The 143,779-nt window shown below is 37.6% G+C and overlaps 6 protein-coding genes across 15 annotated transcripts; 3 read left to right on the top strand and 3 right to left on the bottom strand.

Moving 5' to 3' along the window:
• Window positions 1-36,127: 36,127 nt before the first annotated feature.
• Window positions 36,128-41,159, top strand: tmem267 (transmembrane protein 267). Its single transcript, XM_041059766.1, has 3 exons — window positions 36,128-36,205; window positions 37,666-38,130; window positions 39,095-41,159. Exons 2-3 carry the CDS (start codon window positions 37,723-37,725, stop codon window positions 39,428-39,430), a joined length of 744 nt encoding a protein of 247 aa, XP_040915700.1. The 5' UTR covers window positions 36,128-36,205; window positions 37,666-37,722; the 3' UTR covers window positions 39,431-41,159.
• A 2,966-nt stretch (window positions 41,160-44,125) lies between these two features.
• il11ra (interleukin 11 receptor, alpha) lies at window positions 44,126-89,807 on the bottom strand. Its single transcript, XM_041058945.1, has 12 exons — window positions 89,679-89,807; window positions 59,726-59,822; window positions 55,875-55,938; window positions 55,446-55,612; window positions 54,662-54,776; window positions 54,185-54,348; window positions 52,729-52,892; window positions 51,820-51,964; window positions 51,172-51,279; window positions 49,175-49,277; window positions 48,969-49,048; window positions 44,126-48,398 (listed from the first exon to the last, which is right to left on the bottom strand). The coding sequence occupies exons 2-11, from the start codon at window positions 59,820-59,822 to the stop codon at window positions 48,970-48,972; spliced, it is 1,206 nt and encodes a 401-aa protein (XP_040914879.1). The 5' UTR covers window positions 89,679-89,807; the 3' UTR covers window positions 44,126-48,398; window position 48,969.
• A 5,273-nt stretch (window positions 89,808-95,080) lies between these two features.
• Window positions 95,081-98,960, top strand: si:busm1-57f23.1 (uncharacterized protein LOC368621 homolog). Of its 2 annotated transcripts, none has more exons than XM_041058211.1 (5): window positions 95,081-95,215; window positions 95,396-95,635; window positions 97,881-98,032; window positions 98,163-98,264; window positions 98,509-98,960. In XM_041058211.1, exons 2-5 carry the CDS (start codon window positions 95,542-95,544, stop codon window positions 98,602-98,604), a joined length of 444 nt encoding a protein of 147 aa, XP_040914145.1. In that variant the 5' UTR covers window positions 95,081-95,215; window positions 95,396-95,541; the 3' UTR covers window positions 98,605-98,960. The 2 variants fall into 2 exon arrangements, with proteins under 2 accessions (XP_040914145.1, XP_040914144.1); XM_041058210.1 differs by having other exon boundaries at window positions 95,139-95,249.
• Window positions 98,961-99,001: 41 nt separating this feature from the next.
• On the bottom strand, window positions 99,002-103,173 carry LOC121195040 (high choriolytic enzyme 1-like). Of its 3 annotated transcripts, XM_041058209.1 has the most exons (11): window positions 103,104-103,173; window positions 102,072-102,111; window positions 101,270-101,452; window positions 101,138-101,156; window positions 100,988-101,050; window positions 100,765-100,905; window positions 100,365-100,482; window positions 100,099-100,277; window positions 99,760-99,841; window positions 99,262-99,389; window positions 99,002-99,122 (listed from the first exon to the last, which is right to left on the bottom strand). In XM_041058209.1, the coding sequence occupies exons 3-11, from the start codon at window positions 101,345-101,347 to the stop codon at window positions 99,115-99,117; spliced, it is 816 nt and encodes a 271-aa protein (XP_040914143.1). In that variant the 5' UTR covers window positions 101,348-101,452; window positions 102,072-102,111; window positions 103,104-103,173; the 3' UTR covers window positions 99,002-99,114. The 3 variants fall into 3 exon arrangements, with proteins under 3 accessions (XP_040914143.1, XP_040914141.1, XP_040914142.1); XM_041058207.1 differs by lacking the exon at window positions 99,002-99,122 and having other exon boundaries at window positions 99,148-99,389; XM_041058208.1 differs by lacking the exons at window positions 99,002-99,122; window positions 102,072-102,111; window positions 103,104-103,173 and having other exon boundaries at window positions 99,148-99,389; window positions 101,270-102,061.
• rassf6 (Ras association domain family member 6) lies at window positions 102,689-110,597 on the bottom strand. 7 transcript variants are annotated; one of them, XM_041058204.1, is made up of 11 exons: window positions 110,438-110,597; window positions 107,486-107,601; window positions 107,117-107,195; window positions 106,655-106,815; window positions 106,095-106,189; window positions 105,786-105,985; window positions 105,519-105,620; window positions 104,847-104,898; window positions 104,625-104,743; window positions 103,762-103,859; window positions 102,689-103,412 (listed from the first exon to the last, which is right to left on the bottom strand). In XM_041058204.1, exons 2-11 carry the CDS (start codon window positions 107,542-107,544, stop codon window positions 103,337-103,339), a joined length of 1,041 nt encoding a protein of 346 aa, XP_040914138.1. In that variant the 5' UTR covers window positions 107,545-107,601; window positions 110,438-110,597; the 3' UTR covers window positions 102,689-103,336. The 7 variants fall into 7 exon arrangements, with proteins under 7 accessions (XP_040914138.1, XP_040914134.1, XP_040914140.1 ...); XM_041058200.1 differs by having other exon boundaries at window positions 107,486-107,562; XM_041058206.1 differs by having other exon boundaries at window positions 107,486-107,559.
• A 2,400-nt stretch (window positions 110,598-112,997) lies between these two features.
• musk (muscle, skeletal, receptor tyrosine kinase) lies at window positions 112,998-140,928 on the top strand. The gene is made up of 17 exons (XM_041058198.1): window positions 112,998-113,242; window positions 119,448-119,574; window positions 119,762-119,913; window positions 120,075-120,202; window positions 120,473-120,614; window positions 120,744-120,868; window positions 122,489-122,648; window positions 123,178-123,184; window positions 126,836-127,099; window positions 127,331-127,524; window positions 128,136-128,159; window positions 128,306-128,394; window positions 132,314-132,488; window positions 132,691-132,877; window positions 132,952-133,143; window positions 135,707-135,855; window positions 138,975-140,928. Exons 1-17 carry the CDS (start codon window positions 113,140-113,142, stop codon window positions 139,673-139,675), a joined length of 2,919 nt encoding a protein of 972 aa, XP_040914132.1. The 5' UTR covers window positions 112,998-113,139; the 3' UTR covers window positions 139,676-140,928.
• The last annotated feature ends 2,851 nt before the right edge of the window (window positions 140,929-143,779 follow it).

The raw sequence follows: 143,779 nt of genomic DNA, 5'->3' as shown, positions 1-143,779 counted from the left end.
TTTTCGGCCAAAACAAGTCCAAATTTTTTTCGACCTCAAAATGTCATAAAAAACGTCATAGTATAGAATGGCGTTTTTTTTCGGCCAAAAAAAGTCAAAATTTTTTTCGACCTCAAAATGTCATTAAAAACGTCATAGTATAGTAAGGCGTTTTTTTCGGCCAAAAAAAGTCAAAAATTTTTTCGACCTCAAAATGTCATAAAAAACGTCATAGTATAGTATGGCGTTTTTTTCGGCCAAAAAAAGTCAAAAAATGTTTCGACCTCAAAATGTCATAAAAAACGTCATAGTATAGTAAGGCATCAAAATCGGCCACAAAAAGTCAAAAAAATTTTCGACCTCAAAATGTCATAAAAAACGTCATAGTATAGTATGGCGTTTTTTTCAGCCAAAAAAAGTCAAAATTTTTTTCGACCTCAAAATGTCATAAAAAACGTCATAGTATAGTATGGCGTTTTTTTCGGCCAAAAAAAGTCAAAATTTTTTTCGACCTCAAAATGTCATAAAAAACGTCATAGTATAGTATGGCGTTTTTTTCGGCCAAAACAAGTCCAAATTTTTTTCGACCTCAAAATGTCATAAAAAACGTCATAGTATAGAATGGCGTTTTTTTCGGCAAAAAAAAGTCAAAATTTTTTTCGACCTCAAAATGTCATTAAAAACGTCATAGTATAGTAAGGCGTTTTTTTCGGCCAAAAAAAGTCAAAAATTTTTTCGACCTCAAAATGTCATAAAAAACGTCATAGTATAGTATGGCGTTTTTTTCGGCCAAAAAAAGTCAAAAAATGTTTCGACCTCAAAATGTCATAAAAAACGTCATAGTATAGTATGGCTTTTTTTTCGGCCAAAAAAAGTCAAAATTTTTTTCGACCTCAAAATGTCATAAAAAACGTCATAGTATAGTATGGCGTTTTTTTCGGCCAAAAAAAGTCAAAAATTTTTTCGACCTCAAAATGTCATAAAAAACGTCATAGTATAGTAAGGCGTTTTTTTCAGCCAAAAAAAGTCAACATTTTTTTCGACCTCAAAATGTCATAAAAAACGTCATAGTATAGTATGGCGTTTTTTTCGACCTCAAAATGTCATAAAAAACGTCATAGTATAGTAAGGCATCAAAATCGGCCAAAAAAAGTCCAAATTTTTTTCGACCTCAAAATGTCATAAAAAACGTCATAGTATAGTATGGCGTTTTTTTTCGGCCAAAAAAAGTCAAAATTTTTTTCGACCTCAAAATGTCATAAAAAACGTCATAGTATAGTAAGGCCTCAAAATCGGCCAAAAAAAGTCAAAAAAATTTTCGACCTCAAAATGTCATAAAAAACGTCATAGTATAGTAAGGCGTTTTTTTCAGCCAAAAAAAGTCAAAATTTTTTTCGACCTCAAAATGTCATAAAAAACGTCATAGTATAGTATGGCGTTTTTTTCGGCCAAAAAAAGTCAAAAAAATTTTCGACCTCAAAATGTCATAAAAAACGTCATAGTATAGTATGGCGTTTTTTTCGGGCAAAAAAAGTCAAAATTTTTTTCGACCTCAAAATGTCATAAAAAACGTCATAGTATAGTATGGCGTTTTTTTTCGGCCAAAAAAAGTCCAAATTTTTTTCGACCTCAAAATGTCATAAAAAACGTCATAGTATAGTATGGCGTTTTTTTCGGCCAAAAAAAGTCAAAAATTTTTTCGACCTCAAAATGTCATAAAAAACGTCATAGTATAGTAAGGCATAAAAATCGGCCAAAAAAAGTCCAAATTTTTTTCGACCTCAAAATGTCATAAAAAACGTCATAGTATAGTATGGCGTTTTTTTCGGCCAAAAAAAGTCAAATTTTTTTTCGACCTCAAAATGTCATAAAAAACGTCATAGTATAGTATGGCGTTTTTTTCGGCCAAAAAAAGTCAAAAAATTTTTCGACCTCAAAATGTCATAAAAAACGTCATAGTATAGTAAGGCGTTTTTTTCAGCCAAAAAAAGTCAACATTTTTTTCGACCTCAAAATGTCATAAAAAACGTCATAGTATAGTATGGCGTTTTTTTTTCGACCTCAAAATGTCATAAAAAACGTCATAGTATAGTATGGCGTTTTTTTCGGCCAAAAAAAGTCAAAAAATTTTTCGACCTCAAAATGTCATAAAAAACGTCATAGTATAGTAAGGCGTTTTTTTCAGCCAAAAAAAGTCAACATTTTTTTCGACCTCAAAATGTCATAAAAAACGTCATAGTATAGTATGGCGTTTTTTTTCGACCTCAAAATGTCATAAAAAACGTCATAGTATAGTATGGCGTTTTTTTCGGCCAAAAAAAGTCAAAATTTTTTTCGACCTCAAAATGTTATAAAAAACGTCATAGTATAGTATGGCGTTTTTTTTCGGCCAAAAAAAGTCAAAAATTTTTTCGACCTCAAAATGTCATAAAAAACGTCATAGTATAGTATGCCGTTTTTTTCGGCCAAAAAAAGTCAAAAATTTTTTCGACCTCAAAATGTCATAAAAAACGTCATAGTATAGTAAGGCATCAAAATCGGCCAAAAAAAGTCCAAATTTTTTTCGACCTCAAAATGTCATAAAAAACGTCATAGTATAGTATGGCGTTTTTTTTCGGCCAAAAAAAGTCAAAAATTTTTTCGACCTCAAAATGTCATAAAAAACGTCATAGTATAGTAAGGCATCAAAATCGGCCAAAAAAAGTCAAAATTTTTTTCGACCTCAAAATGTCATAAAAAACGTCATAGTATAGTATGGCGTTTTTTTCGGGCAAAAAAAGTCAAAATTTTTTTCGACCTCAAAATGTCATAAAAAACGTCATAGTATAGTATGGCGTTTTTTTCAGCCAAAAAAAGTCAAAAAATTTTTCGACCTCAAAATGTCATAAAAATCGTCATAGTATAGTAAGGCATCAAAATCGGCCAAAAAAGTCCAAATTTTTTTCGACCTCAAAATGTCATAAAAAACGTCATAGTATAGTATGGCGTTTTTTTCGGCCAAAAAAAGTCAAAATTTTTTTCGACCTCAAAATGTCATAAAAAACGTCATAGTATAGTATGGCGTTTTTTTCGGCCAAAAAAAGTCAAAAAATTTTTCGACCTCAAAATGTCATAAAAAACGTCATAGTATAGTATGGCGTTTTTTTCGGCCAAAACAAGTCCAAATTTTTTTCGACCTCAAAATGTCATAAAAAACGTCATAGTATAGAATGGCGTTTTTTTTCGGCCAAAAAAAGTCAAAATTTTTTTCGACCTCAAAATGTCATGAAAAACGTCATAGTATAGTAAGGCGTTTTTTTCGGCCAAAAAAAGTCAAAAATTTTTTCGACCTCAAAATGTCATAAAAAACGTCATAGTATAGTATGGCGTTTTTTTCGGCCAAAAAAAGTCAAAAAATGTTTCGACCTCAAAATGTCATAAAAAACGTCATAGTATAGTATGGCTTTTTTTTCGGCCAAAAAAAGTCAAAATTTTTTTCGACCTCAAAATGTCATAAAAAACGTCATAGTATAGTATGGCGTTTTTTTCGGCCAAAAAAAGTCAAAAATTTTTTCGACCTCAAAATGTCATAAAAAACGTCATAGTATAGTAAGGCCTCAAAATTGGCCAAAAAAAGTCCAAATTTTTTTCGACCTCAAAATGTCATAAAAAACGTCATAGTATAGTATGGCGTTTTTTTCGGCCAAAAAAAGTCCAAATTTTTTTCGACCTCAAAATGTCATAAAAAACGTCATAGTATAGTATGGCGTTTTTTTCGGCCAAAAAAAGTCAAAAAATTTTTCGACCTCAAAATGTCATAAAAAACGTCATAGTATAGTAAGGCGTTTTTTTCAGCCAAAAAAAGTCAACATTTTTTTCGACCTCAAAATGTCATAAAAAACGTCATAGTATAGTATGGCGTTTTTTTCGACCTCAAAATGTCATAAAAAACGTCATAGTATAGTAAGGCATCAAAATCGGCCAAAAAAAGTCCAAATTTTTTTCGACCTCAAAATGTCATAAAAAACGTCATAGTATAGTATGGCGTTTTTTTCGGCCAAAAAAAGTCCAAATTTTTTTCGACCTCAAAATGTCATAAAAAACGTCATAGTATAGTAAGGCCTCAAAATCGGCCAAAAAAAGTCAAAAAAATTTTCGACCTCAAAATGTCATAAAAAACGTCATAGTATAGTAAGGCGTTTTTTTCAGCCAAAAAAAGTCAAAATTTTTTTCGACCTCAAAATGTCATAAAAAACGTCATAGTATAGTATGGCGTTTTTTTCGGCCAAAAAAAGTCAAAAAAATTTTCGACCTCAAAATGTCATAAAAAACGTCATAGTATAGTATGGCGTTTTTTTCGGGCAAAAAAAGTCAAAATTTTTTTCGACCTCAAAATGTCATAAAAAACGTCATAGTATAGTATGGCGTTTTTTTCGACCTCAAAATGTCATAAAAAACGTCATAGTATAGTATGGCGTTTTTTTTCGGCCAAAAAAAGTCAAAAATTTTTTCGACCTCAAAATGTCATAAAAAACGTCATAGTATAGTAAGGCCTCAAAATCGGCCAAAAAAAGTCCAAATTTTTTTCGACCTCAAAATGTCATAAAAAACGTCATAGTATAGTATGGCGTTTTTTTCGGCCAAAAAAAGTCAAAAATTTTTTCGACCTCAAAATGTCATAAAAAACGTCATAGTATAGTAAGGCGTAAAAATCGGCCAAAAAAAGTCAAAAATTTTTTCGACCTCAAAATGTCATAAAAAACGTCATAGTATAGTATGGCGTTTTTTTTCGGCCAAAAAAAGTCCAAATTTTTTTCGACCTCAAAATGTCATAAAAAACGTCATAGTATAGTATGCCGTTTTTTTCGGCCAAAAAAAGTCAAAAATTTTTTCGACCTCAAAATGTCATAAAAAACGTCATAGTATAGTATGGCGTTTTTTTCGGCCAAAAAAAGTCAAAATTTTTTCGACCTCAAAATGTCATAAAAAACGTCATAGTATAGTAAGGCCTCAAAATTGGCCAAAAAAAGTCCAAAATTTTTTCGACCTCAAAATGTCATAAAAAACGTCATAGTATAGTATGGCGTTTTTTTCGGCCAAAAAAAGTCAAAAATTTTTTCGACCTCAAAATGTCATAAAAAACGTCATAGTATAGTAAGGCCTCAAAATCGGCCAAAAAAAGTCAAAATTTTTTTCGACCTCAAAATGTCATAAAAAACGTCATAGTATAGTATGGCATTTTTTTCGGCCAAAAAAAGTCAAAAAAATTTTCGACCTCAAAATGTCATAAAAAACGTCATAGTATAGTATGGCGTTTTTTTCGGCCAAAAAAAGTCAAAAAATGTTTCGACCTCAAAATGTCATAAAAAACGTCATAGTATAGTAAGGCATCAAAATCGGCCACAAAAAGTCAAAAAAATTTTCGACCTCAAAATGTCATAAAAAACGTCATAGTATAGTATGGCGTTTTTTTCAGCCAAAAAAAGTCAAAATTTTTTTCGACCTCAAAATGTCATAAAAAACGTCATAGTATAGTATGGCGTTTTTTTCGGCCAAAAAAAGTCAAAAAAATTTTCGACCTCAAAATGTCATAAAAAACGTCATAGTATAGTATGGCGTTTTTTTCGGCCAAAACAAGTCCAAATTTTTTTCGACCTCAAAATGTCATAAAAAACGTCATAGTATAGAATGGCGTTTTTTTCGGCCAAAAAAAGTCAAAATTTTTTTCGACCTCAAAATGTCATTAAAAACGTCATAGTATAGTAAGGCGTTTTTTTCGGCCAAAAAAAGTCAAAAATTTTTTCGACCTCAAAATGTCATAAAAAACGTCATAGTATAGTATGGCGTTTTTTTCGGCCAAAAAAAGTCAAAAAATGTTTCGACCTCAAAATGTCATAAAAAACGTCATAGTATAGTATGGCTTTTTTTTCGGCCAAAAAAAGTCAAAATTTTTTTCGACCTCAAAATGTCATAAAAAACGTCATAGTATAGTATGGCGTTTTTTTCGGCCAAAAAAAGTCAAAAATTTTTTCGACCTCAAAATGTCATAAAAAACGTCATAGTATAGTAAGGCGTTTTTTTCAGCCAAAAAAAGTCAACATTTTTTTCGACCTCAAAATGTCATAAAAAACGTCATAGTATAGTATGGCGTTTTTTTCGACCTCAAAATGTCATAAAAAACGTCATAGTATAGTAAGGCATCAAAATCGGCCAAAAAAAGTCCAAATTTTTTTCGACCTCAAAATGTCATAAAAAACGTCATAGTATAGTATGGCGTTTTTTTCGGCCAAAAAAAGTCAAAATTTTTTTCGACCTCAAAATGTCATAAAAAACGTCATAGTATAGTAAGGCCTCAAAATCGGCCAAAAAAAGTCAAAAAAATTTTCGACCTCAAAATGTCATAAAAAACGTCATAGTATAGTAAGGCGTTTTTTTCAGCCAAAAAAAGTCAAAATTTTTTTCGACCTCAAAATGTCATAAAAAACGTCATAGTATAGTATGGCGTTTTTTTCGGCCAAAAAAAGTCAAAAAAATTTTCGACCTCAAAATGTCATAAAAAACGTCATAGTATAGTATGGCGTTTTTTTCGGGCAAAAAAAGTCAAAATTTTTTTCGACCTCAAAATGTCGTAAAAAACGTCATAGTATAGTATGGCGTTTTTTTCGACCTCAAAATGTCATAAAAAACGTCATAGTATAGTATGGCGTTTTTTTCGGCCAAAAAAAGTCAAAAATTTTTTCGACCTCAAAATGTCATAAAAAACGTCATAGTATAGTAAGGCCTCAAAATTGGCCAAAAAAAGTCCAAATTTTTTTCGACCTCAAAATGTCATAAAAAACGTCATAGTATAGTATGGCTTTTTTTTCGGCCAAAAAAAGTCCAAATTTTTTTCGACCTCAAAATGTCATAAAAAACGTCATAGTATAGTATGGCGTTTTTTTCGGCCAAAAAAAGTCAAAAATTTTTTCGACCTCAAAATGTCATAAAAAACGTCATAGTATAGTAAGGCCTCAAAATCGGCCAAAAAAAGTCAAAATTTTTTTCGACCTCAAAATGTCATAAAAAACGTCATAGTATAGTATGGCATTTTTTTCGGCCAAAAAAAGTCAAAAATTTTTTCGACCTCAAAATGTCATAAAAAACGTCATAGTATAGTATGGCGTTTTTTTCGGCCAAAAAAAGTCCAAATTTTTTTCGACCTCAAAATGTCATAAAAAACGTCATAGTATAGTAAGGCCTCAAAATCGGCCAAAAAAAGTCAAAAAAATTTTCGACCTCAAAATGTCATAAAAAACGTCATAGTATAGTATGGCGTTTTTTTCGGCCAAAAAAAGTCAAAAAAATTTTCGACCTCAAAATGTCATAAAAAACGTCATAGTATAGTATGGCGTTTTTTTCGGGCAAAAAAAGTCAAAATTTTTTTCGACCTCAAAATGTCATAAAAAACGTCATAGTATAGTATGGCGTTTTTTTTTCGGCCAAAAAAAGTCCAAATTTTTTTCGACCTCAAAATGTCATAAAAAACGTCATAGTATAGTATGGCGTTTTTTTCGGCCAAAAAAAGTCAAAAATTTTTTCGACCTCAAAATGTCATAAAAAACGTCATAGTATAGTAAGGCCTCAAAATTGGCCAAAAAAAGTCCAAATTTTTTTCGACCTCAAAATGTCATAAAAAACGTCATAGTATAGTATGGCGTTTTTTTTCGGCCAAAAAAAGTCAAAAATTTTTTCGACCTCAAAATGTCATAAAAAACGTCATAGTATAGTAAGGCATCAAAATCGGCCAAAAAAAGTCAAAATTTTTTTCGACCTCAAAATGTCATAAAAAACGTCATAGTATAGTATGGCGTTTTTTTCGGGCAAAAAAAGTCAAAATTTTTTTCGACCTCAAAATGTCATAAAAAACGTCATAGTATAGTAAGGCATCAAAATCGGCCAAAAAAAGTCCAAATTTTTTTCGACCTCAAAATGTCATAAAAAACGTCATAGTATAGTATGGCGTTTTTTTCGGGCAAAAAAAGTCAAAATTTTTTTCGACCTCAAAATGTCATAAAAAACGTCATAGTATAGTATGGCGTTTTTTTCGACCTCAAAATGTCATAAAAAACGTCATAGTATAGTAAGGCATCAAAATCGGCCAAAAAAAGTCCAAATTTTTTTCGACCTCAAAATGTCATAAAAAACGTCATAGTATAGTATGGCGTTTTTTTCGGCCAAAAAAAGTCCAAATTTTTTTCGACCTCAAAATGTCATAAAAAACGTCATAGTATAGTAAGGCCTCAAAATCGGCCAAAAAAAGTCAAAAAAATTTTCGACCTCAAAATGTCATAAAAAACGTCATAGTATAGTAAGGCGTTTTTTTCAGCCAAAAAAAGTCAAAATTTTTTTCGACCTCAAAATGTCATAAAAAACGTCATAGTATAGTATGGCGTTTTTTTCGGCCAAAAAAAGTCAAAAAAATTTTCGACCTCAAAATGTCATAAAAAACGTCATAGTATAGTATGGCGTTTTTTTCGGGCAAAAAAAGTCAAAATTTTTTTCGACCTCAAAATGTCATAAAAAACGTCATAGTATAGTATGGCGTTTTTTTCGACCTCAAAATGTCATAAAAAACGTCATAGTATAGTATGGCGTTTTTTTCGGCCAAAAAAAGTCAAAAATTTTTTCGACCTCAAAATGTCATAAAAAACGTCATAGTATAGTAAGGCCTCAAAATCGGCCAAAAAAAGTCCAAATTTTTTTCGACCTCAAAATGTCATAAAAAACGTCATAGTATAGTATGGCGTTTTTTTCGGCCAAAAAAAGTCCAAATTTTTTTCGACCTCAAAATGTCATAAAAAACGTCATAGTATAGTATGGCGTTTTTTTCGGCCAAAAAAAGTCAAAAATTTTTTCGACCTCAAAATGTCATAAAAAACGTCATAGTATAGTAAGGCGTAAAAATCGGCCAAAAAAAGTCAAAAATTTTTTCGACCTCAAAATGTCATAAAAAACGTCATAGTATAGTATGGCGTTTTTTTCGGCCAAAAAAAGTCCAAATTTTTTTCGACCTCAAAATGTCATAAAAAACGTCATAGTATAGTATGCCGTTTTTTTTCGGCCAAAAAAAGTCAAAAATTTTTTCGACCTCAAAATGTCATAAAAAACGTCATAGTATAGTATGGCGTTTTTTTCGGCCAAAAAAAGTCAAAATTTTTTCGACCTCAAAATGTCATAAAAAACGTCATAGTATAGTAAGGCCTCAAAATTGGCCAAAAAAAGTCCAAAATTTTTTCGACCTCAAAATGTCATAAAAAACGTCATAGTATAGTAAGGCCTCAAAATTGGCCAAAAAAAGTCCAAATTTTTTTCGACCTCAAAATGTCATAAAAAACGTCATAGTATAGTATGGCTTTTTTTTCGGCCAAAAAAAGTCCAAATTTTTTTCGACCTCAAAATGTCATAAAAAACGTCATAGTATAGTATGGCGTTTTTTTCGGCCAAAAAAAGTCAAAAATTTTTTCGACCTCAAAATGTCATAAAAAACGTCATAGTATAGTAAGGCCTCAAAATCGGCCAAAAAAAGTCAAAATTTTTTTCGACCTCAAAATGTCATAAAAAACGTCATAGTATAGTATGGCATTTTTTTCGGCCAAAAAAAGTCAAAAATTTTTTCGACCTCAAAATGTCATAAAAAACGTCATAGTATAGTATGGCGTTTTTTTCGGCCAAAAAAAGTCCAAATTTTTTTCGACCTCAAAATGTCATAAAAAACGTCATAGTATAGTAAGGCCTCAAAATCGGCCAAAAAAAGTCAAAAAAATTTTCGACCTCAAAATGTCATAAAAAACGTCATAGTATAGTAAGGCGTTTTTTTCAGCCAAAAAAAGTCAAAATTTTTTTCGACCTCAAAATGTCATAAAAAACGTCATAGTATAGTATGGCGTTTTTTTCGGCCAAAAAAAGTCAAAAAAATTTTCGACCTCAAAATGTCATAAAAAACGTCATAGTATAGTATAGCGTTTTTTTCGGGCAAAAAAAGTCCAAATTTTTTTCGACCTCAAAATGTCATAAAAAACGTCATAGTATAGTATGGCGTTTTTTTTTCGGCCAAAAAAAGTCCAAATTTTTTTCGACCTCAAAATGTCATAAAAAACGTCATAGTATAGTATGGCGTTTTTTTCGGCCAAAAAAAGTCAAAAATTTTTTCGACCTCAAAATGTCATAAAAAACGTCATAGTATAGTAAGGCATAAAAATCGGCCAAAAAAAGTCCAAATTTTTTTCGACCTCAAAATGTCATAAAAAACGTCATAGTATAGTATGGCGTTTTTTTCGGCCAAAAAAAGTCAAAATTTTTTTCGACCTCAAAATGTCATAAAAAACGTCATAGTATAGTATGGCGTTTTTTTCGGCCAAAAAAAGTCAAAAAATTTTTCGACCTCAAAATGTCATAAAAAACGTCATAGTATAGTAAGGCGTTTTTTTCAGCCAAAAAAAGTCAACATTTTTTTCGACCTCAAAATGTCATAAAAAACGTCATAGTATAGTATGGCGTTTTTTTTTCGACCTCAAAATGTCATAAAAAACGTCATAGTATAGTATGGCGTTTTTTTCGGCCAAAAAAAGTCAAAAAATTTTTCGACCTCAAAATGTCATAAAAAACGTCATAGTATAGTAAGGCGTTTTTTTCAGCCAAAAAAAGTCAACATTTTTTTCGACCTCAAAATGTCATAAAAAACGTCATAGTATAGTATGGCGTTTTTTTTCGACCTCAAAATGTCATAAAAAACGTCATAGTATAGTATGGCGTTTTTTTCGGCCAAAAAAAGTCAAAATTTTTTTCGACCTCAAAATGTTATAAAAAACGTCATAGTATAGTATGGCGTTTTTTTCGGCCAAAAAAAGTCAAAAATTTTTTCGACCTCAAAATGTCATAAAAAACGTCATAGTATAGTATGGCGTTTTTTTCGGCCAAAAAAAGTCAAAAATTTTTTCGACCTCAAAATGTCATAAAAAACGTCATAGTATAGTAAGGCATCAAAATCGGCCAAAAAAAGTCAAAAATTTTTTCGACCTCAAAATGTCATAAAAAACGTCATAGTATAGTATGGCGTTTTTTTTCGGCCAAAAAAAGTCAAAAATTTTTTCGACCTCAAAATGTCATAAAAAACGTCATAGTATAGTAAGGCATCAAAATCGGCCAAAAAAAGTCAAAATTTTTTTCGACCTCAAAATGTCATAAAAAACGTCATAGTATAGTATGGCGTTTTTTTCGGGCAAAAAAAGTCAAAATTTTTTTCGACCTCAAAATGTCATAAAAAACGTCATAGTATAGTATGGCGTTTTTTTCAGCCAAAAAAAGTCAAAAAATTTTTCGACCTCAAAATGTCATAAAAATCGTCATAGTATAGTAAGGCATCAAAATCGGCCAAAAAAGTCCAAATTTTTTTCGACCTCAAAATGTCATAAAAAACGTCATAGTATAGTATGGCGTTTTTTTCGGCCAAAAAAAGTCAAAATTTTTTTCGACCTCAAAATGTCATAAAAAACGTCATAGTATAGTATGGCGTTTTTTTTCGGCCAAAAAAAGTCAAAAAATTTTTCGACCTCAAAATGTCATAAAAAACGTCATAGTATAGTATGGCGTTTTTTTCGGCCAAAACAAGTCCAAATTTTTTTCGACCTCAAAATGTCATAAAAAACGTCATAGTATAGAATGGCGTTTTTTTCGGCCAAAAAAAGTCAAAATTTTTTTCGACCTCAAAATGTCATGAAAAACGTCATAGTATAGTAAGGCGTTTTTTTCGGCCAAAAAAAGTCAAAAATTTTTTCGACCTCAAAATGTCATAAAAAACGTCATAGTATAGTATGGCGTTTTTTTCGGCCAAAAAAAGTCAAAAAATGTTTCGACCTCAAAATGTCATAAAAAACGTCATAGTATAGTATGGCTTTTTTTTCGGCCAAAAAAAGTCAAAATTTTTTTCGACCTCAAAATGTCATAAAAAACGTCATAGTATAGTATGGCGTTTTTTTCGGCCAAAAAAAGTCAAAAATTTTTTCGACCTCAAAATGTCATAAAAAACGTCATAGTATAGTAAGGCCTCAAAATTGGCCAAAAAAAGTCCAAATTTTTTTCGACCTCAAAATGTCATAAAAAACGTCATAGTATAGTATGGCGTTTTTTTCGGCCAAAAAAAGTCCAAATTTTTTTCGACCTCAAAATGTCATAAAAAACGTCATAGTATAGTATGGCGTTTTTTTCGGCCAAAAAAAGTCAAAAAATTTTTCGACCTCAAAATGTCATAAAAAACGTCATAGTATAGTAAGGCGTTTTTTTCAGCCAAAAAAAGTCAACATTTTTTTCGACCTCAAAATGTCATAAAAAACGTCATAGTATAGTATGGCGTTTTTTTCGACCTCAAAATGTCATAAAAAACGTCATAGTATAGTAAGGCATCAAAATCGGCCAAAAAAAGTCCAAATTTTTTTCGACCTCAAAATGTCATAAAAAACGTCATAGTATAGTAAGGCCTCAAAATCGGCCAAAAAAAGTCAAAAAAATTTTCGACCTCAAAATGTCATAAAAAACGTCATAGTATAGTAAGGCGTTTTTTTCAGCCAAAAAAAGTCAAAATTTTTTTCGACCTCAAAATGTCATAAAAAACGTCATAGTATAGTATGGCGTTTTTTTCGGCCAAAAAAAGTCAAAAAAATTTTCGACCTCAAAATGTCATAAAAAACGTCATAGTATAGTATGGCGTTTTTTTCGGGCAAAAAAAGTCAAAATTTTTTTCGACCTCAAAATGTCATAAAAAACGTCATAGTATAGTATGGCGTTTTTTTCGACCTCAAAATGTCATAAAAAACGTCATAGTATAGTATGGCGTTTTTTTCGGCCAAAAAAAGTCAAAAATTTTTTCGAGGTTTTCGACCTCAAAATGTCATAAAAAACGTCATAGTATAGTAAGGCCTCAAAATCGGCCAAAAAAAGTCCAAATTTTTTTCGACCTCAAAATGTCATAAAAAACGTCATAGTATAGTATGGCGTTTTTTTCGGCCAAAAAAAGTCAAAATTTTTTTCGACCTCAAAATGTCATAAAAAACGTCATAGTATAGTATGGCGTTTTTTTCGGCCAAAAAAAGTCAAAAATTTTTTCGACCTCAAAATGTCATAAAAAACGTCATAGTATAGTAAGGCGTAAAAATCGGCCAAAAAAAGTCAAAAATTTTTTCGACCTCAAAATGTCATAAAAAACGTCATAGTATAGTATGGCGTTTTTTTCGGCCAAAAAAAGTCCAAATTTTTTTCGACCTCAAAATGTCATAAAAAACGTCATAGTATAGTATGCCGTTTTTTTCGGCCAAAAAAAGTCAAAAATTTTTTCGACCTCAAAATGTCATAAAAAACGTCATAGTATAGTATGGCGTTTTTTTCGGCCAAAAAAAGTCCAAATTTTTTCGACCTCAAAATGTCATAAAAAACGTCATAGTATAGTAAGGCCTCAAAATTGGCCAAAAAAAGTCCAAAATTTTTTCGACCTCAAAATGTCATAAAAAACGTCATAGTATAGTATGGCGTTTTTTTCGGCCAAAAAAAGTCAAAAATTTTTTCGACCTCAAAATGTCATAAAAAACGTCATAGTATAGTAAGGCCTCAAAATCGGCCAAAAAAAGTCAAAATTTTTTTCGACCTCAAAATGTCATAAAAAACGTCATAGTATAGTATGGCATTTTTTTCGGCCAAAAAAAGTCAAAAATTTTTTCGACCTCAAAATGTCATAAAAAACGTCATAGTATAGTATGGCGTTTTTTTCGGCCAAAAAAAGTCCAAATTTTTTTCGACCTCAAAATGTCATAAAAAACGTCATAGTATAGTAAGGCCTCAAAATCGGCCAAAAAAAGTCAAAAAAATTTTCGACCTCAAAATGTCATAAAAAACGTCATAGTATAGTAAGGCGTTTTTTTCAGCCAAAAAAAGTCAAAATTTTTTTCGACCTCAAAATGTCATAAAAAACGTCATAGTATGGCGTTTTTTTCGGCCAAAAAAAGTCAAAAAAATTTTCGACCTCAAAATGTCATAAAAAACGTCATAGTATAGTATGGCGTTTTTTTCGGGCAAAAAAAGTCAAAATTTTTTTCGACCTCAAAATGTCATAAAAAACGTCATAGTATAGTATGGCGTTTTTTTTCGGCCAAAAAAAGTCCAAATTTTTTTCGACCTCAAAATGTCATAAAAAACGTCATAGTATAGTATGGCGTTTTTTTCGGCCAAAAAAAGTCAAAAATTTTTTCGACCTCAAAATGTCATAAAAAACGTCATAGTATAGTAAGGCATAAAAATCGGCCAAAAAAAGTCCAAATTTTTTTCGACCTCAAAATGTCATAAAAAACGTCATAGTATAGTATGGCGTTTTTTTCGGCCAAAAAAAGTCAAAATTTTTTTCGACCTCAAAATGTCATAAAAAACGTCATAGTATAGTATGGCGTTTTTTTCGGCCAAAAAAAGTCAAAAAATTTTTCGACCTCAAAATGTCATAAAAAACGTCATAGTATAGTAAGGTGTTTTTTTCAGCCAAAAAAAGTCAACATTTTTTTCGACCTCAAAATGTCATAAAAAACGTCATAGTATAGTATGGCGTTTTTTTTCGACCTCAAAATGTCATAAAAAACGTCATAGTATAGTATGGCGTTTTTTTCGGCCAAAAAAAGTCAAAAAATTTTTCGACCTCAAAATGTCATAAAAAACGTCATAGTATAGTAAGGCGTTTTTTTCAGCCAAAAAAAGTCAACATTTTTTTCGACCTCAAAATGTCATAAAAAACGTCATAGTATAGTATGGCGTTTTTTTTCGACCTCAAAATGTCATAAAAAACGTCATAGTATAGTATGGCGTTTTTTTCGGCCAAAAAAAGTCAAAATTTTTTTCGACCTCAAAATGTTATAAAAAACGTCATAGTATAGTATGGCGTTTTTTTCGGCCAAAAAAAGTCAAAAATTTTTTCGACCTCAAAATGTCATAAAAAACGTCATAGTATAGTATGCCGTTTTTTTCGGCCAAAAAAAGTCAAAAATTTTTTCGACCTCAAAATGTCATAAAAAACGTCATAGTATAGTAAGGCATCAAAATCGGCCAAAAAAAGTCAAAATTTTTTTCGACCTCAAAATGTCATAAAAAACGTCATAGTATAGTATGGCGTTTTTTTTCGGCCAAAAAAAGTCAAAAATTTTTTCGACCTCAAAATGTCATAAAAAACGTCATAGTATAGTAAGGCATCAAAATCGGCCAAAAAAAGTCAAAATTTTTTTCGACCTCAAAATGTCATAAAAAACGTCATAGTATAGTATGGCGTTTTTTTCGGGCAAAAAAAGTCAAAAAAATTTTCGACCTCAAAATGTCATAAAAAACGTCATAGTATAGTAAGGCGTTTTTTTCAGCCAAAAAAAGTCAACATTTTTTTCGACCTCAAAATGTCATAAAAAACCTCATAGTATAGTATGGCGTTTTTTTTCGACCTCAAAATGTCATAAAAAACGTCATAGTATAGTATGGCGTTTTTTTCGGCCAAAAAAAGTCAAAAAATTTTTCGACCTCAAAATGTCATAAAAAACGTCATAGTATAGTAAGGCGTTTTTTTCAGCCAAAAAAAGTCAACATTTTTTTCGACCTCTAAATGTCATAAAAAACGTCATAGTATAGTATGGCGTTTTTTTTCGACCTCAAAATGTCATAAAAAACGTCATAGTATAGTATGGCGTTTTTTTCGGCCAAAAAAAGTCAAAATTTTTTTCGACCTCAAAATGTTATAAAAAACGTCATAGTATAGTATGGCGTTTTTTTCGGCCAAAAAAAGTCAAAAATTTTTTCGACCTCAAAATGTCATAAAAAACGTCATAGTATAGTATGCCGTTTTTTTCGGCCAAAAAAAGTCAAAAATTTTTTCGACCTCAAAATGTCATAAAAAACGTCATAGTATAGTAAGGCATCAAAATCGGCCAAAAAAAGTCAAAATTTTTTTCGACCTCAAAATGTCATAAAAAACGTCATAGTATAGTATGGCGTTTTTTTTCGGCCAAAAAAAGTCAAAAATTTTTTCGACCTCAAAATGTCATAAAAAACGTCATAGTATAGTAAGGCATCAAAATCGGCCAAAAAAAGTCAAAATTTTTTTCGACCTCAAAATGTCATAAAAAACGTCATAGTATAGTATGGCGTTTTTTTCGGGCAAAAAAAGTCAAAATTTTTTTCGACCTCAAAATGTCATAAAAAACGTCATAGTATAGTATGGCGTTTTTTTCAGCCAAAAAAAGTCAAAAAATTTTTCGACCTCAAAATGTCATAAAAATCGTCATAGTATAGTAAGGCATCAAAATCGGCCAAAAAAGTCCAAATTTTTTTCGACCTCAAAATGTCATAAAAAACGTCATAGTATAGTATGGCGTTTTTTTCGGCCAAAAAAAGTCCAAATTTTTTTCGACCTCAAAATGTCATAAAAAACGTCATAGTATAGTATGGCGTTTTTTTTCGGCCAAAAAAAGTCAAAAAATTTTTCGACCTCAAAATGTCATAAAAAACGTCATAGTATAGTATGGCGTTTTTTTCGGCCAAAACAAGTCCAAATTTTTTTCGACCTCAAAATGTCATAAAAAACGTCATAGTATAGAATGGCGTTTTTTTCGGCCAAAAAAAGTCAAAATTTTTTTCGACCTCAAAATGTCATGAAAAACGTCATAGTATAGTAAGGCGTTTTTTTCGGCCAAAAAAAGTCAAAAATTTTTTCGACCTCAAAATGTCATAAAAAACGTCATAGTATAGTATGGCGTTTTTTTCGGCCAAAAAAAGTCAAAAAATGTTTCGACCTCAAAATGTCATAAAAAACGTCATAGTATAGTATGGCTTTTTTTTCGGCCAAAAAAAGTCAAAATTTTTTTCGACCTCAAAATGTCATAAAAAACGTCATAGTATAGTATGGCGTTTTTTTCGGCCAAAAAAAGTCAAAAATTTTTTCGACCTCAAAATGTCATAAAAAACGTCATAGTATAGTAAGGCCTCAAAATTGGCCAAAAAAAGTCCAAATTTTTTTCGACCTCAAAATGTCATAAAAAACGTCATAGTATAGTATGGCGTTTTTTTCGGCCAAAAAAAGTCCAAATTTTTTTCGACCTCAAAATGTCATAAAAAACGTCATAGTATAGTATGGCGTTTTTTTCGGCCAAAAAAAGTCAAAAAATTTTTCGACCTCAAAATGTCATAAAAAACGTCATAGTATAGTAAGGCGTTTTTTTCAGCCAAAAAAAGTCAACATTTTTTTCGACCTCAAAATGTCATAAAAAACGTCATAGTATAGTATGGCGTTTTTTTCGACCTCAAAATGTCATAAAAAACGTCATAGTATAGTAAGGCATCAAAATCGGCCAAAAAAAGTCCAAATTTTTTTCGACCTCAAAATGTCATAAAAAACGTCATAGTATAGTATGGCGTTTTTTTCGGCCAAAAAAAGTCAAAATTTTTTTCGACCTCAAAATGTCATAAAAAACGTCATAGTATAGTAAGGCCTCAAAATCGGCCAAAAAAAGTCAAAAAAATTTTCGACCTCAAAATGTCATAAAAAACGTCATAGTATAGTAAGGCGTTTTTTTCAGCCAAAAAAAGTCAAAATTTTTTTCGACCTCAAAATGTCATAAAAAACGTCATAGTATAGTATGGCGTTTTTTTCGGCCAAAAAAAGTCAAAAAAATTTTCGACCTCAAAATGTCATAAAAAACGTCATAGTATAGTATGGCGTTTTTTTCGGGCAAAAAAAGTCAAAATTTTTTTCGACCTCAAAATGTCATAAAAAACGTCATAGTATAGTATGGCGTTTTTTTCGACCTCAAAATGTCATAAAAAACGTCATAGTATAGTATGGCGTTTTTTTCGGCCAAAAAAAGTCAAAAATTTTTTCGACCTCAAAATGTCATAAAAAACGTCATAGTATAGTAAGGCCTCAAAATTGGCCAAAAAAAGTCCAAATTTTTTTCGACCTCAAAATGTCATAAAAAACGTCATAGTATAGTATGGCTTTTTTTTCGGGCAAAAAAAGTCCAAATTTTTTTCGACCTCAAAATGTCATAAAAAACGTCATAGTATAGTATGGCGTTTTTTTCGGCCAAAAAAAGTCAAAAATTTTTTCGACCTCAAAATGTCATAAAAAACGTCATAGTATAGTAAGGCATCAAAATCGGCCAAAAAAGTCCAAATTTTTTTCGACCTCAAAATGTCATAAAAAACGTCATAGTATAGTATGGCGTTTTTTTCGGCCAAAAAAAGTCCAAATTTTTTTCGACCTCAAAATGTCATAAAAAACGTCATAGTATAGTATGGCGTTTTTTTTCGGCCAAAAAAAGTCAAAAAATTTTTCGACCTCAAAATGTCATAAAAAACGTCATAGTATAGTATGGCGTTTTTTTCGGCCAAAACAAGTCCAAATTTTTTTCGACCTCAAAATGTCATAAAAAACGTCATAGTATAGAATGGCGTTTTTTTCGGCCAAAAAAAGTCAAAATTTTTTTCGACCTCAAAATGTCATGAAAAACGTCATAGTATAGTAAGGCGTTTTTTTCGGCCAAAAAAAGTCAAAAATTTTTTCGACCTCAAAATGTCATAAAAAACGTCATAGTATAGTATGGCGTTTTTTTCGGCCAAAAAAAGTCAAAAAATGTTTCGACCTCAAAATGTCATAAAAAACGTCATAGTATAGTATGGCTTTTTTTTCGGCCAAAAAAAGTCAAAATTTTTTTCGACCTCAAAATGTCATAAAAAACGTCATAGTATAGTATGGCGTTTTTTTCGGCCAAAAAAAGTCAAAAATTTTTTCGACCTCAAAATGTCATAAAAAACGTCATAGTATAGTAAGGCCTCAAAATTGGCCAAAAAAAGTCCAAATTTTTTTCGACCTCAAAATGTCATAAAAAACGTCATAGTATAGTATGGCGTTTTTTTCGGCCAAAAAAAGTCCAAATTTTTTTCGACCTCAAAATGTCATAAAAAACGTCATAGTATAGTATGGCGTTTTTTTCGGCCAAAAAAAGTCAAAAAATTTTTCGACCTCAAAATGTCATAAAAAACGTCATAGTATAGTAAGGCGTTTTTTTCAGCCAAAAAAAGTCAACATTTTTTTCGACCTCAAAATGTCATAAAAAACGTCATAGTATAGTATGGCGTTTTTTTCGACCTCAAAATGTCATAAAAAACGTCATAGTATAGTAAGGCATCAAAATCGGCCAAAAAAAGTCCAAATTTTTTTCGACCTCAAAATGTCATAAAAAACGTCATAGTATAGTATGGCGTTTTTTTCGGCCAAAAAAAGTCAAAATTTTTTTCGACCTCAAAATGTCATAAAAAACGTCATAGTATAGTAAGGCCTCAAAATCGGCCAAAAAAAGTCAAAAAAATTTTCGACCTCAAAATGTCATAAAAAACGTCATAGTATAGTAAGGCGTTTTTTTCAGCCAAAAAAAGTCAAAATTTTTTTCGACCTCAAAATGTCATAAAAAACGTCATAGTATAGTATGGCGTTTTTTTCGGCCAAAAAAAGTCAAAAAAATTTTCGACCTCAAAATGTCATAAAAAACGTCATAGTATAGTATGGCGTTTTTTTCGGGCAAAAAAAGTCAAAATTTTTTTCGACCTCAAAATGTCATAAAAAACGTCATAGTATAGTATGGCGTTTTTTTCGACCTCAAAATGTCATAAAAAACGTCATAGTATAGTATGGCGTTTTTTTCGGCCAAAAAAAGTCAAAAATTTTTTCGACCTCAAAATGTCATAAAAAACGTCATAGTATAGTAAGGCCTCAAAATTGGCCAAAAAAAGTCCAAATTTTTTTCGACCTCAAAATGTCATAAAAAACGTCATAGTATAGTATGGCTTTTTTTTCGGGCAAAAAAAGTCCAAATTTTTTTCGACCTCAAAATGTCATAAAAAACGTCATAGTATAGTATGGCGTTTTTTTCGGCCAAAAAAAGTCAAAAATTTTTTCGACCTCAAAATGTCATAAAAAACGTCATAGTATAGTAAGGCCTCAAAATCGGCCAAAAAAAGTCAAAATTTTTTTCGACCTCAAAATGTCATAAAAAACGTCATAGTATAGTATGGCATTTTTTTCGGCCAAAAAAAGTCAAAAATTTTTTCGACCTCAAAATGTCATAAAAAACGTCATAGTATAGTATGGCGTTTTTTTCGGCCAAAAAAAGTCCAAATTTTTTTCGACCTCAAAATGTCATAAAAAACGTCATAGTATAGTAAGGCCTCAAAATCGGCCAAAAAAAGTCAAGAAAATTTTCGACCTCAAAATGTCATAAAAAACGTCATAGTATAGTAAGGCGTTTTTTTCAGCCAAAAAAAGTCAAAATTTTTTTCGACCTCAAAATGTCATAAAAAACGTCATAGTATAGTATGGCGTTTTTTTCGGCCAAAAAAAGTCAAAAAAATTTTCGACCTCAAAATGTCATAAAAAACGTCATAGTATAGTATGGCGTTTTTTTCGGGCAAAAAAAGTCAAAATTTTTTTCGACCTCAAAATGTCATAAAAAACGTCATAGTATAGTATGGCGTTTTTTTCGGCCAAAAAAAGTCAAAATTTTTTTCGACCTCAAAATGTCATAAAAAACGTCATAGTATAGTATGGCGTTTTTTTCGGCCAAAAAAAGTCAAAAATTTTTTCGACCTCAAAATGTCATAAAAAACGTCATAGTATAGTAAGGCCTCAAAATTGGCCAAAAAAAGTCCAAATTTTTTTCGACCTCAAAATGTCATAAAAAACGTCATAGTATAGTATGCCGTTTTTTTCGGGCAAAAAAAGTCCAAATTTTTTTCGACCTCAAAATGTCATAAAAAACGTCATAGTATAGTATGGCGTTTTTTTCGGCCAAAAAAAGTCCAAATTTTTTTCGACCTCAAAATGTCATAAAAAACGTCATAGTATAGTATGGCGTTTTTTTCGGCCAAAAAAAGTCCAAATTTTTTTCGACCTCAAAATGTCATAAAAAACGTCATAGTATAGTATGGCGTTTTTTTCGGCCAAAAAAAGTCAAAAATTTTTTCGACCTCAAAATGTCATAAAAAACGTCATAGTATAGTATGGCGTTTTTTTCGGCCAAAAAAAGTCCAAATTTTTTTCGACCTCAAAATGTCATAAAAAACGTCATAGTATAGTATGGCGTTTTTTTCGGCCAAAAAAAGTCCAAATTTTTTTCGACCTCAAAATGTCATAAAAAACGTCATAGTATAGTATGGCGTTTTTTTCGGCCAAAAAAAGTCCAAATTTTTTTCGACCTCAAAATGTCATAAAAAACGTCATAGTATAGTATGGCGTTTTTTTCGGCCAAAAAAAGTCAAAATTTTTTTCGACCTCAAAATGTCATAAAAAACGTCATAGTATAGTATGGCGTTTTTTTCGGCCAAAAAAAGTCAAAAATTTTTTCGACCTCAAAATGTCATAAAAAACGTCATAGTATAGTAAGGCATAAAAATCGGCCAAAAAAAGTCCAAATTTTTTTCGACCTCAAAATGTCATAAAAAACGTCATAGTATAGTATGCCGTTTTTTTCGGCCAAAAAAAGTCCAAATTTTTTTCGACCTCAAAATGTCATAAAAAACGTCATAGTATAGTATGGCGTTTTTTTCGGCCAAAAAAAGTCAAAAAATTTTTCGACCTCAAAATGTCATAAAAAACGTCATAGTATAGTAAGGCGTTTTTTTCAGCCAAAAAAAGTCAACATTTTTTTCGACCTCAAAATGTCATAAAAAACGTCATAGTATAGTATGGCGTTTTTTTTCGACCTCAAAATGTCATAAAAAACGTCATAGTATAGTATGGCGTTTTTTTCGGCCAAAAAAAGTCAAAAAATTTTTCGACCTCAAAATGTCATAAAAAACGTCATAGTATAGTAAGGCGTTTTTTTCAGCCAAAAAAAGTCAACATTTTTTTCGACCTCAAAATGTCATAAAAAACGTCATAGTATAGTATGGCGTTTTTTTTCGACCTCAAAATGTCATAAAAAACGTCATAGTATAGTATGGCGTTTTTTTCGGCCAAAAAAAGTCAAAAAATTTTTCGACCTCAAAATGTCATAAAAAACGTCATAGTATAGTAAGGCGTTTTTTTCAGCCAAAAAAAGTCAACATTTTTTTCGACCTCAAAATGTCATAAAAAACGTCATAGTATAGTATGGCGTTTTTTTTCGACCTCAAAATGTCATAAAAAACGTCATAGTATAGTATGGCGTTTTTTTCGGCCAAAAAAAGTCAAAATTTTTTTCGACCTCAAAATGTTATAAAAAACGTCATAGTATATTATGGCGTTTTTTTCGGCCAAAAAAAGTCAAAAATTTTTTCGACCTCAAAATGTCATAAAAAACGTCATAGTATAGTATGCCGTTTTTTTCGGCCAAAAAAAGTCAAAAATTTTTTCGACCTCAAAATGTCATAAAAAACGTCATAGTATAGTAAGGCATCAAAATCGGCCAAAAAAAGTCAAAATTTTTTTCGACCTCAAAATGTCATAAAAAACGTCATAGTATAGTATGGCGTTTTTTTTAGGCCAAAAAAAGTCAAAATTTTTTTCGACCTCAAAATGTCATAAAAAACGTCATAGTATAGTATGGCGTTTTTTTCGGGCAAAAAAAGTCAAAATTTTTTTCGACCTCAAAATGTCATAAAAAACGTCATAGTATAGTATGCCGTTTTTTTCGGCCAAAAAAAGTCAAAAATTTTTTCGACCTCAAAATGTCATAAAAAACGTCATAGTATAGTAAGGCCTCAAAATCGGCCAAAAAAAGTCCAAATTTTTTTCGACCTCAAAATGTCATAAAAAACGTCATAGTATAGTATGGCGTTTTTTTCGGCCAAAAAAAGTCCAAATTTTTTTCGACCTCAAAATGTCATAAAAAACGTCATAGTATAGTATGGCGTTTTTTTCGGCCAAAAAAAGTCAAAAATTTTTTCGACCTCAAAATGTCATAAAAAACGTCATAGTATAGTAAGGCGTTAAAATCGGCCAAAAAAAGTCAAAATTTTTTTCGACCTCAAAATGTCATAAAAAACGTCATAGTATAGTATGGCATTTTTTTCGGCCAAAAAAAGTCAAAAATTTTTTCGACCTCAAAATGTCATAAAAAACGTCATAGTATAGTATGGCGTTTTTTTCGGCCAAAAAAAGTCCAAATTTTTTTCGACCTCAAAATGTCATAAAAAACGTCATAGTATAGTAAGGCCTCAAAATCGGCCAAAAAAAGTCAAAAAAATTTTCGACCTCAAAATGTCATAAAAAACGTCATAGTATAGTAAGGCGTTTTTTTCAGCCAAAAAAAGTCAAAATTTTTTTCGACCTCAAAATGTCATAAAAAACGTCATAGTATAGTATGGCGTTTTTTTCGGCCAAAAAAAGTCAAAAAAATTTTCGACCTCAAAATGTCATAAAAAACGTCATAGTATAGTATGGCGTTTTTTTCGGGCAAAAAAAGTCCAAATTTTTTTCGACCTCAAAATGTCATAAAAAACGTCATAGTATAGTATGGCGTTTTTTTCGGCCAAAAAAAGTCCAAATTTTTTTCGACCTCAAAATGTCATAAAAAACGTCATAGTATAGTATGGCGTTTTTTTCGGCCAAAAAAAGTCAAAAATTTTTTCGACCTCAAAATGTCATAAAAAACGTCATAGTATAGTAAGGCGTTTTTTTCAGCCAAAAAAAGTCAACATTTTTTTCGACCTCAAAATGTCATAAAAAACGTCATAGTATAGTATGGCGTTTTTTTTCGACCTTAAAATGTCATAAAAAACGTCATAGTATAGTATGGCGTTTTTTTCGGCCAAAAAAATTCAAAATTTTTTTCGACCTCAAAATGTTATAAAAAACGTCATAGTATATTATGGCTTTTTTTTTCGGCCAAAAAAAGTCAAAAATTTTTTCGACCTCAAAATGTCATAAAAAACGTCATAGTATAGTATGCCGTTTTTTTCGGCCAAAAAAAGTCAAAAATTTTTTCAACCTCAAAATGTCATAAAAAACGTCATAGTATAGTAAGGCATCAAAATCGGCCAAAAAAAGTCAAAATTTTTTTCGACCTCAAAATGTCATAAAATACGTCATAGTATAGTAAGGCATCAAAATTGGCCAAAAAAAGTCAAAATTTTTTTCGACCTCAAAATGTCATAAAAAACGTCATAGTATAGTATGGCGTTTTTTTCGGGCAAAAAAAGTCAAAATTTTTTTCGACCTCAAAATGTCATAAAAAACGTCATAGTATAGTATGCCGTTTTTTTCGGCCAAAAAAAGTCAAAAATTTTTTCGACCTCAAAATGTCATAAAAAACGTCATAGTATAGTAAGGCCTCAAAATCGGCCAAAAAAAGTCCAAATTTTTTTCGACCTCAAAATGTCATAAAAAACGTCATAGTATAGTATGGCGTTTTTTTCGGCCAAAAAAAGTCCAAATTTTTTTCGACCTCAAAATGTCATAAAAAACGTCATAGTATAGTATGGCGTTTTTTTCGGCCAAAAAAAGTCAAAAATTTTTTCGACCTCAAAATGTCATAAAAAACGTCATAGTATAGTAAGGCCTCAAAATCGGCCAAAAAAAGTCAAAATTTTTTTCGACCTCAAAATGTCATAAAAAACGTCATAGTATAGTATGGCGTTTTTTTCGGCCAAAAAAAGTCCAAATTTTTTTCGACCTCAAAATGTCATAAAAAACGTCATAGTATAGTATGGCGTTTTTTTCGGCCAAAAAAAGTCAAAAATTTTTTCGACCTCAAAATGTCATAAAAAACGTCATAGTATAGTAAGGCGTAAAAATCGGCCAAAAAAAGTCAAAATTTTTTTCGACCTCAAAATGTCATAAAAAACGTCATAGTATAGTATGGCGTTTTTTTCGGCCAAAAAAAGTCAAAATTTTTTTCGACCTCAAAATGTCATAAAAAACGTCATAGTATAGTATGGCGTTTTTTTCGGCCAAAAAAAGTCCAAATTTTTTTCGACCTCAAAATGTCATAAAAAACGTCATAGTATAGTATGGCGTTTTTTTCGGCCAAAAAAAGTCAAAAATTTTTTCGACCTCAAAATGTCATAAAAAACGTCATAGTATAGTAAGGCGTAAAAATCGGCCAAAAAAAGTCAAAAATTTTTTCGACCTCAAAATGTCATAAAAAACGTCATAGTATAGTATGGCGTTTTTTTCGGCCAAAAAAAGTCCAAATTTTTTTCGACCTCAAAATGTCATAAAAAACGTCATAGTATAGTATGCCGTTTTTTTCGGCCAAAAAAAGTCAAAAATTTTTTCGACCTCAAAATGTCATAAAAAACGTCATAGTATAGTATGGCGTTTTTTTCGGCCAAAAAAAGTCAAAATTTTTTCGACCTCAAAATGTCATAAAAAACGTCATAGTATAGTAAGGCCTCAAAATTGGCCAAAAAAAGTCCAAATTTTTTTCGACCTCAAAATGTCATAAAAAACGTCATAGTATAGTATGGCGTTTTTTTCGGCCAAAAAAAGTCCAAATTTTTTTCGACCTCAAAATGTCATAAAAAACGTCATAGTATAGTATGGCGTTTTTTTCTGCCAAAAAAAGTCAAAATTTTTTTCGACCTCAAAATGTTATAAAAAACGTCATAGTATAGTATGGCGTTTTTTTCGGCCAAAAAAAGTCAAAAATTTTTTCGACCTCAAAATGTCATAAAAAACGTCATAGTATAGTAAGGCCTCAAAATCGGCCAAAAAAAGTCAAAATTTTTTTCGACCTCAAAATGTCATAAAAAACGTCATAGTATAGTATGGCGTTTTTTTCGGGCAAAAAAAGTCAAAAATTTTTTCGACCTCAAAATGTCATAAAAAACGTCATAGTATAGTATGGCGTTTTTTTCGGCCAAAAAAAGTCAAAAATTTTTTCGACCTCAAAATGTCATAAAAAACGTCATAGTATAGTAAGGCGTAAAAATCGGCCAAAAAAAGTCCAAATTTTTTTCGACCTCAAAATGTCATAAAAAACGTCATAGTATAGTATGGCGTTTTTTTCGGCCAAAAAAAGTCAAAATTTTTTTCGACCTCAAAATGTCATAAAAAACGTCATAGTATAGTATGGCGTTTTTTTCGGGCAAAAAAAGTCAAAATTTTTTTCGACCTCAAAATGTCATAAAAAACGTCATAGTATAGTATGCCGTTTTTTTCGGCCAAAAAAAGTCAAAAATTTTTTCGACCTCAAAATGTCATAAAAAACGTCATAGTATAGTAAGGCCTCAAAATTGGCCAAAAAAAGTCCAAATTTTTTTCGACCTCAAAATGTCATAAAAAACGTCATAGTATAGAATGGCGTTTTTTTCGGGCAAAAAAAGTCCAAATTTTTTTCGACCTCAAAATGTCATAAAAAACGTCATAGTATAGTATGGCGTTTTTTTCGGCCAAAAAAAGTCAAAATTTTTTTCGACCTCAAAATGTCATAAAAAACGTCATAGTATAGTATGGCGTTTTTTTCGGCCAAAAAAAGTCCAAATTTTTTTCGACCTCAAAATGTCATAAAAAACGTCATAGTATAGTATGGCGTTTTTTTCGGCCAAAAAAAGTCCAAATTTTTTTCGACCTCAAAATGTCATAAAAAACGTCATAGTATAGTATGGCGTTTTTTTCGGCCAAAAAAAGTCAAAAATTTTTTCGACCTCAAAATGTCATAAAAAACGTCATAGTATAGTAAGGCGTAAAAATCGGCCAAAAAAAGTCAAAAATTTTTTCGACCTCAAAATGTCATAAAAAACGTCATAGTATAGTATGGCGTTTTTTTCGGCCAAAAAAAGTCCAAATTTTTTTCGACCTCAAAATGTCATAAAAAACGTCATAGTATAGTATGCCGTTTTTTTCGGCCAAAAAAAGTCAAAAATTTTTTCGACCTCAAAATGTCATAAAAAACGTCATAGTATAGTATGGCGTTTTTTTCGGCCAAAAAAAGTCAAAATTTTTTCGACCTCAAAATGTCATAAAAAACGTCATAGTATAGTAAGGCCTCAAAATTGGCCAAAAAAAGTCCAAATTTTTTTCGACCTCAAAATGTCATAAAAAACGTCATAGTATAGTATGCCGTTTTTTTCGGCCAAAAAAAGTCCAAATTTTTTTCGACCTCAAAATGTCATAAAAAACGTCATAGTATAGTATGGCGTTTTTTTCTGCCAAAAAAAGTCAAAATTTTTTTCGACCTCAAAATGTTATAAAAAACGTCATAGTATAGTATGGCGTTTTTTTCGGCCAAAAAAAGTCAAAAATTTTTTCGACCTCAAAATGTCATAAAAAACGTCATAGTATAGTAAGGCCTCAAAATCGGCCAAAAAAAGTCAAAATTTTTTTCGACCTCAAAATGTCATAAAAAACGTCATAGTATAGTATGGCGTTTTTTTCGGGCAAAAAAAGTCAAAAATTTTTTCGACCTCAAAATGTCATAAAAAACGTCATAGTATAGTATGGCGTTTTTTTCGGCCAAAAAAAGTCAAAAATTTTTTCGACCTCAAAATGTCATAAAAAACGTCATAGTATAGTAAGGCGTAAAAATCGGCCAAAAAAAGTCCAAATTTTTTTCGACCTCAAAATGTCATAAAAAACGTCATAGTATAGTATGGCGTTTTTTTCGGCCAAAAAAAGTCAAAATTTTTTTCGACCTCAAAATGTCATAAAAAACGTCATAGTATAGTATGGCGTTTTTTTCGGGCAAAAAAAGTCAAAATTTTTTTCGACCTCAAAATGTCATAAAAAACGTCATAGTATAGTATGCCGTTTTTTTCGGCCAAAAAAAGTCAAAAATTTTTTCGACCTCAAAATGTCATAAAAAACGTCATAGTATAGTAAGGCCTCAAAATTGGCCAAAAAAAGTCCAAATTTTTTTCGACCTCAAAATGTCATAAAAAACGTCATAGTATAGAATGGCGTTTTTTTCGGGCAAAAAAAGTCCAAATTTTTTTCGACCTCAAAATGTCATAAAAAACGTCATAGTATAGTATGGCGTTTTTTTCGGCCAAAAAAAGTCAAAATTTTTTTCGACCTCAAAATGTCATAAAAAACGTCATAGTATAGTATGGCGTTTTTTTCGGCCAAAAAAAGTCCAAATTTTTTTCGACCTCAAAATGTCATAAAAAACGTCCTAGTATAGTATGGCGTTTTTTTCGGCCAAAAAAAGTCAAAATTTTTTTCGACCTCAAAATGTCATAAAAAACGTCATAGTATAGTATGGCGTTTTTTTCGGCCAAAAAAAGTCAAAAATTTTTTCGACCTCAAAATGTCATAAAAAACGTCATAGTATAGTAAGGCATCAAAATCGGCCAAAAAAAGTCAAAATTTTTTTCGACCTCAAAATGTCATAAAAAACGTCATAGTATAGTATGGCGTTTTTTTCGGCCAAAAAAAGTCAAAAATTTTTTCGACCTCAAAATGTCATAAAAAACGTCATAGTATAGTAAGGCATCAAAATCGGCCAAAAAAAGTCAAAATTTTTTTCGACCTCAAAATGTCATAAAAAACGTCATAGTATAGTATGGCGTTTTTTTCGGCCAAAAAAAGTCAAAATTTTTTTCGACCTCAAAATGTCATAAAAAATGTCATAGTATAGTATGGCGTATTTTTCGGCCAAAAAAAGTCAAAAAAATTTTCGACCTCAAAATGTCATAAAAAACGTCATAGTATAGTAAGGCGTTTTTTTCAGCCAAAAAAAGTCAAAAAAATTTTCGACCTCAAAATGTCATAAAAAACGTCATAGTATAGTATGGCGTTTTTTTCGGCCAAAAAAAGTCAAAAATTTTTTCGACCTCAAAATGTCATAAAAAACGTCATAGTATAGTAAGGCATAAAAATCGGCCAAAAAAAGTCCAAATTTTTTTCGACCTCAAAATGTCATAAAAAACGTCATAGTATAGTATGGCGTTTTTTTCGGCCAAAAAAAGTCCAAATTTTTTTCGACCTCAAAATGTCATAAAAAACGTCATAGTATAGTATGGCGTTTTTTTCGGCCAAAAAAAGTCAAAAAATTTTTCGACCTCAAAATGTCATAAAAAACGTCATAGTATAGTAAGGCGTTTTTTTCAGCCAAAAAAAGTCAACATTTTTTTCGACCTCAAAATGTCATAAAAAACGTCATAGTATAGTGTGGCGTTTTTTTTCGACCTCAAAATGTCATAAAAAACGTCATAGTATAGTATGCCGTTTTTTTCGGCCAAAAAAAGTCAAAAAATTTTTCGACCTCAAAATGTCATAAAAAACGTCATAGTATAGTAAGGCGTTTTTTTCAGCCAAAAAAAGTCAACATTTTTTTCGACCTCAAAATGTCATAAAAAACGTCATAGTATAGTATGGCGTTTTTTTTCGACCTCAAAATGTCATAAAAAACGTCATAGTATAGTATGGCGTTTTTTTCGGCCAAAAAAAGTCCAAATTTTTTTCGACCTCAAAATGTTATAAAAAACGTCATAGTATAGTATGGCGTTTTTTTCGGCCAAAAAAAGTCAAAAATTTTTTCGACCTCAAAATGTCATAAAAAACGTCATAGTATAGTAAGGCCTCAAAATCGGCCAAAAAAAGTCAAAATTTTTTTCGACCTCAAAATGTCATAAAAAACGTCATAGTATAGTATGGCGTTTTTTTCGGCCAAAAAAAGTCCAAATTTTTTTCGACCTCAAAATGTCATAAAAAACGTCATAGTATAGTATGGCGTTTTTTTTCGGCCAAAAAAAGTCAAAAAATTTTTCGACCTCAAAATGTCATAAAAAACGTCATAGTATAGTAAGGCATCAAAATCGGCCAAAAAAAGTCCAAATTTTTTTCGACCTCAAAATGTCATAAAAAACGTCATAGTATAGTATGGCGTTTTTTTCGGCCAAAAAAAGTCAAAATTTTTTTCGACCTCAAAATGTCATAAAAAACGTCATAGTATAGTATGGCGTTTTTTTCGGCCAAAAAAAGTCAAAAATTTTTTCGACCTCAAAATGTCATAAAAAACGTCATAGTATAGTAAGGCGTAAAAATCGGCCAAAAAAAGTCCAAATTTTTTTCGACCTCAAAATGTCATAAAAAACGTCATAGTATAGTATGGCGTTTTTTTCGGCCAAAAAAAGTCAAAATTTTTTTCGACCTCAAAATGTCATAAAAAACGTCATAGTATAGTATGGCGTTTTTTTCGGCCAAAAAAAGTCAAAAATTTTTTCGACCTCAAAATGTCATAAAAAACGTCATAGTATAGTAAGGCCTCAAAATCGGCCAAAAAAAGTCCAAATTTTTTTCGACCTCAAAATGTCATAAAAAACGTCATAGTATAGTATGGCGTTTTTTTCGGCCAAAAAAAGTCAAAATTTTTTTCGACCTCAAAATGTCATAAAAAACGTCATAGTATAGTATGGCGTTTTTTTCGGCCAAAAAAAGTCAAAAATTTTTTCGACCTCAAAATGTCATAAAAAACGTCATAGTATAGTAAGGCATCAAAATCGGCCAAAAAAAGTCAAAAATTTTTTCGACCTCAAAATGTCATAAAAAACGTCATAGTATAGTAAGGTGTAAAAATCGGCCAAAAAAAGTCAAAAATTTTTTCGACCTCAAAATGTCATAAAAAACGTCATAGTATAGTATGGCGTTTTTTTCGGCCAAAAAAAGTCAAAAATTTTTTCGACCTCAAAATGTCATAAAAAACGTCATAGTATAGTAAGGCGTAAAAATCGGCCAAAAAAAGTCCAAATTTTTTTCGACCTCAAAATGTCATAAAAAACGTCATAGTATAGTATGGCGTTTTTTTCGGCCAAAAAAAGTCAAAATTTTTTTCGACCTCAAAATGTCATAAAAAACGTCATAGTATAGTATGGCGTTTTTTTCGGCCAAAAAAAGTCAAAATTTTTTTCGACCTCAAAATGTCATAAAAAACGTCATAGTATAGTATGGCGTTTTTTTCGGCCAAAAAAAGTCAAAAATTTTTTCGACCTCAAAATGTCATAAAAAACGTCATAGTATAGTAAGGCCTCAAAATTGGCCAAAAAAAGTCCAAATTTTTTTCGACCTCAAAATGTCATAAAAAACGTCATAGTATAGAATGGCGTTTTTTTCGGGCAAAAAAAGTCCAAATTTTTTTCGACCTCAAAATGTCATAAAAAACGTCATAGTATAGTATGGCGTTTTTTTCGGCCAAAAAAAGTCAAAATTTTTTTCGACCTCAAAATGTCATAAAAAACGTCATAGTATAGTATGGCGTTTTTTTCGGCCAAAAAAAGTCAAAAATTTTTTCGACCTCAAAATGTCATAAAAAACGTCATAGTATAGTATGGCGTTTTTTTCGGCCAAAAAAAGTCAAAAAAATTTTTCGACCTCAAAATGTCATAAAAAACGTCATAGTATAGTATGGCGTTTTTTTCGGCCAAAAAAAGTCAAAAATTTTTTCGACCTCAAAATGTCATAAAAAACGTCATAGTATAGTAAGGCATCAAAATCGGCCAAAAAAAAATCAAAATTTTTTTCGACCTCAAAATGTCATAAAAAACGTCATAGTATAGTATGGCGTTTTTTTCGGCCAAAAAAAGTCAAAATTTTTTTCGACCTCAAAATGTCATAAAAAACGTCATAGTATAGTATGCCGTTTTTTTCGGCCAAAAAAAGTCCAAATTTTTTTCGACCTCAAAATGTCATAAAAAACGTCATAGTATAGTATGGCGTTTTTTTCGGCCAAAAAAAGTCCAAATTTTTTTCGACCTCAAAATGTCATAAAAAACGTCATAGTATAGTATGGCGTTTTTTTTCGGCCAAAAAAAGTCAAAAATTTTTTCGACCTCAAAATGTCATAAAAAACGTCATAGTATAGTAAGGCCTCAAAATTGGCCAAAAAAAGTCCAAATTTTTTTCGACCTCAAAATGTCATAAAAAACGTCATAGTATAGTATGCCGTTTTTTTCAGCCAAAAAAAGTCCAAATTTTTTTCGACCTCAAAATGTCATAAAAAACGTCATAGTATAGTATGGCGTTTTTTTCGGCCAAAAAAAGTCAAAATTTTTTTCGACCTCAAAATGTCATAAAAAACGTCATAGTATAGTAAGGCCTCAAAATTGGCCAAAAAAAGTCCAAATTTTTTTCGACCTCAAAATGTCATAAAAAACGTCATAGTATAGTATGCCGTTTTTTTCGGCCAAAAAAAGTCCAAATTTTTTTCGACCTCAAAATGTCATAAAAAACGTCATAGTATAGTATAGCGTTTTTTTCGGCCAAAAAAAGTCCAAATTTTTTTCGACCTCAAAATGTCATAAAAAACGTCATAGTATAGTATGGCGTTTTTTTCGGCCAAAAAAAGTCAAAAATTTTTTTGACCTCAAAATGTCATAAAAAACGTCATAGTATAGTATGGCGTTTTTTTTCGACCTCAAAATGTCATAAAAAACGTCATAGTATAGTATGGCGTTTTTTTCGGCCAAAAAAAGTCCAAATTTTTTTCGACCTCAAAATGTCATAAAAAACGTCATAGTATAGTATGGCGTTTTTTTCGGGCAAAAAAAGTCCAAATTTTTTTCGACCTCAAAATGTCATAAAAAACGTCATAGTATAGTATGGCGTTTTTTTCGGCCAAAAAAAGTCAAAAATTTTTTCGACCTCAAAATGTCATAAAAAACGTCATAGTATAGTATGGCGTTTTTTTCGGCCAAAAAAAGTCAAAAATTTTTTCGACCTCAAAATGTCATAAAAAACGTCATAGTATAGTAAGGCATCAAAATCGGCCAAAAAAAGTCAAAATTTTTTTCGACCTCAAAATGTCATAAAAAACGTCATAGTATAGTATGGCGTTTTTTTCGGCCAAAAAAAGTCAAAATTTTTTTCGACCTCAAAATGTCATAAAAAACGTCATAGTATAGTATGGCGTATTTTTCGGCCAAAAAAAGTCAAAAAAATTTTCGACCTCAAAATGTCATAAAAAACGTCATAGTATAGTAAGGCGTTTTTTTCAGCCAAAAAAAGTCAAAAATTTTTTCGACCTCAAAATGTCATAAAAAACGTCATAGTATAGTATGGCGTTTTTTTCAGCCAAAAAAAGTCAAAATTTTTTTCGACCTCAAAATGTCATAAAAAACGTCATAGTATAGTATGGCGTTTTTTTCGGGCAAAAAAAGTCAAAATTTTTTTCGACCTCAAAATGTCATAAAAAACGTCATAGTATAGTATGGCGTTTTTTTCGGCCAAAAAAAGTCAAAATTTTTTTCGACCTCAAAATGTCATAAAAAACGTCATAGTATAGTATGCCGTTTTTTTCGGCCAAAAAAAGTCAAAAATTTTTTCGACCTCAAAATGTCATAAAAAACGTCATAGTATAGTAAGGCATAAAAATCGGCCAAAAAAAGTCAACATTTTTTTCGACCTCAAAATGTCATAAAAAACGTCATAGTATAGTATGGCGTTTTTTTCGGCCAAAAAAAGTCAAAATTTTTTTCGACCTCAAAATGTCATAAAAAACGTCATAGTATAGTATGGCGTTTTTTTCGGCCAAAAAAAGTCCAAATTTTTTTCGACCTCAAAATGTCATAAAAAACGTCATAGTATAGTATGGCGTTTTTTTCGGCCAAAAAAAGTCAAAAATTTTTTCGACCTCAAAATGTCATAAAAAACGTCATAGTATAGTAAGGCATCAAAATCGGCCAAAAAAAGTCAAAATTTTTTTCGACCTCAAAATGTCATAAAAAACGTCATAGTATAGTAAGGCGTTTTTTTCAGCCAAAAAAAGTCAAAATTTTTTTTGACCTCAAAATGTCATAAAAAACGTCATAGTATAGTATGGCGTTTTTTTCGGCCAAAAAAAGTCAAAAAATTTTTCGACCTCAAAATGTCATAAAAAACGTCATAGTATAGTAAGGCCTCAAAATCGGCCAAAAAAAGTCAAAATTTTTTTCGACCTCAAAATGTCATAAAAAACGTCATAGTATAGTAAGGCATCAAAATCGGCCAAAAAAAGTCAAAATTTTTTTCGACCTCAAAATGTCATAAAAAACGTCATAGTATAGTATGCCGTTTTTTTCGGCCAAAAAAAGTCAAAAAAATTTTCGACCTCAAAATGTCATAAAAAACGTCATAGTATAGTAAGGCGTTTTTTTCAGCCAAAAAAAGTCAACATTTTTTTCGACCTCAAAATGTCATAAAAAACGTCATAGTATAGTATGGCGTTTTTTTCGGCCAAAAAAAGTCAAAATTTTTTTCGACCTCAAAATGTCATAAAAACCGTCATAGTATAGTATGCCGTTTTTTTCGGCCAAAAAAAGTCAAAAATTTTTTCGACCTCAAAATGTCATAAAAAACGTCATAGTATAGTATGGTGTTTTTTTCGGCCAAAAATAGTCAAAAATTTTTTCGACCTCAAAATGTCATAAAAAACGTCATAGTATAGTATGCCGTTTTTTTCGGCCAAAAAAAGTCAAAAATTTTTTCGACCTCAAAATGTCATAAAAAACGTCATAGTATAGTAAGGCATCAAAATCGGCCAAAAAAAGTCAAAATTTTTTTCGACCTCAAAATGTCATAAAAAACGTCATAGTATAGTATGGCGTTTTTTTCGGCCAAAAAAAGTCAAAAATTTTTTCGACCTCAAAATGTCATAAAAAACGTCATAGTATAGTAAGGCATCAAAATCGGCCAAAAAAAGTCAAAATTTTTTTCGACCTCAAAATGTCATAAAAAACGTCATAGTATAGTATGGCGTTTTTTTCGGCCAAAAAAAGTCAAAATTTTTTTCGACCTCAAAATGTCATAAAAAACGTCATAGTATAGTATGGCGTTTTTTTCAGCCAAAAAAAGTCAAAAATTTTTTCGACCTCAAAATGTCATAAAAAACGTCATAGTATAGTAAGGCGTCAAAATCGGCCAAAAAAAGTCATATTTTTGTATGACCTCAAAGTGTCATAAAAAACGTCATAGTATAGGAAGGCGTCAAAATTGGCCAAAAAAAGTCACAATTTTTTTTGGCCTCAAAATGTCATAAAAAACGTCATAGTATAGTAAGGCGTCAAAATCGGCCAAAAAAAGTCACAATTTTTTTGGCCTCAAAATGTCATAAAAAACGTCATAGTATAGTAAGGCGTCAAAATCGGCCAAAAAAAGTCAAAAAAATTTTTTGTCTCAAAATGTCATAAAAAACGTCATAGTATGGTAAGGCGTCAAAATCGGCCAACAAAAGTCATATTTTTGTATGACCTCAAAGTGTCATAAAAAACGTCATAGTATAGGAAGGCGTCAAAATCGGCCAAAAAAAGTCACAATTTTTTTGGACCTCAAAATGTCATAAAAAACGTCATAGTATAGTAAGGCGTCAAAATAGGCCAAAAAAAGTCAAAAAAAATTTTTGTCTCAAAATGTCATAAAAAACGTCATAGTACAGTAAGGCGTCAAAATCGGCCAAAAAAAGTCATATTTTTGCATGACCTCAAAATGTCATAAAAAACGTCATAGTACAGTAAGGCGTCAAAATCGGCCAAAAAAAGTCAAATTTTTTTTTGACCTCAAAATGTCATAAAAAACGTCATAGTATAGTAAGGCGTCAAAATCGGCCAAAAAAAGTCATATTTTTGTATGACCTCAAAATGTCATAAAAAACGTCATAGTATAGTAAGGCGTCAAAATCGGCCAAAAAAAGTCATACTTTAGTATGGCCTCAAAAATTCATATAAAAACGTCATACAGAGGTAAGGCTTCAAAATATACCAAAAAAAACTCATTTATTAGTAAGTTCTCAAACAGTCATAAAAAACGTCATATGTAGTGATGGCTGATTTAGGCTTTGTAGAAGATTCTACACCTAACTTTTAAAAAAATGGTTCATTACCCGAGGCTTCAATGACACAGTGCTCGAGTAGGACATCTAGTGGGAATCGGCTCTTTTGGCTCGGCTCACTAAAAAGATCCGGCTCTTTCGGCTCCCAAGCGGCTCTTCAGATTGTTTTGTTGATTAAATTAACCACAAGTTGTTTGTGGAGCAGGCTCTATAAGAAATTCTTTTCTTCCAGACTCTACACTGTGCCTTTGTAATATCAATATAATTGAAATGGTTCCATATTTTGCTTCTTTTCCTGGTGTCACCAATTTTCTTAACTATACTTTTCTAATGCGTCGATGTTGTCTTTTGTTGTTGTCTCTAAGAGCCGGCTCCAAGAGCCGTTTCATTCGCGACCCACACATCACTATTCATGAGCTACCGCGCATGTGTCGGAGCCTCGGGTGTCAGAGGATCATCACTAGCAATAACCAGTGCAGTGCAATGGGGTGAGTATCGTTATATTTATCAGCCGGTTGCTCAGAAATCCCTTAAAAACACGTGAATTAGCCAACATGCAATTGAATTATGTCTTTTAATTGGAGGCGAAGGGCGTCGTGTTGTGGAATTCAGTGGTTTTAGCATCGCTAGCGGCGACAGCTGCTGTCCGCCTACACAAAGCAGCGTCTTTCAGTGTCACTGTTAGCCACTTAGCTCCTAGCTAGCTGCCATCGTCAGTGGTACAGTAATTGTAGTTCGGTAAAACGAGGTTAACAAACACATCTTTCTCTTTAAACGCTCCAACATTAACGTGTTAATGTCAGACGAATAAATATGGCGTTAACCACGATCCTAACAACAGTTACTGTGGGTTATCCGCTGCCAGTGGGTGACAAAAATAAACAGCTAATTAAATTTTAATGCATAGGAGCGTAACGTTGGGAGATTTGTTTTTCTTCAAGAGATGGAGACTTTGTGTTTGCATGAGCAGCTGGTAACGATGGGATGAATTCAGAAAGGCTGCCGTTTGTCCTACATTTCACCCAGTTGCGTGAGAAACAGGGACCTATTTTAACATCCCCCCCTGGGTGAAAGACTCCATGAGCAACGATCTCCCAAATGAACCCGCTGTGTTTGGATGGAAAGTGAGGGTCTAGAGTCTACTGTCCCAGGCTTTTTCTCTTCATCGTAGTGCAGGTTAAATGGGCAGCCTTCAGACCAGCAGTGCATATGAACACAGTCACTGTACAATGGTTGCTTATTATGCATTTCAAGTAAGGCAAGGGTACCCAGCCCAATCAGTATAGGGTGGATAAACAACTGAAACAGTAATATAGAGTGATAGAGCCTCATGCATTGCATCATTTGTACCTTTATGTCAAACATATCTTGTATAATCAAGACACAACACTAACATATATCCATGCTGGGAAGTTTTATTTATAAAAGTTGTTGTAACTGTTGTAATGCATGTAGTTTTTGTTTTTTATCATGTTGTCATGTTTATCGTCTTTATTTGTTAGAGTGAGACAAAGATTATCTCCTTCCCCCGTTTGGACAGTGACATTTCATTCTGTTCTTGATGCACTGTGATATAGGAACATTATCAAAACCTCATGGCAGTTTTATTTATTTACTGGCAAAAACAATAGATTTCTTTCATTAAATGTGTGAGTGTTTAAGTGGTATAAGCAGGTACTGTACTGTGATACATAATTAACACACCCATGTAGGAATTACAGTTAGAATATAGTTTTTCAGGAAAATGAATGAGGAGATAAAAGAAGGAACACACACAAGTCCATGGTCTATATTACTGTTTTAAATAATGTGTAGTCTAAACCTGTTTGCATTTAGTTTATAACGTTTATGTTTTTTTCGTGCATATCCATTGTTTATAGTTCAAAGAGTTTCAGATAACTTAAAGCAACTTTCCTTCATTAATCCCTCTCCTTCGTTCTCTTCCCAGTCTACCTGAATCTTGCTGACCTTCAGTGGCGACTGGCTCGCACAGCCATCTGACAGCATGCAGGGATTCTACTCCAAGCTCGACTCCTCCCTCTCCTCGTCCCCACTACTGGGGATGGGCCTCGGGGGAGACGGTGCTCCTGTACCTCTCAGCCTGGCTGTGGAGACGGAGAAAGCTCAGGCCCTCCTACAGACATTCAGCTCCGCCTCTCTGCTGGCCTCTGCAGGACTCGGCATGTTCTGTGTGGTGGCTGACCATGCCCTCCAACTGTCGGTCATCCAGCAACACCTGTGGCTGCGTGCTGCCTTGGACAATGCCACGCATGGATTAGTTGGGCTGTGGTCATGGGCGGTTGTTATTGGACTGAGGAAAAAGAGCGATCTGTATGAGGTGCTGCTGGCTGGTCTTCTGGCATCAATCATAGACCTGGACCACTTCTATATGGCTGGATCCCTGTCACTCAAGGTGAGACCTGCACCCTTACAAACAAAAGGAAAAACCATAATTAGTGAGTGGATAAACATAACGAATGCAGATTCTCCCACACAGGTGCACTTGCATGGCACAGCTATGTGGCATGTATAAAAATGCTGAGCAGGCCGAGTTGATTCTGATTTTTTGAAACCATCATTACAATTGAATGCATTCTTTTGCTAGTTTATTAAATATAAAAAAACTGAAATCTCTCATTCAGTTTGATTTGTGGTCAGGCGCTTCCTGTTTGCTTTGATTTCCCATGAGATGTGTCTAGAAATTGATTGGCGTCCACCTCAGGCAAATTGAATTGATTGACATGCTTTAGAAAGGGCACACACTCGTGTGAACCCAGTGATCACTCTGACAGAGATTCAGACATCCTGTGCAGAGATGGAAGAACCCGGCCTCTTCATGCCAAATGCCATTTAAAGGACTCTGAGAACATGAGGAAAAAAGATTCTCTGATCTGATGAGGGAAAAATTATAGATTATTAAACCAGACGATTTTCTGTGTTCCTTTGAAACCTGATCTTCTGACTTATTTGTTGCATATCCTTCAGAGTATATCTAAACAAAGTTGAGATGTCAGGTTCCCCATTATTTTTTTTATTAGATTTTTTTTTTTTTTTACATGCATGCATTCAGCTTTTGTTTGTAGCTTTGATGTGTGAGCACAGACGTGACCTTTTGAAGAAAAGCAGCTACAGATTTATGCAAACATTTGGGCTTTTTTTGGGCAATTTAGTCATTGTATAAACTGCATCGAATGTATTTTTAAACCGTTTTCATAAGAACAGAAATCAGCCAAATTCCTGATCAGTGTTAGAAATGTGACTCACAAGCCTCCAGACTTCCTGCAGCAAAGGGCACGCAGTAATAATATTTATAGATTGTGCCGAAGAACATTTTGCTAAACATTTACTGGTCATTTCCTCTCCCACTTTCCATCCAGGCTGCTGTGTCCCTCCCTCAGCGTCCTCCTCTACACTGCTCCTCTCTCATCCCCGTACTCTGCCTCTCCCTCCGCTTTCTCATGTGGATCGGACGCCTCAAAGATGCTTGGTGCTCCTTGCCGTGGATGCTTTTCATTTCCATGGCGACGCACCACGTCCGGGATGCCGTGCGCCACGGATTGTGGGTGTGCCCTTTCGGCAACACGACACCGATCCCCTATTGGCTGTACGTCAGCACCACAGCGACCCTTCCTCACCTGTGTTCAGTGCTCATGTATCTGACAGGAACTAGGGACGTGATCTCCACCAAACACGGGGTGGCCATCGATGTTTAGAGGCCACTGACTCTCCATCAGCGTCTAATACTGATCGGGTATGATCACCTCTGGGTAAATATGTTGTAAGTTGTTTGAAACAACTTGTAGATACTTGAAATTACTGGAGAATGCAATGGTATTAGTGGAAATGATGAAAGATCAACTTAAAACATGTTTTTTCAGCTTGGCTGAGGAGAAATCCAGCGAAGGAATTCATTTTTTTCTGGTTTGTTTCCAATCACAAGGATGAAGAAACAGTCACTATATGAAAATGGAAAACAAAAAAACCCTTACAGTCTAAACATTTGGGTTTCCTTAGATGGAAACATCTGTAAAATAACAAATTAGCTTTTCAGAAACAGAACATTCCAGTACGAGTGCCAACCACAATGTTTTTTTTTTTTGGTGAGATTTCTTTTTTTCTGGTAACATGACATTGTATATGAATGCTGTTCACTTATCTATAGAGTGATGTGGTTCTCTAACAATTGTCTTAAGTGTTTGGGGAGTGACCCTTTAAAGCTTTGACATATCGTTTTGCAGAGGCTCACCTGCTATCTGTTCATCTACCCAAACCCAAATATGGGACCCAAGACTTGATTTCCACTAAAGGCACAAGTGTTGACATCATTTCTTGAATCCCCCCCCAAGAACTCTTATTACCTTAACTACCACTATCCGTCCTTATCCTAAGAACACTCAAGGAACAGTCAACCAAAGGTCAACCACAGGCTGTATGACACTGACATATTGTTAGCAGTGTTACTTTCACCCTCAGTGCATCCAACAGTGTGTTTCCACTGTGCGTTTAAGATTGTTCATCTGCCATTGTAGTGAAATTCAGTGCATCGTAGCTAGGTGTTTAAGTCACTACCACAGTCCAACGACAGATTAAACATTAACCAAAACCATGATTATCGTGTGCATCACTAAATGCAGCACCTGTCACCCCTCCGGCTGCTTGGCTGAGCCTTATTGTCCAGTCAAAGACAACGGTTCCTGTAGAAGCCAGTTTTTGCACGTCAGAGTTGCAGCAGTGGTTTTCAGTGCCAAATGTGTCAGCCACGTTGACGGGACAAGGATTTTAGAGTTGCCCGACGTGGTGGTATTCCTTGTTTGTTTTTAAAATTTGCAGGATCTTGACACGGCATCAGCATTGTTGGATTTAGCTGAAATCCTCTTTTCAATAACTATGGACTTTTTAAAAATCCTTTTAATCCAAAGCACCAGTTTTGTTGGTGATACTCGTTGGATAAAAAGGCTGGGTTTTTTTTGTTGTTGTTGTTTTTTCCTGCATCCATGAATCACCCTGCAAAGTGAGAAGTATTCCACTGTTAAGAGATACTGTGCTGAAGATGCTGTACAGTTCAGACTGTTGGCTTATTTTCTGGATTCTTACAGTTGCACCAACACTTTCTTTTACAGGAAACTTTACTCATTATGTTATGTACATTTAGAGATTTGTTACAGCAGAAGTAAAGTATGAAATATGACAGATGACTTTGAACTTTAATGTTATTTTGAAGTGACCTCTGTTTTACACCAACCATAGAAAGGATAAGGGAAAGGAGAAGATGAAACTAAGGGTTAACTGTGTATTTATTTTAAACATTCAAGGGAGTAATTTGTAAAATAGTGTTCATTACAAGTAATATCTTCATATTACATGCTGATAGTTAACGAAATGTTAAAAAAAAAAAAAGAAGAAAAAAAACAAATTCTTGCTGTATTTTGTCCTATCGCAGTTTTTATTATGCTACTGTACTTAAATGATTGAGAGTGCACAGTACAGTCTACATGCTGGAATTCTCATTTGGCTTTTCAGTGGTGAAACCATGAATTTCGCAGAGGGACGTGGCCTCTCTATTTTAAGAATATATCAGACATTAATATTATAATTCACCAAGACAGAGCGTTTGGAGGTAAAGTCATTACACTGCTTTAGATGTAGACTGATGCACATTCCTTAACAGTATTAATACTGTGTTTTAAATAATGCATAATAATTTTAATGATAATATGTTGTATTAGAGTGGATTTAATGGGTTTTAAGGACTTGTATCATTTGAATGTAACTGACATGATTTCAGTATAAAAGGGATGGTGGACTCCTCCAGAGGTTCATAATGATCCGTATCTATGTTTTTTAACTGTGAAAGATTTTAGTTTACATCACAGTTTTCTCAAAAATCAGCCACAAAAATATTTTAATTTCCATCAAATTTCTTTTTCTTTTTTCTTGTAAAGCTGGTGATTAAAGTTGTGGTGATGCTTATTGTCCACTAGGTGGCTGCAGTGAGCTGTGATAATTCATTATTTGTTTCACTTCTGATAATTGCATAAATTTTTCTCTGTTAATTTAAGTGGAGTAAGGAGTCACTGCTCAGTCTTGAATTTTAAATGAGATAAAAAGATTGGCACTCAACAGGTCCTGTTATAGGAAAAAAAGGCATTTAAAATGTGTTTTGAGTTATTTTTACTTTTATTTTTTGTTTTGCTACTGTTGCACTCTCATTTGTATTTAAATTATTTGCAACTGATTTTTATGTTACAGAATGATTGTATAACGCTGGAATGATGTAAAAAAAATACTCGAAGGTAGAAGATAATGGTACAGAAAGAAATTCACAATGACTACAAGTATTCACAAAAGCAGCTCTTAACAGTCACTCACACTACACTGAGTGAGAGGAAATTTTAGAAAGAGAGGGTTAGCACTAATGTGAGAAACTCACAGGGAGGCTGCAGCCCCATTTTAGTTGCCATTTAGTAGTCATTTTCAGTAGAACCTGATCTCTTTTACTGCTGCTTATGTTCACAATGGAACCTTCATTCCTGCAACGTTATGTTGAATTTTGCACATTTTATGTTTAACTCATGTTCTGTATTATTTGTTCAAAGTCATTTTTATTTGCTGGTTTGTTTTAATAGTAAGAAAGTATCGATATTAACGAGATAGTTTTAATGTAGTGTTCTTTTTATCTCAATAAAATATATCCTATATATATAAACATATATATATATGTTCTCTGTTTTTGTCTGTACATGTGGTACATTTGCATAGTAGTATAGTAGATTATTACTAGTATAGTGAATCAAGATGAGGTATAAATAGAGATGTTAAATTATATCATTAGTAGTAAATATCAGGAGTCTCTTACCTGACTGATTTGTCCCCATATTATGCAACTGGAAATGTTGCTTAATGTCAGTACAAGGATCCATTGTAGAAAATGGGCAGCGATGCAAATTTCTTCACTCGTCATCCTCTGTGGAGACAAAAGACATGTTTTAGAAATCAAACGTGAAACATGACCCCCTGTTCCTCTTTTCTCCAGCACAGCTAACAGTTATTGGAGGGAAAATGGAGTATTAAACAAAAACTAAATTTAAATATTCAAAATTACTTGGGGATCTTTTTTTTCTTTTTTTCTTGTTTTCCTAATCTACAGAAAAACAGTCCAGCTCCACCACTCCCTGCACGGAACATTTACAGGTGGTTCTTATCGGTTTTTAAGCTGTGCTAATGGTGAGCTGTGTGAGTCATGACTAATGGTTTTCTGAAGGGGAAACAAACATTTTACTTTCCAATGTGAGCAGACTAATTAGCCTCATGTAAAAGAAGAAAAAAAATACAATCTCCCTCTTACAAATGAAAGTTGAATTCATAAGCAAGAAAACACACTGAACTCATTACTGTGTTAGTTCACTTACTTTGAGGCTCCTCTCTGCTTGCACTAATCAAATTAGTGAACAGGACACTGGACACAGTTACACAGGCTCACTACAGCTGCTGAGTGAGTACTTCATGTGTCTCTCTTAAAGTCTTTGTGCTGAGCTGTTGCTGCTAATAGGGAATATCCTGAATACAGCAGGAAGGAAGACTGATTCAGAGCAGCCACATTCTGCTTAATGAAGTGACCTAAAATCACAGTTTTCACTGCCCTCTCCGTGTTCTCTGTGCCAGAACGCACACCCTCCGCTCTGCTGCCGCTATTCTGAACATGTCCTCCACAACCACACCAGCACCAGACAAAGCATTTTTGTACATCAACTGAATCGTTATTCAAAGAAAAAAGGGAGCAAGAGATTTCCTCATCTACAAAAACATGGAAGCCATCCATGTGCAACAACAGAGAATACACTCCTGTACTTTTTAAATTTGGATCCCTGAATATGCTAAAGCCCACATGACAACATGTTTGCAACATGGGAAGTGGAGCCAAACTTCATTCCAGTTGTACATTTTAAAAGCCCCTTTCACAAAGACAACAAAAGGCAGCTTGAGCATTTGGGATTCATCAGACACTGTCACAATCAGATAATGGAAACTTTCTAAAAAAAGAGACTGCAACAAGAAGCAACACGCTTTAGGGGAAATCTGGTCAACTGTTTGACAATCACAAGCTCAAACAATACCCACGGCGCCACGAAGAGACGACCCATCGTCTCCATCAATAGCTCATTTGTTGACAGTAATTGCCTTTTTTTTTGCACCATATTTAAAATGTCTCGGGCACGAGGCAGTTGACATTTGTTCACAGACATTACAACCAACCAAAGAGTAAATTTTCACCAGTGTTTTTAACCAATAGAGAAGAAGGGGGAAAGCAAAGTTTCAGTGGAAGAAAAAATAGAAGATATGAAAGAAAGAGTAAAGATTGCCAAGATACATTTTGAGGGAAAAAACAGAGAAGCCCCAGAAACAACAAGTGTGATAAAATAGTATTTATTTCACAGAAACATACAAGGACAGGGAGAGAAAAAAAACAGCTTATGGTGATATCTGTCGTACACATAAAGCAAGAAAAAAAAAAGACTATGTACATCTGAGAATGGATGCCTGAGTGTAATTTGAGTTATAAGAACTAAAATCAACAGGCTCCATCTGCTATCACATACTGCAGAGGAACATGGAAAGACTGAGAATACCACAAGTGCGTCCACAAAACCAGAGAACGCACCACTAAAATGAAAGAGAAAGGTGGCAACTGATAGTTCCACAATGTACAGAAAAAAAACAGATCACTTAGAACCTCAGAAACAGGATGGACAGGGCATCTTACTCACATAAAATTCAATGTGATGGTTTGTATGATCTGACTTGAAAATTTGAAATTTGCACGATAAAAAAAATATTTTTGGCAGTAACAAATAATGAATTTCTGACTTTTTTCTGTTTAGATTGGAAAAATATTAATCTTGTTACCTGAAACCCAGCAGTTATGACAAAATAGCTCTTATCTCTGGGTTTTTATATTCTTTTAGTTTTTTAAATTATTCCCTCCATTTGTGTAGTTCTGCCATATAAAACAGCATATACAGTATAAAGGTTACTGTGGGTCGCCAGTTCATTATCTTGACTAAGGTCACTTCAGCTAGATCTTGAAGGAAAGAAAAACATGAAAAAAAAAAAGCTATCCAGATGTGACGATTATCCTAATATATATCTGTCAAATGTAATTTAGAAATGTTTTGCTTTCTTTGTGAGTGTTGCCACAGGAATTCAGGAAGAGCTGCAAAAGAAAAAAAATGTGGTTGATCTGACTGCAAAGAAATGAAAGAAACTCAACACTAAAAGAAATGCAAGTGGGATGAGGATGAATTCAGTAAACACATTGTCCATACAGTAATCGTACAGCTTCATATAACTGGGGAGAAAAGACACAAATACACAACGCTGGGAAGCTTCTCCAGACATGGGTCATGCTCAGTCACTAGTACTATTTTTCAGTCGTTTGAGAATTTTGCTTCTCACTGTTCTCTAGAATAACAATATAATTTGGAGAATTACGGCTAATGTATCGACAACATCTGTCAACAAACCTGATATTTGTAGGGTTTCACTTACTGTATAAAATTTAATAAACTCTAAAACTAGTATTAAGTGCTAATTTGTTGATTACAAATTAACACAAGACTGAATTAAAACCATGTCTGCGAAACTATCCCAAAGAATATGTTTCTCTTTTTCACTAGATATAAACATCACTTATACATGTATTTTTTTGTGATACATTAATATACAAAAAAAAAAAAAAAAAAAAGAAGCTTCAACTGGGTTCATGCATAATACGTGGAGCTAGCTTGAGAGAACATACAGTCATCAAACTGGAAAAAGTTCGACTTAGATGCACCTTGTGTTTCTGATACAAACTACACTGTCCGTCAGTCAATCCATCAATCAACTGGTTAGTAACTACACGGCTTTGGATCAACAGAACAACCAGACCAACAGAAACAAAGGAGAAAGAAATGTTCTAACAGCTTCTCGCTTCCATTGTGTGGCGCAAAGATAGCCAGGACACAAGGTTTGTAGGTGCAGCCGTCCAAAGCAGAACTAAACCAGATGTACTGGACTGTACTAGAGGTATTTGGGGCTTGACATACGGTGAAGCACTCACTTTCCATGAGTTGGTGGGTTGTGAGACACAAGTGCAGTGAGCGAGAGTCGCTCTTGTCAAGTCATCATCTTCGTGCTCGTCTCATGCGCACACCCACCAACAATCACGCTTTGATTGAGCTACATAAACTCTACTTTCATCGGATGACCGAGCACATGGTGAAAGCTTGACTGGTCAAACAAGAGCCTTCTGATCTGTCAGTCACGGAGATGACGATGTTCTTGCCACGAAAAGTACAACTGGTACAATCACTGTGCTGAGCTACACTAACACTGAACTGCAGCTGTCCATGCCAACCGTTTCCGTGATTGATCTGTGTTGATGCCTTGCTGCTGATTTTCTCCTAAACTTTGACTATTTCCCTCAAATGCCAAGTATCACCTAAGCAAACGTCCTCATCAACATTCATTCTAATTTACCGTAGTGTAAGCCCTCCTGTTGTGCACTTCTCAGTTATTGTGGTATACATGAACATATGCTACTGAATATTTCCGTAGTAACCATCCACAAACCATTTCGGGGTTGTTCTGGTGGTATAGCAGTGACTGTGAGAGCCCACTCACCACGTGAAAAAGACATCATGCCAAAATTAGATGTAAGGTGCACTAATAAACGTGTTCGCTCTTACAGGTATTGTCAGATTAATCAGCTGTTCCTGCATCTGTTTTCATTTTTCATGAGTAGTTTCTCAAAGTAACTTTTCACTAGCTTTTAGCTAATGAACTTGTCACAAGCTTCTTGTTTCTACCTTTGAATCTACAATCTTTTATTTTTTTCATTTTAGCTGTAACACATTTCGTGCAATTGATTTAAAATCTCAAAACATATAGCCTAAAAAGAAATTACTAACCTAGGCAAAGTTTTATCAACTTCACTTAAAAAGGTCTCTCAATGCACTATATGACCTTGTGGCTTTACCTTTTTCTTTTTTTTCTTTTAAGGTAACAACCTGGCTGACTAAACCTTTAAGGCTGTAACAATGGCCAAGTGCTTAAACAATTAGTCACTCAATCCATAGACTGACGGCAATTTTAAAAGATTTCAACTGTTTCATTTTATCATCAAGAAAGTGCCAAATATTTGCTAGTGTCATCCTTTCAGATGTGAGGATTTGCTGCTTTCCTCTGTATTTTTTTTTTTTTTTTAAATCATTTTAAATTCAATATGATTGAATTTGACAAAACGAGAAATGTGAAGGCATCACCTTGGACTCTGGGAAATTATAATGATTTCTTTTGAGATTTTCTAGACTCCACAGATTAATTGATATCAAAAATAAAATAACTGTATTTGATGTAACTTGACCCGGTTTGACTTTTATCCCTGAGTGGGCAGACTTTGTTTAATCTTTTAAAGAAATGCTAACATCTAACCATTTTCAAACCTGACCCTGGGGAAGAAGTTATTGGGGGTTATTTGGAGTCCAGACAGGAGAGTTGAATATCTATGGTTTAATATTCTCTAGTTAACTAAGTATCTATATGATATCATAATGCTGGTGGTTTGTGATAGGCCATTATCTCTTTTCTCTTTCTCTTTCTCATCATGTGTTTTTCTTCACACACATTCAAGAGCAGTGGATGGATGGACAGAAAGAGGTGTAACAAAAGAAACAAAATAACACCTGTATTAAAGACATCAGACAACAAAACAAACATACCATGCAACATAAAATCATTTGTCAAATAAAGTCTAAATAACCCAGCCCGCCCCTGGACCTTATTCTCCGCGTCCATCCCTCAGGTCAGGAGCCAGTAACAGGTTCCTGCTTCCTGCCCCTCAGCTGAGACCATAATGCCCGTAGTTGCTGCTTTGGCATCAGATGCACACAGAGAGACTGGCAAATGTTATGCTTCCTTCACAGCATTGAGTCGGTTGGTCAGTCGGTGTAATAACGGACACACATTAATCTGTCTCACAAAGAATTTCAAAAAAAAAAAAAAAAAAGCAAGTGAGGAGTTCTGGGTGGGAGAAGAGACAAGCAAAAAAAAAAAAATCTTCTTCTTCCCACAAAAACAAACCTATGTTCTCCTGTTTGGCAGCTGCACTTCCTGTCATAAGGTGTTGATTAAAATGTGAAAAGTTCAAAACAATGTCACCCCTCTCCACAGAGGCTGAAGAGTCAGTCCAACTGAAGCAGCATCGGTAGTGAGTGAACTCAAATGTCCTAGCGCAGTGTCGCTCCTACAGTCCGCTGAAGAGTGAACTGCAGTGAGGCTGCTTAAGTGAAGAAACAGAATAGGGGCTGTTTTCTGTGTCCCTTCGTGGACAGTATATGGACTCTGCTGATGCATTCTGGGTAGTGCAGTTAGATGTAACCACTGAATATGTCCTGCACATGTGATTTATGCAAAACCGGCCATCCAGTCAGCTTTTATATACTGGGCAACTTCACAACTTTACCCTACTCTGCAGTTCCCTGTATGGGTTCATCCCTGCTGTCCTGGATGGACTCTAACTGATGCATTGTGGTTAATGTAGTTGAATGCGGACGGTCAGCATGCTACATTGGCGAAGGCAGAGGCTGACTCTTGAGAGGAGCCCTACAACGGGCTGATGAGAAGGAGATGCTTGAAATCAACCTGAGAGAACAGGACAGAAAAAAAATGTCAAGAAGGAGAGAAGAGAGGAGAGAAGTGGAAGAGAAAATGCAACTTTAAAATACATGTATAAATCATAATGTAATTAAGCATTGCCTTAAAAGCACAGAATTAAATAACAGAGCTGGATGAGACATATGCAGGCATACTTACAGGGTTATAATCTGTGTGTGTGTGTGTGTGTGTGTGTGTGTGTGTGTGTGTGTGTGTGTGTGTGTGTGTGTGTGTGTGTGTATGTTAGGCTTATAATCACAAGTTGGCCGGATATCTAAAGGGTTGTCTGACTGTTGTTTATAGCTGCACTTTGAAGCATTTCAGATCTTAGTACAGCAGAGCATTGCTATGCTTTTCTCACTGCCTTAGCTCCCATTTTAGGGCGTTTTGTGGTAGTCACATAAATCTGAAAGAAGCGACACTTAATTAGGATTTTAATTAGCTTCACCACACCATTCAGCGATCTAAACTAAGAACACAAACATCCACATGTGGCCATCAACACATGTGCAACGAGACACGTAAAATTAAAAGGGATTTAATGCGTTTATGTCTCACATTAGATTGGCATGGACTTCATCTTGACCATAGAGGTGAGTTCCTGTTTGGTCACATGATCGCTCCGCCTCTGCCTCACCCTGGAAATACAGAACAATAAGTGCACACCAAGAAAAAAATGTTAAAAATGTCTCAAAGAGAGAGAGAAAGAGAGACAGACTGCACCACTGTGGCTTGTGGATGTGGGATACGTGTGTGCGTCTTACCACACGACATAGATGAGGGAAGGGACGGTGATGAGGACGACCACGGAGAACAAAACCAGCAAGATCACCAAACCCAAATTACTTTCATCCTCAAGTACAGGATCTGGGCGGAAAGAGGGAGGAAGAAAACAACATAGGAGGTCAACAAAAAAAGCAGGACAGGAGATGCGGAGACAGAAAGACTTAAAGCAACGGACAGGGAGAGTTTATCGAGAGGGAGACAGATGTAAAAGTGTGGAGCAATAAAGTAAATAAAAGTTGAAAACCAGAAACAAATATAGTTGAGGAAGGAAGGAAATGGACAAGACAGCTGAATGAAAGAGTTCACACATCACATATCTATTTTCTTGTCATCTCGAAAATATGTATTTTATATTTTTACACACACTCTTCATGTCCTGTATTTTCTGGAGATGAAAAAAGAAAGAAAAAAAAAAGTACTGCATGTGTGTGTTCTCGGGTTTAATTACTCTCTGGAGAGAGGTTAATTTTAAATCTGTCATTACAGTTTTCACACAAACATGCATTTATCGTACCGAGAGGAGTAAACAACTTGCTTTCACACACACAAACAAAAAGAAAACATTGTTTTGAAGTGAGAAACAAAGCTAAACCCCAGACACACACATTTGCAACAAAATGTGCAAAAACTTTTTTTTTTATATTACAAAAAATTATTTATGAGCACATCTGCAAATGAAAGTGGAGAAACGCATAAATAGGAGAAGACATCTGCTTCACAGCCGATCAGCTTAAAGAAATCTGACAGTGACTTTCAGTTCTCTACTCTTCTGCCAAAACTATGTATTTGTCTCCTTGTTTATACTGTACATGGGTGTGCATTAGTGTTTACTAGTGCATACTTGCTGTGTGTATCCTCCATGGATATATTTCAGACGGGCATGTTTGCAACTGCAGGCTGCTCTTTCCTATGTTTTTGCCCATGTATACGTGAGCTGCTATGTACTTAACTTTTCATCCAGTGCACATACTGTAAAAAACATAATACCCTGTAGGTGCAATTTACTGCAATTACATGCAATTTGGTGATGAAGCCAGGCACAAGGTACTTGCACTGTTCTATCCCGAGTATAATAACAGTAAATAATGCCTTCCTAGAGATCATTGCTGCATTAATGACTGATGTGGCTTCTTGTTGCTGCCAAAAAAACAAAACAAAACATAAGGTTAAAAAACATCGTAGCCCTGCTGTTTGATTAGCTGTGTTTCAGGTAGTTCACCTTGTCAGGCTCAAACCCACTGTGAGGAGATACAATTGAAAGGAACACGCAATATTAAGCTGGATTCTACTAGAGTCTTAAACTCTACCGGAGGGCTGAACACCCTTCTTCCTGATGGTATTTCCTTATTTAGTGTTTAGTGATGGATGCTGGAGAATACTGTCCAACATGTTGGTCTAAGATCTCCCATAGGCGTCAAGCTGAGTTGAGATATGGCGATTGATTCACGTCACGGTCATACTCAAACAGTTTATCATCTCTCGCACTCTGTCTGAAAGCATCTGCTTTCGATAGGTTTCTCCACCTTACTCAGGTTTTTCCTTCAATGTGTCACCTGTCTGTATACTCGCATGCTTTAAACCAACATGAAACAACGTTTCAAAACTAATCCAACCTTTGATCATAATGACACCCACATTTCACTGGGTGACTTTAAAGCACGTATTCTAAGGGACTGGTGTGCACTAATAGTAGCAGCAGTAACTGTGGTAATAGCAGTGTAGTAGTGGATGTAATAAATGAAGAAGTAATAACATTATTATAGTAATAGTAACCGTTGTTATGTAGTATGTGTACTTGTAGTAGTAGCAGTAGTAGTGAGTAGCAGTAGGCCTGGAAGAAGTGGGAGACTTATTGGCAGCCGTGATGACAGTAATTACTGCTCCAATATAAACACCATAAACACGCAGTATTGGTGTTGATCCTGAATATAATGAGAATTCAGTTACCAAGTGAAATAAGAGTAAGGAGTCTTACTGTGTGATTTTGCAGTCGAGGTTTCAGGCTTTGTGTTGTCGGACAAAATATCGTCAAAATACGAATCCTCCGATGGGAACTCCTCATCAGTGTTAGTGGTGGTGTAGTCTGCAGTACAAACACACACACATACACACATTTAGCCATTTATTTAAAGTGAGTAACAATAAATACACACAAAGTACAAAAGTTTGCTGTTAATGGCTGAAAAACTACTGCTTATCTAAGGTGACAGTACTATACAAACTGTGTGCTTTCTGCTGGAGCTCATCTGCTGTTTAGTCTAAAACGTAGCAACAAGACTCTGTGGGTACCAAGGACAGAGATCATACTGTATCTCCCCTGTACTGTGCTTTCATCACTGGTTAGCAGTGAAATACAGAACTTACTAGGCTCATCTCTTTTATTCTGCTTTGTGACAGACATTATGAATCATCCTCTCCATCTACTATCCTACTATTTTGGGATTCATTAGTTGTCTGAACCAATATTCCTAATGTGTTTTTATGCTTAATTGTTTTTTGTTTTTTTTGTACTGACTTTCATCAGTATGACATATGTTCTAAGGCACTTATAGGCTCTATGAATAGGCTGACTTGACCAGACGAATCATTTAGAAATAAGCAGTCTGTGAATCTTCTTTCTGACCTTCCCAGGGCCGGACAAGAACCTGGGGACTCCATTCACTCCACAGGCTCTCGGTGTTCACTTCGTCACGGGCTCGGATCTGCACCTGGTGGAGGTGGCCAGCCAGGGCGTCAGATATCACAACTGGACTCTCCTCTGAGTAAATCTGGTGTGGAGACAACAGGAAGAAAGGCCGATGCTGTGATGGTGGTATCACACGAATAAGTTCTGTGGAACGGCATGATCAGCATTTTGTTGTATTGTTATTGGCCTCAGTGTGTGTTATGAGTGACCCATCGAGCAAAAATGTTGAACATGTTGAGTCAAATAGTTGTTTTTTTCATGCCATTAATGTCTTTTCATTCCTCTGTCAGATCTTAATTTATTAAAATGACAGCTGCTTGTGAATTACCCCTTCATTATATATCAAAGACATTCATTTGATATGATAGTATTACTAAAAAACCCACTGCATACAGCAACTGTCTTTTTTTGTGTATCTTGATTTGATGAGAAATCAACAGATTAGATTTATAGACCTAGGATTTAACAAAACATTTTGAAACTAAATGCTTCAAGATGCACATGAGGCATGATTTATGGTTGGTGACAGGGTTATTTTTCCTTCAATACTACAAAAGGGAACAATTTTACCCCCTGCTTTAAACCCATATTTTCATGTTTTTTTTTCTTGTTTTTAGTAGCATTTTCTGTGCTTGTCTTCGGTTACAAAAATATCCACCAAGGTTGTTCATGTTTATGTCTAATCACAGTAAGTAAAATATTTACAAGTTTAGTTTTAATTGCTGGTAAAATGGAGGAAACTAGAGATGTATTGTCTTTAAAACAAGCCATATAAAGTTTGTCAGTTTGATGTAATCCTCCACACTGTACTATACTGAAATGAAACCTCTGGCCTTGCTCACTTACCTCTGACCAGTATATAGAGCCCTGGGGCCTGTATCTGATCTGAAACACTAGGGGGAAAGCATCATGCAGCGGCCAGGAGGAGGGAAGGTTCCATGAGACCTGCAGCCTCTTTGCATAGCCTTCTATTTCTTTCACCAGCAGTGACTCTGGAGGGTCTGGTTTCACTGCAGAGAAAGATGGATAGAAAAAAAAAAAGAAAACCTGATTTAGCCACATTTGTTTCCACTGTGATTGGCATACTCTTTAAAAGACAACACAATTGAGAAAAAAAAAGAAAGTCAAATACAGGAGGGAAGACCACAACAGAGGAACTGCTCAGACATTAGTTGAAAAAGTACTTCCTTAAATTACCATTTTTTTCGTATAAGAAAAACAATGCCTGTATCACCTTGCTATTATGAGACCTCTTCATCAATTCTCTCTTTCATTACTCTTATTTCTCAAACTTGTATCTTTTCATTTATGTTTTTAAGCATATTCACACCACTGTGCCAATAAGAATGCAGAGGCTGAGAAAAAAAGGCACACCAGCCTCTGTGAAGACTGCCTCAAGGACGCTGTGATTGGCTTCAGCAGAGAAATAAGAACATGCCATGCAGACAGAGAAGCAGCAAAACAAGATAATTGAGGTCATTATGAGAGGACCAAAAGGGCATGGTCGCAACAGCAGTCTGGAAAAATTATGTGCAGCTTTGGACATCATGACATTTTGTACGTATGTGTGAGTGTGAGGGTTGTACTCATGTACAGGTGTATCTTTCAGTGGTGGAAAGTACATTTAAGTATCGTACCTATTTATATGGTATATTCTACTTGTGGTCTTCTACATTTTTGAGGCAAAATACTGTGCTTTTCACTCACTCAGTGTAGGATGTATTATTACTGATTATAAGTTCTATTCTATTCTATTTGAGTTCTATATAAAGTAATTACAATTAACAACATAGCTTGTAGTATGAAGAACAACTTCAGCAAGTCTACCTGTTGCTACACTACAAGTGTTTCTATTGCTTTTAGGCAAAAGACAGAGAGGAGACAATGCAGGAGCTATTAAAGCATGAAACTTGGGCTCCTGAAGTTACAGTATTTCTACAAGCTATTTTAAGCGAGTGTGATGTCACAACTGGAAAAAATTAATAGAGGAGACAGGGCCAACAGCACAACCCGCCAATCACAATAGTAGTTTTTGAGTAATGTAACAGCCTGTTAAAGTAGAGTTGGATGTGGAGCACTGGAAACGAGACCAAACTGTAAAAATGATCAACCTTTGGTGGAAAATCACGACTGTGATTCACAGACATACAACAGTCACACCAATCTGACAGAAAAACAAGATAACCAGTTTTAATCACCCCTTTCTCAAGTGTTTCTACGTATATGTGTGTGTGTGTGTGTGTGTGTGTGTGTGTGTGTGTGTGTGTGTGTGTGTGTGTGACTGTGTTTCACTTGATCTTACATAGTTCATGTAACCTAAACCGGGCAAATGTTGTCTCAGACCCAAGGGCATTGGCTTCAGTGATTCTAATGGTATGGATGGTCTGCCAGAAGGTGGGGTGATCTACATCACAGTGCTTGCGGGTGATATCCACGACACATGGCCTCCACTCCTCACCACTGCCCCTAGAAAACAAGACAAAACATGTTCATGTTGCATTTATTTGATTGTGGGGAAAAACAATAAAATGTGCGTTGCTAACGGCAGAAAATGAGAACCACTGCTGTAATGTGTTAAGGTTGTAAGTTTCCATTAAGTACCATATGTCATGTTAGAGGAAGGAAGGCAAAGTAAAGAGAGGAAGCAGAGAAGGTAGACTCACACTGTACACTATCAAATTGTAACCCTGTGGCACATGCACTATATTTAGTGTCTTCATATCCCATTCTGAATGTGACCTTGGGCGTTGCTGTTCCCGTTGCAGTAACTGGCTCTTACCTGAGGGAGGCATTGTACTGAGCTGGCAGGAAGGTTTTTACAGAGTCCACCCAGGAGCAGCGCACATGTGTGTGATTGGGCACTTGACAGGAAACACTCAGCAGCCCGGGGGGATCTGGGAAACAGAACAGACAGACAGAGTTCAATTTCAGGACAGAGAGGGAGTTAGTCTTTTTTAAGGCTCCTTTTACCTGTAGTAGAATTTTAAAAGTTTCTCTGTCTCATCCTCAAGCCTAAAATGAACAGTTGTGCAACTTGTTGAACCAAAATTACTATATATATTTCCATGCCAGTACCATGGAAAACTCCCTGTACCTCAAAAGGAAGTTTGCTTAGGGAGCCGCTTCCTGTTTGAGGCATTTACAGGAAGTGGAGGGCTTTGTCTATGTGACGGCCGATAAGATCGGTTTCCTCTGGGGACCTGTAATGCTGCTCTGATTATCACTGTTGTAACAAGATGTCTTCTTATAGCCAGAAAGTCAGCATAAATTAAATACTGAGAATGGAAGCTCATCAATAAAAAAAGTCTGGCTAGAAAGAAAAAGAGAGAAATATGCTTGACACAAAGTCAAGACAGAGATGAGAATGTCTGTGTAGGAGAAACAAACAGAAACATCTTTTATGCTTTTATGCTGAATTATCCAAAGAATGAAGTGAACTGTGGGGGACTGGGACTGTCTCTGAACATAGGGGCTAAAACACAGGGCACACAAGGAGTCATTTTTAATACAGATACAGTCGCAGGACGGAAGATTAAATGTATGACAGTCACAACAACACTTACGGCCCAGCCTGAGTTTGACGGAGTGCAGGAGCAGCCCCCGGTGATCATAGCAGCTGTAGATGCCCTGTGCTGAGTGGCCGACGTGCAACAGGACTAAGGCTCCATCTGACGTCACTTTGTGCCATGGTAAAGATGCGCTGTAGTTGAGATGCCACACCACAGGTGTCCTGGTCGGGAACATGTCAGACTTCAGTTATTATACTTGTGTGGAAACTGATATTACTGCAATGTTTATGCTGAATTTGTCTCTGAGTGACTCTTGAAGGTTATAACTGTACTCTATGAGCCATAGTGAGATATTTTAGATTACTGATGAAAAAAAAAAACAACTGAAAACCAAAATGAAATCTGGATGTGCTGGAAATATCTGTTTTGTCATATCAAGGCACACAGGCAACACTTTTCTTTTCTTTTCTTTTCTTTCCTTACCTGACTTGTGATCCACATGCCAGTGTCACATTCGACTCCAAGCGCCCATACTGCACGCCTGACACTGCAAACACAGACACCATATAAAATATTGAAGCACATTGTCGTCTGGCTTACCGTATCTGCACACTGCACAATCTGGAATAGCCGTTGTCTGTATTAATGAGATTTACGCGCTACCATTTACAGTAGGCTCGATAGTATTACAATAACATGACCATAGAAGGTTAGGGATCCAGCAGAAACTAGGCTGAGGAGACTTTGGCACAGAGTATAAAGCTGCTGCAGTGTGTTTTATTTTTCACAAGGTTTATCATCATCGCCATTACAATAAAAATTACTGTGTATCAGCAAATCCTCTCTGAGACCTTTGATGATAGACAAAAACAGTTAAGCATATTAAGAAAATGTAAAGATATTTTACTTTAAATTCCATTTAGAAACATTTTTGATATCAGCAACTTGTATCCCAAAAGAAAACAGAGATTGATGTGGTTTTAATGAGCAAGATTTGTTTCAATAACACAAAGCACGAGATAGAAGCTGTAAAATTATTACTTGTCATCTAACAAAACTGGGAGGTAGTGAGGATTTGAAGGAATACTAAGTGCAGTGTATACCTGAACAAATATTTGTGGTGGCGGCTGTAATTTGCGAAGTTGATACACTATCTGCCGTTTGCAAGTGTATGTGTGTGCATGTTTAGCTTGGCCACATAATATGAAAGCTGGCATTTACAGTAGATCTGGAGTGGAAAAACATCGCTCTGGCTGCCAGTCTGCCACGAACACAACTTCATTAATTCTCAGCCTCAATCAGTCAGGCATGCATACTCCCTGCGGGCCTCCACTCCCTTGGTAACAAACAATTTGCTCTGAGGCTGTGTTATAGTCCTCGTCTTCACAAAACTCTCCTTTACGCTATCTTTCACAAATTTGGCAGGTCTTTAAGTGGAATCATGAAGGATCACAACCTTAACATTTTGCAGGGTCTTGAAAATGTCATCAGTTACGACCCATAAGGCTCACGAGGCCCAGGAAGGTAGAGAGGAGGCATTTTGAGGAGGTTATGATTTAATTTGCTGTACTGGTATATTTCCTGCTGCAATAAACCGTGTATGCTCTTCAGGGAACAATAAGTTAATACTAAATTAAATTTTACACATACTCAAGTGGAAGGCTTTACTGAAGGCCTTTTTAATACTTGGTTTTCACTGACACCTAAAGTTCACTTTTCTGGCCTTTCTGGAATGGCTGCTGTTATTTTAGCGGCTACGCAAAATGAAACAGCTGGGAACGAGAGCAGCAAAGTGCTCCACAGTGAATTTGCGGTTATGTTTTATATTTTTTTGTGTGCAGGAGTCAAATACACAAAGAGAGGAAGACAATGAAGCCTACTGGATCTTTTTTCAATAGAAAAAAGGTAACGGAAGCGTGTCCGTTCTGTCTTGGTGTGTATGGGAAACAATGTGTCATTTACAACCCGTTATGCGAACCGCTTCTTCAGAAGTGAAACCAAAAGTGAGCACATCAGAAAGTTCTGTTATAATCCCTTACTGTAGGGCTGAACGATAAAAAAATCTAATTGATCTAATAAATTTTCTTACCCATACAATAGGTTGAGATTTCTTTCTGTAAAATACTACAGGCGAGTATTTTGTGGTCGAGTAAATGAGACATGATTGTGCCAAATTTATCTTAACCAGATTTTTTTTAAAAAGGCAGTCGCTTGTTGAGGACCCTACCGGTCACCGTTTTTTTAAAGAGTCACAGAAAAGAAAAATAAACCTCAAGGCTAAACTTGCCTTGTGTTCAATAGCAAAACTGACATAAATATGTCTTTATTGGTATAACGGCATCATTCAGTTATATCCAATTGTAATCATGACATGCTAAAGTGTCTGATAACAGCTGATTAGTCGGCCAGTTCAGATAATAATGCCAATGTAACGACTGACTGTTGAGTGACAGAATGAAATTTAAATGTGACAAACTCAAATCAGTGTCATTATTTCTGGCAACTCCCTCCACCAGATGTCTGTTATTTACACTCGAAAATAGCTGAGCTAACGGTTGTCAACTAGGTTGGTCTATGAGCAGCAAAAAGAAAGCGGAACCCTCTCACATTAACAATTTTTTTGTTGTTGTTGTATCGCCAGCTCACAGAATTAATGCTAATTAGCTGCAATTAATTATGCGATTAACATTTAAACTGCGATTAAAACTGTAGCTCTTGGAAACTACATTTTCAAACTGCAGTTTTGATATAAAAATAATTAATCGCTCAGCCCCAACTTAACGCAGAGACAAAACAACCAAACAACCGAGTGACTACAGTGGGTCACAACAGAAAAAGTGGAATTTCCTTATAAATTTTTTAAATTGTTTATTCATATTATTAAAATCTTCATCTGTGTCTTTTATCGTTCCTCCCTCTGTGTCAGTCTTTCCCTCTATTGGAATCTTTTTCTTCAGTGCTTCTCTCGCCAGTTTTACCCAGATTTTCTTTTTCCCTTTAACCACCAAAAACACACACCCACACACACCCGCACACACACCCACACACACACAGCTATACTCTCCCCTCCCTCTGTTTCTATGTGTGTGTTACCTGGGGCCTTGGTGCAGTGCAAAGGGTTGGCTGGTCTGAATGTGTGTATTCATGTTTTATTGGCAGTGAAGTACATTATTCCCCAAACCCGCAGCGTTCCACTCATATCTGATTCTGCCTCTGGCAAGAGGGCCCAGACACATGCACTCACACACACGCACACACATTCAAAAAAAACCCACACACATATGCATTTAAGTATATATGCCCACATACACAGACGCGCACCCACATACACACACTAATGCACACAGGAAGGCTCCAAGTTTCTCCTGACATGAAATCAGATGGCAGGGTGGACACAGAAATTGCAAGCTGGACGAAACTCAGTACTTTCCAAACAATGAAAAAAGAACTCTGGAGCTGCTGTCGAGTAAAATTAATGGGAAGGAAAAATTCTGACACTTTCTCCTAAAGAGTGAGTATTCTTGCTGTTGGAGAAATTAATTTGACTAATTTTAGGAAGAAATAAAAGAGAAAGTAATAGAGACACAGACAAAAGACAGTGGAGAGTAGAAACAGATAGAAATGTGAAGAGGTGAATTGTCCAAGAAAGAAAGAAAAAAGAAAGAAGATTTCTTAATACCATACAGTTCCCTGAAGTGCTGCGTGGGGCAAAGAAAAAAAAGCTTCAACAATAGAATTCTTGTTTGCAGAGTGCAAATGAAAGGGGAATAAAAACATGAAATCCAATTCGACTATTAAAAAAAAAAAATGAAGCTGCACAGTATCCAAAGTTGGACAGACAAAGAACCATAAAAATGGACAATGTGTTTCAACAAGTAAAAAGTTTCGGATCGAGGTTTTGCTTGGAAAAATGTGTCCATGATAAACAGCACTGTATCCAGTTTTTATGCTGAATTTTGGATGTTCCTTTGTCCTTTCTTCTGCCGAAGCTTTAAATGCTGTAAGCAAGTACCTTGAGTCAAGTCAATCATGCCAAAATTAGCTCACAGAGAAAGTGTTGCCTTATCCTCATCTACATCTCATTATCCTTATCCTTAACCAAGTGTGTTCTTTTATGTGTGCTTTTATGCGGCCTTGTCTCCATGAGTTTGAAATCTATTTTTACGTATGTTCAAGCTGTACATTGGGAAAGTGAGGACATTTTGGCCAGTCCACACTTTCTGACACACCTTCAAAGGGCTGTTTGAGGGTTAAGAAGAAGGAGGTTAGAATTAGGTGTGTGTGTCTGTGTCTGAGTGTGTGTGTGAGTGTGTGTGTGTGTGTGTGCACCTTACCTTCACCAGTCCAAATCTGAGCACAACTAGGATGCAGCGACCAAGATAAAAACCAGATGACTGTCAGACACACAGGACTGGACAAAAGGCCTGGCATCTACAAAGACAGAGACAGAGACAGAGACAGAGAGAGAGAGAGAGAGAGAGAGAGAGAGAGAGAGAGAGAGAGAGAGAGTTGGAAAAGGAAGAGGTATAATGATTGGGAGTTATTTTAGAGCCTAAATATTTCATCATCATCATCATCATCATCATTTTGAGTCCATTTTGCACAAGCAATTGGGCACGAAAAGAAAAAAAATGTTTCAGAAAACAGCCTGAATTTCCCATTTCTTCAGTCAATTTCCTCACTATAGCAACTAGATACCAGTGTAAAAATTGCATGATAACAACAGGTAAACACATCACAGATCAAACTACGCCAGCTTTTTCCTTAGTACTGCAAATTAAGTTCTACAACAAATGCAAAGACAATGGTCAAGAGACTTTGTGGACTCTCTCATCCCTCACTACTGGAACTGTAAATGGGAGCCTTTCTCAAAATTAAACACACATTTCCCATTAAAAACACAGAGGGAAAAAATGTTATTTTTGGTTTCCACTGCCTTGACTGTTCCAAGAAACTCTGGGAAATGTAAAGTTTTAGTCCCTCTTAAGCTGGAGAACAGATCCACCTTCCAGTTTTGCACCGTAAATCAACTGATCACATTTCCTATATAGGCTAACCAACAGGTGCACACCGTAAAAAGCAGAGACTAGCAGAGTGACTATACTATAAAAAAAAAATGTTTTTAATTATACTGTGATCTGGTGGTGGGACGGTGGAGAACAGGACATCTGTCATATATGGCAAAGACCTTCTATAAAATAAAAGCCATAATGGTATGGAATTTGATAAAAAAAAAAAAAAAAAAAAAGTCGACAGCCCTGCCAGCAGCTTTGTGATGCTGTTTTTAGAGACAGCGGTGCTTTCAACAAAATGCTAAGATCAGCATGCTAACATGCGCACAATGACCATGCTAATGGAAGGAAGTGGTTATAATGTTTACCATGTCCACCATTAAGAATATGTCTATAAAGAGAAACAATGGCATTATGACCATTACAAGAAACAGATCTGAGCGCTATAAAGTGAGGTTATTATGTGTATTGAAATATTCAAAAATGAAGACATTATCTACACTCTTTCCGTTGTGAAACGTCATGGAGTTATGATGTGATGCGGCTGATATTTTTGTTTTCCCCAGGGGACATTTACAACACAGCTGCATGCACTACTGACACCCTGAAACACTGTGGGTAGTTATTGTGTGCATGTGTTTCACCATTTCACACACACACGCACACGCACGCACACACACACACACACACACACACACACACACACACACACACACACACACACACACACACACACACACACACACACACACACACACACACACACACACTTTAGTGTTACCTAGTCACATCAGCTATTAATGTACCCTCAGGCTGATTGATTAAAACTCAAAACATACATGGATACTGGGAAATGCTGTGTGTGTGTGTCTGATGCCAAACACACTAATGCCATTTCTCTTCAAAGAGCTGAATGTGAGACACCCTCATGATACATTCTGTATATCAACATATGAGAACTTTGATTACAGCTCAATAGCGAGAGAAGGACATCAAAGACTCTTAAAAGTGGTTTCGATACGTCTACAGTGTGACATATTTCCTGCTTGAATAAGATATCACTGAAGCTGGGGCCATGACACTGCGACGGATCGATCGAGAAAAATCAATGGTCCCTGGCACCAATTCAATCAGGTACTGATCGAACAAAGGCAGTCCAAAGGAATAAAAAAAAATAAAAAAAAAAGAAGAAGAAAAAAAATAGCTTCCCACACATGCTGCTTTGGAAATATTTAAAATATCTTAATATATATTTAAATATTTTCTGTAAGAGTGACATGAGTGAGCTTAAATTATATGATCTCAACCTGCATACACATTAATGTGATGTGAAACAGGATTTCAAAAGACACTGTACAAATAGTTTAACAATTAATATCACTAAAATGAACTAATCTGAACTAACTAAAACAATAAATATACAAATACATCCAGAACCTTCAAAGACAGATTAACAATGCACAAGAACTTCCAGGTGTACAAAGTATAAGATGATGTTAGAATGAGGTCATATGCACCAAAATAGATCTGAGCTATAATGACAATAAAAAAGACACAGAAATACAGGGTAAATCAGAGAGTCTTAGAAAGATGGGAAAAACTGGTAGAAAAGCATCCCATCAATTAGGGAGGTGAAAAAGAATGAATGAGAGTGCATCTGTTATGTCAATCCAATACTCCTGTTGAATAAATTAAAACATGTGTGATGCTACAGCTACAATCAAGCCTGATAAGCTGAAACTGGAGCACAGTTACCGCTTTTTGATCACGCAGCACGTCAAAGAAAACAGTGTTTCATATTGCTTTAGAAACTGTATGTCTCTGAGACTATTCATCATCCTACTTCACCTTTTCAACTGTTCAATGCCATGGTTCAGAGTGGGACGCTTTCTGAGGGTTGACTAATAGTCTGATGAAGTCCGCACAAAGCAGTAAGTGCTCACTGCTTTCATTGGTTTCATTTGTCATTCTCACAACTGGATTTCTTTCAATGTCAGAGTTTTGATTCACAAAGAGCAAAATGAGGGATGAGTGATGAGGCGGAGGCTGAGAATCAGTGACTATGGTCTGGATTCTTAAAACAAACAAAACATGAGCACATGAGGTACACAGAGGGGAGTGTGGGCAAACAAAGTGTTGGATGAATTTGCGTTTTTAGATGTAGCTGTAGATGTTATGAAAAATGGGGAAGCCCACATTTCGTTGAAATGTGGGCTTTCGTTGATTCGATCTCATAAATACCACCAACATTTTTTGAGACAGTTAGTCTTATTTGAGCTTTTGTGCTACTGCATACAAAGAAAAAATGAACACCTTATTCAGCTTTGTTGGGTCTAGTTTTTGAATTACGCTGTAGTTGTAAGCTCGTTCTTGGGTACTGATGCGGTCTTAGGTTTCCTTAGCCCAGACTAGAAACCAGAAAAGATCAGCTTTTACCTTCCAGTTCTAGCCCATTAAGCTTTCACACTGACTTCTTACAGATGAAGCACGATCTGTACATGTACTGACAGGAAGCTCATTCACTGACAGCGTAACTTTCATTCACCTGTCATCCTACATCATCAGTGTTACATGGAGCAGCAGACGAAAACCAAAACAAGCTTATTCCAAAGATTGACAGCAAGTCATGCGGCACGTTACTGCACTTAAAGGCTTTATATCTTCTCCAATGGTCTCACGGCGAGCTCACAAAAAAAAGTTGGCTATGAGTATCATGTGTTATCAATAATGTCAGCTAAAAACAGAGGACAGAAACAAGGTGTCCTGTACCACAATATGCTAGCAGACATGTCAATAATGAGCTCACTTCAGCCCAAATTAAAAGTCAGACACAAATACAACACACTTTTTTTAAACCTCTTTTTACTTCTTGAATACATGGGAAAATACCTGCACCCAAACACTACACACACTTGCATTACCAAATGCAGAATTTGTAGAACTACATTACAGACGCATTTCCTTGACAGCTGTGTGTGACACTGGTTGACACAAATAAACTTTACAGATTTCGTCCAAAGCCGCTTTGAAACTTCCGTGGCTGTCCGTGTGAGATTAAACCTGTAACCTCTGGCTCTTGGCATCTCTGAAAGCATGAGGTCTCTCTGCCAAACAGATCATGTGTTTGTTTAAACCATAACACAAACATAATCAACATTTCATTAGGAGAACAAGGTGTTGTGTTTGGCTCGTACAAGTGCTGTGAGGCTGCCAGCGCTCAAACAAAGGTGACAGTGTGTTTGGTGAATTTTTAGACATTGATTAAGAGTGTTGTAGGTCAGTTTTAGATTCTACTTATTCTTATTCTGAGGATGATGTGATGGTTGGGTGAGTCAAACAGGGTGACGACTTTTGGCTTCAGCGTACGAGACACTATCAAACAACAGAATCAGGAGAACAGAGAAGGGTAGAAATATCAGCACACACCTTATGACCTATTGCCGTATGACAAACATCAAAATACCTTGGCTTCTGTCCCCTGTGTAAACTCACACCAGTGGCCTCTGGACATGCCACTGTCTTATTTACCAAAGTCAACATATCAACAGGAGAAGAGGGGCAATTTTTATCCCATTCACTCCCTGGATTGGCACATCCTGGCCACTGTGCCCTGACTAATTCTGTCTGTGTTACAGGCATCAACTGATACTACGTGATGTGTCGGTGTGTCTAGGACCTCTCCAACATTATTTAGCTGTGTGGCTGTAAAATGGGTTTGTTCATTATATGTGTGAGTGTACTTTAAAGAGAACCTTTACCTTTATTTGTTCAGTCACATTTTCCATTGCTTCCCACTCTATCTCAAGTTGAAGGTTAAAAAGTTTGACCCATTATATAAAACACAGCATTAACAACTTTATCACTGTGGAGAAAGTATCATAGCCCATTTGTCATCACACCTTTGGTGAATCTAAATCACCTTGGCCTGGCTTTCAAAACTTATTTTAGCAGTTTAAGAAGCAAAACACACATGTACTAGATACAGAACAATCCATGAATCCTGGATTTCGTCACGTCCTTTTCCAGTTAAGTGCTTCATGTGTATCTGCCAAAAAAAGCAGATAAAGAAAGCTGTGACGCTGACACTAAGGCACCGACAGCAGATCACAAAGTCAAATCTGCCCCAAAAATGTACACAGAGTTCTTCAAATCTTTAGAGATGGAACAGAGGAAAACTATTCCCTCTGGTGTCTTATGATCTAGCACGGCAGTGTTACATTCACCACTATGGCACTGTAACTTCACAGGGTGCACTCAGCAAATTCAAATCTTACTGACTCCTGTCTCCTTCACTTGCTTACATTCCTTTTTCCTCTGTCCATCCCTCCCATCATGCTTTCTTAAGCCTCTTTACATTCAGTACATTCTGTACATGCAACCCAGCTGGCACACTCCAGTGTTTACGGGACGGGAAAATACATCATGCTTCAGTTATGGAGAAATATAAATACAAAACATGTTACACATTGTGCACTGAAGGAGTACTCTTTCTTTTGTGAATCAAATAATCATCCCCTGTCGTCTTGAAAGGAAGCTCTATAAAAAAGAAAAAGTTTAAGGCTTGTCCTGGTAGTCAGAATGGATTCCAATGACATCCAATGAAAAGTCAAGGCTTCAGAAGCATAATCCACCTCTCTAAACCCACTTCAGCAATAAATCATTAAGTTCAGTACAATAAAATACAGTATTTAGCTTTTTGGAAAATATGGATCAGTGGTGGAAAAGTGGATTATATTGCAGGAGTGGTCTGAAGTCACAGAACTGTCCTGTGCTACCTAGCAAGCCAACAGGTGGTGAGTATTTGACACTCAAAAGATAGATAGTAGAATAAAAAAACAGTGTTAGCGTGCCTCTGTATTTTCTCATTTAAAATGGCAGTTACAGCTGTGACATCTTATCTTCTCATTGCTGGGACTTTTATATTTACTGTGAAAGAGAAACGGCCCTTCCGTGCAATAAAAAAAAAAAAAAACACTTTAAAAAAAAAACACAAAAACACTTTTTTTGCCTCCAGAAATTCCTCAAATGAAAAAGCGGTAAATATTTATTGAAAGGCTTAAACAGGTTAGGGGTATATTGATTCAGATGCTTTTCTGCGCAGTCTAGCCTGATGGTAAATCCCATGGATACTTTTCTTCCCCTGTCCACCACTTTCAGTCTGTGTCTCTTATTTTTTTATTTTTATTTTTTAAGACCTTGACACAAACCTTTTTTTCCCCCCACTTTACTCTGCAGTCAGTCCCTGGCTATGTTTTCCATCCCTCTAATGCCAGAATGTTCAAGGTTCAGTAAACATATTTGTGTCATTCCTTCTAATGGCTTACCCTTTCGCCTTTCCTCCAGAGTAACTAGAGATCAGAAAATGCAGGCTGCATCTCCTTGTACCTTCCTGCACTTTTCCATGACACCCATGTAATTTTTCCATTCTATTAATTCCCATTTGCTCTCTCTTATCTCTACTTCCCCCTCACCACCTTTAGAGAGCTCTTTTCTCGCCCGTGCCTGTGTTTTCCTGCACAGGCGCTCTTTATTTTCCGTCTCTAATGCCAAGCAGTGCAAGGTCTAGTAAACATATTTACAAAGTTTTCTAATTATCCTTCCCTGACACTTGGAAACAATGCTGTTCCCTGAGAGCAAAGTGCTAAGCTGTCCTCGTGCCCCTGAGCAACATGTTCCTGCTCATACTTGAGTGTCAGTTGACCTGTTGCGTGAGTGTTTTTTTCTACTCTCTCTGCTGTGTTTGTATGGTGGGTCTGTTCTAAGTGTGTGTGTGTGTGTGTGTGTGTGCATTTGGTAAACGCAGCAGCATGCCTAGATTTACTATCTCAGGTTCCACCCAAAAATTTGGAGCTATTACAGCAGATGGCCACATTAGAGCACCACATATTTTATCTCAAACCGTGTTCCCTCAGCCAAAGAAAAGACCAGATCAGGGATTTTGGGTTAGATACAGTAAACTTGAGAAAACCTGAAGTAAAATTGAGAATGTGGTATTAATTTCCCCTTTGTCTGCAAGTTGGTTCAGCAGGTTGCAGGAGCGCTGCTACTTTGATCTCATCTATCGGACGGAAACAGTTGGAAGTTTTGAGTTAAAAAAAAACAAGAACAGGAGAAAGCCTCCCTTTCATCTCTGTTGTCTGGGTTTTATCTGATTCTTGGAAAGAAACTTTTAAGGCTCTACTGTGCAAGATTTCTGTAAATATACTTGTGATTTAGGAGAATTCACAAAGACGGGAAATAACAAGAAAAGCATTGAGCATATCCTCAAAATTCAAATCGTGTCAATTCACCTCAATTTTTCCCATGGGAAATTCCACTACCAGATATGGTCACTTCTCCACTCAACATGACCAAGGTGGAGGTTCACAAAGGTTTCTCCTTCGATGCAAAAGACTCAAATCATTGACAGTTTGGTGAAACCAGTGAAGGTACAGCCGAGCTCACCTCTCAGTCTATCACAGTGATACTGAATCCCCTTCTGGAGGAAGCTACAGGGCTACTTGCATCTCTACAAGCCTGATAACACCACAAACCACTTGCCTTCAGCTGCTAGAAGAGGTCTTCCAAAAGCTAAATGTGAAACACCACACTTTCAACCAGTGTAAACTTGTCCACCTCTACGGTACCAAGGTAGCTGCACCGTGGTTAGGGATACAATTCTTAGCCTCTCCTATCCCACAATAATGCTCAATGCAAAATGTTACACACAGTGACTGCCAATAGCAAACCAACCATGTGAAGGACCACTATGAGCTTCTCCAATTTCAACACTCTTTCTTTCCATAGGTCGTGTGAGGGTGTGTGTGTCTGCTCGCAAGTCTATTCTGTGACTCACCCCGACCAGTCACCTTTCTCATGGAACTCTTCCAGCAAGAACCATAATAGACAGGGGAATGTAGCCATGGATATTGTCACCAGGACGCACGCATAATGCAAGTATTCCCACACGCACAGAGACACAAAATAACAGACAAGTCCCAAATCCCCCAAATACACAGTCTGCAATTGAAAAACAAAAACCGCTCCTCTTTCTGAAGACTTAGCAAGTCCACACCAGTACGGCGACCAGATTGATTAAAAATAATTGCAGAAACAGAACATGCCAAAATTCCTGGGTGAAAATCATTCCTTCCTTCCTTCCAACAGTTATAATGAGGTCAAGGGTGAAAGCTAAGGCGTCCTGACAAAAGTCAGAAAATAGCTGTGCCTAGAGGCACTGTGAAATGGACAATCAAAGACAGGAGAGCTGAGGAAAAGCATGAAGGCAAAAGGGGCTTATTTTTTTCAGGAGCAAATCCAGAGCTGACGATAAAAAGGACTTCATAGTAAAATGAGGTGTGCTCACACTGATGATGAGTAATCCAATCCAAAAGGGCTCTCTTTTTTAACCAGTCCTCTCTGTGGCAGCACAATCCCACATGGTGAGTCACTCACACTCTGGCATGCCACTGCACATTCAGTCAGCTTTACAAGAGAAAAAGCAAGACAGTGAGAGGGGAAGAAAGACAGAGAAAAGAAAAAGAAGGAGGGGGGAGGAGAAAGAGAAGAAGTCAGGGGGCTTAAATACAGGGTAAACCGAACAGATGAGCAGAAAGGTAAGACGTTAGGAGTTAAAAATGCACAAAAACAAACTAATAAAATTCCACACAAACATCACTCTAGTCAGATTAAAGTCTATTCGGTCAGATTAGTCTCTTTAACACAATTTTCTGTACACACACACTTACGCACACTCACTTTTGAAGTCTGATGACATAACAAATTATTGCAGGATGTCCTGTTCATGAGGACAGGTCATTACAGTTTATGTCATAAATTAAAGATTAACAAAGACTGATGTTTAATTAGCCTACTGCATGCACAATTTAGTCATCAGTGTGTATGAATGTGTGTGTATTTGTGTGTGTCACTGTGGCTACCTGTGCTCAGGACCAAGGAAATGATGGCATGGGATTAGCTAACCCAAGTGTGTAAGTGTGAGAGACCAGAGTATGACTGTGTGTGAGAGTTTGGACTGTATATGTGTGTATATGTGTGTGTGTGTGTGTGTGTGTGTACATGCACTAAACCAACAACATGAGTAGGTCAAGCCAAAATGGCGGGGGTGGACTACAATGGCTCTGGTGTTTACTCAGGTCACTATGGCAACCACTGCACACCCAGTTCATCTGACCTTTCCAGATGATAACAACACCGCTGACTGGAGTGTGTTTGCGTTGTGCTTCCACATGTGAAGCTCCTCAGCTCCTCCTGTGAAGCCTGGCTCTCGGTGTGTTTGTGCACATATATGGGACATATGTGTACGTCTATATCTGTGAGACATAGAGACGCATGCAGAGTTTAAATGTGTGCACATCATTTGTTCTGTGTGTGTGTGTGTGTGTGTGGTTGGGACAGTGGAACAAGTGAGGACAGGAGATAAGCTGTATCTGGAAAATAGTTTTTGAGTATAGATACTGTATAGTATGTATGGGGTTCATTGTTTTTGCTTGTTTTATTTTAACCCCTGATTATACACAAGGCTGAATACAGAATACTCAAAAGAGCATGGTTACTGATCTTGAACCCTTACAATGTAAATAACAGTAAATTATAGTAAAGATTTTATCTCACCTATTTTATTTAATTCTGACAATTTACAGTTTGTTTTTTTTATGCTTTCGTGTCTCAAAATGCACAATTAGCTATGTTGTCACAACAATATTAGGAGCTTAAAAGGGTTTATACAGATAGAATCGTGAGGCTTTGTGTTTTATTTCAAATTACTGGCTGTGTGAGGATTAAACCAACTGCCATCTCACATAAGGTAACAAACTCCCCTAACAACCCCTCAATATTCAAGAATGAACTGATCTTTTATTTTATTATTGAATAACAAGTGAAAAGGAGGAAAAGTGAAAAGGAGAAAAGCCAAAAAAAAATGTGAGCTTTAATTATATACCATACCGGTGGTAGATGGAAAATGAAAACAGCTCACACAATCCGCTGTCTGTCTTTCTGCCTCTCCTGTCTTTCTCAGTCTTTCTGTATCTTTCTATCTCTTTCACAGCCTGTTTCCCTGATGATACTGAACACCAATATCCGTTAGACTGCTGCCAATTACGTTCAGCTTTTTCAGCTGCTATTTTTACTCTGTTTGTCCTTTGCTTCCTTCTTTCTTTGTGGCTCATTCAGATATTTTACTTTGAGGCACTGAAGCCTAAGTGCCTGCTTATGACTGCATGCTTATCATCTCATCAGGAAGGTGTTAACACAACACAAGACAGGCGATCACATGGGACTTCACTGTCAAGTGCAAGGACAGAAAGGTGAATCCATATTCATATATTTTTTTAAAAATTAAATGACAAAAAAAAACAAGGTACTTTTCTAAAGATTTATTTTATCCCATTCAAATATTTACTGATGTCAAATATTTGAAGGTAATTCTGAAGGTAAGAGCCACTTCCTTTTCTTCAGCCTCTTTCTCTTTCCCTACTTAACGAAGCCCCACTGGAAAAATTAAACATGAAGAAAATCTTGTTAGGCTCCAGTGTTATACAAGTTGTCAGCAGGGCCAACGTGTCCGGTACTGAGCCTGTTCACTGTGCAGGATAATCTGATCAGCTGTCGAACTGAGGGGAAACACTTCGGCCTAATGGTTGGTCAGTCTCCACTATGTGATCCTCTGACATTCAATTGAAGCCTCACCGGATTTTTTACATTTGGTTGGTCTGGGTGGGCAAGGTAGCTGCTGCGTTAAATACAGAGAGAGAGAGGGAGTTTAAATCAAAGAGGAGGAACACACAGACAGAGATAACCGTGACATAGAGAGAGAACGATAAATGTTATTTGTGTCCAACTTGGTTGGGAAAATGGAGGCAGAGGAAGGTTCAGTCAGGCTTCAAAATCAAAATCATCTAAAGGAGGCAGGCCTCAAATGCGCACAAGATAAGGAAGCAGCTGAGGTTGAGAAACGAGAGGTTGTGTTCCTGAGAAGGGCAAGAAAAGTAAGCATAGGAAATCTTTTACCAAGGAAGCCAACGCTGTACTGGAAATGCTTTCCGAGCTAGGGAGGAAACAGGAAGGTAGATTCAAAAAGAAAGAAGGAAGGGGTCCACAACATCTTAAACACTCTCGCAGTGATTTGATTAAGAAAGACAACAAACTGATAGTTTGGCCAACAGGTGCCAAACTTAAGGCTTAAAACTTGTGTAGCACAAACAGTCTGTTTTATAGAAATCTGCTTTTCAAATTAAAGACTTAGAGATTCAAAGATTGTACTGACAAAAAACACGGACAAAACGAGCTATTAAAGTTTTGTCTGTTGACTATTCGAGGCAAAGTGAAGAGCCAATGCTTATTAAAGTCCACCACCGCAGGTGCCGCTAATACAGGATAAATACATAAAGCTGGACTTCTGCAGTGGCTCTGTCCACATTCAGAATGATAAATGGAGGACAGACAGGCCTCTATAAATACCTTAAGCCATAGTTAACACTGAAGCAGACCCTACAGAAACTAAACTGTGCCGGTGCTATCTAGCTGTCGAGCCGCTGGGCTTACTTCCAACTTTTGCCCAAGCCTAAACACACAAAGAGTAATGGCTGCCATGTGTGCACAGAGATAGCACCCAGCCAATCCACAGACCAAGGCCTGAGTGTGTGTTGGTGTGTGAATTTGTGTGTGTGAGAGAGAGAAACAGAGAGAGTGAGATAGAGAGAAAGAGCGAGAATATTATTACAGTAATTACATGTTAAGCAATGAGAAAATACAAAACAGCTTTTGGCTTCTCACTGAAAGCAGAATTTTCCATCAACTTGTTTGTCCTTTCACAAGTAAAAGTATTGCTTTGTGTGTCCGACTTTGGCATCAGTATCACAAACCTGTACTGTGTTGTGCGCGTGTGTGTGTGTGTGCAGAGGCAGTATCTTGGCCTCAGCTCTTCAACGCTGGAATTTCCTCCAGCTCTGCCGCCAGGGCAAGATGGCTACCATATGCCAGCTATTCACACACGCAAACACACACACACACACACACACACACACACACACACACACACACACACACACAGTTGAATGAAGACCACAATCCAGCTAGCATACAAGTTTGCAATGCTGAAGCCAACCTCACATATAAACAAACACACTGAAATGCATAATGGAGTGAAGACTGAACTAAAAACACACACACATCTGCAAATACATTCGCACACATGTCCCTTGGCGGGTAAACTGTACCCACATAGCTGTGTACGAATACACTTCTGTCTGTAATTATATATGTGTGTGTGTGTGGGGGGTGTGTGACAAGTTGGAGAGTAAATTCAGGGATTGTAATGAAATGGACACTACACAGAGCATCAAACACCACCAGAATAAATTGTAAATTTATCCATATACACCTCCTTTTGACAGTTACAAAATGGATCCCTTGCGGTTTAAAAAAAAAAAAAAAGCTAGTTTGATGACAAATCAATAACCCGACAGGCATGTAACTATTCAAAAGTACATTGTGCATACAGTGATCAACATAAATCTAAAAATCTTTGAATTAAAAAGTTCTCTCTTTGCTTCTCCAGAACACTCTCTGAAGGACCTGGGTTACACTTGTGTATAAGAAATTACCAACTGTTATATCCATACTCCAAACAAACAGGGGGCAGAAAGTACAAAGAAATGCACTCTTTGGTCCCTTCTCCCCTCTTCATTTCCCCTGTGCCACAGCTGGACCAGCCATTAGGTATATCAAGACAAATCCAAGTGGGCTGCCGCATCGGTGGACTGGTGAAATCCATCATTTTTAATGGCCCTCTCTGTGTACCTGTCATTCAGGGTGCGCATGAGAGCGTGCTGCATGCGTGTTCTGGGACTGGGTTCACTTACCTCGACAGCACAGCAAAGTTTAAACCCTCACCTCACACTGAGCAAAAGTTAGCTCGGATAAATCTAACCTCGGCATAGGGCAGTTGCTCACACGTTGCCAAACCTGCGTGGACTGGAGAATAATGCTTTCCACCAGGATTTACCTTGCAATCTGATTGTGTATCTGTCAGGTTGTGTTCTTCGGTTACACTTAGACTGACCAGTGTTGCCAATCAGAGAGACAGGAAAGATGTACTGGTGGGTGGCAGGAGTAGAGGATGAGCCAAGAGAGGTCAATGAACGTGAGGGAGAGGGAGAGCAGAATACAACAGCCTGTAATGACTCTTTTCAGAAACTAGCAAACATTAACAAAAAGCAATAGCCATTTGACTCCAGTGTGTTTCAGATATAAAGCTGAAGATCGAGTGAATCTTATTGCTAGTTCATACTTGGAGCAACATAATTATAACTTGCTTATTACTAATGCCAGATACTCAGGCTGTATCCATGTTGATTAGTGCCTTTTTCCCCCCAGTGTAGTGATCTGATGATTCACCAAAGCTTAGCAGAGCTGAACAATCAGTCGACAGCTGAGTAGTCGATCACTGTGAAATTAATGAACAACAGTTTTTATAACTGATTAATCTTGGACTCTAGGAAATTGTTAGGGAAATGTTTCACTACTTTCTGACAGTTTATAGACTAGAAAATAGATAGTAGATAGTAGATAATAATTTTTTTTTTTATTGCAGCCCTAGAAACTACCAAACTTTATTTTGGAGGTATTATTGGAAAAGTAAATCACAATCATTTCAGTAGTCTGAAATAAAAGCTGCAGAGAACCCACTTCATATTGAAATCCATCTGACAAGACACTCTTTTGGCAAGGAAACAAGAAGAAGCATGGAAAGCAGGCTATTAATAACCGATGACCGACAAAAGTTTGGTGGATGTCGGATGTTTTAAGCAAATCCTGTTGTTCAGGAATCAGCCATATTTCTGCGGTAGTTCCTCTGGTGACTGTAATGATGGAGGAGGACGAAGAACAAGTGCGAGCTATACAGGATGACAACAGCATAACCCTGACCACAGACAGACAACTTACCTATGTGTTTATGTTACACTGCTAAGGAGAGATGTTTGGGTAAAAAACAAACAAACAAACACTCAATGCTGGCAGACAGTGCCATAGTAAACACCACCATGTGCTAATACAAACCACAGCCAGGATTTGAATCTTCTGCATCTTGTGTACAGAGCCACAGTGGTACTGCAAAAGGAAGCTCTGACACTGGCAAAGTCCCTTGGCTAACCACAGAGGATCTGTAGTTAAATCTCCTGAGCAAATAGCAAAGTGTTCACTGGCATAACAAACACACCGTCAAAGAATTCACCATTATTCTGGGCAAACATCTGTCTCACCATTACTGTTAAACTGCCCCACAAAGAAGAAAACCTACAACTGAATGAAGTGCTTTATCTAGTAAGCATAGCTAACATGACAATGCAGAATTATGACTCATCTTTAGGTGGGATACAATGTCGTGGAGATTTTTTTTTTTTACATCTTATAGAACAAGTCTCGATCTCCAGGACTGATGTCATTTCTGTGACCTAAAGAGAACGTATTTATTTTTTTCCAGTGAGTTATCCAACTTTTCTTTTGCCTGGTAACCAGCTTCATAAACTCTGCGTTTAAAATCACTTACATAAGCCACAGTATTTTGTTCCAGCTTAGTGGCTCTCAAGCACTCCTGCAGGAGAGCCAAGGGACCGGGAACAGAGTGGCCAAGCAGATGTTGTTCAGTGGAACCTCCCTGGTTGCCAACACGAGTCATCACAAACCGTCTTTTGAGGGTGTAACTGTTCGCAAAATTCATGTTTCAAAAAGCACCATATTTTTAGGCTTTTAGGAGCCACACATTGCTTGAACACTCCGAGATGATTTACGTGCACCTCAACCTTTCATGCCAAGCACACAAATGCAACATTGTGCAGACGCAGGCTGTTATTCTGGAAAGTGTTTTTTTATTTTTTATTTTTTTGCATGTGTTTAAATTCCAATGCTTTGCATGATATTCTTAATCATACGCTCCATATCGTGCAAACTACGCATGATTGTGCTTTAGCTGCGTAAAGGTCGTTAGTGTGTTTCAGCAGACCTTCAGTTTTACTGTAGGTGATGCTGTCACAAATGTGCTAGCATGTAACTACTCCCAGAGACTTGAGGCACTCCATCAGAAGCGCTTGTCAGATAATCAAAACGTTTCAGAAACTCCTTCCCACACACTTTTTTTTTTTTTCCATCAGGCCGACAATGCTACATTCACACCTGCTTCATGTTGTGGCTGGCCAACTGAAAACAGGAAGGAGGCTACGGTGTGAACTTCTTTTCTCTCTTTTTTTATTTGTCACACCTATTTGTGGCACTGAGTGATACAATCAGTGCCTTTCAGGAGAGACTGTCTGAAAATGAGCACCATTACCCCCATATTTAAATGATACTGCGTTTTTCAGTGTTGCTATAATTTCCTGGGAAACCATAATGGCTCCACACAGAAGATGTAAATGATACGTGAGGCTTTTACAGATCTGGTTTCTCACTCGCTTTACGTTAATTAGAAATAAGAACGTTAACCAAACCAGCTGCAGGAAGTTTCTGGTGATATTTGTTTACAAGCTCTGGTTTTCCTGTCAATGTAGAGACAACCCAAATGAACCGAGCACAAAAAGGTGAGAGAGGAAACTTTTACACAAACTAAATTAACTGTAGATGTGATCTCACCTCTCAACATGTTTGGCTGTGTTTAACTATGCTTAACTGTTTGGACTATGTTCAAGCAGAGTCAGCTGGCAGTACCAGAATGTTACCGTAAACCGCAGCACTTTATAACTGTGGTCTGGAAAATTCCATAGCGATAGTGTCCTGGTTAAGATTCCCAGTCATCTGTATGCTGGCCTAAACATCTGTCCACGAATCTACCACTGTGCTCTGACAGCTCATACAGCCTAAGAGTGTGTGATTGCATTTATGCGCTCTTGTGTGATCTTTTATCGTGAGTCTAATTTATGCTGTTTGGTCGAGAGTCTGAAATGTAGCAGAACAGTTTGAGTCAGTACTGCTAGTAGCCAGAGGAAGATGATGCCCCAACAAACATCTGCTCCATATGAGCCAATGACAAGCTCTTTAAACATACACCCACCTACCCACCCACATCTGCTCCCTGTTATCCAACAAGGCCTTACACACAGACAGACATAGCCACAGGCGCATACACAGATACACACACAAATCTTTGCTGTGTGATCAATTACTGGTCCTGTGCAGCCAACTCATCATCAAAAACAAAAAGACAAAAAAAAAAAGTCAACATTGACATAGACAGCCAGATACCAAAAGAAAATGGAGAGGAAAGGCATGCAAGTAAAATTCTTGATATTTGGGGGTAATAATGTGGAGCTGTGATTATATTCCTATAACAGCTGCATTTGCTTTCTGTGCTAACCAAAAAAATTGCTTAGTTCTAACCGCAATACATAGATCAGCCATGTGTCATTGGCTGGCTTGCTGTCAAAGGTTAAAAAAAAAAAAGAAATGCATGAAAACACACACACACACACACACACACACACACACACACACACACACACACACACACACGTTGATGATGATAGCTGTACCAAATTGGGTCCAAGTCAATAAGCCAGCAGGTTGGCAAGCCAGCAATCTCTGCCCAGTAATGCTTTGCCATACTCCACTGATCATCTGCTGTGTGAGCAGTGAGATTGTGTAGTTCTGCGTGTGTGTGTGTGCGCGCAAATGCGCGTCCACGTACATTTGACTGGCGCCACGCTACTGCTGGGAGCAATTATAAAGACATGAAGCAGATAGTTGAAGATTGCTGTTCTATGCAACACTGAGAAACACACGTGCATGAATATACACAAAAATATGATGTACAAGACTGTCTGTACTTCAGGAATATTGTTTTTTGTTTACATTTACACTATGTCATTACAACAAGATGAGTGAATTCAAAAGCAAAGCCTCTGGAGGCTCAGATAGCACCTGTCATGTTCCAACAAACTATCCAGTGAAGGAAACCCACAAAAAATAAGAAAATCAAAATAAGTATGATAAACATAATTACACACACAAAAATAAAACACACGATTCACCCTGTGAACCTTGATTAATGGAGTCTGTATCAAAAAATATCAGTGACATAACAGGACAACACTGAAATACACATACATAGGCACTAAAAGGCAGTCCTAATAACTAATAACAGATACTGGCTTATTATCGGCATGTTTAGGTTTTCTATTCAGTATCACACTTCCTGTTTATGTCACTTAAGAATTATAAGAATGAATCACTGAAATAAAACCATGGTGGTAAAAACTAACGCTCAACTCTATTCATATGCAGATATTTGTGGTGTGCTGGATACTTGTGGACACAGGCAAAAAAAAAAACAAAACAAAAAAAACTGTCTTTCAGCATGTAGAGTTTCGCAGGAGTGCAAACAGAGCCCAGGGTGCAAAGAGTATAGATATGGATAAAGTTTAAAACGAGATAAAGGAGAACCATAAATGTGAGGAAGTAAAGTAAAATATTTTTTTTTCCCTCACATGGCACCATGTTGGATGGTGTGTTTGTGTATGTGGGAGTTCATGTGTGTTTGACTTTCACCGACTGATGACCCAGCCGGTAAAAAGCTTTCACCATGTGTTCAGCAGGAAGGAAAAACATGGTTAACACACAGACCCAAAGTACACAAACATGTTAGGGCACAAACACACACACACAGAACATAGAAAATCCACCTCCTACCACCCACGCACACCCTTTGACCGTCCCACACACACACACACACATACGACCCCTGTTCGCTAGAGCGATGAGTCACTCTGCTGGGAACTCCATGCTTTCCCCATTACTACAGACTGGCTGACTGACTGTCCTGACATGCTGAAAAAGAGAGGCAGAGAGTTTAACAGAAGGGAGATGACAGAAAGGAGTAAATGAGAAAGAAAAATAGATGGAAAAAGAAAGGAGGAGAAAGAGAAGATGAACCAGAAGTATTTGGGACAGTGAGAAAAAGAAGGAACACAGACAGTTTGGGTTCAGCTCTGTTTAATGTACTTCTACGGTCATTGAACTATACACGAGGGCACGGTGAAGCAGTGAGTTTAACTTCCAGGCACAGCACACTCCAAACAGGAGGGAAGAAAGCAATCCAGTGAGAGAGTAAGAATGAGAAAGCCATGCTTTCTTGATTACTACTGTCTGACTGTCTGTTCAAAAATGCAGCTGGAAAAGAGACAAAGAAAGAAAGAAAGAAAGACATGGACAGAGCTACAGAATAATCTTTTCATACATTTTCATATCTTTCATCCATTTCCGTCCATTTTGAGGGAATGCCTGTTCTGCTAGTCACTAACTTACATAAACACAACCCAGTCTGAATGTATATACAGGTAATGAAAGGATTTACATCAGGATGTTTTAAACTAAACACACCAGTTTGGTTTGGGCTTTTATGGACAAAATCTGATGGGAAACAGGAGGTCATGCATTTTACATGTCCAAGACTCTGTCCTAAATAAAACTGTCTACAATTGGCAAAAAAAATTATTTAAATTAAGAACTACCTGATCACAAGATACTTTGAAAAGATTATGAATCTGGCCAGTAGTTGACAACTTTGTGTATTCAAAGCTACAGACACATTTTGGTTGAAAAAGTTTTATAGCCACCACAGATTCATAAAGAAAACACAACCTTCAGTTGCTGGTAAGTATTTTAGAAAAACACCAGAAAAACAAGCTTTCACACCAACAAAAGAGACAAAAAAACCCCAACAAAAAAAACACAAAAACAAACCAAACTAATGAGCACTTGCCATCAAAGGAAGCAAATATAAACCAAATGGAAAAATTGAAATGAAGGGAAAAAATACCTATCAAAGAAAAACAAAAGGATTACCCACTTTGGTACACATAAACGCAAAAATAAGTTTTAAACATGATGAACTTGCATGATTTGACCACAGGGAGTAATTTTATCCAAGTGATTTGCTTTTCCTAAATTGTGCTCTGGGATAGCTTTGACTTTGATTCGTTTAATTCACTGCAGATTCAACGAAGAAGGAGAAGGAAGGAGGATAGGAAATAGGAGGAGAACAGGGAAAGAGGCAACAAGAATGAAAGAATGAAAGGGAAGGAGGTGGGAGGCACAGACGAAAGAAAAAAGGGAAAGAAGGAAAGTGGCAGGACAGAGAGAAAAGTAGAACAGAGAAAAACAGAACAACATGGAGAAGGCTATGATGAATGGAAACACTGGTATGAGCTACAGGTCATCATAGAAAAAAAAAGATTCTCTACAGCACAGACACCTGTCTCAAAAAATATTTTAACAAGAGGAAAAAAGGAGGAAACCTTTAAAAGGATGTCTGCTTTCCAGGCTGAAACAGAAAAATACATATCAGACCCATTAACATATGGATAACTTTGTTTTAATGTACAAAATCACCAAGTGACTCAGACTCAGACCTGTGCACTTAGGGGGAAAAAAAATATTATATAAACTAACACTGATGGGCTACCACATATTATTTTGAACATCAACTGTAAAACCACCATAGAAAGCAAAGAGCATGAAAGCAAAAATACTTTTGGCGGCATAGTTTTTGAGTCAAGCTTAATCAAACTCTCAGACTGGATCAGGCAGAAAGATCACACAGTACAGCAAACAGCCCCCATATACTGTGTGCCAGGCTGAGGCAAAACACACACACACACACAGTGGAGCTGCAGTGTACACTGAAGGATCTACAGAAGGACTATTCAGTGAAGGCAGACAGTGGGGCAAACAGATCTTATATATGTCAGGCTAAAGCCAATACTCATAAAGCTCATCTGCACTGTTCACTTCAGAATCTATAGTGTGACAACTCAGCAGAGCAAACATATTCCTTGTGAACTAATGCAGCAGGCTAAATGGGTTAGAGTTCAATCAATAAAAAAAAAAAAAAAAAGGCTTCAGCAAAAGAAAGAAATCAACAATCTCATTACTGTCTGAAATTATTTGCTGGAAGCAGGATGCAACACAAAGTGTAACAAAGTTTCTCTCAGAATAAATGAGAGACAAACGAAGAGAAAGCCCTCATCAGGCTGTTTGGCTCTGCTGCACAGACCTGGCTCACAAGCAGCCGACTCTCCAACCAGTTTGCTAGAGATAGCGCGGCAGATATGAGGCCGATTTACAGTGCCCCGCCATGATTTGGTTTCAGAGTTTGTTGATTTTGAGACACTGTTCGTGAGTACGTGTCTTGTGTGTGTGTGTCCCTTGAGTGATCCAGGAGAGTGATTAAAAAGCCTGTTTAAGATCAAAGGCAGTCGTAGAGGGAGGGGCGTTTTCAGAGTTAAAAATCTGTCAAACCAGAAAAAGCTCTACGTGACCTCCCTACTTTAAGGCATTTGTTCAACTCCATTTTACCGTTTTAACAGAATACACAATGCATGTTTATGGTGTTACAAGTTTTGCAAAATGATGTACACAACTTCAAATGCAAAATGATAGAAGCTGGTCTAAAACTGCATTTGGGCTTTTTCCACTGCATTATTGTTGAGATCGCAAAAGTCAACAACAGATGCAAAAGTCAACAACAGATACACACATTATCAAGGTAAGATTCACTTTTTTCCCCATGCTGTTGTGCTCTCCCGCTATAATGTTATCTAATATAATAGCCCAATGTTGACCCTCTTTTTAAAAATCATTTAAGCAAACGGGGTCCATATGGTCATCAAATATACTTATCTAACACAGGATACAGAGGCATGTTTCTCCTCACCATTGTTTTCTAACACTGGATCCAATGTGTTGTCTCATGCCCGCTGTTCTCATTATTTCCTCTGTTACTGTCATGGTTTTCAGTAGCAGCTACCTGTGTTCAGAGTTTGCACGTGGATGATTGATTGGTCCTTTCAAATCAGATTTGACGTGTAGCAGCTGTATCCCTGCACGAACAGTGCGCAGCCGCAAAACCTTTGGTTCTTCTACCTTTAAAAAGATGCCAGGCAGTTTGTTAAGTAGTGAAGCGCTGGTTGCTTTCTACTGCTCTGCCTCTAAGGATGAACAAGGGCAGCTGTATGCTGCATATTTTCACACTGCAATATCTCTCGACTGTCATCGACAAACAACCTCAATGCGATGTGCTTCAAGCGAAATAAAACAAAGGCTAAGGATCATTTCTCATATCAATCTATCTACTCCAGATTGAAGGGCCAGATTTTCTTGCCAAACATTCTTCTCTAGCGCTAAGCAGTGTTTTTGTAAGGCATCGATGTCAACACGGCCTGCTTGACTCATTGCAACCAACCTTAACACCAGCTGTAAAACTGTCTTCAAAACAACACTCAGGTTGGCACAAAGAAAAAAAGAAATCCAACAAACTGCAGTCGGGAGACAATGCAACATGCAGCCAACTCCCAACGACTGTTTATTCAAGGTAAATATGATAAAGTGAGCTCAGACGTGATTCAGACCAATTGTAATCAGCAAACATTTTCAAGCAGCCTTTCATTACGTAATTCATCATGACAATAAATGTTTTATTTTTTTATTTACTGTTTAGAAAAAAACAAAACAGCCCTTAATTTAGTGTCCGAGAACATCTTATAACAACAAACTTGTAAATGATGAGAAGTATGCTGTCTGTTCCTCGCTACTCTCTTTCAAGCTTCCTCCTGCCTCTGTCATATGCGTCGAATCTGCTTCTTACTGCCGCAGTTGCCACACACATGATGACAGAAGACACAATGCTTTACCACGGTGCTGCAGAGAGCTGACAGCTGCTATTCAGAGAGTTCAGCTCCAGTCTTGTTACACATTTATTCAGAACACACATGCTGGAAGGCCGGAGGACAAGGTGTGTTCCCACTCCTCCCAAGCAGTGCAACCACATCTGAAGAGAGTCTCATAAAATTAAATATCATCCCGTGGAAGCGGGATACGACAATTCCTCAACAATTCCTCATACCTAAATGACAACCCTTATGAGTATATTCCAATATGAAATCGGATTGTGTCCTGATGTCACCCTTACAGTGAAGGCTGGTTAGGTTTAGCCTACTAGCCAACTAATACTGCTTGAGGAGGAAAAGAAAAATTGGGTTGAATTTGGGCACTTTCTGCTGCACTGCGAACATGGGCTCATCTAAGAAACATCGCTACTGTAGTCTTGGCCTCGATCTCATTTGCTCCTGTCACCTGCCTGCCAAATCAGATACGATCACCATGCTCGATAACACACATTTGGCCTCCTGACTGCTAACGCTCCATGAAGACAACAAACACAGAGAGGCAGGGAGGGACGGAAAAGCGAGGGCAGCAAATAGACAGAGGGATAGAGGGAGATGGGTTAAGAGCGAGCAGGGCAGAGTTTAAAGGAGACAAGAAAAGAGGGAAAAGAAAGATGAAGATATGTGTTAAAGGTTGAAGCAGGTTCATACTCATCTTCCATACACATTCCAACAGAATTATGTCATCACACACACGCACACACACCCACACTTTTGCTACCCCACAGTCTGCTACATCACAACTGACTTTCTCGTGATTTAAACAGACAAGTCCATCAATTATGTAAGATCAGTCCAGTTAAAAATAGTCGTGTCGTTGCAGCATACGGACACAACGTCGTCCACTAAAACACTCCTTCTACCTGACAGCTTTCACGTACTCCTCTGTCTTTGTTATATCTCTCATCTTAGGCACGAAGATGATGCTGCTATCCAAAGTGGTGAGTGGAGACATTTTCAAAAAAGGGTGACCTGTAAAACACAGACCACCCACCGTTGCTTTTTAGCCATTTTGCTGCAACTCCAGTCCAGAGCTACATAAAAGAGTTAATGGGAGGGGCAACCATCTAAGCTGCTCTCCTTTAGATTCTTCGTTTTAGTGTCTGCACTCAGTCAGCACTGTTCAGTGTATCAGGGCTTGTTTTCATCTCTTCAAAGCCATTCTTGCACAGGCTTACACAAGCTAGTAAATCTATCACGGTAAGGAGGAGGAATTCACTTGACAGCCATAGAAAGAAAAGGATGCGTACAAAATTGCAAATTTCCAAACTTTGTCTTTAATCTTTTTCTTTACTGAAGCTGTGATGACAGTTAATGCTTAACTGCATTAAATTTGTTTTTAAAGAATCCCCGCCACAAACACATTTCAAGACATTTAAAAATAATCTGACAAGAATTTGTTTGTTTGTCTTATTTGGTTCAATTAACCAGTTAAAAACTCTTAAACTTACATCTGTTCTTTCTCCCTCATTTAAAAAACCTGAATCTTATGCTCATAAGTCAGGTCATCCAGAGAAGGGCTCCAACCAACAACTTTCTCCAATGATTAACCTGCCAATTCTTTTCTCAATTCATCGATTACCATTTTCTCTAGAAAAAAAACCCATCAAGGCGTCACATATGAAACTGCTGTTCCATCTTCCGTCGACAAACTCACTGATTGTTTCAGCTCTATTATCAAGACGAGCTGTTGTCTTCAAAGGATTCGAGCGTCATTACAATTTCCATCCAATGCAAATACTAATACAAATAAATAAATTTTACGGTCTGCAAAGGCCTGCATATGCAAAAACCGATTGTTCCCTTATGCACAGTGGTGACTAGGACCTTTGAAAGATTTATTTCATCATGCAAAATAACCACACACATACACACACACAGTCAAGGGGTGTTGTTTTAGATTACCAAACACAAAGATACACGTTACTCACAACAAGAAATATCCTTTTTTTAACCACTTGTGCCATAGTTTGGGATCTGTTGTGTGAATTTCGGTGTCTCCCCACTGTGTGGGGAAACAGAATCAGCAACCTTAGGGCGAACAGGTCCATCCTCTAACATCAGAGTGTCTCTTAAAGCTCCAACAACAGAATGAGCTACACTGTCTAAGGTTTCACCAGGCTGCAGCCCTTCTGGCTCTCTGCCAGTATTAGAGAAGTCAAAACCTGGCACAAGCTGCCTACAAGCCACACTTAAGCGATTAATGATTGCTGTTTCCAAAATAACGTGTCTTCCAAGGAGGCACTTATTTTGGCACTAACCAACGCTGATATGAACTTCATAAAATCCATACATCCAGGAGAAATATCAAACTCCAACAGGCTATTTGTTTTACTGGTATACGTGGACACTGGGCACAAAGTGCAGTTCCATTTCAAGTCATAAAGTTCTTTGGCTTCCTAACTTGTAATGGAGACAGGCATAAATTTAACCACTGCATAACACCACAATTTACACAAAACAAAGGCAAAAATAAGAGCTCCATCTCTCTTTTTTTTCTTTAGCTCTCGAATCTTGTCGCTGCCTCTGAAAATAAACCCCACTGAGATGTCAGAGTGAGTCTGCATTAATGAACCTCTTCAAATAACAAGATGGTGAATCAATGTGCTCAGCTGAGGAACCGCTTTCACTTCGTGTCTGGCATCAGGTTCATAAAGAGAACATTTTGGGGATGGCAGTGACGGTAAACTATGAACACCTTCTGGGTGGAAATCAAAACTGTGAGGTCAAAAAGCTGGTACATTTTTTTTTGCCACAGCAGCTTGAAAATCAATCCACAGTATTCCTCACGCTGGTTTGGCAAGTAACCACTCGTGATCTGGAGTTTCATACCAAAGTAATCAATAGAGTGTTTTTCTCCAGCACAAACTAATAATCTTCAAATTCTAATAATGTCCCCAGCTAGTTGTATTTTCACAGTCAACACAGTTTCAGACGGAGCAGTTACAGTATAGCAGCTTTCACTGGCAAGATTGGAGCAATATCAGCAGTTTTGTTACAAAAATGGCCATTAATTTCTGTGTTATTGATACGCTGGTCACAGCCAAACATACAGACCTCACACAACCTCTAAACTGTAAAAGTGAATTTTGGGTTTATACGGATCTGTGTATAGTAGATAAAAATGTTGCAGTTTCCTGGAGTGGAAGCCTGTGGAGGTCCAAAGGATCCTAAAGCACATTCGCATGGGAAGGAAACACATTCTTTAACATTTATCTTTCCTGAAACTTTGTTTTTCAGCACATCCAGGCTTTAGAGTAACATAAACTAATAAGTGATAAGAATACAGCAAGACATCAACCAGTCAGCTGTTGACCGCTGACGACGTTCACGAGTAAGAGAGAGCCATTCACTTTCTTTCCAAGATCAATCAAGACGTTTTTATTAGTTTTTAATTTCTTTTTCTTGACATAAAAAAAGACCTTTTAATTCTTATATCTTAAAAAAAACATACTGGAAGGAAACCAGCCTTCATCCAGCCTCTCTAAAACTAGCTACCTTTGCGTGACAGAATAAGACGGTAGGACTGTATTTTTATATTTTATTTTATTTTGCCTTAATAAAACAGCACAAGTTAGAAGTCTTGTCTCTCCTTCACCACCATTATACTGTATCTGATGTCTTGTAAACTGATACCAGTGTTGGAGGCTGTGTGAAAGGCCAACTTCTATAAATCCACAGTAAAAACACAATCACATGACACAGTTTACACACTGACACATTGCTAGAAACAATGTAAATAGTGGGTAAAGAGGACTACGTCATACTATGTCTGAAGATTAACCACACAAACAGAGAATACCTCATTAGTGGAGACAATAAACTTAAGATAACAATGGACTCATCTTGTTTAGAAACTGATCCGCTCCGTGTAGAGTAGTTTGAAAAGTCACACTCCTGCACCTTCTTCCCTTACAGCTGCTGCGGTGGCATGTTAAGTTAAATACACAGATGTAAAACAATTACCCACAGAAATGCAGACTCCACCATGGCGAGTCAGTAGAAAATATGCATTAAATTGCAATGCAGTATTTATGTAGCTGACGAGTCGGAAAATTGCTGTTGCCAGAGGAGAGGAGAAATAAAGGAGAGTTGCTGCTCATATAATTTATAATCATACATCTATACTGAGCTATTTTGTGTTCTGTTGCATTGGTGCACTTTTAGGTTCTAGTTTCTTTAGTTTCAATATCAATGTGACACAGCTTGTTCTTTTTGTTGTCACTTCACACTTTGTATCTTGAAACATCTTGAATTTCTATGATGACTTTAATCGTCATTTATATATAGTTCTCCTTTATAATCTCACGTACGATAACAGATTAAATGCAGATGACGTGACATGAGCTTGAGATATTTCCATCATAAAAACAAAAATGGAGTCTGCTGGCAAAAATAAGATTTTCTATCTAAAACAGATGCAGCAAACGGCAGATGTTTGGCATCACGTCCCATATATCAAAGAGCTAGGAGGGTTTCTTTGCAGGGCTGCCATTATGTATTCAACCATCAGGGAGATGTTTATTGTACAAGAGGCAGAGCTAGCACTGACAGCGGCTTTAGCTGCACAAGGAGCAACCACACTTTTTCTTCGACGGAACAACCCATATTGTCTAGCAAATACTACACTTTCACTATCACCATACTATCACTGTCCTTACTGGTCAGCTGACCTCAAGAGAAGCCACAGCTTGAAGCCACAAAGTCAAGCCGCATAAGTGGGGCTTGACCTTGTGGCTTGGAACTGTGGGAAACTGTAGGGAATGGACACAATCATGGTAGAAGTGGAGATGAAAAGGAAGCCAGGTTGAAATTAAATAAATTGCAACTCAACAACTAGTGGCAAAGTAACTCTTTAAGTGCAGCAAACAACTGAACACAGCTCACGCTGAGTGTGAGTGGGGGATAAAGTGCATGAACAGCAGCACAGAGGAGAAATACCCCAATGTAGGCCCCTCAAAGTTGGTTTAATATCAAGAGCTGGCTCTTTCTGTCTTTCTGTCTCTGTCTCTCCCTCACACACACACACGCACACACACGCACACGCACACACACAGACCAAGAACAGTATGGCCTCAGACCTGGCAACAACCACTCAAGTTCTTGGAGCAGCTTTCTCTCTAATTTAAAGTTGATTGCCATGGGCCCTCTGTGTGCGACTAGTGAAATATGAGTGTGGAGAAGAGACTATGGAGGCTTGGACTGAGTTTAGCTCTGTGTGCGTGTGTATACACAAAAGTAACGTACGGTCTGAGTCTGTGCCTATGCATGTACTGTATGTGTGTGCATGCATGAGTGTGTGTCAAGGTCTAAGCGGAGCCTCTGCATACTTGTGCGGATGTGTGTGCACCATGTGGTTTTTGGCCTGAGCTAGTGCAGAGATTGGACTGCCAGCGAGGGCTGTCTGCAGGGAATCAGGCAAAGTAAAAGGCAAGCTGAATAACAGTACCTTTTTCAAACTAGAATGAGGTGTTTGGAGGTGACTTTAACTGAAGTGAGCTATACGACAGAAAATGAACTAAGGACAGTGATCCTGAGTTCTGGACTTAAGAATTTAAGGATTTTTACGAGACAATGGGCCATCTGTGGTTTAAATCCCTGTCTCTGAGTGATTATTCTTCTCTGAGCATTCATGATTAATCGTGTGACTACCTGAGCAACTCCCTTAAAAGTTACTCCCACACTTAACTGTAACTAGAGGTAATTCTCCTGATAAATGATATCGGCTCATTAGTTTTCTGACGTGTAATTCTGAGAACTTTGATAAGTGAACACTTTCACCTTGTCTACACTTCAGTTGACATGAAGTTGCCTTGAAGCCTCAGTGACTACACCTTCTAACTTTAAGAGTTTTCCTCTACGCTGTTATCCACATATTATTCTATCCAAAACCCTGGCACCGTGGCAAAGTTTCATGGACAATATGTAAGTGTCAGCTATGCTATGAAGCTATGAATAAAGGTGTTTCACTTTTCCCAGAAATCTGAGCACCATGGATTTCCCTTTCTTTTTTGGATATGTCTGTATCCCCTTAGTCCAAAGAGAGCATTTGTTCACTAGGTGTATTTTTTTTTAACAGTTTTTTGGTCACAATGTTTGTAAATCAAAAATACACTCCAGTTTTCCTTTTATAGAGAGAGAGGGAGACTTTAATCCATGGGTAGGCTACCTTCCCAGAGGTAAACAGAAAGGGGCCAGGTGTCTCTGGTTTTTCTTTCTCTGTGTACTTTTAGTTTCACAGTGGTAAAGCGGTCAAGAGAGTGGAAGAGCTGATGTTCTGCCACTATGACAGCTTTCTTTATTTTAATGTCAATCTGACCAACTAGAAAATAAAACTAAGAAAGATCTCTCTGATCAGGCCACCCAGCCTCTGAGGTGAAATCCATAAAGTGTCGTAACTGACGAGATATGGCAGGGAGTGGCCAGGTGTTTGGTATCTTTCTGCACAGAGCCTATGCTGACTCTGGCTAGGACGAAACAACAATTAGTCAGTCTCTCTGCAGAGACTCAGCTGATGAGGTTAAATTAGCTGAATGGATTTTAAAGCAAAGAAATAAACAGTGATTAAAGTGGGAACCACTGAAAACCTGGGGCATATTAACATAGCAAGACTGGCTGGAACAATACTGTCACATGGGACTGCAGCAGTAAAATGGGCTCCAACAAACTACAGTCTATGAGTGTGAATTCTTCCTTTACAATTCCCAAGAAACCAACCAACAGTGTTGAAAATGGTAAAAACAGCCATTTGTCATAGGGCCAGTCCCAAAGAGCCAAATGTGGTGGAGACAACTTTACCCCGAAAGAAGGCTGCATGTACCAAACTCTGACCACCCAATAACAGATCCTGACTTCTATGCGCAGAAGAAACCAATAATACCATGATCTTAATGCAACAGATTACAATCCATAATAATAATTCCTTCAGTTACAATAGAGCTTCGCACGAATTTCATGTTCGGGCCCTAATTAAATCCTGAATTTCAACCTCGGACAACATTTCACACAGCCAGTAGACCAAAAGGTGAGAGCCACAGCTTCCTGAGAAACATGCTAAAATTATGTATGATGATGTATTAAGTATAACGGACAAAAAAAGGAAAAAAAGCTTTTACATTTTATCTTAATGATGTTATACATAAATGACTGCTGCTGTTAGATTAACACACAAAAAAACAAAGGGTGAACCAGGGATTTCACTACCTTAGGTTGGCTCTCATGTACACATACTTTAATCAATAGCTGCAATAAATAATATCCCCATCCACACTCATTGTGACCCCAATTCACATCAGATTTGCCATTTCCTGCCAGATCAAAAAAAAAAAACCCAACTCTGTACTTATTATTATATTTGTCTATGTGTCTCTAAACACTGGTCTTGTGTACAAGTACATTAAAAGTCACAAGAAACAGGACTCAAATGGTTCCTCTACATAACCTAAATTTGACTCTCCAAATGGCTTTAAATTAGAGATGAGTTAAAGCTTGAACTTTGACCCACATTCTGATTTTTATGTGGAGCCATTTAAGAAAAAGCGACAAACTAAGCTAATTATGACCAATGGAGCTCACAGCTTTGTTTCTCTGCCCCCGTCAACCACCTACCTTCCCTCTCCTACTCCTGAGACACCACCAGGCTTCGTCTCTCTCCTTGGTCTGTTTGCATTCCTGCTGAGCTCTATTTAAAGGCTCGATCACTCCACTGACTGGAGGAATGCACATCTGTAGTGAGACCCCGTCCCACTGTCTCTGTCTGAGTATGCGTACAGTATTTGTTTCTGTTTGCAGTAAATTAACCTCAACTGCTGCCCCGGAACTATAATTCTACATCTAAATATACAAAAAGAAAGAGCAGGATGGAGACTAATGTTGTTTATCACATCAGCAAGTGCTTTTGGATGACTCAAGATTTCAGAGCTTCAGTTATACTGTGCCAAGTGTGTTTCTGTGCTTGGGTTTAGGAGCTAGAAGCAAAAACAAGTACAAGAAAGGCAGTGCAACAACAATGATTTTGTTTTTAAACTTTCTAGTACTATAAAGACACAAATATACTGTGTTGCAAACAAACAACTCACAAACCACAAAAAAACAACAACAACTGATTCAACAACAAGAGTAATATATTTTAAACTGAGCCAAATTTCTTTAATAATATTTGAGACTTTGCTTTCTTCCTGCGACTTTTCACCAAGAAAAAAATAAAACATGAATCCCCCCCCCCCCCCCCCCCACACACACACACAACACAGCTGCAGCAACACGTTTCTTCAGTGAAGAGCACAGCCAGCGTTCAGTTTATACTCACACATAATAATTACAATCAATGATACAATTATGCGACACTGTTAAGAGGCGTATTTACAGGGCATTTAAATAACATGTAAGCGAGCGGCATGACATCCACACTGTGAACAACACTGGAGTAAATTTCCCTCTGTTCCCTCCTGTCCCGTGTAGTGAGGCGGACAAACTTTTCGTCCCCCCGGCCGCACACACGGTTTCCTGGCCGCTAATTCTCATCCTCCCCGATTTAAAACTCTTTAAATCGCCAAGCTTACCTTGGAAAATCTCCCCGAGTCAAACTGGCATTATTATGTTGTCTCCTTCCATGGCCGGGACTTTATCGAGCTGTTCTTCGAGATCCCCGGAGAGACTGAAGACGGAGTAGCGCAAAATTGAGAGGTGCGGTGGGGGGCAGCAAAGCCGGACTGAGAGGAGGAGGAAGGTATAAAGCAACTCGGCCGCCGTCTCGTTGGAGGAGCCTGCTGTCAATCATCCAGCTCAGTGGGCGGTTCCTGACTGTAAGAGGATTATGGAGGCTATCAACACTGATCCCAGGTCTGAGGTCTGAGGAATGTAGCGTGGAAAAACAGACTGAGGATTATGATGGTTTTGATTTTAAATCGCTTTTCATGTGAAATTCTGAAGCAGTCCTCCTTTGCATCCTTAATTTGGATCATTTAAAAAAATCCACTTATATATCTTATATTAAAACATATTATATATATTATATAAACAAGATATATTAAAAAATAAAGTAAGTGCCAAGATAGATGCGCAGAGATGTGCATTGAATTTAATTTCTCTGTAATATTTCCTGCTCCCTGAAGAAAAAAACATTCATTTCAGCCTCCTAGGGGCAACAACAAGTAGGACGTGAGGGACAATTTGAGTTTAACTGCTATCTGTCACTAATTGTAAACACGTGTGCAAAAACACTGAATCTAGCAGTTAGAGTCCACAAATGCTGTTTTCCTCAACCAGCTCATTACAATCAAACAGATAATGATTGGCTGTCAAATAGCTTATCATTTTCACAACCACACATGCACAGGAGATGGGGCCATGAAACAATCTGGATAATTTGGCTCAATAAAAACCTACCACATGTATGTGGACATGCATGGAAGTAAAACAAGCCTTTCCAGATATTAGTCAGTCATCCTGCTAAATTGTTGATCTGGCTTCATTACCCTCCTTTATTTATTTACCTAGATTATCTGTTATGTGATGAGAACATAAGCACATTAAAGCCATTAATGGCTCTATTGCTCAATACTTTAGCAGACAATAAAATGGATGACAATAACATCTCATTACTGAAAGCAGGAACCTTTTATCCTCCCTCCTGAATGTGAGTGGAGGTGGAAAAACACATCTGTCATTGTAACTCAGTCTGATATAACAAAGCAACCCCAGAATTACCGCAGGGTGGAATCAACACCTCTTTAATGTAGTTTCAACGGAAACTGGTTTAGGCTTTCCGAAGGTAAGATTTTATAACAGGGATGTCATATTGGATTAAATTCACTTGTACAGGTATGTCTAATAAACTGGCGACACAGTTTATACTGTGATGTCTATAGTCTTATGATCATGACTCATTTCACGCAAGAGTTTACAGCAGAGGTGTCCAAACTGTTGGTTTTTGTTCCAACCAAGCACCAGCACACCAGACTTGACTCATTTAATCAACTGATCTCAGTCTTCAGACAGTTAATTGGTCAAAGTGTGTGCTCTTCATTGGTTGGAACAGAAACCTGCAGCCACACAGCCCTTTATGGAACGGTTTGGACACCCCTGGTTTACAGTTTATTGTTATGGGTATCATATATTTAATTAAAGCTATCTGTTCAAAGTATATAAACTGTACAATTCACATACGTGATTTTTCTAGTCATTAGTTACCCTGAACACCAGTCACAGTAGTACACAGCAGGACAAGCCATGTGTTCTGTTTTAGGCTGCTTAACTGTGAAGTAATATTGACCTTTGACCCAGATCTCCTCCAAAGCAAAATCAGCCAATCGTGTCCTTTCCAACTGCGTTTTATGATTAACAACCTGGACAAGAACAATTTGAATGAAAAGTCTGGCAGTTGTAGCGTCCAGTCCACTCATCAGGCACACAACACCACAACAACACCGAGATCAGTTATTCTATTGAAAAGGGGGATTTCCAGTTTGAACAAAACCAGCCGTCCCCTTACTGACCCTGACCTGTCAGCTGCAGCTTGGAAGAGTTACAACATTGTCTCATTAGGAGCAGGAGAGCAGTGAATATTAACCAGGCCTAAAACTGCCAGTCTTCCTTTAAGTTGGCTCATCAGCTTGTATCTATTCATTTATTTATCATGCACATTTTCTTAGTGCCACTATTTGCCTTGGAATACCTGCACAATGTAATGTTATTCTGCTACTACTTTAGAGAAGCTTAGCGTGTTCCAGTTTTTTAGGCTGTGTCAGGGTGGTGTTAATTCAAATGTTTTGCAAAACCTTAAGCTGCAGTTTGTGGTGTGGCCGAGCTGCACCTGCTCCTTGTGCCTCCTTGACTGCTTGCCCATCTGCATGGTACTTTTCTTTGAATCTGCTGTTTGGTCTGGCACTGCGTTTATCTGCCTGTCCATCTGCCTTACTAAAGTATGACCCAATGTACCTGTCAGTTTGTTCCCATCTGCCAGCCCTTTGCTTCATCTGTCTTTATCTGTCCTTCTCTGTCAGAGCTGTCAGACTTTCATCTTTTTTGAGTATCATTTAGCTACTTCTGTTTATGTTGCTTTCATTTCTAACTTCTACACCACTTATCTTCCTCTCTTATCATAACACTTCTATATTTTTGTGCATAATCATTCAGAGATTCGTGTCAGCATCCACAGTTTTGTTTATGTGGTGTATATTTATATATAAATTTAATAATTTAAACAGGAAAACAGTCTTCTTCCTCCTTAATGTCGACTAGTGCCATTAACATTTCTTGAAGCCTGATTATAATAAAGATTGCTGAAGACAGAAGTAAATAGTGTACTTTAGGTATATTCTGTTTGTGCAGTATCCCTGTTTGAAATATAATATTCAGGAATAACACCAGAACAGAAGACAGAGTTGATTTTGAGGAAAATAAACTTACATGCATGATACTTTTGGACATTTGCTCTGATCATGCGGCTCCTGTGCTCTCAAAACTGAAACTGTCTGCCCATAATGTATTCTAATTGTATTCCAGCTTCCCTCTAATTAAAAACAATTGTTAATATGTTTGTGACTAAGAAGATGCCATTTTCAGTTCAGCTTTGTCAGCCACTTGTTGCATCATGTGGTGTACTGTTGCTTCCCTCTTGTGGGCATTTTGGCTCCTTACATACTGGAGTACAAACTGTTGGCAGACACAATATGAGGTTTGCAACAAACTGAGCAGTATATGCTTATACATGCATAACAGAAACGGAAAGGAAAATTAAAGACAAGAAAAGTGCCAGTGCTTATCCCTCCAGTCTGATTTCACTAAAACTTTACTTTATATATCAGAAATCAGATTTTGCCCCTGACTTATCTATAAGGTATGTGGTTATTTCTTTATCTATGTTGGCATATTTAAATGTATTAAACAGCAAACTGAAATTTTGACCTGATACTGTTGGTAGATGAAAAGTCAAAGGATCACAAAAGAGTCCTCAAAGACCAAGAATGCCAAGCAAGGCAATCCATGCAGCAGCTGTCAAAACATTTCACTCAAACCACCAACCTGCCGGTGAGACTGGAAGAAAAGTCAAGCGATCACCAAAATCATTGTTCAAATATTCTTAATATATTTTCACAACATAAATCAGCAAACAAACATCAACCAGCCTAACCACATCAACCACACCACATCAACAGCATCAGCTGACAGCTGTCCCACACACGTATACATGACATCAAGGGATGAGGGGGGAAAAAAATATGAAGATAAAAAAATCAGGAGATTTGTCCATTTGATTTTGATGGTTTATCAGATGATGGTGCAGTATTTTGCTACAGGAAGAGACTTAATCATCAAGCAAGCAGTGCTGAGACTTCAGCTTGGTTACACCACCAGTGCCATTTGGATTCATATTCTGGAGAATGTGAATGTCTGGACCAACATTTGTGTAAATTCATCTTGTAGCCATGGAGACAATTTCACAAGAGTGGAAATTTTAACCTACAGGTGGGGCACCATGCATACTTGTAAAAATGGTTTTCCATCCAGCAGGTTTTCCCATCATACAAAAGTACAGTATATAACCTTTAGGTATACATAAGATTGTTAGAACTGCATATATGCAAGTTCCACTAATGGATGTTTTTTATATCAACAATAAGTAAAATGACTGTGTGTCATTGAGTCTCTCACAGTGAAAACCACAGAGAATTATCACCTGACTCTGCAGCCACATGGAGCTTTATAGCCCCTTGTAGGTCATGGTTTTGGTTTATGGCACAGTAACTACTTTGTTTGGTTCCACTGTTTACATCAACCTTGTATTCAGCAGCAGCAGGCAGCTGTTTCCAGCAAAAAGCTCTAATACCTGCCAAGCACCATTGTTCTATGTCTGCTGATGTGTAAAGAGAAAATGTTTGCCAACGTGCCAGCTATAAAAACTCCATAAGGTTTCAATATGTCAGGGTTGTGTCTGTGTCACCTTGTTGCGAAGTTCTTCTGCCCACTAGTGAGTCCTCCACATCTTTATAACTGCAGGCAAGTTGCTTTTTTTTTTAAAGGTTTTTACTTAGCATTAGGCTCATAAGTCTTATAAGTGGCCCTATAAACATTAGCCCATCAACAGTGGATAACTGGAGCCTCCAATGGTCAGGGTCATAGCCATAACAAACAGCCTGTGCCTCTTTGTTTGTTAGTTATAGAAGGTCTCCTTTAGTGGGACAGAGGTTACTGGGACATACAATGCCATTAGGTAAAATGAGAGTTAGTGTATGGGTGTGAAGTAGTCTCATGATAAATAGCCATATTTGGACAGGTTTACTACCTATATGACATAGTTTTAAGGTGAAATGTGGTCAGCAGGAAGGACAGCATCAGAACTGGGTGACATCACACGGTGTCAGCTTGTATGGCTCATCTGGTTTCTCCTCTGTTATTTGATCATCAATAAATGCTTCTGCTTGAGACGTCTGAAGCCTCCTGACCCTTTTTCCAGCAGCTCACATGATTTCCGTCATGCCAGATTCCACTTGCTGATGTTTGTGAATTTATTTACCACCATTAGAACTCTTCCAACCCTTAATCATATGATAACACAAGGTTCTGAATGGGATGTTGATGTACCTAGAACAAGCATGAGATATGGTTCTGCTGCGTGCTGTAGTCTGCGTTATGACTCACTGCCTGCCAGCACGTTACTTGCTGAGTCTGAGTCAGATCATCACCACAAAAGTGCCTTGTTCACTCCTGTGAAGAAACCAACCAAACGAAAATGCGCACGTCCACATAGACATATCACGTTAGCAGGCTACACACCCACATGTCACACATGAATGCTAACACACAAAGAGGCCAGAAATACAAGCGCACACACACAAACAATAGCACATAACCAAAAGCCATCCACACCAACCCTCCCACCTAAGGTTTTGTTTTCTCTTTCTCTCAAACACACTCTTGTTAAATCTCTCTACATGACGTGAGTGCCAGGCAGTGGGTGGGTGTGGTCTTCACTGGCTTGTTAAACATACCAGATTTAACGCGGTTCACTAACAACACCCTGTCCCTCCCTCCACCTCTCTTCCTCACTCACATTATTGCTCTCAGTCTGGCTCACTATTGCTTCAGCATTCACTAGGTGAAGTCCTATTTTTTATTTTTATATCAGAAAGGTAAACAGTTGTAATAATGTATATTTCTTGGTAGACTTTTCTGAATATAAGTCTTTTTTTTTGCATGTTATGGTTATATTTCCTCTATTTTAAGTTGACTTTTTAAAGTAACTCTCTTCTCTGCTCTCTCTGCGGATCTGGATCAGCGGGACGCCTGCAAGTTGGTTGGCAAGTGGTTCAGCTCAAGTAAAGTGTCCTGTTTTATCTGACGTCTTTTCCTGAAGATCCATCTTCCACTAGCCCTTTCCTTGTGAAGAGCACAGCACAGTTTGGTGGTGGTCTGCAAGTGAAGATGTCTCTCCCAGTGTCATTGTCAGTGCTGATATGTCTGTCAGTTGTCCAGCTGTGTACGGGAGATCAGCCTGTGGAGGAAGTCATTGTGAAAAGTAAGTAGTGATATGGACAAAAAATATGACGTGAGTGTCATTGTAGAAACTTTGGGAGGGAGGATACAGAGGGGCAAGCAAGATAAAAGAATATTATTAGAAGGAGAATGGGCTGCCCTCTGTGTTTCTGACATATTTCTTTGGGAGAACAGACTTTGTGGCTTGATATAACCCGTCAAAAAGCAGTAACAAAATTCTTTAAAAGTCTCCACATGAAACAATAAGAAACAGAAAAAAGCAGTAATAATATGTACTGAATTTGATGGGTGGATATAGAACACTGAACTGTGCCGACAATTCATACCCATATTCTTGTGATTCAGATGAGTCTTACCTGTTACTTTATTTAAAGATAAAATGATATAAGAACAGGGAGGTACACGCATAATTATATAATCTCCCACTGGTCTGATATAATGACTCTTTTCTGCTTATTTAAATTTGTACATTTAAATTTAAGCTGTGTCAGGTGAGGCATGTACTAATATTCACAGCTGTAGATTAGTTAGAGTTGGTGCAGTTAGAGAAAAGTAAATAACACGCTAAAGAACAACTTTGTACTATGCACGCACTTTTTGAATAATGTGAAACGAAACAGGGCATTCAAGATGGGAAGGGAAGGTTATATAGATTGAAAAGACAATAGAACTACTGTATGCATCTGTGACAGCAGCATTGGCTTCTGTGTGAGTCATGACTATACAATCTAGAAACCAGCCAAACAAAACCTTTACAACTCTGCCAAGTTGACTTTGTGCTTTCATATGCCATTTGTCATTCAATGAAATCAAACAAATGAACAGCACTTTACTCAGGAACCATAAAATAAAACATAGAATTAAACAAAAACTTCAATAAAAGACAAAAACATGAAAAATTAACACAAAATTAAGCAGCAACTCAAATCACTGACAAGAAAGTCAGCTCTTTCAAGTCATCTTCTGGTACACTCCCGTCTAATCATTGAGAATGCAGACAAGCAGGAAAAGCACATATTTACATAATAAATAATATAATATAATAAAAGACATTCAAAGAGTCATTACTCTTCTATGATCAGAATTTTTTGGTTACTAAATGTGTCAAGCCCAGCAAGTGATTCAACTTTAAATTAGTTTAAACATTTTTTTTTAAAGATGTATGGTGATGACATTTGAACCTCTCTACAGGGTGTGTCTGTATGACACAATGGCAAAATAAATGTGTGTTGAAGTATGAAGTCAGTCTCAGTTTGATTCCAAACTGAAGTCTGGTTGGGTACAGTGAGTCAGGAGGTTTGACTTAGACGGGAGCCAGAGAAAGTTGGTTTGGAGTTTGGTTTGGGAGGGAAACCAAATCCATCATTTCCATTTAGTGCTCATTCATCAAATTTGTTCAACATCAGCAGCTTCGGTTTTGCTGAGCAGAGAAACATTGTGTCTGGTGAATATCAGTACATGATATATAAGGTAAATGCTCAAAACTTAACACAAAACCACAAATGTCAACCTCAAGGTGGTGCTGGATGAACAGTCAGGGGATTGCCAAAATTGGTAGGATTCATCCTGAGGGAATCATGAATATCTGTATCAGATCAGATATTTCACTGGTGAAAACTCTGACCTGCTGATGCTCCTAGTCAAAAAGTCAGGGGATCAACAAAGTCAGTAGGCTTTGTAGGCTTTACACATTGGGACCATGAATATCTGCATAAAGTTTCATGGCAATCCATCCAATTTCAGTCTGGACCGAAGTGGTGCACTGACAAGCTGACTTTGCCATCCCTACAGCCGCTCTGCTGCTGTGACTAAAAACTTTTACTGTATAAAATGAAAATAAACCAACATCAGGGGCTTGGTCACTCAAGTTACAGGAGCTGCAACTATTATTTCTAAATCTTTTTATTTTTAATTTCCTTGAGAAAGTCCGCTTTATATTGGCCTGATGATAAAGATGTGATTTGGCAGAGAGCAGACAATGGTTTGGCAGCACAAAACAAGTGTGAGTGTAAGACTGGCTGAATCCAGGGTTTGGTGGTCTTACAGTTTCCAAGTCCTTGACTGATGTTCTGGACTGAAACGGGAAATTTGTCAGGATGAAGGAGCATAAAAACCCCAAAGGGAACACATGAAATCATAACACTTAAAAGCTGACAGCTTGTGTGTATATGATTGTGCAACTCTTAAGTGTCATGAGTGCGTTTGTACAAGTATGAGAGTACTTTTAATATCACAGTTTACCTTGTGTGTGTTTAATTTCCTTGCAGGAAAACATAATCTTTTGGGTGGCTGGTCTGAGAGGAGCCCAGAGTCAGCTGAGGTTCAGGAGGCAGCTCGACATGCTGTGAACATGTTCAACAAAGACTCCAAAAACAAGAGGATGTTCAGACTGGTCTCTATCACCTCTGCTGAGAGTCAGGTTAGACCCATCTTTCTGAAACACAGGAACTCATATATAATACACCATTTCACCACTGTATAAAATTTATTTTAGAGTGTCACAAAATGTGATATCTCTGTCTGTGTGTCTTGTCTGGTCACATCATTAGGTGACCAACATGATCAACTTTAAGATTGATGCAGTCCTGGGAAAAACTATGTGTCTCAAATCTGAAAAACCTGATTTGAACAGCTGCAGTCTTGACAAAAAGGTATATCTGCTTTTGTTTGTTGTTTATCAGGATATATTCAGCTCAGTAATATTTCTTTAACACACTGTTTTCAATATTTTGTAATGCAGCACCTACGTCTGTTGAACTCAACAGTTGCATTCATTCTTTTCTGTCTAGGAATACAAAGTCTGAAAATGAATTGTTGTCTTTTACAGTACAGGTAAAACATTTTTGAGATTTCTCAATTCCTGTATCACGGTTATCTTTGTTTCCCCTTCCACAGCAAAGGAAGTGCCACTTTGAGGTGACTTTCAACCCCCGCAAGGGGACACATGAGCTGAAGACACGAAAATGCAGCAAACTCAGGGAGGAGGTCTAACTTTTTTTTAACAAAGTGAACATTTTTACAGTTTAGCTCTATGTAGCTTTGAAAGACTTCTTTCATTGATACAGTATTGATGTTTTTCATGAAGAAAACCTTTTCTAGCTCGCTTTTCTAGTAGTGGATGTGAGGGCTGAGAGAAGATTAACAAGCTATAACAGTGATATTACTGAAATTAGTGTTGTGTAATTATTACGTCTTGTTCCTCATTCACTTCTTTTATATCATTTTTATTGTTTTATGGTTTGATGTACTGTCTGTGCACTAGATGCCATTGTCATAAACATGTAAAACAACAGATTTTTGCTCATTTGAGTGATTAAAAAAAAAAAAAAAACCCTCACCATGATAAAGGACACTGAAGGAAATAGATAAAGACCACATGAATTTTCATGTCAAACTTCATTTTATTTGGTGTGATATTTACATATATTTGGTCACGCACATTGCCTCTCATGAAAGTTTTAACAACACACAGAGCATCTTGAGAGTTGCCTTCATTTTCTTTCAGATGTCTGAAACGAATGATGAGAAGAAGAATTCAATTATTATTATAATAATTATTATTATTAAGCAGAAATGTCTTTAAAATAAATTTTAATAGTCAGTAAAGACAGTGGATTAATCTGTATCTTTAACCATGTCTATACTTACTGCATTCGTATAACCTATTGATCCTGAGGATATCAATATCAGACATAGAATCCCTCTGTCCAATTGGCACAGAGGAATCTGGGATGGGAGTAATGGTATCTGCTCCATATGTTGATGTGAAGGCAGTCCTATAAAAATAAAATAAAAAATAAATAGAATCACATACTAATGGAAATGTGTCTTCTTTTTTTGTCTGTAAAGACAAAAGCTTAAAATATTTTTCAAAGAACTGGTTCCTTTTCGTATTGCCACATGTTCACATAAATGGTTTGCGGTTAATTTAGTGTAATTTGGCTTCATGATCATTACACGTTTTTGCTTCAGTCAAGAAGGAGATAAGCTGTAAAGCCTGTACAGAGATTATAAAATTAAAGTTGCTCTAATATATATATTTTTCATGTTACCAATAGACTGTGCGCAACATGTGTAATGTGAATGTGGTATTTATTTGATAAAAAACATATCCTTAGTCCTATAAATGACATAAAGAGATGTTACCTTCCATAATGCATAACAGAGGAATAGTCATATGGGGTGTTCAAGTTGTTGGTGTCCGTTTTGTGGAAGTTGTATGCATTTTCTGTCGAATAAAAAAATAGGTTTAGGCCATAAGTTTTCATTATATCTAACATGAACTTTCTCTGTCACACAACTGTATTTCCACTTTCACACACACACATATATATATATACTCAGAATTGTAAAAAACAGTTATATGATTAAAGATACATCAGTAAATTTATGCTCTTTACTCCAGCTGGTTGATTAATATTAGAGTTCTTATTCCATGTGAATGATAAAATATGAGAATTTTAATTTCAGAGGCTTAGAGCTCACCAGTTGGGATATTTTCCCAGTTGATCCTGACATATTGGTCCCTGTCGCTCCTTGTGTGCTCATGGTGGAAGCCCAGCGCATGGAGGAGCTCGTGCTGAATGACCCCATAATCAAGACAACCATACACAGACAGAGAAACCACCTGCTGACCTCCATCTCTACCAATATTGGACCAGCACCTACAGCACAGCGAAAAACAGAATGACAGCTTTGAATCCTGGCCGGCTTCTACATTGTACTGACCAGCACCTCCGCTCTGCACTCACCCAAGTTCACTCTCAATGCTCAGGTAGTCAGACTGGCCATGATAAGGAACAAAACGAATGCAGGTTTTCTGGTGGAAAGCTTCCATAGCTTTTTCAATTGAGGCCCTTTCACTGTCATCTGCAATGAAAACAAGATTAAGGTCAGTTTATTGACATCAGAATACTTGATACAGATGTGGTCAAACTTTCTTGTTGTTGTCAATAGATTAAAGTAGAGCACATTTTCAGTTGTTGAGCATGAACTAGGATTTTTACTTGTTTCTCTTACAAGACAAAAAAGATAAAAATCTTCATTGTAAGTCTAAACCTAAATGGAAAATCGTCAGGCTCACTTCATTTCCACACTTCATGAACCTCCTTTGCCATCAAAATTTTCAAGAATGAATAACTGAGATCTTACAAAAATAATCGCTGATGGTGTAGGGTACTTCAACCAGTCCATTGTAGGATTTTTTCCATTTGCAATAGTCTCTCCAGCATTTCATGGCATTCCTGTTCTTTGAAAGAGCAACATCGCCCTCCACCAGAGCATGGTTGATGCCTGTAGTAAGACAATTTGTAGACAGGATGTAAAATACAACCAGATGTGAGCAGGTGAGGAAATTTTGCCCTGAATGAATCACCTTTGTTTGCCTCCAGAATTCGTGAAGTTACATCTAAACGGTGAGATATATTGGTGTTCACACCTGAAATGAGAAGACTCAGTTACCTAACTGGGAGACCCATTGCTTAATAAGACATGTTTAACATATGGAATAAGGAAAATCACTTACCCTCCTCATGAGGTCGCACCTGCAGAGACACAAAGCAAACATAAGCTGTAAAAATATACATATAAATCTTGAACTTTTGAAAACATATGAAACAGTTACAGAAAAATATATTTGTTGCAGCATCTGTCTTACCAGGGCGTAATTTTGTACTGAAAGGCCCAGCAGGATGGCCAAGACAGCAGAGAAGAGATTCAGCTTCATCATCCTCATGTGGGAGATCCTGCCGGTTGGAGTGACTCGTGAAAATTTTCGTTGACCAGTGACCTCAAAGGTTGCAGTCTTGATTTTATACAGCCAAAAAGGGAGGAACAGCTTCTGCAAACAGATTTACTGTTAAGACCCAAGTTAAAACCCAAAACAAATCTTTATTTTAAAGATTATTTTTGGTGTTTTTGCTATAGTTATTAGCGAAGAGGCAGAAAGGAAACATGGAAAAGAGAAAGAGTGTTTGAAAGGAGTTTGACATGAACAAAGATCCATGGTTACATGGCATATGCTGCAACCATTCAGCAACCAAAGCCCTCCTGAAACGAACTTAACTTAATGAAAGGATAAGCTCACACAGGAAACACCCCGACTCTTTTCAGGTGACAGGCAAGGCTGAGTAAATTTATCTTAGCTGAAGTCATTTGACTGACATGTTGTCACAATTACAAGACACTTAATCCTCCATGAACACAACTAAAATGTAAACAGAAAGGTGACGCACTGGTCTACACCCAAAGGTTTCAGCTGTCTTTTACTTGAAAATACTGTCAGATGGGGACATTTTTATAGATTTTAAAAAGAAAAGATATTATGTCTCTTAATGTTCCAAATTACTTATAATCATTAATAGTATTATGCTACTTTTATATGATGATTTTGATCATGTTTAAAAAATAAATTTGTCTCATTGAGCAGAATTTTTTTTTTATAAAGAAAACAAACCTACTTGCACCAGATACACAAACTCTTCCCACAGTTACAAAGTCCTGTTGACAAAGGGAAATTTCATGTCAGTGTTTCAGTAAAAGTGAAAATTAATATACAGGCACATGGATTTTCTTTTAAGATGGGGATCACCTCACCAACATCTGTGGGTTTCTCCCACAATGACAATAGTAAAGCCATGCCACTGAGGTACACACCCTTTCTATTTCTAAAAAGCATGATGTACTATTTTTGGGCTACTTGGCCAGCATCGCATGGAAACTCAAACCTTCAGCAGAACATCCAGTTACCATTTAATCTCTTTTGGTCATTCTTTATCACGTCAGAGGAAAATTGGTCTCAGTGCTTGGGGAAAATGAGTCTGGAGGGTTTGGCGAACAATTAGAAAGTCCTAACCACTAAACAGCCCAGACACTGCACCATTATTTATTAGGATGACAGGGTTTTCCATTTGTAAGCAGTGTCCTGTTTCTCTCTCTCTCACACACACACACACACACACACACACACACACACACACACACACACACACACTCGCAGTTCTCAAAAAAGGGAGCAGGGAGGCAAAAAACAGAAACACGACAAATGTGTCAATTATTAAAATAAAGTTAAATAATAAACATATGCTTTAAAATTCCCAGTCTTTATTTATCTTATTGATTTGTGTATAAAAAAGAAACTCATTTCAATTCCTGGTGCCCTAAATGGAAAAGTACCTATTTTGGGTGTTTTGTTTACACCTTTTGATTGAGTCATCATTAATAGTTGGTTTTTATTCATCAAATCATACATTTGTTTAGGTTATAGTAGATTAATTAACTGACTAGAGCTAACCCCGGAAAATTTTCATTGCCACACTCCAGCTTCCACAAATAAAAAGCAGAAAACAGAAGTAGTCACGCTGGTCCCACAACTTTTACTCATTCATGTACACGCAAAACTTATTTACACTTATATACAAAAGCTTCTTACAGTTCTATCTTGTACTTATTTTACAGTTTTTAAAATCATATGATGAATGAAAACTATTTACCATGTATTCAGTTTTTCTGTGATGATAGTGTGTCATGTGGTCTTTTCCAAAATATTCGCCTATGTGTTTCACATCCAGACTTTGCCACCTTTAATCTTGTTTATGAAGATAAAAGATGTAAAAACAAAATGTGCAGACTTCTCCAGATCTCTCCATGGCTACTCTTTTATCCTTAAAAGAGTGGTGCTATGATGAATGACAGGTCCTGTGTCAGTAATTCAGATCAGCAGTGGTCAGACACTGGTCTCAATATGAGGCGACATCTTACAGCTCAGCATACGGGACAGGAGTCTATGCTGCTGGTGGTACCTGGCACACGCACACACACACGCACACAAGAACAGACACACATACAGAGACTCTGAGTGAGCAGCAAAAAGCAACGTAAGGTTATTTAAGATACTGGCTCCATCATCAGGCCTGGACATGTTACTACAATGATTATGTTTCAAATGCTTGTGAGTGTAGTATGTGCACATCTGTCAGACAGGTGTACAGGAGAATGAAGTCAAGGCAGTGAACTGCACACTGTTTTACACACTTTAACATTTCTTCATGACTCTGTAGGTATCACTTCTCTTTTAAATGATGCATTAAAGTGACTAAACCACTGGTGTCCTTTAACTAAGTGTTTAATTATATACTGTCTTACACTTACTTGCTAATGACCCTCTGTATCTCTCTGTTCTCCTCCTCTCTGAGCTTCAGTAGAACCTGCTCCAAAAGTGGAAGCTCCAAGTTCAGGTACTGTGCTACCTGACAGAGAGAGACAGCATAAAGTTTATTTAATTTGTAACAGGGTAATATCAAGACTGTGGAACTGAGCCTTGGAAATTAAGAAACAAACAAAAGAAACTTGATCAAAATAGTAGGCAATACACCAGCTCAGTATGCTCTCACACTGGACTGTAAATCCACACTACCAACCACACACTATCCAAGCTTGCTTTTTTTGTGATCAACTTAAAGGCGTGTGTTTACATTTTTCAGTTTTTCAATTGTGGGCAAAAGAAGCACAGATTTTCATGTTTAAGTCCATCAGCAATATGACTGCTTCACATTTATGCAGCCAACTAATACATGCACATTGTCATGTGTGTGTAGCATCAGTGGTGCAAAAAAAATGTTTCTCAGGGACTGACATCAACACCTGATGAATATCACTGATATTAGATCATAGGTGTCAAACCTGTTCCACAAAGGGCCGTGTGGCTGCAGGTTTTTGTTCCAACCAATCAAGAACACACAGTTTGACCAATCAACTGTCTGAAGACTGAGATCAGTTGATTAAATGAGTCAAGTCTGGTGTGCTGCTGCTGCTTGGTTGGAACAAAAACCTGCAGCCACACCGGCCCTTTGTGGAACAGGTTTGACACCTCTGTATTAGATGAAGAATTCTGTTGTTAAACTGAAATGAATCAGATACAGGTCCACATCTGGATGCAATGTCCTTATATAAGTCAATATTTTGCTAATGATTAGTCAAGATATGCTTGATACAGGCAGGACTAGCGCACTCACATCATTGCTGACTTCCTCTTCGTCCATGTCCATCAGAAATATCTTCATAATGTCATCAGAGGGCCCTTGCAGTATGCGCTCCCAGAGCGGCTGGTCTCTGTTACTGAGCTTCCTCTTTTCTAGACAAAACACATGCACACAACATCAGGGTGGCATTTTGCTTTCTTATGTTGTCTTACATTGTTTCCTGTGTAACACTGGGATAACAGAAAAAAAAAGTACCTCCACTCTGGTGGACACAGTACAGAGCAAACTCCTGGGGGTCGTTCTCTATCTGTAAGATGAACATATTTAAACACGTAAATGCTCATTTCTGCTTGGCTGATGAAGGTCTGAGCTTCAACTGTATTTCCTGTATTTCTATGTAATAAATCACATTGTGTCTATGTTTTTCGTCTGTTTTGTTTCCGCTATATATTTTTTTCTGAAAAAGATATGCACAGGTTCCTTTGAAGTGCTTAAACATAACTGATTTTTTTCAGCTGATTAATAATTCTAGTTTGCAGCTGTGTATTAATGTGTAATAGATTGGATGGTAAACTCTTCTGACAAAATGAACCCCAACTGTGTGACCTCTAATTAGTGTTGTACTGTCAGAGTAATGATCACCACCCTGCGACTGTCAGTTCTTAATATATACTCTGTGATTATCAATTTAGTACCCAGTTAAAAAGATATTATACATGACATACAAGGTTGAATCTGAATCCTGTGAATGTCTAGTTATGAGAAAGTCCACTCATATAATTTTAAATTACATAAAAAACAAAGCAGTGTATATGCCCATACAGTGCATGCATTTACTGACTGGCAACTGTAGATTAAAGTTGTGCAGTCACTAATATTGATATTTGTGTTATTTGTAATGTACATCACTGTGATTTGTCACTTCACCTTGAACTTGTTTAGCAGCTGTTCAATGACCTGGTTTGTGGTCATCCTGCTGGAGATACGAACTTTAGTTGAAGTACCGAAGGATGGAGTGAAGATAGAGGTCTAGAGAAAACAAAAATCAATTGGTGAGTTACAGGAGATGTGGAGAGAGATGTACGGATTATATGGGAGGGCAGGGAGGGTTGAACTTGACAGGGCAGAATGATAAATAAGAGACGATGAATTAAAGAAAATGGAAAAGTAGAAATCATGAAGAGGGTCTGTTACCTTATAGTTATAGAAGTGTCCATTGATGGAAAAGCGATGTTGTCTTTCTTTCTCTCTTTGTGCTGCTGACTTTCCCTTACCCCGCCTCCTCTTGACCAATGAGGCGTCACTCATACAGCGAAACAGGTTGGACTCCGCCTCCAGCTCTGGGTTCTTCTGCCTCATGGGACGCAGTGTGGTGGTCTCATAAACAACAGGACCTTTAGTGTGATACAGTGTCTCCTTTTCAGCATTTGGTATGAGGTTAGATTACAATCTATAAATTGCTTTCTATATCAGGATTTAATCAAAATGGTAGGAAAAAATAACCTGGTAAAGGATTGGTGACTGCTGTTTGCTGTACTGTCTCAGACATCTCATCTATCTGGTGAAGGTCAACGCATTCTCCCCATCTTGTCATACCCCTGTAGAGAGAGGAACAGGAGGAATTCATTTTTACATACAAATCTCTCACTGAAGTGCGATTCACACATTTGTTAATCTGTTTTAAGAGCTCACTGTGTACATTACATGACACATACACTGCAAATTATCATTTGTGGCAGGAACTTGAAGAAACTGTTTTGGCCAAGTCAATATTAGAGATTGTTGTAGCTCATTGCTCAATTTGGACTCGCTGTTCCTCTGAGTACACATACATTTATTTTCCAAAAGTGAACAACCCTCTAGTTTTATCATGTTGTGACTGTTATGTTTCTTTGTGTGCCGAGGGCTTAAAAAAAGTGCAGATTCAGGATTTGCTGTGAGTTAATGAAGAAACAAGGACAATAAAAAACATAGAAGTTTGGAATTATAAATGCACAAAGTTCTCCACATTCTGAGCTGTGTTGTTGACATATAAGTAGTAATCCACAAATGTTGAAATCAACCTCTTGTTTCCGAGTGGGCTGACTGGACTGGTGGGATCAGGTGAGATCAGAGGAGCAAAGGGAAGTATCTGTTTGTCGTCCTGTATTTTCAGCCTGATTGGTCTGCGTACTCCCCACGAGATATTCAGGAAGCCTTCCACTACCACCTCTCTATCAGCCCCCTGTTACAGAGACAGATGCATGAACACCTGTATGTTTTATGATTATATTCATACATTCAATGAACATGCCATTTTATGACTAAGATTCATTAGCAGCTGTGTAATGTCTACGTTGGCGTCCTAAAGATATTACTTATGCATACACTTTTCCTGAAATGACAGTTTCCATGAGAAGAGAGAAGCTTGTTGAGCTACTCATGGTATGACTTGATGCTGAGTTACATCTAAGTGCAGCAAGAAGGCTAACCATGACTTAATGTGAAACTATGAAGAAAATATTTAAAATATTATCAGACTCTACCTGAGAGTAACTGAGGTGCAGCTGGGTCTGGTCCTTCAGGAAGCAGTTGTAGGTATTCAGCAGTGAGAGGAACTCTGCTCTAAAATGAACACAGCAGCAATGAATGACAAAATAGAGCACAACGCAAAATTCATATTTTTCTGTATTTATGGTCCAGTTGTGGCTTGATCAGGCCAAAGCTCCGCCTTGACCATAATATATCAATCTCATGGGCCATTTTTCTGCAGAGCAAACAATTTTATTTTTGATCCTTTGAGTATGTTTACCTGGTATTATTTCTGCTCAAGTATGGTTTTAAATGTAACAGTCACTGTAATTGTATTGAGGCAAAGCCAGCAGAGTTTGAACTGAACATGAAGTGAGCCACACCTGGACAGTGTCCTCCCGTCTCCTGCCTGGATCACTGGGAGCAGAGCTGCTTCATTCATCTCTGGTAGCACCAGCTACTGCAGAGAGAAGAAGAAGAAGAAGAAGAAGAACATCCTCTGTAATGACATCATGTGGGTACAAAACGAGAGTAGACATGAGTAATCCTGAGCTCGAAGGCAGGAGACAAACAGTAAAGGCTGTCGACTTGTTGACTTCAGCGTGCGTGTGTTGCTGTGGTACAGGGCTCCTAAACAAAGACACCTGACCGGCCATAATGTCAACCTGGAGCAAGGAATGCAGCTGAAAATGAACAACACTAACCCTGTAGCAACCAACACATTGTCCCTCCTAAAAATAAACAATATAATTATTCTTACCTTCTCTAACATGGCAAATCAGAGCTCTCCTCCTGATTCTGCTTCTTTGTCTCTGCCTCTTTCTTCTGTCTGGTCTTTAAATATCTCTTTCCAGTCTCTCTCCCTGTCGCTCTCTGAAGTTTTCGTGTTATATTTATCCCTCTCTCTCTGTCTCTCTCTCTATAGCCATGCCTTCACTCTTCCACTTTCTTTTTGTGCCTCCAAGAGATTTAATAACAGTACTCCACCCAGTAACCAGTGATGACAGTGTAGACTCAACCATTTGTTTATTCTTTGGTCAGAGACACCGAAGCTTGTGCCTGTGAAAGGAGATTGCTGGAATTTCCACGTGGCTTCTCCTTTTAAAATTTCTCTGTTCTCTGGTTTTTCTTTTCCTCTTTCCTCTATTCTTCTGAATTACTGTAAATGACACAGTGGTCTGACAGAAGCAGTCTGTCCTGTGTGTCCTTATCCTTTCACTCTTTCTACCTCTCTCTGCCTCAGCCTGCTTGCTGGTAAGAAATATCTCAGGTATTCAGCAGCTGTCATCCCACCAGCCCCACCACTCCCTGTTCTGACTGACAGCTCACTCTTAAACAGAGGGACATACCATTTTACAGCAGCAAGAACAATATTTAAAGGGGCAGTGCTCAACTTTCCTTTCACCGTTTATAGAAAATTGCGGGAAATCCCACATTGTGGATCTAGAGCTAATGCAGCTGTACTGATCTCTCTAAACAATGTGTGAAATTGACGTTTTCTTATTATATTCCACATTTCAAATGTCCAAAAACCATGTGTTAAATTTCACATTAAATATCTTAAACACACCTCATTTGAACTGATCACACGGGATAACTTATTGCACAAATGATGGAAATATAAAATGTTTTAAACATTTTTAACTTAGCAAAAATAAATATCTCTAAAAGTTATGTAATCAGTTTAAACAGGCCTCAAACAGGTACACATGGTGGGTGTGTACACACATGGCCAGCAGTGGACAATTATGGTTATTGAGATGAAGGACACTGAAATTATACTTTAGCAAGAGAAGTACATGAAAGCACCAAGAAAACAGAACAAGCTAAAAGTCTGACATGCAACAACGTCACAAGGAACAGCAGCCTTACTTTTATTATCTTTATTTCCTCCTTAGCTAAGGGAATAGGAGGCGGGACTAAAACTTCCTCAAGGTTTCACAATCATACCTGTGCAAGACTGATAATGTGTTGCTACAACACTTTAATCTTTCTTTCTTTTTCTGGCTTTTAAGGGGGATCAATGGGCACCTTTCCAGGTGTGGTATACTAGCCTATAACATTCAACAGCCAACTACTGCTCTGGAGTTGCTCACTTGCTCATTGGAAAACTCTAATTGTGCATGTGTGTATCTAAACAAACAGGGCATGCTGTGTTGCTGGAAAAGTGCAGATGTACTATTATGTAATGAAGTTTAATTAAGGTTTAAAAAGCCTCCTCGTTTCAGAATGAATACAGATGATCATGCTGTGTTTGGTACACCATCTGCATGAAGTCTCAAGGATGCACGTCTCTTTCTTTTGTATCTAACTTGACTAACTGATGTGAACACTTCACTATGTGTCTTTCAAGTCTCAGCATGCAGGTTCTAAGGTCCCCTAGAGCAAACACATCAGACCTGTGAGTGTATGTGTGTGTGGAAACATTAGTGAATCAAAGCAACCCAACTGGTGGCAGTGATAAATACTACCCCAGTCATGTCCATGTGAGGCTTACTAACTAACTAACTAACACAGAAACACATTTCTTGTATGGATAAAAATGGAGAGAGAAAGCTGAGCATTGGATTATTAGGTGCACATCAAGAAAAAGGCCATTTTAAGCCTGTAAGATTAATTTTATGCAACATTCAGAGAGGAACTACATGTGGATCCATCAAAGCCACACGACCACAGTCATATAGAGGGTGGAGCAGTGGCTGAAATGCGTGTACACAGTAAAATACAAGCTTCTTTTATTGTCAGCTGTGAACTGGGAAAACGTAGCCAACGGGAAAAAAGCCAAGGTACATGATGACACACCCAGTTTCTCTCTTTGTTGCCTTCCTGTTTGTCACTCAGCCCCCCCAACCCCTTTACTCCACTCCTCTGTCTTTCTTTCTTTGCATGTTTCTAAGCATGTTACACTTGCTCCTTCTCACTCACATGCACAGATTTGACCTGATTATGTAATTTTAGTGTAGTGCCTCCTGTTGAAACTGCTCCTGAACTTTTGTGAGCTGTTTCACCTGACTAAAAAAATCATTTGGTACTGTACATTTATTGTAACTTACAGATGTGCTTTATTGCAGTTCATCTCACGTCACTGACTAAGAAAACATTAGTTGTTTGATATTTGTATTCATTCACATGATGTAAAGAATACTAATTGATATTTTGTTGTTGTCTTTGAAAATAATACATAAACAAATCTTGACAAGTTTAACCTGAATCAATCTGTACATTTTCATTTTGTTATAAGATAGCCGTAGCCCTCTTTGGTTCTGCTTCCAGTTCCAGTTCAGCAGCTCACTTTTACACAGACAATGTAATGATCAAAACCCATTCATTCCTACCTGACCAGCCAGTCTTTCAGTCTTCTAACAAATGAAGCTGGTTCACTCCATGTTTGAGGTCTTATGCCTTGTGTGTGTGTGTATGTGTGTATGTATGTGTGTTTGTAGTGTGTGTGTGTGTATGTATGTGTGTTTGTAGTGTGTGTGTGTGTTCATAGGTCCAGAGTACAGTGCTTGTGGTAGGAGGTGAAGTTGGAGCAGCTGGTTAATTATTGCAAGACACGTTGAGACAGTGTTGAGAGGGAGGGGCTGACTGACACCAGATATGACTCGCCTGCTTTGTGGTGTACATGTGCATGTATGCCTGGAGAGAGAGAGAGAGAGAGTGAGAGAGAGAAAAAGAGAGACAGAGGGAGAGAGAGAGAGAGAGAGAGAGAGAGAGAGAGAGAGAGAGAGAGAGAGAGAGAGAAAGAGAGACAGAGGGAGAGAGAGAGAGAGAGAGAGAGAGAGAGAGAGAGAGAGAGAGAGAGAGAGAGAGAGTCACATTGAACCTAAACACCACGGCTGCAAATCTTTGCTCACTTGTTTCTGATGCCAACATGCACTACACCATAGTGGAAAGCTAAAAGCATGTTAGCCATAACTGAGGTGCCACTTGAAACAGCATTGGAGAATAGACAACATGCAGCCAGACCTGGCAGATGACAGCTGCAAGCACACATAATACAATAAAGAGAACAGTAATCCAGAAAAAACTGCCTGAATCCAGCAGTAATTGGATTCAATGTGTCACAGAGTACATTCTGACTCAGGTGAAGATCAAACAGTCAATAATGCCACACCAGTAAAGGTGTTGCAGTCAATCCTTCAGACATGGCCAGACAAGCCGTACACACATTTCTGAACGGATCTGTCCTTAAAGCTGTCAGTAAGGAGCAGGTAGGGGCTTGGGAATTAGGGCTTAAAACTATGGTTCTTTTCAATCTTTCAAATAAACAAAATATTAAATAAAGAAAATGCTTCTAACATGTTTGCAAAATGGCTCAGTTTAGACAGGATTTAGTGTAATGATTCTCACTGAGGAGCAGTTAAATATCTGCACCAGCAGAGGGAGTCAAAGTACCAGTACAAAGGTTGTCCTGACTCATACTGCTGAGTCAGTGACCTTCGGCACAGTGGTAGCTTGATACTGTAAGCTTTTCTTTTTTTCTTTTGGTCTGGTATTGGTTTACTTCAGTGGTGTATTGCCTTTAATTGAATGAAAATGACTAAATAAGAAGCTTACTCTTCTGCCATGCAGTGCACATGATCCTGCAAGACAGCATCACCTAGTGGTGAGCAGCCTTATTAATGAAAAAAGCTGAAAATCATTCAGTTGAGTTAGGCTGCTTTATGCGTAGCAAATATGTGTGTTATTTTATCTTTGACAGGAGAATCAGGAGAGATGTGAGTCTAAAATATACAGTATAAGATTAGCGATAAAGAAGACATTGCCCCAAACAGGGGGGAAAACATCCATTTCTGTACGTTAACCTGGTATTGTTTTCAAAGATGAACACTCTGCAAGAAACCATAATCTTCTAGCTTTGTCACATAACAAGACAAAACATATAACACCACTTATGGCAACATCACCCTCACAAGAATTGCTATTGTCCATGAGCACAAAAGTTAATTTTAGAAGTTGTTTAGGTAACAGTTATACCCAATCAAAAGGAAAAAAGAGCCTAGATGACAGTTTGACAGTTTCCTGTTAGAAACAATGTGTCACGTTAACTGTGCCTGCTGGAAGAGTACAATAGTTGGCTGCATCCAAAGCAGAATGGATAAGGAGCAAACGAACTGAAATGCCATTCCTTTCCTAAAATAAAACAGAACATACAGGCTAGCAGGCAACAGGTGGACAAAGGCTGTCTCCTGGACTCTCTCTGTGTGTGTGTGTGTGTGTGTGTGTGTGTGTGTGTGTGTGTGTGTGTGAAAATACAAATGTAAATAGCTGTTAAGTAGTGAGTTGGGATGTGTTTGTAGAAATGTATAATGTGTACAGATGTATTACATGTGGTAAATGTACTGTTAATGTTTACCTGCATACTTGGTTGCATATTAACGATAAAAGAGGATACAGATGTACATTCAGTATATTGTGATCAACTGTATTTGTGTTGTATTTGACTGGTAATCTATCTGTTTGTCCCTTTCTCATCCTATTTTATGTATTAAAGTGTGTTTTTACCTTGGATTAGATTGGATGTTTGAAAAACAGAAGAGTATGTTAATGATGATTTGTACAGCATAAACTGTAACGTAAACGAATGTCTATTTCTGTTTTAATTTAATTTTTTTTCTGTAGTAACTTCACAGACATACATGTGACTTTTCTCAGCTGACATGGCTCTCAAAAGCTGAATCTTAAAAAAAAGTTCAATGGACAAACAGTGAATTGACACTGTTGTTCATTACTGTGAATGTGGATATCTCACTAGTGGAGCCTGAAGCTTATAGCGTAGCAGCAAAACCTGAGTGACTGTACATGGGGACAACTAGCAGCTGCCACTGTCCATCACGAGGTTAAAACACACACACACACACACACAGTGACTGTGCTGGTTCATGCTGAATACGGAGCTCATGGCTGTCCCTGGCTGAGGTAGACGCACACACTAAAGAAAGACACCAAAGTGAACAACAAGGAGGTCTTCTTCCCTGCCATGGGAGCCTGACCACCAGCTTCTACTGTGTACCCGTCAAAAAGCTTCGTCCAGATGGATCATTTGAGAGCCAGTATGAAGACTGTGGAACCCATTTCAGTCATAAAGCTCCTTTTTCTGCTGGTTCTGGTCACGTCAAGTTACGGCATACAGGGAGGTAAGTGAGGTTTTCATATGCTGGCACTCTGTGAGCTTTTAAAGAATATCTTTTCTTCATCATAAATTATCAAAGGTGTCTCAAGTACTCTGGGATTATAAAGAAAAACAGAACAAATTCAGTATACTGTCTTTTATTCATAGAAATGTGGAAGGTGTGTTGTGCTTGGTAATTTAAAACTTTTTAAAGAGATAGTTCTTTTGCATGATCTTTCTTCTGACTGTGTGTCAACAACGCATGGGAGAGGGAAAAAGAAATATGGAGAGCATCCTTTATTCTTGCAGACTTTTCTTAAAGAGAGTGCTTCCCCACGTGCTACACTGAGATCACCTGTTTTGCGCTACATCCTGCAGGGAAAAATGAGAAGGTGTTTATAGGCCAACATAGTGTAAATGTGACTAAATCTATATCCTTCCTACACTTCCTACACTACACAACTGTTGTAAAGGTGGTTAGGGACGAGCTATTCCCTCTGCTGCTATTTCTGTGATGTGATCAATTTCCAGATGATTGGGACACCTTCACCACAGCTACACTGTACGCAGACATGATCAGTACCTGTTGGGTATCATATGAGTCATTGATTCCTGTATTTTTCCAATTAATTCTCAAAAACTGTAATCATCATTAACCTATTATCTGTTTTGAGCTTGCCATAGGAAAGTATTGGTCTTAAAAAGAAAACTGGTCCAGAAATGAGAAAAGATGGGCATCTCACAGGTCATGAAAGACTTTTGACTGCAGCAAGTTCAGCTGTGGCTTCAGGATCAGGACATGTGAGATGGGTACCATTTCAAATGCTGGCACAATTTTACAAGCACATGCACAGGCCTGCAGAGCAGACCATAGACATACAGTACATGTTTTTTTTAAGTACAGATATACAGCACATGCTGCACATTGGCTCAGGGAAACAGGTGGTGAAGATGCTGTCACATTCTGCCAGGGTGGGTATTATAGCTAGCTGGTGAGCTGGGCTAGACTGGCATGGTGTAGAGCTGGATTTGGCAGATGATCCGTGCTTTGCGTAATATGTCAGTGATTACAAGGCTGAAACGAATGTGCATGGCATCTTTCTTGATGTTACATGTCACTGACGGCATCCTGTCAGCAATGATTTGCAGATGTACGAGTGAGAAAAATGATTTAACTGCCAATGATATGTTATCATAGTGTGAAAAATCATAAAGTGACCAGTGGTGATGCTTTACAATTGAGAAAAAGTGTAAAAAGTAAAAAGTAATTCTTTCTACTTTCATCACACAAGGCGAAATCCATCATTTGAGTACAAATTTCTACCCACAGTTGCCTCAGTACCTGAAGATAATAGCATAGTTGTCATTATGTGCTTTAATTGGTGTTTATCTTTCCATGCACACATGTTCCATTAAAACCACCATATGTGCAAATTTGTCAGCAGTAATTTTTAACTTTTCCCCCTGCCTGCAGATTTTATGATCAGCTATAGTCTAAAGACATTCAGGCTCCAAGGGCAGCAAAGTGTCTCATTTTTACCCTAGATGTGATTTGTGCCCTAGATCTTAGTCTTGGACTAAAATGTTCTTAGTCCAAGACTACTTTGACTAAGAACCTGATATAATGGAAGTCTGCTTGCCATGCAACTTGCCGCACCATCCCTACCAACCTGATGGCTCATATCTCGTTGCTACTCTTTGTCCTGGATATTCTTGAACCTGGTCACTGAAAATAGTCTATCCCTACACATTCTGTTGGCTTGGACCTCACCGGTGCCTTCTACCCCACCTCCAGAGGTTTGTCTGCACTCTGCATGCTGACAGCTGCCACCTTTGGACCCCTGGATTCTCTGTAATGAAGGGCTTCCTGTGTCCCTCTCTAGGCACTCAACTGCTGTTATGGGCACTGCATACATAGGGTCAGGTTGTTTGTCAGTTCTCTTTCTGGGGGTTTTTGCACTCCATACTTAGTGACATTCTACCTCAGTAGAAGTGCCATTCTTGAGCCACTGCCAGTCTAATATGCCAGACTGACTCTTAGCTGAAATTACATCCAAGAAAAGGTGCTTGATTTTACTGGGAACTTGATGTCTGTGTTGTTTTCGAAGCTCTTGACACAGCCGGTGTTGCTTGGTGGCCTATGACTCATTGTATAGGCCGACCTTGTGTTGTCTCTCACAATGTGGCCAAACCTCTTGGAGACAAAGCTGAGGATAATAGCTGCCATAGCCTCTTGCCGGCGGTCCACCTCCCCCTTGGCTTCTTAAAATCAAGTTTAATCATCTGCGACTTGACTGACCACAGTTTTACAAGCTGTGGCTACAAATAAATATTAAAGAATTTTGGACTGACAAGTGCTGTATAAGTGCATTATTATATTCTTATTATTATTGCTGGATTTTGCTGTGGTCATGAGGCGTGGGCCAATTGAGCAAAGCTTAGATGGATGGCACAAAAGGATTCACTTTCAAGGGTTCTGTTGGCCTGAGCTGGCTTTCATTAGCTTTGATTGATTTAATTTGAAATGAGTGTGAGCAAACAAATAAATTGAATGTTAATCATTACTAATCTGTCCCCTAAAAAAATGTATGTATATTTCTTGAAGACCTCTTCAAGTCCCAGTGGTCTTGTGAATGAGTTTGAAACTTTCAAGCTTTCGGTTAGATGAAGTGGTGACAGCATAGACCAAAACAAAATGAAACTTTGGTTACTGCAGACAACATGCAACTGTTTAGAATCAATATCTTAATTGTGATAATTATATAATGTAATAATAACACCAGTGTCCTATGAGCCACTTATTAGTGTAAAATATGCTCTACCAGGATTAACACCACATGTGCATTTATAGACAGTGTGGAAAGTTAAAGATTGTGCTTAACGTTGCTCAGCATGTCTGTCTGCACTGAACCAGTATAAACAATGGATGACTTGTTTGCAGACATCTAATCTGCAGACATGCCACGAAAACAATACTATTTTTGTGTTTGTTCTTGTTTGACCACAATGAAAGTAAAAAAAAAATTGTATCTGGTCTGCATGATAGCATCCGAGAGAGAGAGGGAGAGAGAAAGAGAGAGCACTGTTTACAATTTGACTCAAAGTACGGAAAAAACCTGGAGGATAAACTACAAATCAAAGCAAACACCAAAGGAACCAAAGGGTGTTATAAGTTACAGGCTTTAAGACCACTTTTATGGGAAAGAAATAGAGTTTGGAAAGGTTGACAGATCTGAAGGATACTGGAGGAAAAACAGGAAAGATGCAATTAAAATTGAATGGGAAAGATTTATTCAGTGATCACTGCACTGAGATCAACAATGAAGAAAAGTTGAAAAAAGTTGTAAAAGCAAAATTTGTAAAGCTGATTTACAGTGAGTAAAGTGAATACACAGTGATAGCTATGACAATATGGCTGAGACATACTTGGTCAGGAACACTCACTTGTTGGCTATGGTGCCTGAGGACTTCACAAAGACACAAATGTCTAAACCTGGTCACACTGAACAAGAAGGAACATTTTTCATCCTGCACGTCAGTAATTTTTAATAGTTTTATGTTCTGGAATGGACACACACTAGCACTAAAACAAAGAAAGGGAGTGATAATGGCAGGCAGTTGGTTTGCATCAAGTAGGTTCGAGTAATAGATACAGTAAAGGCCAGATGTGACCACTGTTACTGGAGGCCTTAACAGCACTGTATCACTTCTGATGTCCAAAAAAAGAGAACATTTCACAAGGTCAAATCCGGCGAGGCTCTCTAAATAATGAGTCATGTGGCTAAACATGGGCCATAGTGAACCCTTCACTCTTCAGATGTTGTCCATTTGTTTAGACAGAATTTTGGCAATAGAAAGAGAATGAGAGAAAAAAAACTCATTCTGCAAACTCATTTCAAAACAAGCCTCTCGTGTAACATGCTACAGTCCCATAAGACATTTTTAAATCATATTTTTCCTTTGAAAGTTGTTAAAGGGATACATTTTCTGACTTTTATTGCAGCAAGCTGAAACAACACAACAATGTCACTGAAATTTGTGGCCACGATAAAAAAAAATTATTTTCAAATTTTTTATGTAACATTTGAAGTGCGCCACATTTTCTAAATCGTGTTTGATCAAACACGGATCTGCACATGAGTCTGTTTGGCACAGTGGTGTTTTCAGCTAAATGCTAATGTCAGCATGCCACATTAACATGCTCATAATGACACCGCTAACAAGCTGATGCTAAACAGACCATAATGTTTACCATGTTCACCATCTTAGTTTAGAGTGTAAGCATGGTAACCTTGGCCAGTTCCTACTGAAAACAAAGTAGCTGAAGCAGTTGGGAATGTCAATTGTTTTGCATGCTGCTAGCATGGCTAAAAATAAGACTGCACAGCCTACATGAAACCACTTAATAAAGGAAGTAGGGTAGAGTAGATATTTTCACCTTACTTTGACCTTGGCTAAAATTGTGGTGGTGTTTAGAACAAAGGTTTTTAACCTCATGTCAAGGTTTAAGTAATTTATAGTTGCTTTCTTTCCATCACCAGTTCATGAGTCAAACGGCAGCAGTGACCTTGGGCTGAGTGTGGGGATGTGGGCTGGTTTTCCAGCCATTTTATTGTGAAATCTTTCTTTCACAAGAGACAAAACAAGCACAGTGTCCTTTAAACCCTAATCCTCTCCTTCATCCTCCTTTCCTTTCTTCTCCATTCCCTCTCCCCTCCTCTGTTCTGAGCTTTGTATTCACTTCTCTCTTTTCTATTTTGCCTCTTCCTCCTCTCGGTTCGAACAAAGTTTAAAGCAACCCTGATGTCTCTGATCTCAGTCCACGCATAAACAGTTATTGCCTCACTCCTGTGCTACTGCGATCTTCTTCCATCCCTTTTTCCTTTCAACATGTCTTTGTTTTTACTACCCCTCTCATTTTCTCCTCCTTAATATATTCACCCAGAGTGAAAGATAAATATCAGACAACCTTATTTAGTTGCTTTCCCTTTTACCCTTATCTCATTTCTCTGAAAATAGTCTCTCTACTCATTTTTCCTTCAACCAGAATATTGATAACATCTTTATCCTGGTTTATGTCATGAAAAAGACCAGGTGGTTGTAATAACTTGTGTATTCTGTGTACACTGACAGGGAGACCGCCAGGGATTTTGGGCCTCCTGAAAAGATATCACATTGGGCCCCTCTATCCCACCAGAACAGACCACACCAATCCATGAAATATAACACTGTGCAGACATACATGTAACATTCTGCTAACAGTGGAATTCACTATTTGATAATAATTAAATAAGTCACTAAGTAACTAAGTACACATACCAACTAGAAAAGAAGCAGCTTTGAATATTGAAATGGAAAATGGAAAACAAAATGAAGGCCATATGACAAGAAGGTATTATTTTAACATTGGCTGTCACTTTAATGCAGACTGAGTCACTCAGTGTCCAGCATCCAATACAAACTATGGGCTGTTTTTGTTTCATATAACGACTATCATGTGGAAAAAATTATGACAGTGTTTAAAGTCTTATCAATGAAAATGACTGAATATTTTTTGCTTTTTTTTTCATAATAATAAAAAAAGAAATTCCCATGGACACCCTGGGTGCATGTTGGGCAATACAGAGGCCCTCTGGATGTTTTCTTGCCAAAAACAAGAAAATAAAAAGAAGCCATTAGATTATCAGCACAAAATATTGTTCTTATTGATGACAGATTAAGAATTATGAAAAAACAAACAAAAAACAAAACAAAAACCTAATGCTCTAATAATTTTTTGGGCCCCTGTCAAAAGGTCAACACTGTAACAAAGTTCAGAAGATCTGATTTGTCATTAGTCAGAGTTGGACACTGACTGACTGAAACAGATGACTCAGTCTAAAACAGGAATGCCAAGAATGTCAAAGAATTTGGCTGAAAAGATGCAGCTGTTTGCTCTTCCCTGAGTTAGACTGTGATGTATTAAAAAGAAACATGCTCAGTGTCCAACCCTGTCTCACATGCTATGAAAACGTGTGCACTAGTTTTTTGTTTTAAATCAACACATCTGCATAACAGTGATTCCAGCTCAATGGCACATTCAGTCAAAAAGTCCAACGTCAGTGTTCTGTCTGGTGACAGGGTTGCTAAAAAAAATAAGGTAGCCTTGTTAAATTTTGTTTCAAAAACTATCATGGATTTCTTGTTTTCTAATTAATGTTTTCATATTTTCTTGTATGTTCACTGCCTAGCACCTCGTATCATCACCTTATTAGAGACAGTGGATGTGTTACTGGATCACAATGCCACCTTCATTTGCGAGGTGCAGTCACGTCCCCCTGCTGACATCACCTGGACCAAGAATAATCACCCAATTATGTAAGTTAACAGCAAACAACATTTTCAACGATAGTATTCAAAGTCTGCAAGTCTGCTCTTGCAGGTTAATTAATGAATTTGTCTTTACATACATGTCCCTCAGATATGTCTCCTTGTGACTGATTTTGGCCATCACAATTCTACCATTTGCAAAAAGTATATCGCACCCTCCTTTTTGCCCCACCAGATACTATGACCCGCGGTACATCACCAGGGAGCAGGGACAGATGCTAATCATCCCTCATGTAAGAGAGTCAGACAATGGGGAGTACTGCTGCCTCGCCACTAACGGCATTGGAGAGCCAGCCAAGAGCTGTGGAGCACTGCAGCTAAAAATGAGTATGTCTGCTTTCTTCCAAAGTTGTAGAGCTGAAGTCCAGATTTTCTAAAGCATGTGCAGATGGTACAACTCAATTCAGAACAAAAAATTCCCAGTAGCATTGAGACAAAAGGCTAAAACCACTGTATCTTGTCTCTTGTCTTGTCTGTCTAAACATCAGAACCGCAGATCAAACGCCACCCTACCAATGTAACCCTTCTGGTAGAATCCAAAGCAGTGTTGCCCTGCGTGACCCTCGGTAATCCCAAACCAGATGTCACCTGGCTCAAAGATGATGAGCTTATCAAGGTACAACATAAATGTATATGGCAGCAGTGGAAAGCTGTAGTCACATGAAGCTTCACTGACTTAGCCTATTAAATAACAGCTAACAGTATAGTGCAGTGTTTACATCTGCAAATGCAGTATTTAAGAATAAAATGGCCAAAATACACTTGGTTGTGTGTCATAGCATCAGATTTAAAAAAAATGTTATCATAATGTTAATAAATTCATTTTATCTTTTAAAAAAAGAGTAAAAAGGGGAATAATTCTAACAAATCATCTCATCTCTCCCAGGTCACTGACCGTGTTACCATTCTTGACTACGGTGCATTGAAGATTCATAACATACAGAAGGAGGATGCAGGGCAGTATCGCTGTGTGGCCAGGAACAGCTTTGGTTTGGCCTTTTCAAAGCCAGTCACCATAGAGGTACAGGGTATGTATTTTAATGTAGTTTTACTTTCTGTGATTGTATGTAAATTTGCTATTAAAACAGTGGCGTATTATTGTTTGGTTGCAGTGTAACCATGTGTACATGTGTCTGTGTGTCTGTGTCCGTGTCTAGCTCCAGCACGAATCCTGCGGGTGCCAAAGGAGAAGAGAGTACCGTATGGCAGCCAGATTACCCTCGACTGTAACGCCACAGGAAATCCAATCCCCACCATCACCTGGCTGGAGAATGGGAATACTGTAAGTTTTCAGGTTCAGCATTTTAGGGTTTGACCAGTATGTGTTTCTAAAAGGCCAATTATGTTTAGAAATGAACCTTGTAGTCCCAAAGAATCTCTAAAAGCTAGCTCCTCATCCATTGGTCCATCTGTGCATGTCTAGCCCCCTTGGATTCTCATAACTGCCTGTGATCTTGTCTCTGTTATAGTGGTTGAGTTTGGCTCAAATGTCAGACAACACAGCCAGCATCAGAGAAATTTTATCACGTAGCAGACATTGTGACACATTGTCAGCTGTAGAGCCTTACATAATGGGAAAGCTGTGACAATAACAGAGTAAATAGCCAGGAAAGCAAGCATGCTTTGTCTGATGAATTTACTCACAAACTTCCTTCATCTTCACATACTGTGGCACAGATCTGAGATTAAACTCTACTGAAATGCCTAAAAGAATATAATTATACAAGCTAATATATTTAGTAGACTAATGGCTAATAAGCAAAATCTGAAGCAACACACTCTTAGGTGTTTTTTGCTGAATGATGTTGTTCCTTTTTGAATATGTATAAAATAGCAAGTGTTTAATATAAATTACACACCATCTCTCTTCATCCTTTACTCATTCTCCCTTTCCCTCGCTTCACTGTCCCTCACACACACACACACACACACACACGCTTGAAGATTGGCTGTGGGATCAGCGATATAAACAGCAAAGGAATTCTCATTATGATGACAGGGGATTGAAGAGATTGCCTTCCATTTAGCCAATGATACACAGTGTTATCAGCTTTAATTTGGTTGCTTTTCTTAAACTCTCTATTTAGATTTCAATGTGGTAAAATTAAAATCTTAAAAAAAAAACAAAAAGTAAATTTTGTGGTGAATTTGACCAGTGGCTAATTGACCATTACACTAGATCATGGAGATTACATACAGGACCACCTTAAGGATGTTAAACAGGACATTCTTTTCAGCAAGAACATCCCAGACACCATTATTTGGTGTATGTCTGCCTGCACTGGTACACAGGCAGACATACACCAAATAATGTCTGGGTATTTAATAGTCTTGGGTGTTACCTACAATGTGATTACAGGCCCATAATGCTTGTAAATACTATATATGTGTGTGTGTGTGTGTATGCTGATTAAAATGACTGGGAGCTGTTCTTCTGGCAGCTTGTTAAGGTCATTAAATTCAGGCTGCATAGAGCTCGTCATAAAAACAGATGGTATTAGACACAACTTCAAATATAGACACACTGAACATCGGCACCTCGACACACACTCACTCACTCTCTCTCACTCTCACACACACACACACACACACACACACACACACACACACACACACACACCTAAATATACACACAAATATACAGAAACTATAAACAACGCATTTCATCTTGACATATCTGCATAGTGTGAATACCAGGGAATTTTTAAATAATCTGAATGAGTGATAAGTGACAAGTTATAATAATGCCAGGCACACTCACATAGTGCATGCACTTAATTTTATCAACTCAACACCCATGAGATTATAATACCTTACAGTTAAAAAAAAAAAAAAAAAAGTTTTCACACAGTGTAAGTCCTTTCACGTGATCACATATCACTGCTGTTTTTCTTAATTCCAGATCTCAGGCGCATCGGTTGAAGAGACCTTGGTGGGAGAGGTGATTCTGTCTGTTCTTAAAGTCACAGTGAATAAGCCGGCTCTGTATACCTGTCTGGCCTCCAACAGACACAGTGCTGGAGCCAACACCGTCAAAGCAACTGCAAGAGTCACTGTCGCAGGTAGCGACGTGTTTTGATTTCCATTCCTACTCAAGATGTTACAAAATCACTGACCGCCACATCAGAGAAAAGCTAATAGTTACGGCTACTTGCAGCTATTGTGTCTGCGTGTGTGTTATTGTTGTTATTGCTTTGCTGTGTGTTATGTTAGCTGCCAGTTATATTAGAGGTGTTTTGTGTCGCTTCAGCTGTCTAGTGTCCCCCCCATTTGGCTGATGCTCAACCATACTCAACAGCCACACAACCCATGACCCCAGTCACCTAAAAAAAACAAAAAACAAAACACACACACACACAAACATCCCTTCCTCCCAGGCCACACACATTGTCCTTCCACCTGGTTGTCCCCTCAGTCTCCTCAGTTAACTATGAGCTGGTGAGAGAAGCACCATGGTTGGTTTTCTCCTCCAACTCAGACTGATTTTTATCTGTCTGCCTCCTCTCATCTGTGTGTCTCCTCTCTTCTCCCCTCTCCTCCTGCTCGTGCTCCTTCAACCGACATCTTCTGGATATTGCCACTTCCCCATAGAGTGGAGGTAAGAGAAATGATCTTCACAGCTGTTTAGTGTTCTGAGCTTCGTTTTGTTATTTTTTCTTTGTCCTGGTCTATTTTCATGTAACATGTACAATGCAACAACCCATTTTTCGTGAGTTTATGGAGAAATGTTTCAGCCCAAGTGAACCAGCTTCAGGATAGTTACACAGTACATTAGCTGTCATTAACTTTTATATTGGTGCCAAAACCACTTGTGTTTGCACAGTGACATTAAGTACTGTTGCTTCCTTTGGGTCTGCTGAAGACAATATGGAGTTTAGTCGTGTCAATAAACCTGCAATGTTAAGAGGGAGCTGTTCTCTCAGTCACCCATATGGTGTGAGTTGAATTTGAACTTTGCTGAACCACAGCAAAGCCCCCTGTTACCACATCTGGACTGTGGAACTACACAGAGAGGGGTAGAGAGAGGGAAAGACAGAGAGACCGATAGAGGGAGAGAGAAAGAGAGTAACATAAAGTTTTGGCCTTGGGATGTCTGACAAGAATTTCTGTGGTAAAAATTAAGAAAGAGGCAGTGGACAGCAGGTCACAGACAGATGTAAAGGCCAGGTTTACTTATAAGATCTGCCATCTCACGACCACATCTGGACTATATACTGTATTTATAGGATGCAGAAACAGAGAGAGCAGAGAAGAAAGAGAGAGAGTAAAGAGAAGGAGGACATGGTAAGATGGTGGGGTTGATAGATTTACAGGTTAGCCTGAGGTTTGATGGTTTGACTTGAACTCTGCTGAAGCATTAAACTCCCCAAGAGGTGACATCTGGAGTTTGTAATTGTTGGTGTACACACAGGCAGGGGTGATAGCTGTCAGAGACCAACAGGCAGGCTGAAAGACCTTGGATGCGAGACAGACAGAAAGAAATGTGGACCATGTCCATGGAGAAAGGCTAACAGACATGAGGGCTGAAAAACAAGCAGGAGGACAGATAGGCAGGAACCTATCTGTTGGGCACGTTACTTTGAAAAAGTAATTAGTTATAGTTACTAGTTACCTCTCCCAAAAAGTAACTGAGTTAGTAACTGAGTTACTCCACTATAAAAGTAACTAGTTACCAGGGAAAGTAACTACTTTTAAAACAGTAGGCTACTGAAAATACTACTGTATAGTAATAGTACTGAAAGTAATAGCAATAGTACTGTACTGTAATAGTACTGAAATTTCTTGAACAAATCCAACTTTAATTCCTTAGCATTCATTCATTCATCTATCCATCCTCCTTCCTAACACTCATCCATGCACGCATGCATTCATTCATCCACCCAGCCTACCCAGTCATCTCACCATCTCAGCCATTAAACCATTGATTGTATCTTAAAAGTAGAAGCTTTTCAAACTTAAGGTCAGAGAGCCTGTTCCTCTTTGGAGTAAAGATGAGCTTCCCCAGGCTAAACAGTCTCTCTACGGGAGCACTGGATGGAGTGGCTGTATTGTATTTGAGTGAAATTTTCTTTATCAGTGGAAACCTACAAAGAGAGTCCATCCCTTGTGCCCCTGATTTAAAGTAATCTGCGACTTGACTTTCAGCAGTAGCAGAAGTGTCATCCTCGTCATCAAAGGCAAAGAACTCACCCTCTATGGTTGAGTTGGTATGTGTTGGTGTGCTGGTAGTACCTGTTTGCTGGTCTTCGTCTCGAGCACCTTTGCGGCATTCTGCCAGAAGACTTGCCTTGGCCTTATCCTTCTTGTCCTGTGTCCGCAGCCAACGTAATTTAAACCTAGGCAGAGTCACCGCAGCCAAGATAGCATTCTCGCTTTCCAGCACCTCTGCAAATCCTGTTTTAATTGCCTGAAATGACATATAATGCAAAGAACATATTAAACTGACTATCTACACACACACAACATTATGAGCATACTTTTTTAAGAAAACATTTTACATTATAATTTTTACATAATGTATGGATGTATTTAACATATTTAAAAATAAATACTAGTTCTTACTGTAACAATTGCCTCTGGAAGGTCAACCATAATTTGCAGGCCACTCTTCAGCTCCAGGGTCTTGAACACCAATGTCTCCATCGTGGGTAAGAGAGTACCATGGAAACCGTTGTCCTCTCCCTGAAGTATGTCTAGGGCTACTGTTAGTGGCTTCATTGTCATACAGTACTCCCTGAGGAACTGATGCTCTCTTTCTGTAATGGCTTTTAACCCAAACTTGGATGATATGGTGTTCAGCTCGACTATAGGGATCTCACAGATTCGAGCAAGGGCATCATAAAAAGAGTTCCAACTCGTAGTGCAAGGGACTATCAGCTTTCTCGCAATGACTTCATCCACAGTCTCTGCGGCCACTGTCGAACAGCTAGCCTTGTTCCATAAGGCTGTGCATTTTGTTGTAGCACGTCTGTATACTGCTTTCATTTCTGGTCTTGACATCAATGCATCAATATATTTAGAAAATGTCTTTCGACACGGCGGACCGGATCCTCCTCTCATCGGTATTTTGCCCATGAGGGCTCTGAATGAGTCTGAATCAACTGTTGACAACGGCAGCATGTTTTCCACAACATATCTGCCTATCAATTTATTAAGTTCCGTCTCTGTCACAGGTTTTTGTGGAGCTGGAGCAGAAAAATCCAGCTTTTGCTGCTTGGACGGCGTGGCGCCGTGTTCTCCGGAGCTCACGTTAACAACACCGGGCCTGCTATCGTTACCGGTCGACAGCGTTTTTGGCCAAAAGTTTAGTAGAAGCGTGTGCCGTCGAGAGGTGCTTCATTAAATTGGAGTTGCTTACACAGGACGTGGACAAACCCTTTGCTCTGGGACACAATGTACACTCAACATGTACATTTTTCACCTTTTACCTCGATAAAGTTAAAGTAGTGCCTGTATTTCCACCTCGAAAACGCCGTCTTTCCCTGTGACTCCGGACTCGCCATCTCTGATAGTTTGTGTGCAAACACCCGCCCACCTGATGTCTGTGGTTGGCTTAACGTAAAATCTTACTCCAATCATCATTACCTATGCGGTTATCCCCCGCCCCCCCTCACTAAAGGGGGAAAAACACACATTTGGAGCTCCTGTGTCTGTGTGAGCCAAGTGGGATGACCTCTTCGTAGCTTCAGTAACTTGTAGTAACGACATGTTGGTAATGGTAACGGCCTTCTAACGATAGAAAAAGTAATTAGATTACCCGTTACTAAAAAAAGCAACGGCGTTAGTAACGGCGTTTATTTTAACTCCGTTATTCCCATCACTGTGTATGACTGACATTTTGTTTTAAGAGGCAGCAAGGAAGTCCAACAGACAAGCAGGCAGACAGGACTTGATTTCACATGAACCCTCTGCAACTTGTTTCATGATCAACATCTGGATGATGTTAAAGAAGATATTTCAGCTGATAGACCATTTCTTAGTATTTCTTTTAACGCACACACCTCCACAAAAAGTTTAATAAAAAACTAATCATCAGCCAAAGCAGTATGGGATCTGTTTATTGCTGTTTCCTGAGGACTTAAAAGCATTGGTGCTTTGGAGAGGAGAATCTCTACTATTAACTCTCTAATAAAGGGATTAAAAACATGCCCCAAAAATTAATAATAATAAACAGTCCTCTTTAAACACCCTTTAACAAACGGTCAAGCAATCACATCTGAAAGTCTAGTGTGTGTCTTTCTCTTTTCAGACTCTACAAGGGTGTTGCAGGCTACTGTAGCGCCTACAGAGGAGATGTTTGCCGCACCATCCTGCGAGATGATTCGCTGGTTTTCTTTAATTCCTCCCTCTCGGACCCTGAGGACATGCAGGAGTACCTGGTTCAGAGCTGGTGGGCAGAGCTGGAAGGACTCAGTATGCTGTGTAGCCCTGCAGTACGCTCACTGCTCTGCCACTCCTCCTTCCCTGACTGCAACCCATCAGGGTTAGGACCTGCACCTAAACCTGTCTGCAGGTAGCGTATGTTCCTCTTTGCGCTTTGTTTCACTGGCTCACTTTGGTTGAAGCTGTATATGAAAGAATGAAGGAGGTGAAGGGGTGGATTTAATAGATGACGATGAAAAAGTGATGGAGTGGACACATTTAGAAAATTATGTAAGAAGTGAGAGTAAATTAACAAAATAATGAAACACTGCATGAATGGTTGAAGATGCTTTATCATTTACATCCCCCCTTTATAAAACAGGGAACACTGCCTGGCTGTGAAGGAGCTGTACTGCCATAAGGAGTGGTTGGTACTAGAGAGCAGCAGTTCAGTCCAGCCTGGGCTCTTAGGCTCGATCACTGGGTCCCACACTCCAACATCACTGCTGCCCAACTGTCAGGCCTTACCAAGCCTTCGCACAGACCCTGATGCTTGCACACATGTCCCTTTTGTAGGTAAGATATCCCTTACTGAGACAGTTTTGTTTCAAAAAATAAGCATACTGTATAATACTAAATTAATGTTATGTGCTTTCTGGTAGGAGAACCAGTTTCTTTCATTTTGCTAAACTATTCAAGATCAGATATGCCCTGCATTTTGTTCTGTTCAATTTCTTAACTACAGTTTGCTAAATATAAGACTAATTCTGTACCGCAGAAAAATCTTGATCAAGGCAATCTAGCATAAAAGCAGTGATGAGGCACGAAATGAAGTGTGTGTAAGAGAAAAGCAGGAGGTGGAGTGCAGTTATATGCTGTGCTGAAGGCAAAGGAAAGCCTGGCCTGCTACGCTGCAGGTCACCGATACTGATGAAGTCATTAAGAGGGACCAACTAGACTGAGCCAGAATTTACAGCTGCAAGTGTGTGTGTGTGTTTGTGTGTGTGGTGTAAAGTATCTGAGCATAGTGGTGAGTATGTTTGCTCTGTGATACAATTGCAAATGTACTGAACTGACCTTCAGGGCTGTATTGATTTCTCCATAATATGATTTTGATTTGGATTATTTAAAAGCCTTACTTCCTCTTACTATTCATGGTTTTTAATCTGTACATTTCTGCATTTCAGACATCAAGAAAGATCAAATTACAAGTAAGTATAAAAAAAAAAACATTTAAGTGCAACACAACTGTATCATCAGTACTAATCTCACACAGCAATAAATGAATCATATATTAAATCCTAAGTGTTAAAAATAACAAATTAATTCAATAACCATATCTGTTTGGCATCAACAGCAACATGTTACAATGACAGAGGCCGTTTCTACCAAGGCAGCATGAATGTGACGAGGTCTGGGATACCGTGTCAGCCATGGAGCCAACAGGTAGTGTGTGTGTGTATAAGCCCCTAAAGCCATAAAAGTCACATCACTTTATAGTTGTAGAACATATAAACTTAAATATAGCATCAAAAAAACTTTGCAAAAACATTGCAGTATCTGCTCATGGGAATGTCCCTGTCCTTTGGAACAAATATTCCTTTTTTTGCATGCTTAAAACTATGATTTAATCATTGGGTGGAGTCCTAAGTAGCTAGCTAATTAATGACATGTCAGTTACCATCTCCACCAAAATAAAGATGGAAAAAGTTTAAAGGAATACGAGGGAACTGTTGAAGAGCTTTGCTGAAATTTCTAGTGATTGACAGCAAGGCTGCCAGCACTTAATTCCTGTATTTAGTAAGTGTGACTGATGTGTTGTGTGTGGATGTTCAGTTTTATATCAAACATTCCTGACCTCTACTCAGAAATAGAAAAAACACACAAGAAGTGCATAAACACAAGCACACACACACACACACACACACACACACGCTCACACAAACACACACAACCCCTGTGGCCAAAAAGCCCCTTTATGTTTTTATGGATTTGCTCAGTGAGAGAGTCTGTTAGGGTGAACTGTTACTACTCTCCTGTGCAGTGTGTGTGTGTGAGTGTGTGTGCCAGGTCAGCAGAGAGGGAGGGGCTCATCGTGTCACATCCTGCCTCTGGAAGCAATTAGCTTTCACACGCATATGCTGCACATACTCCATCACCAACACGCACTGTAACATTTTACAGTTGCTGACACACACACACACACACACACACACACACACAAACTGTACGTGAAATTGAGAAAACGTTTGCCCTCTGATTCGATAAACAAATATTAGTGCATTCCTTCTTTCTTTCCTTTGTTTTTTCTCCCTCACACACACACACCCCAAACCATGTGCATATTAGACCATATAACAGACAAATATGAATGCTACATGTGCTATATCACACACAAATGTACACACAGGGAGAATTATTATTCTTACTGACGGTCCGTGTCTCCTTCAACAAACAGCAACTTTAATCTGAAAACACAAGACAAGATTAACTGTCTTCTACTGGTTGACACTGGCAGACATGCTTTGTGTGTGTGTGTGTGTGAAAGTGGATGTGTTGCAGCATACATGTATGTATTAGAGTGTTTTTTTTTGGGACTACACTACCACTACATATGTATTTACAGTTGACTCCGAATGCTGTCAGTAACGATTCACATGTCTCTTAACTGCTGCTGGTTAATGTCTTAACCAGCAGATCATCCACTGTGTAGTGGATATGCTAGATGTAAACATAAATTCTTTGAGTCTCTTTTGTCTAAGTATTGACAGCTAAACAGAGATTTGTTAGTGGAAAAGAAACAGTCTGAGCTTACAAGTTTTCTTATCACATATCATCACAACTAACAAGCTCTACACTGAAGTACAAGGATACAATGGATGTAATGCTGCCTCTTTATTTCCATGCCCCCTACATGCATTGGCTGGTGAGGATGCTGTCATTTTGCCTGGGACATGTAGTCTTTTAGTGCAGTGTCATGTAATGTATGTAGCCATCAAGTGCATATTTAAGCTCTCTTTATAAGACTCTTGTTTTTAAAATGAGCTAGATTGAGACATTGAAAGGCCAGCCAAGACAGCATTTTGAGGGGTTTTCACAGAATAGAAATGAGAAGCCTGCTTTTGTCTACCACTGTCTCAAATAAAGGACCCATTGTGTCCAAAATTACGAAAGATTTCGAGTGGAAAATCTGCCATCATTGTAAACTGCATATGTTCCATGCGTGAATGGAAAGCATGAGAGGCACAGCAGCAGCAACTAAGGGGATCAGGGTTTAGCAAACTGTCAGTTACAGATCCGCGGTGAAAATGTATTGTCTGTAATACAAGTCAGGATTTAAAGTTACTAAGAAAATACAGTGACATCAGGAAGTGGGAATGTAGCATGAGCAGCTTCCAGGAAAAGGCTGGAATTTAGCGATATGGTGTTCTGGCCAAACATAAGTCAAAAGGCAGGCTGTTAAAAAAGATGGGATTATTTTGATGATGATTCTTAAGTTCCTGGCCAGCACCAAAGCTTTCATTTCCTCTTGTAAGTATAATAATAGCATGATTGGGATAATGTCTGTTGGAACAGTTCTCCCAGAAGCTAATGGGAAGCTGATTGCACCATTTTGAACTCAGAAGGCTGGTGTGTTTTTCATTGGATGAGATGTGAGACTCTGAAGGTTAAAAACAAACATTCTTCTTCTTTTTGGGGGTGTGTGTGTTTCCCAAATTCTGATTAAGAAATAAAATGGTTAGGGTTAAGGTTATGGGTTAGAGTTAAGATTTAGGCTCTAAAGTCAGTGTAGTTTTTCTAAAATCTACAGTTCGAGATTACTCAGTGATGCCTCAGGTTACAGTCATCATTTACCGTCTACACATCATAGAGCAGATGTTTTAACTCTGTTTTTATAGTGGAAATAAAACATTCTGTACATATGAGTCCTTTAGGAAATGAGCACAACATTCTAATGTTCCACACACACCATATGTTAGTCTACATGGTAAACATGCATCTGTGTTCAGCACATACGCAACACATATGTATCCCCCAGAGTTGCATGTTACATGAAAGGTGAATAGCGTGTATAGTGTGAGTGGTGTCCCATTTTATGCTGAGTCATAGAGAGGAACTGCAGCCAAACTTTGATTCGGTCTTGTTCCACAGAGACTGTCGAGCCCATGACTGATGAATTAAACATACCATGTCACTTTGATGGTATGTTATTTTTTGCTGATAATATTTGATGGCTGTTGCTCCGTTTTAGTTACGGAAAAGTTCTATGAGCGTTTTGTGTGCTCTCAGAAGAACCACATCTCTGGTCATGTTATTTCAGCACCTAAAACAGCCTTTGTTTTATCCCTGTGAAGCGACCTCTTGTGGTCATTAGAATTATGACTGTTCTTTGACAGAAGCAAAGCTGGATGTACAGTAACATAACATTATCATATTGCTGCAAAACATCTGCAAGGAGGAAACCAGGATGGATAGTTAGGTGCACGAAGTGTTGGACTTATGACATTGAATAGTTGCAGTCCATCATCCCCCTAAAGTCCATGGATTATTTTGGACAAATTACCTAACTTGTTTAGGTATATGGAGTTGTTGTTTTTAACATTCCTGGCAACCTGAGGTTTGACTTCTCAGGGAATCAGCCCTGTGAACAGTTTGTTTGACACACTCAGCTACAGCAGCACATGTGTTGAACCCAGCTTTTTCGGCTCATAACTTCATATCTCACGGGATAAATTGGACCATTGCTCTTTTGATGACTAAAGCTCATGACACATGAAGACACCAGATGTTCAGTATTTGAGTTGGCACTCTGGGTTGCAGAAACAACCATGCAACCCCTAATGTCCCTCATTATAGAGCATTTTACAACCTGTGTTTATTAAACTGTAACTTTACAACAGATCCTGAACAGGGCCTTGAAAATTGGAAATCCATCTTAGTTTCATTTCTGATGTGAAAAGTAAAAACTCTGTCCGTTCAAATCGGCTTAAAACATCTCTTAAACATTCCAGAAGAAAAAAAAATACAAGAAATTTATTGATCAGTCTTCACTGATCCTTCAAGTCTGTTTCCTCTTTACCCCTCTCCACAGCATGGGGTCAGCAGCACAACAGAGCAGATAATGTTTTTTTCTCAAAAACACCTCTGGGCACAGAGGTTAGCTCACAGATGTACTCACTTTACCACTAAAGGAAGTAGAAAGAAGAAGTGCTAAATTTCTGACAGAACATGAAGTAAAGGTCTCTTTTCCAAAATGCAACAATTCTTGGTAGCGCTCAAACTCTTCTGTTCCCTTTTCAGGTCATTTTGATGATAGTGATCTGTATGTTTTTTTTTCTCCCTACCATTCTCCCTTGTCCTGCAGTTTCCCCACGAGCACCGCTTGTCCGTGGATGTCATTCCAGAGTTGAAGAACTCAGACAACCACTGTAGGAACCCAGGAGGAATCAGTGACAAACCCTGGTGTTACACCTCAAATCCCAACATACGCTGGGAGTACTGTGCGGTGCAGCAGTGTGGGCAGGCAGGCATAGCATCAGGTAGTGCTTTCTCCTTTCTTTGTATCTTGTTCACCTGTTTCCAGTTCATGGCATTCTCCCACTCAAACATGTAAATGCACGTGCAAAAGAAAATGTTTATACCATATTACTTTACGAGCTAGCAGCTAACATGTTGAATGTAACAACTTTCTAGAAGCCCATGCACAGCATAACACCTTGGTGTCGAATTTATGTTTTTCAGTGATGAAGCCAGAGTCACCGGGCCCCCGTCAGACTCCTCGTCTCCCTCCCACAACCACTGTGTCATCTCCAGCTTACTCCATGTCTGTCATTGTTATCATCCTGACCTCAATTGCAGGTGCAGTCTTCCTCCTCATCATCATCCTCGCCTGCCGCAGACGGAGGAAGCAGTGGAGGAACCGAAAGAGGTAAAAGAAACACAAGATGCGCATTGCTTTTTATCTACATTTCAGTTCTTAGCTCATCCACTTTCCATCCACAGAGTGATGGAGACCCCAACGCTGAGTGCTCTTCCATCAGAGCTCCTGCTGGACCGACTCCACCCCAACCCCATGTATCAGAGGGTTCCCTTGCTGCTGAACTCAAAGCTACTGGCTCTTGAGTACCCAAGAAATAACATCCAATATGTTCGCGATATTGGTGAGGGAGCCTTCGGACGGGTTTTCCAAGCCAGGTGAGAGGGGGAGGTGAGGGAGAGGGAAAAGGGGAGGAGAAGAGAAATGGATATAGAAAGCAGAAGGAGAAGGTAACTGTACAACTGGGTAGTAAAAAAGAGAGATGAAGTGATTAGAGTTAAACAAGGATAAAGACAGAGAAGCAGAGATTCAAAACTCAAAGAGTCCTCCACTGAAAATCGGAAAGAGATTTTAGAAACAGGGACATTTGCTTGTAATATTACATTACTCAGACTAATACTAAGTAGATGACATTGCTGCCAGGGGCTAACGTGATGATGTGGATATTTCTCAGGTGGAGGAGTGGTGAGACAAGATTCAGAGAGAGGGAGAGAGAGAGAGGGGGATTGAGTGGCTTAACAAGGCCAGCGGTCATAATGAGAACTGCTGCGTCATTGACAAAGTCACAAGGAGAGCTGCTACCGGTGTCACTTACACTGCACACTGACCCCATTCACAGCAAGACACAGATGTCCCAAACTAATCTCTAGGATCAGACTAAATTCCAGACTTGGGTCAAATAAGAGTTGGACTTCTAAAAAGCAATAAATCTCTTGTACAAAATCATTTCAAAATATATATTTTGGGCTTGTTCTGTGAAGCACTTTGGGCTGCATGTTTGTAAGAGAGCCAGTACATCCATCACTAATAACCACTGCAGCCAATTAGAATGTTTTATTTTTTCATAGTAGTTCAAAGTAGCAGAAGTTTGAACTTTAGTTAATTTATAGAACACTTCTATTAACAAATACAAACGTACAATGTATTTACACAGATACTTTACAAGCACGAAGACATATATGTTCAGATATTGTGGAAATAAAACACGACTGAAATAGAAACCAAAGATCCAAAGCAATTTAAAACCCAAGGAATCAGATAATCCTTCTAATCTGAGGGGTGGTGCTGTAAGGGGTTCTGAGATAGATGTACGAGTGAGACAATAGAGAGATTTGTAGAAAATTAGAAGGATTTTGAAGTTTATTCGGAAATGAACGAGGGAGCCAGTGTACGGATGCGAGGATGTGGTCTCATTTCTTGGACTGTTAAAAATTGTTAGTGCGCTAGGACCAACTGCTTCAAATGACTGCTTTAGGTGCTTTGTCCGAATTATATCAAGCTGACAGCTAGTGGGCTTCATGCCTGCGTCCAAGCGGGAGTAAAAAGACTGGAAATTATTAAAAGCAGGAGGGTCTGGCCCGTAACAAACAAGAAACATACGTTTTCACACAGAGAACGAATAAAGTGCCTCCAAGAAAAGTGTCCTACGAAGAGTGGCAAAGTAGATTCATGTAAAAATGTTTGGGATTTTTAATATAGACCTTAAAGATCATTGTGATGACTAGTTTTCAAAGTAAACAATTACATTTTAAGTGCAGCAAAGTGTAAAATAACAACAGACAGCACACTCATTAATTGTCCATCATGCATTAGACTGCAGTTGAGAATTCAGACCTTCTGAGCCAATGCCAGTATGTGGAGCATGACAGATAAACCAGGGTACAGAACACACAGTAAGGTACTATAATAGTTTGTGGCACTTTAACAGTAGCACTGGTGGTGCGTAGCCAACCAGGTTTGTGAGATGTCCTTCTGGCCAGCTGCTAATCTCTCTGTGAAAAGTGGAATGTTGTGGTATATGGACACCCTTGAGAACATAATACACACACAAACACACACACACTGGGATGACTGTACATCTAAGGGCATTCATGGAAAGTATTCCTCAGTCAATATCTACTACATGTCCAACATGAAAGTAAAAACCTAATTCTTAAACTTAATCATTAAACTAAGTCTTACCAATTGAACTGCTCCTGTAGGGAGTGAGGACTGGCCAAAATGACATGAGAGTTTAAAACTCAAATTCGGTCTCACAACGATAAAAGTACAAGAAGACAAACACACACATGCACACTCATACCTGTACACGTGACTAGTAACAGGCAATGTGTTCAAATAAAGACATGTTCCTTGGATGCACAAGCCCTCAGGAGGACAGATAAACAGTCATATAAACACAAAGGCAACACGTGTTTTGTTGTGCATTTTCACCCATGCACACATACACACTCACACACAACGTATACAGAGACCTAAATAGACCAGAGGAGTAAACAACTTCTTCCTGACAGGGTCTGGGTTTCAATCTATAGTTTCCCAATGTGTGTGTGTGTGCAAGTATATCAGGGAGTGAGTGGTTTCAGATGTGTAGGTGTGTGTGTGTACAAACTATGTATAAAAATCTACACTGACTTTAGGTTGTCCCTGTTGTGAGCAACACAGGAAGTGTGTGTATGAATGTCTGTATGCGTTTCCCTTAAAGTGTTTCACATTTAAAGAATCCTGTAATTATACAGTTGTGCTGTTGTGCCATGTTTTATGTTGGGGTGCTTGTTGGTAGATTTAAAAGACACATTCAAAACACATGGTCTCAGAAATGTGGAGAATGCATTTTCTCACCCCCACAATGCTAAAATATGTAGAATTCTGCATTTACATATTTATTATTTTGTTTTTACGATCTCTTTACTTGAACATTCATGTGTGCGATTGTTGCAGAGCACCAGGGCTGCTGCCGATGGAGTCTTTCACGATGGTGGCTGTGAAGATGCTGAAGGAAGAAGCCTCAGCCGACATGCAGAATGACTTCCAGAGAGAGGCAGCACTCATGGCAGAATTCGACCATCCGAACATTGTGCGACTCCTAGGTTCGTGTGCTGTGTGTGTGTGTTCGTAAGAGAAACAGAGTGTCCAAGCCAAAAACAAGATCCCCAAAGAGGTTGCACTCACAGCTGGATTTTACATTGTACAACTTCTGGAAGGAAAGTGAAAAAACAGATAGTAAAGAAACGGTATAAGAGACTTAGAAAAGGCAAAATAAATTGTCACTTGTCATTAAAACATCCATGAAAACAGTAACAGAAACATCTGTCTAAGAACAAAACAATCAAATTGTACAAGGCGTCCCCTTAAATAACTGCATCCTTCAGTAATCATCAGCATCACCATCTTTTATTTTAGCTCTATCATGTTATCCACAACAGCCAAGGGAATAGACACTAAATCAGTCTCTAGTACAATACATTAAAATCAGATGACCAAAGTCACATAACACATAAAATCTGAAAGTCCATGTGGTGATAAAGCCAGACCTTGTCTTCTAAGTATCACTTTTGTTTTGTTAAATCTGAATTTCAGTTTTTGCCCACATATATTAATCCACATGGTACTGAAACATTTAAATAACCTTAAAAGAGACAAAGATTTGACCTGAATGTGGACTGGGTTGTACAAGAGAGGCCAAAATGTTTGTAAGAGAGTGAGCAAATCATGTGTAAATAAGGGGCAATTTGTTTTTGTAAATTCAGGTCCCCACTTCCCACACATGCCGTAATTCTCCTGAACGAAGTCTTTCCCCTCAGATCTTTCTCTCAGTAGTACTATAAAACACTAGAGATCCAGATCTGTTTGCCAGTAAACAAGTGTTGCTTGACAACTAATGTGCCTTTGTTGCCCTGAGTAAAACAAATGTCCTCTATTAAAGTTTATCGGCACTATTACAGCCCATCTAATCTAATACAAACAGCTCGCATCCAAATATATTTCCAGGGAGACATTTAGAGATACAAAACACTATCTGGTGCTGTCAGTGAGTCAACAAATCCATTGGTCAATGGCTGTGCTGGAAAAAGTTTGTTTACTTTGGTCTGTTTTACATCTCCAGTGGCTGAGAAATATTTTAAAAATCAACATTCACAACTGCAACTTTTTTTTTTTTAGGTTTATCAGACGCTGTATCATATATTTTGGCACAGTTTTGAATGACATTCATTTTGAATGACTGGAGACTGACTCGCTAACACCGAAGTCTCAGATGCACATGAAACTAGAGATGATTAGATAATTTAATTACCCCCTGGACTAAGAATACACTGCAAGTCATGTGTAAAAATATATGTATCATTACCAATGTGTGTGTCAAAAGTAGAGCGACCATATGTCTGTATGAATAAACAGACATATGGTCGCTCTTACTTACTTACCCCTTACTTGTGGGGTCCAGCCTTTTAAACCCCACAAAGCTGTCACAACCCTGGCAAGTATAGTGGGCTCCTAGTTTTTGGACCCGACAAATATTGTAAAACAAGTCCACACACACAACCCGGAGAGCAGTAATCAGAGCTTGTTCTTGACACACAGGACATGAACTGACTGAGCATGACCTCCGAGCCTCCCCCTCTTGCCATGAGTGCATGTTGTTGTTGCAGTTCTTATGCTGAATTGGACATCTGGACATCACAGTTAGAAGACAGTTAAAAAACATTACAGCTGAAAAAACTCCCAGACTCCAGTAGTACCAAATGTGAATGTGCAGCTTCAATAAGGCGCGATACATTTCATTTATTTGTTCAAGCTGTTCGTTGAACCTTAATGGTGTTTACATAGTCACATATTCAAACCAAACAATCCATATTTTTTTAAAGGCTGCTCAATTCCACTAGTTGGAAATATTCTTGATATCTCATTTTATGCCCATTTCCCCAAATTCAGCCTCAGGCATTTGGTATTTTTGGAAACTCTGGGATTTCCACAAGAAATTTAAATAAAGTTATGTGTGTTTGAGTTGACTTTCAGAGGAGGTAGTGACTGGGCTACCGGTGGGTCAGTGAGGTTCCAATTCATGTTACACACAGAAACAGAAGCAATGAAATGCAGTCAGTCAAAATTATGACTGTGGCCAATATGACTCAGTGCATTAACCACATAAAATGTACTAGTCATGCACTGAATTGGAAAGAACACAGACGCAGTCCGCAGCGCTTTAAACTGCTGGCTGAAAGTACTGTCTGACTCCAGTGGGGTATTTCTTTTCTTGTTGGCAGACCTGGTTATTTGTTATCATTTTTTTCCACAGAGCTGTAAAGACCCCAAATGTTGTCTGTCTGTGTAACGCCTGTGAATGCCAGGTTACATGAATGGCACATCTACAGCTTATGCAGGGCTGCTGGCGACCTGCACAGCCTTAATAGTGTGTGCTCTAACTCCTCTAAGCAGTGCACATTGCAAAAAAGCATTTATAGGAATGCATGAATAAACAAGCAGACAGCCACTCTTTTATACAGGTAAAGTAAATAAGTAGTAAATAGAGTAGAATGAATTTGGTGAGTGTAAACATTTGCAGAGGTGAGAAACAGATTAATAAATGGATATGTATTTTTTTAAATAATACATCAAAACACTTTCTTTCCACATCAAGAATGCAAACAACTTCAGTTGTGGAAGATGCATCACTGCCAAATACACACACAGCATTTCAGGTTTTCAGAAACCTAAAGAACGTTATTTGTGAGTTCCCTTAATCACCACCGGGACATACAAAAAGCAAAGCCACATTCACTAATGCTCCCAATTTTAAATTGCCCGTATTCCCCCACTGCACAGACAACCTCAGCAGAACACAAGGCTAATTTAGAAATATACTATGTTTACATCACAGGGCTGCTAATGTAAGACTGTACACCCACTATGTGTGAGTATATTTGTGAGCATGCACACATCACAGGTGGTTTGGTCTGTGTTTATGTCTAGGTTGAATATATATTTACCTTTTACAGTGAATGAATTCATTGTATTATATAATGTGGAAGAAAAAGTACATTTGATTCAGTCTGATTTAATGATGTCACCAATGTGTTTATGTGGTTGACTATTTGTGCTTGTTCTCTCAAACCTCTGTGGTGGGAAAACGCACAACTCACACACTAACCTATACATTCTGTGTGTCTGAGATCATAAAATAAAATCGTCTGTATCCCCTCTTCACCAGGTGTCTGTGCAGTGGGCAAACCAATGTGTCTGATGTTTGAGTACATGGCCCATGGGGATCTCAATGAGTTCCTGCGTCGTCGATCTCCAACCCAATCGGTGCGCACCCTAAGCCGTGCCAGCTTATCGGGTCGCAGCTTCTCCTCTGAGATGGAGGCGGGACCTCTCTCTTGCACCGAGCAGTTGTCAATTTCCAAGCAGATTGCAGCAGGAATGGCGTATCTATCAGAGCGCAAGTTCGTCCATCGTGACCTCGCAACCCGGAACTGCTTGGTCGGAGAGGAGATGGTGGTGAAGATTGCAGACTTCGGCCTCTCCAGGAACATCTACTCGGCTGATTACTACAAAGCCAATGAGAATGATGCCATCCCCATTCGCTGGATGCCCCCAGAGTCTATTTTCTACAACCGCTACACCACCGAATCAGACGTGTGGGCCTATGGGGTGGTGCTATGGGAGATTTTCTCCCATGGGATGCAGCCGTACTATGGTATGGGTCATGAAGAGGTTATTTACTACGTGAGGGATGGTCACATCCTCTCCTGTCCTGAGAACTGTCCTCTGGAGCTGTACAATCTGATGAGGCTTTGTTGGAGCACACACCCATCAGATAGGCCCAGCTTCAGTAGTATACATCGGATACTGGAGCGTATGCATCGAAACACGCTAAGCATGAATGCTGAGCCTGAGGCTGACTGCTAACCTAGGAGATTTTCACAAAACAAAAAAGCAAACATGTCCATCCATGTGCAAAAAAACAGTGAGCTATGTAGTAATTTAGTGATTTTTCCTTTCCCAATTTTTCCTCTTCAGGAGACCCAAAGTGGTAACCTTACCAACAAGTTTTGTATCATAAACGTACTGCTTACATCTTTAATTCAGGACCTCAATTCCTGATCATTTACCCGCACATACCCATCAGACAGGTCTGGTTTTTTTTTCATGAAAAATGTTAAATGACTAAAAATAAATGAACATTTAGTGTTTCATCCATTGGATGTAGAATTTTCTTCTTCATTTTGAGCTGTAAAGGTTGTGGTCTGACAGTGAACATTTAGGTTATAGAGTGAATGGAAAATGACAGTTAGTGCTCAAACAGTAACTACTTTTTCTCTTGTTGTAGTCGCCTCTAGCAAATTCCACAGTGGCACACAATCACTTTAAACCATTGCTGTTGATTGTTTTAATAGAAAAGTTGCTATTCCATTTTTGGGCATTCTATCCATATATGAAGACACACTTTTTTTTCATCATTTTGTTGTTGATCTTTTTTGTTGTTGTTAATTTTACTTTTTTGATAGTGTTTGACACACAGTTTGTTTTAACAAAATCTCAGCAGGCAAAGGTAAAATTAGTTCCTCCGACTTGTATCATCATCGCCCATAAGTCTCTCACTGAAACCCAGACACACACTTTTGTTTAATTCTAATTATGCAGAACTTCATTAACAGGATTCATTTCTGTGTCTTTAAATAGACTCTTTAGTGAATGAAAAATGGCCTAACCAAAAAAAATTTCCTCATTCTGAAAGACTAAATTTTTTTTAACTGGTTCTCACAAAGACAGATCACACTTTGTTCCATGGTCAGATTTCAACTGTGCTGAATTTAATTAATGTTGTATTATGACACAATATGAGGACCACATCAACAGCCTCTTTAGTGTCAGTCTTTTTTGTCATGTGGACGTGTGGTAACAAAAAGCAAAGCCGTTTGTTGTCTTTTAATCTGCTTTTTCTAATTTTATTAGATTAAGAGATTAAGATCAAATGAGAGAAAATGTTGAAGTCCACTGAAAATGCCTTTCAGATGAATGACATGTTTTACTTCTTTTTGAATGTGGCGTGATAATTATGTTTTTATTATCTGTGACATAAATGATACAATTTTCACCACACTTTCTTCCTTTTAATTATGATATCTCTTTGTATTGCTTGCAAATAAACACAATTAATAAACAAATTTTGTGTTTCAGATTTGGGCAAGAATTACAGTAGTTAGGGGAGTGGATGAGCACAGGATGTGCATGCATGCCCTATGCTGACGATAGAAGTTTTAAATCCACGAACTCTGTGTGAAAACCCACAGCTGAACATACTGTATGTGATATGAATTGACTTCAGGCAACTTTAGACATTACGTGAAAATGGACAGGCACTGAGAAGGAGAACTGATTTAGGAACAGGAATTGCAAACCATGGAGATGGTCTTCAATTTATCAAGACTAAATGACTGAAGACCACCAAAGGCTGCAATGCTCATTCCCCACATCATTAAAAAAGTGCTCGATGGGCATGAGCAACACACCGATGATTTACACTGATGTCATTCTTGTGGGTAAGAGGGAAGGCCCTGGGAACATTATAGTCTAGTCAGCTTGAGATACTGCATCCTGTGTAGTTATGGTGGAGACAAAAAAAAAAAAAAAAAAGAATTTTTATGCCTAAATGTGCTCAGTAATGCTCAGACCTTTGTGCTGACAGTACATTACAAAACCTTATATATTACATAAAACATTTCACATGAATAATCTGAGATATGTTAATTCCTCTGAAGCAATTCTGTTCCAGATATCTTGGAGAGATGCAATGATAAACTGATCGAGTACCATCATCAGGCCCTGGTTGCATTGAACCAGTCCTGTCATGCAAGTGATTGACCACACCTCAAAACACATAAATGGGAAGCAGTGGCTTCACCTAGGCTCCTGTGTCCAGTGTGGCTTCATGCAAGAGTGTGGAACAGCAGTAAAACAAAACCACATCCACAGACATACCCACAGCAAATGACACGTACCCTAAAATTTTCTCAGTATTATTTGGAGGCCAGTTCTGACCAGTGGGACTGTGGAATGAACAGAGACAGACAGAGACATGAAGCACATCATGGAGCATTAACTGTGTTTATATATCAATTTCACTATGGAAAATTTTGGTTATTGCAGCTGGAAAGACACAAGGGACAAGAGCTTTGACTCAGCTACTGTGCATCGTGCATCTCTGTTTCTTTGACCCTAAACTGTTATCTGTTTTAATGCCTGTTTCTCTTTGTTTATTTAATCACAGGCCTCCCTTAATACATGTTCCATAACAGGCCCTCACTCCCACCCTGCCTCACCCACCTACTAAAAAAAAGCACAGAGTGTTTTAGCATGTGGATGCTGCAGTGTTCTTACACACCACAAGAGGGATCAGAGGGGGGGACTGCAGCAGAAAGAGAGGTTTGCCATACAGAGCGTCAAGACTAATCTTTAAGATGCCTAAAGGAAATTGTTTAAAACAGGAAGCACAGATCGTTTAAATTCTTTTTTTTTTTTTTTTTTTTTTTTGGATAACCATTTTCAAGTCTCTCCAGAGATAGGATTCAATAGGATTGAAGTCAGGGTTCTGACTGGGACACTCTAGGACATTCACATTCAGTTGTCTGCTGCATTGTCTTGGCTGTGTGCAGAGGGTCATTGTTCTATGTAAGACTCAGGACCTTTGGCCCAGTCCAAGGTCTTGAGTGCTTTAGACCAGGCTCTCATTAAGAATATTTCTGCACTTTAAGCTATGAAGGCCCCTGTGCTCTTGGGAACCATATTTTTTTTTTTTTTTTTTTTTTTTTTTTGTTGCCTTCCACCGATCTGTGCCTCAATACCACCCTATCTCTGAGTTCGGCAGGTCCTTTAACCTCATGGCTTGCTCTCTGTGAGACCTTATATAGACAGGTGTATGTCTTTCCAAATCATGTCCAATCAGTTGAATTTGCTGCAGGTGGACTCACATTGAGGAGTAGAAACCTCTCAAAGCTAATCAGGAGAAATGGTGGAGGCACCTGAGCTGAATTTGTCACAGCAAAGGCTCTGAATAATTATGTCCATGTGATATTTCAGTTTTTCCTTTTTAATAAATTTAAAAACTTCTGAAATTCTGTTTGTTCTTTGTCATTGTGGAGTATTGAGAGTTACTCAATTAAGGAAAAAAGAATTTAAACAATTTTATCATAAGGCTGCAACATAACAGAATGTGAACAAAGTAAAGGGCTCTGAATATTTTCTGAATGTGCTGTGTTTTGTGATTAATTTGTAGTGTGTCTTTATTCCCTAGTTTCATGAGAAGGACGGAACAGAAGCAAGTCAGATGAATTTTCTGTTGCATCAAGTTTAGGAGTAAGCAATACCACGGTTTTCTTTTCTATGAAATTCCAAGTAATACCACCAAAAGATCTGCCAAACACCTCAACAACAAAAAATTCTTCAGTCTTGTCACACATTTTCACTGTTTCCTCTGTTTCCTCCCTTTCTCTTTCTTATCATCTTCTCTCCTTGCTCTTGTTGTTCTGTCCATTCTTTCCTTGCTTTCCATCGACGCTGTTTCCTGTGCTATCTGTATTTGCATTCAGTTCCTTCTCCCTGTCTCCATTTGCGCTGTCTTGAAATGTTTTAGTTCAAATGTATCGCACAGCCAGCTGCAGATACTGGGTAAGCAACACTCATTCACAGTGAATTAGCAGATTGTCCCTACTCCAAACAAAAGACTTATCCGAATGGACTCTCTAACCTTCCTGCTCTCAGTGTTTGATGACCAGAGATTATTATTGCCACGAAAAATCTCTTCCTGTTTTGTCATGATAATCTCCTTGGGTTCAGTACATCTTTGCTCCACAGAAATTTGATAATACTTCAGAGGAAGCTGGATGTGTTTCATGTGTTGAAATTTTCGCAACACCAGAAGTGCTGTGATTCCTGGATATCTTGGCATGTTAGCAGATTTGCTTTTAATGTCTTGTTGACTTTTCCATGTGTCATAAATTTTGCTGGCAACAG

Source organism: Toxotes jaculatrix, chromosome 16 (genome assembly GCF_017976425.1).
Source record: "Toxotes jaculatrix isolate fToxJac2 chromosome 16, fToxJac2.pri, whole genome shotgun sequence".
In the NCBI taxonomy this organism is placed as follows: domain Eukaryota; kingdom Metazoa; phylum Chordata; class Actinopteri; family Toxotidae; genus Toxotes; species Toxotes jaculatrix.
This window is presented reverse-complemented; position numbering and strand designations above follow the sequence as displayed.

What these genes read in the sequence shown, in the direction of transcription:
- rassf6 (XM_041058199.1), bottom strand. An exon ending in AGCCCACTCGGAAACAAGAG is followed by an intron (nt 106,190 to 106,654) that starts GTTGATTTCAAC and finishes CTCTCTCTACAG; the next exon opens with GGGTATGACAAGATGGGGAG. An exon ending in AAGAGGAAGTCAGCAATGAT is followed by an intron (nt 103,860 to 104,624) that starts GTGAGTGCGCTA and finishes TCTCTCTGTCAG; the next exon opens with GTAGCACAGTACCTGAACTT.
- tmem267 (XM_041059766.1), top strand. Translation starts at nt 37,723, where the DNA reads ATGCAGGGATTCTACTCCAAGCTCGACTCCTCCCTCTCCTCGTCCCCA. An exon ending in CTGGATCCCTGTCACTCAAG is followed by an intron (nt 38,131 to 39,094) that starts GTGAGACCTGCA and finishes CTTTCCATCCAG; the next exon opens with GCTGCTGTGTCCCTCCCTCA.
- il11ra (XM_041058945.1), bottom strand. Translation starts at nt 59,822, where the DNA reads ATGCCAGGCCTTTTGTCCAGTCCTGTGTGTCTGACAGTCATCTGGTTT. An exon ending in CGTCAAACTCAGGCTGGGCC is followed by an intron (nt 54,777 to 55,445) that starts GTAAGTGTTGTT and finishes TCTGTTTCCCAG; the next exon opens with ATCCCCCCGGGCTGCTGAGT. An exon ending in GCTCTATATACTGGTCAGAG is followed by an intron (nt 51,965 to 52,728) that starts GTAAGTGAGCAA and finishes TCTCCACACCAG; the next exon opens with ATTTACTCAGAGGAGAGTCC.
- LOC121195040 (XM_041058207.1), bottom strand. Translation starts at nt 101,347, where the DNA reads ATGAGGATGATGAAGCTGAATCTCTTCTCTGCTGTCTTGGCCATCCTG. An exon ending in CTGGGAAAATATCCCAACTG is followed by an intron (nt 99,842 to 100,098) that starts GTGAGCTCTAAG and finishes TTTATTCGACAG; the next exon opens with AAAATGCATACAACTTCCAC. An exon ending in TCTGTTATGCATTATGGAAG is followed by an intron (nt 99,390 to 99,759) that starts GTAACATCTCTT and finishes TTATTTTTATAG; the next exon opens with GACTGCCTTCACATCAACAT.
- musk (XM_041058198.1), top strand. Translation starts at nt 113,140, where the DNA reads ATGGATCATTTGAGAGCCAGTATGAAGACTGTGGAACCCATTTCAGTC. An exon ending in AGCACTGCAGCTAAAAATGA is followed by an intron (nt 119,914 to 120,074) that starts GTATGTCTGCTT and finishes TCTAAACATCAG; the next exon opens with AACCGCAGATCAAACGCCAC. An exon ending in CAGTGGAGGAACCGAAAGAG is followed by an intron (nt 132,878 to 132,951) that starts GTAAAAGAAACA and finishes TTCCATCCACAG; the next exon opens with AGTGATGGAGACCCCAACGC.
- si:busm1-57f23.1 (XM_041058211.1), top strand. Translation starts at nt 95,542, where the DNA reads ATGTCTCTCCCAGTGTCATTGTCAGTGCTGATATGTCTGTCAGTTGTC. An exon ending in GGAGGAAGTCATTGTGAAAA is followed by an intron (nt 95,636 to 97,880) that starts GTAAGTAGTGAT and finishes ATTTCCTTGCAG; the next exon opens with GAAAACATAATCTTTTGGGT. An exon ending in TCACCTCTGCTGAGAGTCAG is followed by an intron (nt 98,033 to 98,162) that starts GTTAGACCCATC and finishes TCACATCATTAG; the next exon opens with GTGACCAACATGATCAACTT.